This window comes from Rhinatrema bivittatum, chromosome 13, assembly GCF_901001135.1.
Source record: "Rhinatrema bivittatum chromosome 13, aRhiBiv1.1, whole genome shotgun sequence".
NCBI lineage: Eukaryota > Metazoa > Chordata > Amphibia > Gymnophiona > Rhinatrematidae > Rhinatrema > Rhinatrema bivittatum.
The window spans coordinates 68,755,693-68,899,871 of NC_042627.1; the positions used below are offsets into that span (position 1 = coordinate 68,755,693).

The window sequence follows — 144,179 nt, forward strand, 5'->3', positions numbered from 1 at the left end:
AATGACATCTGTGCAGAGCTACACCCCCTCTTTATTTGTGCAATTTCATTTTTGCGTGTTCTTTTTAAAATCAAACGTGGGCGCGTAAATCCAAATTCCACCCCCGACTCGGCCCTCGGGAATGCCCTCTCTTTAGTGTGCATAACAAATCTGGGCGAAACTGAGTTTCACGCATATTTTTGCATGCACGAACCCCCAGGCAATTTTATAATAAGCAATTTACGCACATAATCTCGTCTTTTATGCATGTAAAACGGCTTTGAAAATCCGCCCCGTAATTTTCTCCATGCCACCAAGACTGTCCATCAGTTCCCACTATTTTTATTTAGTCACTGCCGGTGAATCCAGAGACAGCCTAGATGTTGTTATGCAATGCTTTGTGACTGCACCAGTTACTCTGATTAGATATTTTTCACACTCTAATATGCCGTACATAAACATGTGTGCAAGAACATTCCCCATTTCCTCCACTACTAAATCCCCAAATTTGCTTAACCACGGGCAGCTCCAGGGGATACATGCACAGTAACCAGACCCATTGGATCCTCTTCAGCATCTTCAGCCTCATTCTGTTGCATCGCGAGTTGCAGAATCCACGATGCAATGGAATGGATCGTCAAGGCTGACCTGAATGAGGTGAAAAGCCTAACATTAGGTAATACTACTGAGGATAAACTGTAGGGCCCCGGCCGTATGGCACTAGAGCTTTGGGTGAGGTTGAAGAGATTCCACTTGGAGAGAGATGAGTGAGAGAAATAAGACCTTTACTAAAAATTATTTAATCCATTAAAAATTACATTGACCCGAAAAAAAAAATTCAAACCACAGATCATACGTGATCTTGAATACACCTATTAATTCTTCTGGAGGTGGGTATTTAAGTAGTCTCCAAACTCCTCGCTGAACTGGTCAAGCTTGAGCATGTTCCCTTCTTCAAAGGGCCGGTGCTTTCATTAGGCGGACTAGGCAGGTACCTTGAGTACCAGACCATAGGGGGAGGGGGATGGCAAAATCTCGCCAGTGCCACATGCCTGGCAAAGCCCATCCTGCTGGTAGTCAAAGAGAAAGGCCAAGCTTGGGGGCCAGTGGATGAGCCCATTGCACCCATGGCGGAAGAGAAAGAGGCCCCTGGATGCTGACAGAGCTCACCCTGCCACCGGCCGAAAAGCACAGAGATGCTGTCAGTAGGTTAAGTCTTGGAAGGGGGGAAATACAAGACTGAAGGCTGCCTAGGGTGCCAATTACCCTTGCACCGACCCTGGCTCTTCCTGAGGTTAATGCTGTCATTTGATTTTAATTAAAATGAAAAAAAAAAGAACAGGACATCTGATTAGATAAATTTAGGCTTTTGTGAAAAACAGAATGCAGGGCATTGAAGGTGGAGATTTATTTTCAAGTCTCCCAGGAAACTCAATTTCTTTTTCACTATTTCTAATTTTAATGAATAAGATGAACACACTGAAGATGTTATTATTAAATATACAGAAAATGAAAATGTTTTCAAGGTAATTGATTCTAAAGGCAATAGTGCCGCAGCATTCCTAATTGGGTATCTGTAAATACTAATCAAATGGTTTCGTTTAAAACTAACAGTCGCTTTGACCCTATACACAGTTAGTATTCTCTTTCTCACATTCATCTTCCTGCAGTGCAGGATGCCTATGCCTGTGCTACTGTGTCAGGAACAGATGAATCATAAGATTTTAATACCTCTATACTTACAACATAATTCAGAGTAAATGAAACGAAATATTACTTCCTTGTTTGGGAAATTGCTAATCTTGGGCCTATTTACTAAACAATGTTAAAATCGCACTTTAATATGCGTCTTTAATATGCCTTAATGCCCTTGCCTCATGAACGTGGAATTCACTAAAGGGCATTAAACCCTTAGGGCCTGATTTTCAAAAGCATTTACACTCTTAAAACTTGAGTTTTGCATGTGTAAATGCACTTTACCCATGTAAGTGGGCTTTTCAAAATTGTTACAATCTATGCCATCAAATTGTCCATAGGTTTTACCTGCATTATGTGCACTTAACACGATTTGAAGTCACGATTTGAAGTTCCAAGGAGGAAGACTCAGAACCAATGTCAGGAAGTATTTCTTCACGGAGAGGGTGGTGGATGCCTGGAACGCCCTTCCGGAGGAAGTGGTGAAGACCAAAACTGTGAAGGACTTCAAAGGGGTGTGGGATAAACACTGTGGATCCATCAAGTCTAGAGGATGTGAATGAAGAGAGGAGGCTCGCGGGAATGACAGCTACAACCTGGAGATAACACCCTTATTCAATATCATACACATGGTTAATGCGACTACGACAGTGCTCTATACTTCAGCAGCAAGAGGAAATGTGGATAAAAGGATTTGCATTCACAAAAAATCGAGGAGTAGCTTGCTTGTTATGGCGGTTACTACCCCAAACCAAACAAGCCTGATACTTCACTTTCAATGCATATCCAGAGTAGTTCTCTGCTTCAACGGCAGGGGGGGAATGAAGAAAGGTGGATTTATATTCAGATAACAACCAACAAGGACTAAATTGCACAGGCTGGGTAAACAAGCATGGGAGTAGCTTGCTTATTGCGGTGGTTACTACCCCTAACCAATTAAGCTAGATACTTCACTTAGAAGCAGTTCTAGCACTGCTCTCTACATTAATGGCGGGGGTGGAAGGGAAATAGAACCAAAAGGTTACATTAATGGCGGGGGTGGATGGGAAATAGAACTAAAAGGTTACTAAATGCCAAGAGTAACAGATAAGCATGAGAGAGAGAGGAGAGAGAAAAAAGAAAAAAAAAGTGTGAAAGCTTGCTGGGCAGACTGGATGGGCCATTTGGTCTTTTTCTGCCGTCATTTCTATGTTTTGAAAATTGCTAGGATAGTATGTTACATTTACATGCGTAACAGCTTTGAAAATTCACTAATTAGTAAACCCTTCATTTGTGCTGGGAACACGCATCACTATGGCCAGAAAAGTATACGAGGTCCCACGCCATCACAAGCCACTATCCTTAAAAGGGTTGTTAGCTACAAGTGAGGTGCATAAGTACCATCTGCTCGTGCACATGCTATTTTCTAAACCTCAAACATAAGCACATATTGTGTGCACATTTATGTGAGTAAAAAGGGGGGTGGTCTAGGGGTGTTCCGGGCATGGCCAACATTTATGCGGGTAAATTGCTATTTTAAAAGACACATGTATGTAGGTTTGCCAACTTACTTGCGTAAATTTACACTTGCTCATTATTGTGTGTAAGTGATATTCAACGTTTACTGTGTACTCTTGGCTGGGTGGGAGGTCTGTGTGAACTGGGGAAGTTCAGGCTGAAGATCCAAGGGGGACTCGATGACCTAGCGAAGGGTTGGGAGAACTGGTAGAGTAACTGGTAAAATAGTAATTTCACTCAGGGGCACATGTTTTAAGAATATAAAAATCGGTATAAAAATATACTAATTTACGCAAATCCCGCTTTATTTTCACACATAAAATATACATGCATATATTTTTAAAATAGGTAGGAAAGTACACACAGTCCATGCATTGATATATGTGGTTTCCATGTATTCACATATAAGCCAGCATATGCATGTATGTTGTAGGTAAAGTTACACATATTTTATTTTACGCACCTATGTGATAAGCGCAGATTATAAAATACTATAGAAACCTACGTGCGTCCATATATGCGAGTATATGCTGCTGCGTGCAGTTGCTTGAAAGTTATCCTCTTTGTGTGCCTACTTTTATGTGTGCAAGGGGAGTCATTCTAGGGGTTGGAGGCTGGGCAGGGTTGGGACTTAACACAGAATGCCTTTTGATTTTATAAATTCTCTCAGCAAAATTACATCTGGAAAGAGTGGGTGTAATTGTGTGTGCATAGCTTTGTCGACAATAATTTTCAAAGCTGACATGCACGTAGTTCCGCTCTGAAAATAGGTGTAATCGATGTGCATGCTTGCCAGCTAGCTTCAGTGCGATATTACTGTGGGCTTAAGCATGCAAAAAAGGATCCTTATAAAACCAAGTAGGCACATAACCTGATTTTGCACACAAAAAAACAGGCATTCTGGGGGCAGAGTTAGGACTTATGTGCGTACTAAATTAGTCTGTACAAGTTATATCCTGCAAAAAGCAGGTGCAACTCTGCTAGTTATTTTGTGGATGTTCTTGGGCATAAATTGGCATAATGTATGTGCTTTGCCAATGCATGCGTTTGACCCTGCCTTCCCTATGTGCACGGTCAAACACCACTTAACGTGGTGTCATGGTCCACCTTAGCACTGCCCGTAACCCCGCCTCCAGAGAACCCCTTTGTCACTGAGGGCCCCACGGAACCTTGCGTAGGCCCCGCCTGATTTTGCAACCTCTCACCTGCCGACTGGGCTCTGAATTGATTATGGACAAGTAGCCTGCCCTACAAGCAATGCCCTGATTTCTAGGGACAATGGTGACTGCCATAAATCCCTGGGGTTACAGAGTGCCTGGAAAATGACTCCAGCACGCCAGACACAAACAAACTTGGATCCCTTAGTGACTCACCTCCGTGGAGGCCCCTTACTCTGGTGTCGGGAGGGGACATCTGTGCATTATGCCAGATCAGGGGAGGAATACCCCATGCTAGTGGGCCCGGGGAATTTCCTGGCCCCAAGGCAGGGGTTCAGTTTTTGGCATTTAGGGCTCCACTGTAGACATGTTATTCACTATGCACAGGTTAAGGACTCATTTGCAAATCATGCTCCCTCATGAAGTATTCCAGAAAGGGCCCCCAGAGCCAGGGCCAGCATTAGACACACACAGGGGGCCCAGGGCAGAAACCACGATGAAGGCCCAGCCGGTGCCAGGTCGGTCTCAATGATATCATCGATGGACCCACCTTAAAACTAGCACTGGGGTCCATCTCAGAAAATCCAGGAGCAGCTGTGAGTGGCCCGCCTGCCCTGAGGAGCTTGCTTGGGCGGAATTCACGCCACTGTAGATGCGCTAATTTTAGCGTGTATACGCTAATGTAATGAGGGCCTGCCTTAACACGTCCATTAAGGGCTTATTGATCAGCCCTTGCTGTCCGCGTTAAGCTTTATTGCATAGACCTCTTCATCTTTGATATATTGAAATACCTTTCCACAGCGTCCAGCAGATTATGTGCTCCCACCACATCTCAATGAACCCCTCCGCCTCCCCGGATTTATGATGGGGGATCAGGAGGAGCAGATGGTATGTAACCCAGAGTTCTGAAACAACTCAAAAATGTAATTGCAAACTCTTTTTACTAGTAATCTGGTTCAAATCAGCTAAGCTACTGGAGGAGCAGAGGATGACCTACATAACGCTCATTTTTAAAAAGGGCTCCCTGTGTGAGCCGGAGAACTGCAGACCGATGAGCCTGACAAAATGGCAGAAGCTATTCTGAAGAAAAACAATTAATGGCCATTTGGAAAGAAACAGACTAATGAGACAGAGCCAACACAGGTTTAGCAAAAGAAAATCTTGCCTTACTAACCTGTTAGATTGTTTTTGAAGGAGTCAACAAACATGTGGACAAGGGTGAGTTTCAGAAGGCATTTGACAAAGTGCCTCATGAGCAACTTATCAGGAAATTAAAAGGTCATGGAATAGGAGACAATGTCAGTAGCTAAAGGATAGCAAACAGAGTAGAGCTCTTTTTGTTTGAATATAGAAGAAGACTGGTAAGGGTCTGAGGTGGAAGGCTGAATATTGCAGGGTGCTATGAAAGGCTTGCTGACACCTCTGAGAAATTGTGCAGGACCACTTGGTGTGATATTGGATTTTTTTTTCCCCTTTGTTCCTTTTGATTTATTGATTGGGGTTCATTGGCTCTTTTTGGGTTGCAAAGGTCCATAAACCATTGCTAACCATGTAGACTTGGGAAAGCCACTGCTTATCCCTGGTTAGGACCAAGAAGGGTTGAACAGGTTTCTTTGGGTTCCTGCAGGGTTTTTGTAATCTGGATTGGCCACTGTCGGAGACAGGAAACTCGGCTTGATGGAACTTTGGTCTGACCCAGTACGCATTTCTTATGTTATTTCAATATTTTTTTCAAACAGATCCCATGATGCAGCTTTCAAAACCCTAGGATCAGGGCCAGTTTTCCTGCGACAGATCTTCTCACAAGTCAAAGTTCTTTGGATCCACTTACTATGCATAAAATTACAAAGCTAAGTATATATGCTTTTGACAACGAATAATATGCAGTAAATAAAGGCTGAGTCCTGACTGGACAGGGCCAGAATAGCCTGAGAGCTATCACGTGGGTAAAAGTGCCCATGCCAGACATCTTGGGAAGCCAGTTGCTTGGGGGTGAGGCAGTTTGGCAGGCTGCTGGGGAAGAGGATGCTTTTGGTAACTTACGCTAACCTGTATGTAAATTCCTTGGTACCACATGGGTTGGATTTGTGGCATTAATCTGTGGAGTAACAGAAGTGGGGAGAAACAAGAAACATTTTCCCTATGCTGAGGGTTTTTTGTTTGAGATATTGCCATATATACTATAATTGAATTAAAAAATGTATAGACTGCCTTTCCATGTATATAGTGTATAATTAAATAGAATGTAAACATAAAACTTTACAAGCAACATAATAATAAACACATATAATATAATTATTGAACACAACATTAACATGACTGTGCAATAGATAAAGAAATTCAAATCGATCCTAAAATAAAGTCACCCAGTTAAAATTGTCCCCTATGCATCTGTACAGCAAGAATTCAAAGATAAAAACCTAATCCCTTTCCTTGTCCTGTGGATTCCTCTAGGTGAGAGTCACCAGGGGGCTGTCAGAAGAGGGACAGAGTTTTGGCTGCCAGGGCCTCCTGCTATCACAATAAGTACAGTAACTTTAAACAAAGGTCACCCTCACTCTTCTGTCCTGCCTTAATGACCTTTCAGAAGGACTTCAATCCCCACCTCTCTCTTTCATACTCTCTCTCTGCAGCACCGACAAGTACCTAATGCACCGGCCTAAACTGGCCTCACCGCCAGCACTAGTTCCACCTCACGTCTGCTTCCTCTCCACATTCCGTGCCAGGTTTTAAAGAAATATTTTTCATGCTGCATTTTTTTTTCTTACTGCTGATGAAACGCATAATGTGTTCTCACCCCACTTCTCTGCTATAATAGCTTCAGTCCAATGGGCTGCAATTTCCTCTCATAAAGACCAACGTGCAATAGTCAAGCAGATCAAAGATTCAATCAGCACCGATTATAGATGTCACTGCACCGGGAGGTCACAGTCAGTTTAGTCCCATGATACAGTGTTCTGAGCCCTCTGTGCTACGAGCATGGAAAGGCTCCGTGAGAAGCTGATTTGGCTCTTTGTTCTCAATTTCCTGAGATTGGGTGCTTCCAGGACAGGGATGGGCAAACATTTTGGCCCATGGGCCACCTTTGGGGGCCTGATCTGGGTGGTGGGAGGATGGGTGCAATCTTCCCTCCAAGCCTGAGGAGTTGGGGAGAGGGGGGTCTCCCCACAGGTCTGACCAGCCAGTGGCGACATTGCTTCCAGCCTGACAATGGTGCTTCCAACCCCAAATGGCAAACTCTCGTTGCTGCCTGCTGGGACCTAGCTTGCTGCCATAGGCCATAAGGACATAAGAACATGCCATACTGGGTCAGACCAAGGGTCCATCAAGCCCAGCATCCTGTTTCCAACAGTGGCCAATCCAGGCCATAAGAACCTGACAATTACCCAAAAACTAAGTCCATTCCATGTAACCATTGCTAATGGCAGTGGCTATTCTCTAAGTGAACTTAATAGCAGGTAATGGACTTCTCCTCCAAGAACTTATCCAATCCTTTTTTAAACACAGCTACACTAACTGCACTAACCACATCCTCTGGCAACAAATTCCAGAGTTTAATTGTGCGTTGAGTAAAAAAGAACTTTCTCCGATTAGTTTTAAATGTGCCCCATGCTAACTTCATGGAGATGGAAATCTCTTGTACGCCGAATGTAGTTCCCCCACCTCTGTTCTAGCAGGAATTCTACGGAAAGAAAGAATCTCATAAACTGCAAAGCATGAAAATAAAGTATCCTAATCTTTGATTTGAGGTCTCTTAAGATATTTTGATATTGTTCTGATGTTGTGTTTGACCCGATACTTTCAGAATGAAATGGAACGGAAAGGTGTTCTCCTATGCAAGAGACTCAAACTTTCATGACACGTTATAATTGATAACCACAACAGACGAGCGAGCACTAACCCTCTCGGCAAGTGACACTTACAGAAAAATAGTGAGGGAATCTCTGTCACAGCTTTTAATTACCAAAGGAGGGGTATCGGACAATTGTGCTGACAATTAAATTTGCTGGCTTGTGACCGCAGTGGGCTTTAGACAGACTCACGTCAGCCTTCAGCAAACTTAGGGTTTCCTTGGCAAAGAATGAGGTGAAAGCCTAAGAAATTCTTAAAATGTAGATTATAGTACTAGAAAAGTGAAAAAGCACACAAAGACTTATCTTCTGCATAGAAGTTGGGCAAAGCAAGCAATCAAGCGGCCGCACCAGACTGTACAAACCAATGATGTGTTTCAGAGATAAGCGCATAGCGCACGATAAAAAGCGCTTTTCACGTGTTAAACGCTTATCACGGCTTAATAAATGTATCCCTAAGTTTGCTATAGGCATTGGTGCAGTAAATGATTTGACTCTGAAGGCTGACATAGGAGTCTGTCTAAAACCTATTGCGGGCACAAGACAGTAGATTTAATTGTCAGCACGCCGTCACCACGCCTTTGGCAATTTAAAAAAAAAAAAAACCCAACTTTTTAAAAAGAACTCTAAACTGAGCAAGGTTCCCTCACCGTTTTTCTGTAAGGATCACATTATAATTGAGGTCCCTTTTCACAAACCTAGAAGAAATACACATGTGATTGAAAGGCACAAGTAGCAGAGCATTAGGGACCTTGACTGTATCAATGGAGAATTGGTAGAGATCTTGGAAATGGAAAACTATAGTTGTGCCTGCTCAGACAGAAAATGAGTCTTCAAAGACGAGACATAGCCCGTCAGTGTAAAACATTTCTCTATGCTGGTGAAAGGAGGGACTTCATCTGCCTGCATTCATGGGAACGACGACCTCAAACAGGAGCTTGAACTGAAACAGAGGCACACCACAGAGAATTAGCAAAAGACCATCAAAATACAAAACTGATTGAGTTAGACGTTATCCAATATAAAAGAAAAAAAAAAGGAAGCATTCCCCTTAGTCTTCTTTAGTTATTGCAGTAAAAGTCAGGGTGCCTTAAGCTACATTTGAAACAATAATTTGAATACATTTGTTAACCAATCTTAATGATGACGCCATCAATCAGGACTGGCCTAGATCCAGACTGCCCTGGATCAGCAGAGGGTCGGCTGGCTGTTGTCCTCAAAGCCAAGTGATTCGATGTTCATAATACTGCAAAATAGAGGACTGAAAAATGATCAGGCCTTTCATGATTAAGCGGTCAGAGACTTTCTTTATACTGAGGTGATGCACATAAATTTGAGTTGAAAATGTTACTAGTCTTGCACTATAAGCTCTCGTTATTTGGTATTCAATCCTGGAGTAAAACAGATAGTCAAAGATATTTACAACCTGTGTTAGAAAAAGGGGGATGAAAAAACAGCCACCCAGGAGGCATCTTAACGCTTAGCAGGACAACCACAATCGGGTGACGTGAGTAATTCCAGCTGAAAGATTGTTCTGGACCTCCTACCATCTGTGACTCTTTCTTAATTCCTTCCATAATGTTGTGCCCGTGCCAACCGATTACTAGCAGAGCATATCAGGCGAACACAATGTTCACTGTAAGCATTGTCCCCCGGTAACTGCATCACTGTGATGTGCTGTGGAAAGGAGAGTCGCAGATGAACCTGCAGGTGGACTGGGGGAGAAGGGTGCCTTAGCCTTAAAGTGGTGCGTATGGAAGGAAGAAAGTTGAGAAAGGGGGGGTTTCTTTCTTAACTCGGAGCTCACTAGTGAACCCAAGAGTCCTTCAGTTACCAGTCGTCAATCTTGCTAAGCAAAACAGACACAGCATTCAGTGCGTCCCCATGAGAACCACTCCAGCTCTAGTTCCATAAGAAAACTTGTATCTGAGCTGCTAGGCAACGTGGGTTTGCATCGGGTGGCCTCACCGGACGTCACTATTCGAGCACATACAATGAGTAGCATTGACTGTAAACAGTGGGGCATGGAAATGCCTTGGACTGAATTTTAGGACTCAAAGTTGATCTGAACTAACCGTCTTACGTAGCTACTTTCCAGTTGTTGATGAAAGTCATCACGAGACTATATTTTCATGGCCTACCAAACCCTACCTTCTACTTTTTATCCACAGGTAGCACCAAATCTAAATCTAATCTACACTCCTGGAATCTCTGACTTTGTTCTGGACTCTCCTGACTTTGAAGATGAGCTTTGGGTCTCTGGGAGAGTTCCCTTGGACTTAAAAAGTGCTACAGACGAGAAAGACACCTCTCTCACGCATACACTGCCGTGCAACGCATTGCCCGCTCCCCCTGCTCTGTGCAAGTAGCAACAAAGCCATGCATAAGGCAGAGGAGAGCTTCTGCCTTCCAGGCACAATGCTCCAGGCTCCTGCAACTTTTTAAAGGAGAGGAGTGAAGGGATGCAGGAGAAGAAGAGGGGAGTGGACAAGCCAGGGTCCTGCACAGAGGAGGAAGGAAGAAAAACAAGCAAACTTGAAACAGGTAGGAAAAGTAAGACAGGAGAAGGCAAGGAGCCAAAGGGAAGGTGGCTATTATCTACAAGAGAGTAGACAAAGTATTGGCATTTTCTGGTGCACATGGAGAAGGGATTGCTGCGCCTCCAACTCTGATTCTATGCCTGCGGTGGCAGGGCAAGCGGGCCCAGATCGGGCCTTCCCAGCTGACCTGGCCCGCCCGGCACTAGAGTGAAAGGAACAAGTTTTAAATGACTTTTGTGCAGAGAAGGTTGAAGGAGGGAGATCCAGAGGGGGCGAAGATACAGCTCAAGGCAGCGGGAAGGTCCATGAACGTCCGGCCGGACGTCCGAGGTCGCGGCTTGGACGTCCAGCCGGGCGCTCAAGGCAGCGGGAAGCTGACTGAACACCACACTAACGCCAGGGACAGGGTAGGCGGTAAATATGCAGGTTAAAGACGCGGCAAATAAGCTGGTTAAAAAGGCGATAATCTGGGCGCACGTTACTGTATCGGAGGGAATAGCAAAATCGATCATTAACATATCATATACATGCGGCGGGCGGAGACAGATACGCGTCCATTTCGGCAAGCGGTAAGGACGCGCAAAACCGGATACTGATTCGCGGGTTCGCCTTACGCGTCCAAATTGTGCGTCCAAAGCGGGTTAGAAACAGGGTAACCGCGGCCGCGCTGTACTGTATCGGCCCGTGTGATGGCAGCGTGACGGGAAGGGGGAAGTAAAACAGCGCGTATACTTTTGAACATTCTAAGAATGCATGCATGCCGTCTTACTCCTCGGCCTGAACACCCAGAAGAAGGTCCTTTTCTAACACAGCTAAAAGGGCGCACGCCGGGAGCCCTGCGTGTTCTTTACAGCTGCTTTAGGGAAGGCAGGTCACTTCAGCCAGGCCAATTCACCTGGGTACAAGGCTTTGAAAATTGCTCTCGTTAGGGGACGGCCCCTAGCTATTCATGCAATGACAAAAATAAAAGAATGGAGACCAATAACATAAACTGCCTTCTCTTTGGCTCTGAAATTTACTTTCATTCCTGTTCGGCTAAGTGGCAGTAGTGTAATGTCTCCTCTGGGCAAACAGAGGGCGCTACTGGGAAAGGAATCCTTCACAGCATGAATGAGCAGGAAAGCACAGCAAGAAGACCATTTTCAAACGGAGTTATGCGTGTAAATGTAACAAGTTATTGCAGCAATTTTCAAAAGCCATTTACCCAGGTTAAGTGCATTTAATGTGGATTAAACGTATTCACTATTCAAAGGCATATATTGTAGCACTTTTCAAAAGCCCACTTACGCAGTTAAAGTGCATTTAACACATAAAACCCTGTTTTTAAGAGGGTAAATCCTTTGGAAATTTACCCCTTAAATGTGCAGGTTAGAGTCCCTCTCCTTTTAGGATCTCCAAACTAAGACTCCCTCCATTCTTACTTAAGCTAGGAATGCCTGAACATTGGAGTCTGCCCTAGTTTGAGAAGGCCGCACAGAGTAATGTGCCACAGGATGAAATCAGAGCTGCTCCTGCCAAAAGCAGCCCGCCACAATAACTCTTCAAAATTACTGAGGCAGTGGGAGGCCATAAACCAGTCAAATACATTCAATAAAATCCAACGAAACAAAATGGAATTAGAACGACCCTGCTCGGGCAGACGTAGACGCATCGTGCTTAAGAAATCACTGCGTTAGCATTTACAAAGGGCGGATCGCCCGTCTGCACATCTAAGAGCAAAGGGTTACTATCACCCCATTCCCTCATGCTCTGAAAGCCAACTCAGGAAGGAAATCACCCATAAAACCAGAGAGAGAGAGAGAGAGAGAGAGAGCGCCATGCTGTCAGGGGCTGGCAGACGTCTTCCTTCAGAGGTATTTTTCATCTCAACACTTGCTTTTGGGTTTTTTTTTGTTTTCATTCACAACTACCTGGGACTTTCCTATTATTTTTAAATCTTTTTATTTTTATTTATTTTAAAACTTTTCTATACCGTCGTTAAGCTATCGCACCATCACAACGGTTTACATAAAGGCACCAAAGGGTATACAAGGTAAATTGGCATAAATTACAAGTTATACGTGTGCCAACATGGAACGGTAACAATTTTAATAATACAGCTACATGATGAATAAGGCTTAAATGTTGGTTGAAAAACTGGTAAAAACGATTCAGGTCTGGTGTTAATATGAATTTTGCGAAAAGAAAATGATTACTTAGTGCTTACTTCGTTATTACTTGCTTTCGTCTTTCTCTCTGTCTTTATAAAAAGCTTGTTTGAAAAGCCAGGTTTTTAGATTGGCTTTCAATAGCTTCAGGTTACTTTGCAATCTAAGTTCGCGAGGCACGGAGTTCCACAGAACGGGCCCGGCCAGCGACAGAGCTCTCTCCCTTGCTTGCGTGAGGCGCGCTGATTTAACAGAGGGGACAGTTAGTCGTGCTTTATTAGCGGATCTTAGGTTTCTGTGTGGCACATTTGACATTTTTACCCATCAAGACAAGCAAATCTTGAAACAATCAGAAAACAAAACAGCACGAAAGCAGGCGAGAGAAAACTGGCAGCTGCGTTAGGACGGTGGTAAAATGACTCGTCCAAGATGGATAAGGAGAGCGACCGAAGTGAAGAGGAGGCAAGACATTTCTAAAGGAAATCCCTTTAAACGCAGAGGAAGACGAAACAAAATGCCAGCGTCAAACAAGTCAAGAGAAAGGATCCATAACAAACGGGGGAGGGGCTATGCACTAAATGGGCTACTTATCCAGCCAGTTATAACGTCCACATCAGTGGTGCAATTAATGTACAATATACCAAAAATAGTAAAAACCTCATCAGTGTGTATCTCTCGGATGTGTGGTTGATTTTGTGGGTTACCGGCAGCCTTAATGCAGATGCGTTAGTTAAAGCAAATTGTGCTAACCTGTGGTAATTTTAAATAAACTGATTAGTATATTTCTTTCTCTAATTAGCCCATTTAAATATAATTTTACATTGTGCTGCACTACATCTGTGCTAACAGTAATGCTAACTAGCGGGCTAAAATGCACTGACTATTTATTCATTCATTTATTTATAGCAGCTGTGTTATCACTGGTGCACTTCAGTCCATTGGCCCCCTAGATGTAGGCGCCTATGAAATGGCATCTAAAGCAAAACAAGTCTTTGACTCTTTTTTTTTTCTTAGTTAGTTGCTTATGTTTAGGGACATTTTAAGCCAAACGTAACCAGCAATAGGGCTGCCAACTCTAATGGAATCTCACACACACACACACACACACACCCACCTCCAACACTGCTCTCTACATTAATGGTGAGGGTGGAAGGGAAATAGACCTACACCCTACACCCCACCCCCCCTAAGGAACTACAAACCTAAAAATTGCCACTCAGCACAACCGTATACATTTTCCCACCTCTAGCATTGTCATTCTGCGCTTACACAATTTGTATATAACCTGCGTACACACTAATTGTTCCTTTTTACCCCTGTATATAACCTGTGTACACATCAATTGTTCCTTGTACCCCTGTACATAACTTCTCCTTATGTATCCACTCACCATTCCCCCCCCCTTATCCTTTGTCTCGTATACCCCCACCCCTCCCCCTCCTTATTTACTTATTTATTGTATATTACCTTTTAATTATTTACTATGTTACTTCGTTTATGTTACACAATGTTCCATGTAAAGGCTTTGCCTATATATCCTTGGTTGTAAGTTATCTGTAAACCGGCACGATGTGCAAACGGTTGCCGGTATATAAAACAAAAAAAAAAATAAATAAATAAATAAATAAATAAATAAAATCAAAAGGTTACTAAGAGTCAAGAGTAACAGTTAACTATGAGAAAAAAAAAAGTGCAAAACTTGCTGGGCAGACTGGATGGGCCGTTTGGTCTTCTTCTGCTGTCATTTCTATGTTTCTATGTTTCACTAATGCAGCTCTTGAAAATGTTGAAAAGAACCAGTCCAAGAACCGCTCTCCGAGGCACGCCGTTAGTAATGCCTCCCTCCTCAGGGTGAACTCTGTTTACTACTACACTTTGACCCCTCCCACTCAACCAGTTTCTAACCCACTTAGTCATTCTAGGGCCCATACCCAGGGCACTTAATGTATTTATAAGTCGTCCTTGCGGAACTGTGTCAAAGGCCTTACTGAAATCTAAGTACACTAGATCTAGTGCTCTTCCCTGATCCAACTCTCTGGCCACGCAGTCAAAGTAATTAATCAGATTCATCTGTCAAGACTCTGACTTACTTCTGATAAAACCATATCCAAGCCAAAAAGGGTGCTGCTGAACGTGGAACCATAAGAGAAAGAGAAACCAAGGCAAAAGGAAGATGGGGGAATAGCATTAGTGCTCCTCCTCACACGGGTCAGTGATGTGTTGTGTGAACTGTGCATGGCTCTATAGGTATGGAGTTCCGTGTGGTTCAAACAGTGGGTCATTGAGCCACGTGGGAGGAGGAGCTCTGGCAGCTGGAAGAGCTGCAGCTTGTGGTATGCTGCTGCTGGGACATGAGAGAGATAAAGAGGACCAAGCTCCAGCAAGTGGGGATTCTAGGCGAGAATAGGGTCTCAGGAATTTGAGAGGGGGAGGGAAAAATGGAGACTCGATGAGAAGTGAGGACTCAGAATTTATTTTTTTTTTGGGGGGGCAGAGTGGAATTGGAAACTCAGCGGGATTGGGAGAGATTAGAAGGGGAGAAGTGGGGACTGGGGGACAACCTTCCAACCATGCTTACACAGAATAACTCCTTCCACTCCCCCTCGCAGTCCCCTTTCAGGTGACCTCCTTATATTAAGGAGACTTTCATTGTAAATTGTTTTGGTTATTACCTTCTTGTTCTCCTATCCTTCCTACTGCCTTTCTGTTCTTCCCCCCGCCCAGTTACATTCCCCTGTTGCAATGTATTTTCCAATCTTTTCAGTTACTATGTGAACCGGTATGATGTCCCTACAAATACCGGTATATAAAAGTTTCTAAATAAATAAATAAATGTGCACTCAGAATGGAGTGAGGGCAGGGATTTCGGGGGAGGGAGGACCTGGATAGGGATTGGTGGGAAAGTAGGAGGAATCAAGGATTGAGTAGAGTTTGGTTGGATTAGGTGGGGATTGGTAGGAGAGTGGGGACTCAGGGATTGGGAGAGAATGAAGACCTGGATTGAGTGAGGTTTGGCGGGGAAGACTGGAGATTGAGCAGGGAGTAGGAGATTCAGGGAATGGCTAAGAACTGAGGGGGAGAGAGGAGGATTGGGTGGGATTTGGGAGAGAATAGGAACTCAGAAATTGGAGAGGAATTGAGAGGGAGAGCATGTACTCAGGAATTGGGGGAGTAGGACCTCGGATAGGGGAGAGAGCAGGGACTCAGAGACTAAGCAGGGATTTTGTGGGAGAGGGGCTGACAGTGGAGCCATGGTGATTAGGTGTAGGCTATGAGTGGGAGTGTATTAGCAAGGCTGGAAGACTATACAGTAAGTGTGTCTGTGTGAATACGTGAATAAATACAACGTATTATTTTACAGCACAACATCCCATAAGAACATAAGAACATAAGAAAATGCCATACTGGGTCAGACCAAGGGTCCATCAAGCCCAGCATCCTGTTTCCAACAGTGGCCAATCCAGGCCATAAGAACCTGGCAAGTACCCAAAAACTAAGTCTATTCCATGTAACCATTGTTAACGGCAGTGGCTATTCTCTAAGTGAACTTAATAGCAGGTAATGGACTTCTCCTCCAAGAACTTATCCAATCCTTTTTTAAACACAGCTATACTAACTGCACAAACCAAATTCTCTGGCAACAAATTCCAGAGTTTAATTGTGCGTTGAGTAAAAAAGAACTTTCTCCGATTAGTTTTAAATGTGCCCCATGCTAACTTCATGGAGTGTCCCCTAGTCCTTCTACTATCCGAAAGAGTAAATAACCGATTCACATCTACCCGTTCTAGACCTCTCATGATTTTAAACACCTCTATCATATCCCCCCTCAGTCGTCTCTTCTCCAAGCTGAAAAGTCCCTAACCTCTTTAGTCTTTCCTCATAGGGGAGTTGTTCCATTCCCCTTATCATTTTGGTAGCCCTTCTCTGTACCTTCTCCATCGCAATTATATCTTTTTTGAGATGCGGCGACCAGAATTGTACACAGTATTCAAGGTGCGGTCTCACCATGGAGCGATACAGAGGCATTATGACATTTTCCGTTTTATTCATCATTCCTTTTCTAATAATTCCCAACATTCTGTTTGCTTTTTTGACTGCTGCAGCACACTGAACCGACGATTTCAATGTGTTATCCACTATGACACCTAGATCTCTTTCTAGGGTTGTAGCACCTAATATGGAACCCAACATCGTGTAATTATAGCATGGGTTATTTTTCCCTATATGCATCACCTTGCACTTATCCACATTAAATTTCATCTGCCATTTGGATGCCCAATTTTCCAGTCTCACAAGGTCTTCCTGCAATTTATCACAATCTGCTTGTGATTTAACTACTCTGCACAATTTTGTGTCATCTGCAAATTTGATTATCTCACTCGTCGTATTTCTTTCCAGATCATTTATAAATATATTGAACAGTAAGGGTCCCAATACAGATCCCTGAGGCACTCCACTGTCCACTCCCTTCCACTGAGAAAATTGCCCATTTAATCCTACTCTCTGTTTCCTGTCTTTTAGCCAGTTTGCAATCCACGAAAGGACATCACCACCTATCCCATGACTTTTTACTTTTCCTAGAAGCCTCTCATGAGGAACTTTGTCAAACGCCTTCTGAAAATCCAAGTATACTATATCTACCGGTTCACCTTTATCCACATGTTTATTAACTCCTTCAAAAAAGTGAAGCAGATTTGTGAGGCAAGACTTGCCCTGGGTAAAGCCATGCTGACTTTGTTCCATTAAACCATGTCTTTCTATATGTTCTGTGATTTTGATGTTTAGAACACTTTCCACTATTTTTCCTGGCACTGAAGTCAGGCTAACCGGTCTGTAGTTTCCCGGATCGCCCCTGGAGCCCTTTTTAAATATTGGGGTTACATTTGCTATCCTCCAGTCTTCAGGTACAATGGATGATTTTAATGATAAGTTACAAATTTTTACTAATAGGTCTGAAATTTCATTTTTTAGTTCCTTCAGAACTCTGGGGTATATACCATCCGGTCCAGGTGATTTACTACTCTTCAGTTTGTCAATCAGGCCTACCACATCTTCTAGGTTCACCGTGATTTGATTCAGTCCATCTGAATCATTACCCATGAAAACCTTCTCCATTACGGGTACCCTCCCCAACATCCTCTTCAGTAAACACCGAAGCAAAGAAATCATTTAATCTTTCCGCGATGGCCTTATCTTCTCTAAGTGCCCCTTTAACCCCCTCGATCATCTAACGGTCCAACTGACTCCCTCACAGGCTTTCTGCTTCGGATATATTTAAAAAAGTTTTTACTGTGAGTTTTTGCCTCTACAGCCAACTTCTTTTTCAAATTCTCTCTTAGCCTGTCTTATCAATGTCTTACATTTAACTTGCCAATGTTTATGCTTTATCCTATTTTCTTCTGTTGGATCCTTCTTCCAATTTTTGAATGAAGATCTTTTGGCTAAAATAGCTTCTTTCACCTCCCCTTTTAACCATGCCGGTAATCGTTTTGCCTTCTTTCCACCTTTCTTAATGTGTGGAATACATCTGGACTGTGCTTCTAGAATGGTATTTTTTAACAATGACCACGCCTCTTGGACATTTTTTACTTTTGTAGCTGCTCCTTTCAGTTTTTTTCTAACAATTTTTCTCATTTTATCAAAGTTTCCCTTTTGAAAGTTTAGCACGAGAGCCTTGGATTTGCACACTGTTCCTTTTCCAGTCATTAAATCAAATTTGATCATATTATGATCACTATTGCCAAGTGGCCCCACCACCGTTACCTCTCTCACCAAGTCCTGTGCTCCACTGAGAATTAGATCTAAAATTGCTCCCTCTCTCGTCGGTTCCTGAACCAATTGCTCCATAAAGCTATCATTTATTCCATCCAGGAACGTTATCTCTCTAGCGTGACCCGATGATACATTTACCCAGTCTATATTGGGGTAATTGAAGTCTCCCATTATTACTGCACTACCAATTTGGTTAGCTTCCCTAATTTCTCTTAGCATTTCACTGTCCATCTCACCATCTTGACCAGGTGGACGGTAGTATACCCCTATCACTGTAGTCTTCCCTGATACACAAGGGATTTCTACCCATAAAGATTCAATTTTGTATTTAGTCTCATGCAGGATGTTTATCCTGTTGGACTCTATGCCATCCCGGACATAAAGCGCCACACCTCCTCCCGACTGCTCCTCTCTGTCATTGCGATATAATTTGTACCCCGGTATAGCACTGTCCCATTGGTTATCCTCTTTCCACCATGTCTCTGAGATGCCAATTAAGTCTATGTCATCATTTACTGCTATACATTCTAATTCTCCCATCTTACTTCTTAGACTTCTGGCATTAGCATACAAACATTTCAAAGTTTGTTTTTTGATTGTATTTTTATTCTGCTTTTTAATTGATAGGGATAAGTTAGAATTTTTTAGCTCAGGTGAGTTTTTAGTTACAGGCACTTGGACTACTTTTCTAATTATTGGAACCTCACTGTCGGGATGCCCTAATTCTAATGCCTCATTAGTATCCTTTAAAGATACATCTCTCCGAACCATGCGCTGCTGAGCGACTGTCGGCTTTCCCCTTTGTTCATGTGCTATATCCTCATCCGAGTTCTCCATCTAATTATCACTTTGAAAGCAACTAGCCTGACCTTTCTTACCGGCTACAGGATTTTTCACTTCAGTGCATTCCACCATGAGATTACGCATCGTTGTCTTTTCCCTTCAAATATAAATATAAAAGCTTTGCGGGTCTCTGCTTGCTGGGACACAAGCGCAGCCCCCTGCAGACCTCCCGCCACTAGATGTCGCTGTCCCGCCGAAGGACGCTCTCTTCCTCTCTCGCCCGTCTCCATGGCTCCCGCGGGCGCTTCCTGCCGCGCGCTTCCGGTGGTTTGTTATTACCGCCCTGGTTCGAATTTGTTGTCGTGAGCCGTGCAGCCCTTACTCGGCGCCCATGTGTGGAGGCCCGGACGCCCTCAAATGTCAGCGCCAGCGGGCAAAGCGGCGGGAGGAAGGTAGGGGAAGCCGGCGCCCAGCCCTCCTCCTCCTTCCCTGCAGCGAGCGAGCTCTGAGCTCGCCAAAGAGGAGGCCCCCTAACAGCAGGCACCGCAGGGCCCTGCGCAGAGAGAGCGACCCGACCTCGGGCACTAGGATTGCCGCCTCACCTCATACTCGGCCACTCCTTTTTGTGCCCATTGCGTGCACGGATTTGTAGTTTTTGTTTTTTTTTTACCATTGACTTTAAGAGAATCCGAATTACTAATCTTTGTACGCCGTGGGCAAAGCAAGGACAGGAGAGCAGTCTGTCCGGCTGACCTGAGGTGAAATGGTAACCCTATCGGAGACCCATACAGAGAGACCTCAGTGAGAGCGTGCACAGACATCGGCATCAGGAGAAAGAGAGACCTTGGGCACTCCCAGAGATCTGCAGGGAGAAAAAGAGAGGTCTCTTCTACCCCCAGAGACCAGAGAGAGAAAGACCTCTGGCAACTCTGGAGGTCTGCAGGGAGAGAGAGAGCTTTTGCATCCCCAGAGGCCTAAAGTTAGAAAGACCCTCCCAGAAAGATCTTAAGCCCTGTAGAGATCTCTAAAGAGAGGGCACAAATGTTAAGACCCCTAGAAGTGGGAGCAAAAGAGATCTCAGATACCCCAGAGAACTTCAGAGAGAGAGAAAGATCAGAGAACTAGAGAGGAAGAGAGATCACAGATACAAATAGTGCCAGACAGCAAAGCAGATCTGACATCCAGAGACCCCTGTAAAAAAAAAAAAAAAAAAAGACACCTTTGGAGCCTCAAAACTGAACACTTTTGTTCCTGAATGACCCAATACCAAACACACTCCCATGTGCCTCATAAGAACCCCCACCCCACTATCTCTACCAGGGCCCCTTAAAACACCAAATTTTTTTCCTAAAATGTATCCTAAAAGGGAAGCTTCTCTCCCTGTGTGAGGGTTTCCCAAACTGAATCAGGACCCTAATTGGGGTTACAAAATCATCAGCTGGGGGTCACAAGTGAGTCAAATGGCAGCAATAGTAGTGAAAGTCAGTATGGGGCCTGTGAGCCAGCATGCACTGACAGGCTCTACTGTGGTCCTGCCCTCACATGAGTTTCTATGGTAACAGGAAGCCTAGCCCAAGGAGGGATCAGGGCCTGTGAGTTTGCACTGGTTTATTGGCCTCATGCTGACTTTCATTATTGATGCTGCTACTTACAGATCACTTAAGACCAGCCATGAGGGGACCGACGGGCTGAGTGTGCACAGGATGGTGGAGATGGATTCTCCACTGAACCTACCCAAGAAAGTCTGCCCTCGGTTCTCTACCCAGTTCTCTACCTTTGGCCCTAGGCTAAAAGGAAAATGTTGCTGCTGACTTTGGCCAGAAAAAAATAGAGAAGGGGTCGTTTAAAAGGAGGGATCAGATGCAGGAAGAGTTTCAGGGTTGGATCAGCTGTGGAGGGTGAGAGAGAAGGAATGAAAGATTGCCTTGAGGATGTAAGAGGAGCTGGTGGATGAGAGGGGATCAGTTCAGGATGTGAGAAGGGGAGGAGGTGAAGCTAGGAGGTGTGAGAGGCAATGGCAGATGAGTTGGGAGGAAATGGGGTGGGAGGGAGGGGATGACATAGAATAAGTTAGGGATTATAAGAAGGGCTTGGGGTGTTGTGAAGAAGGCTGAAAGGGGTGAGAGAGGTGGTGGGCTATAGAAGAGCCGGGAATGTAAGAGTAGCTGCTGGAGGGGCAGAGATTGAGAGAGTAGGTATGCTGAATGGAAGGAGCTTAAAAGAGGATGTCCTCTGGAGAGGGTGGAGATTGAGAAGGGGGATCAGTTAGAGTGTGTTGAGATTGGAATGGTTGTTGGAAGTAATCACACCCCTGCTAATTTGTTTTGGTTGCCCTTTGTGGTCATGTGAATTTTCAAGTTCATTTTAGCACCTTGGCTAAAAGTTTGGGAAGCCCTGTCCTACATGCACATCCATAATAAGAAAGAGCCACCCTAGTTGCAAACACAGTTGTAGTCCCTGAGTATGTCAGAATAAAAGTCCCTACTATTCCAAATGTCACAAAACCAAAAGACCCTCTTGTCTTGTGTGGGAAACTGAAAGATCCTCCTCCTGAACTATGAAAACAAAGGATGCCTCCATCCCAACTCCACTTTTGATGCAATAAGTTGATATTGAATGAGGAGAAAACAGAGTGGATGGTTTTCTCGTATGGGGCACCTGAGTGTAGTCTTCAGTTAAGGGTGGGGATGAAAGTATGTGATAATATTCATGAAATTTGGAACCCGGGGTGATTTATAATGATAAATGGTCCTTTATACCATTTATCATTATGGTCCTGATGGTGAGGAGGATATTTTTAAAGTTGTGGCAATTGCGAAAAATAAGGAATAAAATGAATGAGGGGGTGTTTTGGACTATAGTACAGGCACTAGTTATGCCATTCTTTGATTATTACAATGGAGTATTGTTGGGAGTTACAGGGAAGAACTTGCAAAAACTTCAGATGATGAAAAATATGTCAGCCAGATTGATTTTTGGCTGCCCTAGATGTATTAGTGCTAGGTCGCTGTTGAGAGTTTTACATTGGCTACCAGTGAGGGAGAGAATTGTATTTAAGACTATATAAGGTCCATTGTGGTAAGGGAGCCAGTTATTTGGTGAGCAGGGTACAGAGATATGTTCCCAGGCAGATGATGTGTTCCTCAGGAAACTGCCTTGGTCAGCTTGCTGTTAGTGTGGCATACAAGTGTAATAAATAAATAAACTGAAAGGAGTTCTCCCAGAGTGTCAAAGAGGGTGTAAGTGCCACAAAATGGCGCTCTCCCCTAGCCATAGTCCCTGGAAAATGAAAGCCTCCCTTTCCTGTATCCTGAAAAAGCAAACTCTCTCAGCTGATTCTTCTCCAGCCTACAAATGACCTGATCCCAGCAGTGCCATTCAGTTGATCCTCTCTTCCCTATTCTTGCTTTTGGAGAACCACAAAAACTGTAGGTTTCTCATTTCTCAAAATGAGAGAGAACTGATTTGCTTGGAAGTATGCATAAACATCTCAAATCATACTCCACCTCCAAATACATCTTGCTCTTGAAAAATAAATATGTAGTACCGGTATCTTTTTTTTCCACTTTCATACTGTAGAGCTGTAACACTGAGAGCTTCCTTACTTTTACACCAGATGTTTATTTACTTCTGAGTAGTACTTGGCGGTAGCTTTATGATTTTGCTGCTGTTGTGCTTTTCCTTTTACTACAAAGACCTTTTGCATCTTTTTCAGTGGAAAGATGAAGTAATATAATGGATCATGATGCCCCTACCATTCGGCCTCGAAGAATCCAGAATCAGAATGTTATCCATCGTCTGGAGCGCAGAAGAATCAGTTCTGGTAAACCTGGCACACACTGGCATCAGGTGCGGATATTTCATCAGAATGTGTTCCCCAATTTCACAGTGGTCAATGTGGAGAAACCGCCTTGCTTCCTGCGTAAGTTTTCACCAGATGGACGATACTTCATTGCGTTTTCTTCTGACCAGACTTCCCTGGAAATCTATGAGTATCAGGGATGTCAGGCTGCAGAGGATCTCCTCCAGGGCTATGAGGGTGAAATATTGGCCAATGGAAATGATGAACGATCTGTCAACATACTTGGCCGGCTTTTCGAACGTTTTTTTGTCCTCCTGCATATCACCAATGTAGCTTCAAATGGAGAGCACCTGAACCGTGAGTGCAGCTTATTTACGGACGATTGTCGTTATGTGATTGTAGGCTCAGCTGCTTACCTTCCAGAGGAACCCCACCCTCCTTTCTTCGAAGTTTATCGCAACAGCGAGTCAGTGACTCCCAATCCAAGATCCCCATTGGAAGATTACTCTCTGCACATAATAGACCTGCATACCGGTAGACTCTGTGATACGAGGACATTCAAATGTGATAAAGTTATTCTCTCTCACAACCAAGGCTTATATCTTTATAAGAACATTTTGGCCGTACTTTCAGTGCAGCAGCAAACCATTCATGTTTTCCAGGTGACCCCCGAAGGGACCTTCATTGATGTGCGGACGATAGGCCGGTTCTGTTATGAAGATGACCTTTTGACTTTGTCAGCCGTCTATCCTGAGGTTCAGCGGGACGCTCAAACAGGGATGGCTAATTCATATAAGGAGCCGTTCATAAATTCTCTGAAACATCGACTTCTTGTGTACCTGTGGAGGAGGGCAGAACAGGATGGCAGTGCAATGGCAAAGAGGAGGTTCTTCCAGTATTTTGACCAGTTGAGACAGCTCCGCATGTGGAAGATGCAGCTCCTGGACAAGAACCATCTGTTTATTAAATATACAAGTGAAGATGTGGTGACGTTGCGGGTTACAGATCCTTCGCAGGTATAGTGATCTCTTGCAAAAGCCCATAAGTAAACAAAGCTCAGGCCCAATTTCTTAGAATGCATGGATTTCTACTCCTTACGCTGGAATAGAATTAGTGCAATATACAGATATGTTGCTGTGCACATGGCTTTGATGTCACACGTGAAGGAAGGGTTATTAATTCATGAGGCAGTTAATGAATTTACAATAGATAAAGATCTTATTTTTCCCCCAAAATATTTTGTTTATACAGAGCAGGAGCATAATTAATACAAAAGACCTAAAATAAGTTTATGCATGGACAAATTCAGAGAGAGAACTTTCAATACCACATATTTGTTGTGGAATTACCAGTGCAGCATAAGAAGTTGGTGCAACATTGAAGGCCGTCCTTATTGTCCTAGCTCTTTTATAGGAGGTGATTAAGTGGCTGTAGTCACATTTTGACTTGTAATTCTGCTTGGAAAGCTGGATCTAAAAAGTAAATAGTGCTTAACCCAGGGAATCCGAGAAACTGCCCTGGTAAATGGTGGTCGTACAAAGCAGTAACTTCTGACAGGTTGCAGGAAGCATAGTAGAACTGTAAACGAACATGTCCCTCATTCCCTTCCACCCACTATGAGTAGTTACTTCACAGGAGGAAGGGAAAAGATTAGAGAGTAGTGCAAAGAAGAAAATCAAAGCTTTCACCATATAAATAAGCCTGGCTGATTGAAAGCAGTAGTTCCAACATCTCACACTCAGATTTGTTGAAGTTGCACATAGTTGGCATGCTGAAAACCCGACTGGCAAGTGGGGTGCCCAGGACAGGTTTGGGAAGCCCTGATTTAAGGTGTAGCTTTCTAGAGTGAGTCCTGGAGAAAAGACGGTGCGTGAGGCACATTTAATTCCTGAGAGTAATCCCACCAAGCCTTGTACTCCCATGGTTCTTCAAAATAGTGTACAAATATTTTTTAAGAATGAGAATCGGCTTTAGATGTGGAGAGCGATGCATGTGTGGCTGGCGAGTATTGTTGGCTAAGCAGTATAGTGTGGGCTGAGTACTGTAGAGGCTTGACAGATGCGCAGGGCAGCCCCAGACAGGAGAGCGGGCTGAAAAAAAAAAAAAAGAATGCATAACCCCTACCCAATTCAAGTTATGTCATTCTAGTGATGCCTTGCACATTTAGGATGCTGTAGGTCTTACTCATTGTATTTAATTGAAATTGGAAAAGGTGAATTCCTTGATATATCAGGTTGCAGGGGCTGGTATTTGGCATTTTAGGCTGGCGATGCTGTGCAGCAGGTGCACCAATCCAGTCAATTCAATTTGCATATATTTGTTATTGCACTGTGGGAGTGTTATCTATTGAGCAAGGGTATATTCTGATGGAGACAGCCTATTAGAGTTAAGGGCCTGTATCCTGACAAGGAAATGCTGAAATTAGCACTGCTTATGGCTGTTGTATAATCAGTATTTTAGTGTAAACAATACAAGATTATTTTGAATGAATTGACCAATGGTGGATAATTTTGAAATCGAGTGAGGATTTAAATACATATTTTTTTTCAAAAACATTTTTTTGAAGGATTTTTCACTCGTGTTTATTTGAAATCCACTGACGGAACCATTTTTTCCCCCCAGAAAGCCGGCACAAAAGTCCTGCCTGATAATTGTCAGAAACAAGGCACTTTGATGGCAAAACAATGAATGTGTAAAACAAAATTATTCAGGATTTAAGACAGAAGTGCCAATCTCATTATAATTGTGATGGCACATCTATGCAATATTTGTCATCTACTAACCTAAGGCGGGTGTGGCCAAAAATAAAATGCTGGGATTAGAATCCCATATTTTGATTGACCAGAAAGCTAAAGAAAACAGTGTTACCTTGAAACTATAAACACAAATTTCATATCCTAGTGGGATCTCTAGATATGTTTTTAAACTTCAAGATTTGCAGTTTTTAAGAAATGTGTGTAAAGGAAATCCAATTTAGTGCATGCATAATAGAAAAAACCTAGTTGTATAAAAAGTGAAGCTCTGCAGTGCTGAAGGTGGTGGTGCATGGAGAGCATACATATTGCTATAGGTGGCCGTGCATACATATTGCTATAGGTGGCCGTGCATACATATTGATATAGGTGGCCGTGCACTCTTTATTTGGACTTGGGAAGGCCTTGTCCTGTCCAGCACTGGAGGGATGTTACCTGGCTCCTACTGCCTGGCCTAGGGTGGGCTTTGGGCTCAAATCTAATCTAATTTATTGCTTGTCCCCTGTTTTTGCAAAACTCTTTGAACCAAGCTTCTAAGAAGTAAAATATATATAATATAGCTTCAGCTCATCAAGACTTGTTGACCAGGACTTCCTTAACACTTGTAATTAAAAAAAAAACCATATCAGTATATTAAGAGGATCCATATTAACCCATTGGTGTATGTATGTCCGGTGGAGTGTAAATCGTGAGAGCAATCATGCACCGTTTTAATCTTTTTATCTTTTTATTTTAGTCCCAAAGAAATAATTAAACTGTAGTCTCCAGTCTCTCAGAATATTTGAGAAGAGGATGGTCGAATAATACAGTTCCAAATGGAGAATTGTTCTCCTGTGTCCTCACTGTACTTGCAGCCACGCTCTCCTTATGTGCCCTTCTTTTAAACATTTTTTTTTTTTTTTATTAACCGGGATTTTGAAATTCCTGCATGCCTGCCACTGGCCCAGGAAGAGCTGCTGTAGCCCAGGGCTGCTCCCTGCCAGCACAGAAGAGAAGATGGGAGAAGGAGGGGAGCAGAGGTTACAGGGAAGTGAAAAAAATAAAAACAAAGCAAGCAAAGTGATCCCCTCTCACACCCCTCAAAGGAACATTTCCTAGTGTGTAGCAGATGGACTCAGGACCAATGGCTATAGTGTACTCCTGATAGCAGCCCCAGTACATAAACCCCTGCAGGAAGTGCAGCTCTTCAGTATTTTCCGTCTCCGTAGCAGTTAGGGACTCTTATGCATGCTTGCACAGCGTTAGAGTAATTTTACCAAAGAAAACCAAATTAAGAAGAAATCTTACCTCTACAGACGAGCCCCGCTCGCCTGCGGTGACACCCATTGGGTCCCTCCCCCAGTTGAGAATTCCCGAGGTGATTTCCGCGATCCCTCGGAGGTAAGCCTCAGACCGGCGGCCGACCCTCGGCGGGGACCTAGCCCCCGACATCGGGTGAGGCTGAGAGGCAGTGGGTGCCACTTCGAGTGCGGTGGTGAAGGTATTTTCCCTCTCCCCCCGCAGCCGGAGACCGCCCGGAATGAGACCGGGAAGCGCCGAGACAAGGTAAGGTAGAAATCTATTTAAAAGTCTCTGGTCTCCGAAGCTTGAGGAGTCACAAAGGTCACTAGCCGGGACCAGTGCCACCGGGTTGATCTGCCCTAGCAGGGCTAGACCCCAGTCAGATCCGAGGGTCCTCCCACGTGGAGACCCTCCGAGGTTGTCTACATATTGTCTGCATGGTCGCCGTCACCATTTTGGCTCTGTCCGCCGCCCTGTCCGTCGTCTCGATCCGTGCGCACAAATACCGGGCGCACAAGCGAAGCGCATAGCCACGCAGTTACTGTGCCGGGCGCATGATTTCAACCTGTGCGCACAACAGCGCGCACATCTCTCTGCACGCACACACCAAACCTATGCGCGCAACTTCGTACACCGGAGCGCACAACTGTATTGTACGCGCACAAGCCATGGCACCACCTGAAAATAAACTCAAAGCTCAGAGCCTTTGCCCAACATGCCACATTAGAGCTGCACAGCATGAGGAGGCCATGGCCCTGTGTATGCAGTGCGAAGAGGCCCTAGGGGACCCAACTCATGGCCCTCCCCAGCTGGTACCGGACCCCAGCCTCTCGAGCAGTTCGCCGGCCTAGCATTACACAGCGGGACTCCCCCTCAAACGGGGTTCCCCAGTTACACGGTGCCCCCTAGTCTAGACCCAGCTTCTATCTCCTGGGTGGAATTCTTCAAAGGTCTGCATACCTTCGTCCACATGCAACCGGGGCCTCCTATAATGCGGCCACAGGTTCCACCAGAGGACCTCAATATGCCGGGACCTTCTATGCCCAGGGAAGTGATCCTACCGCCCAGAAGCCCCACCTTCAGGGATACGGACATCTCAGATGAGGAGTCAGAACCCTTGGAGGAAGGGGAACTCCCTCCGGGGACAGAACCCCATCGAACCATGAGACACGTCTTCACAAGGACGAGCTCCCAGACCTGGTCACAGACAGCTTAAAAGAGCTTGCCATCCCGGGCACAAGTGCCTCGGGGGAACTTAAGACGAACCCACTATTAGAGGGACTCCGTCAGACCTCCTGCCATTTCCCACTATTATAAGCCATCCAGCAACTAATTGATCTGGAATGGGATGCCCCAGAAACTACATTTAAAGGGGGCCGGGCTCTGGCAGCCATGTACCCTCTGGACCCAGCCGCCAAAGATCTCCTGGCATGTCCGAAAGTGGATGCCATGGTCTGCATGGTCTCGAAGCGCATTACTATCCCGGTGGAGGGAGGAGCGGCACTCAAGGATGCTCAAGACAGATGTCTGGAATCTATCCTCAAATAGTTCTTTGACGTCTCCGCTATGCCTTTACAGATCGCGGCCTGCTGTGGTGACACGCGCCTGCTTAGCACAGACCAGGAACAACCCTCTTGGGGAGGCCCTGGAACCAGTTGTATCATTCCTCGCGGACGCCGCTTCGGATCTGGTATGCACAGCAGCCAGAGGAGTCTCATCCGCTGTGGCAGCCAGAAGACAAATCTGGCTCCGAAACTGGTCAGCCGACGCATCCTCCAAAACGAGACTCACGAGGATGCCTTTCAAGGGAACACTCCTGTTCGGAAGCGAACTAGAGAAACTAGCCAACAAACGGGGCGAGTCCCCACTGCCGTGGCTACCAGAGGACAGGAATAAGAGAAACCAGCAATCCTTCCCCCAGACCTCCAGGTGCAGAGGATCACAACGCTTCAACCCATATAGAAGCTCATATCAAGTGGCCCGCCCCGCAAGCTGGAGCCAGTCCTTTCGGAACAAGCACAATAAAAGGGGAGCCAGCTCGGGCCCAGGCCCCAGCCGCACCCCACAATGAAAATCAGCCGACTCATCCAAAGGAAGAAGCCATAGGGGGCAGACTTGCCCTATTCTACCAAATATGGGTCGAGATAACATCGGACAAGTGGGTCCTATCCATCATTTGAGAGGGGTATTACCTGGATTTCCACCACCTCCCTCCGGACAAGTTTGTGGAATCTCCCTGCCACAACCCTTCCAAGAGGATGGCAGTGGAAGCTACACTGACCAGATTACTAGCCTTAGAGGCTATACCACACCGGTGCCTCCACAACAAATAAATACTGGCCATTATTCCATCTATTTATCGTCCCCAAGAAAGAAGGAACGTTCAGACCTATCCTGGACCTCAAGGTGGTCAACCATCACCTGAAGATTCCTCACTTCCGCATGGAAACCCTACGCTCGGTAATAAGGGCGATACAACCGGGAAAATTTCTTACCTCCCTGGATCTGTCGGAAGCCTACCTATACATTCCAATTTCATCAAGAGCATCAGCGTTTTCTACGCTTCTTGATCCTGGACCGTTACTACCAGTTCCGGGCACTACCTTTCGGGTTAGCCACTGCACCCCGGACGTTCACCAAGATCATAGTGGTGGTGGCAGCAACACTGAGGAAGGAAGGAATCCGTGTGCACCCTTATCTAGACGATTGGCTGATCAGAGCGAAATCCCCAGAGGAAAGCCACCAGGCAACCAACAGAGTCAAAACTATTGGAGAGCCTCGGGTGGGTAGTCAACACAAAAAAGAGCTGCCTGCAGCCCTCCCAATCTCTAGAATACTTGGGAGCCCAGTTCGACACCAAACAAGACAAGGTCATCCTGACACCGACAAGGAGATCAAAACTGATGATCCAGTTACGAACCCTGTTGAGCGAACTTCGCCCCACAGCATGGGATTACCTACAAGTTCTCGGCCTCATGGTATCCACACTGGAACTAGTCCCATGGGCACGAGCTCATGAGACCCCTATAATGCTCACTACTATCACGATGGAATCCATTGTCCCAGAACTACACCATACGGCTTCAGCTCCCGGACAGAGTTCGGACCCAACTACGATGGTGGCTACAAGAAGCCCAGCTGAGCCAGGGAACGAGACTATCCTCACCAACCTGGATCCTACTCACCACGGATGCCAGTCTACGAGGGTGGGGCGCACACTGCCAGGAGCTAACTATCTAAGGGCAATGGAACGAAGAAGAGTCGGGATGGAACATCAATTGCCTAGAAGCCCGGGCAGTCAGACTAGCCTGCCTAAGGTTCGTTCACAGACTCCGAGACAAAGCGGTCAGAATAACGTCGGACAACGCCACAACAGTGGCCTACATCAATTGTCAGGGAGGAACCAGAAGCCAACAGGTGTCTCTGGAAATAGACCTCCTAATGTCATGGGCGGAAGTGAATCTTCAAGAGATCTCGGCCGTCCACATTGCCGGGAAAGACAACGTCTCGGCGGACTACCTCAGCAGAGAAAGTCTAGATCCAGGAGAATGGAAGCTGTAGACCACAGCATTCCAATTGATAGTAAACAGTTGGGGAATACCAACCATGGACCTCCTGGCAAACCGGTCCAACGCCCAAGTACCCAGTTTCTTCAGCTGCAGGCGGGAACCCCAGTCCCAGGGAATTGATACCCTGGTATAGATCTGGTAACAGGAGACTCTGTTATACGCCTTCCCGCCGTGGCCCCTATTGGGCACAATCATCCACAAGATAGAACACCACAGGGGACCTGTACTTCTAGTGGCCCCAGACTGGCGAAGAAGACCGTGGTACGCAGAATTGCGAAGACTGCTGACAGGGAACCCCCTGCCGCTACCTCCACACAGAGACCTGCTCCAACAGGGACCGATCCTCCACGAGGATCCAGCTTGATTCTCTCTTACGGTCTGGCCATTGAGAGGACTCGCCTAAGGAGGAGCAGATACTCGGGGGCAGTAATTAACACCCTACTCCGAGCACGCAAGTTCTCCACACCCCCAACATACATAAGGATTTGGAGAGTATTCAAATCCTGGTGCGAGCACCACGACATTATACCACACTCTGTCAAAATTCCTGCGATTTTGGAATTCCTGCAGAACGGTCTACAGAAGGGATTGTCCCTCAACTCCATCAAGGTACAGGTGGCTGCCTTGTCATGCCTCTTTGGCACCGGCCACTTTAGGGGTCACTCCGACTATTAACATTGAAGACAGCCTTCCTGCTGGCAGTCTGTTCAGCCCATCGTATATCCGAGCTACAAGCACTGTCCTGCAGAGAGCCGTTCCCCAGACTCACCCTGGGAACCATCCAGTTACGCACAGTTCCATCGTTCCTCCCCAAAGTGGTGTCTCACTTCCATCTCAACCAAACCATCTCGCTACCATCGCCAGATGAGCACAAGAATTCAGAAGAGGCTCGAAGTCTACGCCATCTCAACGTCGGCAGACTCCTAGCCTGATACCTGGAAAGGTCGGAATCCGTACGAAAGACGGACCATCTATTCGTCCTTCACAGCGGGAAAAAGCAGGGGGAAGTGGCCTCGCGAGCAACCATAGCCCGCTAGATCAAAAAGTCATCAAGGCGGCCTACGTGGAAGCAGGCAAGCCACCGCCTTTACAAGTCAAGGCCCATTCTACTAGAGCCCAGGCAGTGTCCTGGGCAGAAACCAAGATGCTGTCACCCGCCGAGATCTGCAGGGCAGCGACATGGTCTTCCATCCACACCTTCTCCAGGTTTTACCGCCTGGATGTTCAGGCTCGGGAGGACACAGCATTTGCAAGGGCAGAATTAAGTGGGTCACGGGCAGCCTCCCACCCGATTCGGGAGTAGCTTTTATACATCCCATTGGTCCTGAGTCCATCTGCTTCACGCTAGGAAATGGAGAAATTACTTACCTGATAATTTCGTTTTCCTTAGTGTAGACAGATGGACTCAGCATCCCACCCACGGCTACCGTTACTCATGAAAATCTCGGGGGACATCCCCGGGAGCGAGTGATTCAAGGGTAAGCCATGCTTTCCTTCATCTAGGACACCCATCCTACCGGGTGTCGACGTTTCTCGGTTGAGGGCACTGGTGGTCTCCAGCTATAGCCAATTCAACCAGTTCAAATTAATCAAATTAACCAAGTTATAAAGTTTAATCAAGTTATTCAAATTATTCAGTCATACATATATCCACAATGCTTTTCGAGGAGTATACTGAAGAGCTGCACTTCCTGCAGGGGTATATGTACTGGGGGCTGACGTCAGATTGAAATCTGATCCATCTCCAACTGCTATAAGGAGTACACTATACCCATTAGTCCTGAGTCCATCTGTCTACACTAAGGAAAACGAAATTATCAGGTAAGTAATTTCTCCAATTTTGAAAAGACTTTCCCATTTTTCCCCCTAAATATAACGTTTTCAAAATGGTAAGCCGTTCAGAATTTTAGTAAAAACATAAGTACGCCAAAAGAATTCCAAAATCCACAAAAAAGAGTCCAACTGAAAAAAAATCCAAAATACTGATAAAGGAAAAGTAACACCCCCCCTCCCCCCGCCGAACAAACCAACAACCCCCAAATCATTACAAGAAGGAATACTTTTTAGTCCTAATTCCTGCAAAATCCCAGCTGGAGCTCGTTTTCTGCACATTTTTCCACTGTGCCAGATATTAATTTTAATTGTAGAGGTTCCTATATTAACACAGCATTTGTACAGAAATTACAATACAATGACAATGTTCAACTCCCCCCTTTTAAAATACAAAGAAGCCCTGCAGAATTGTTTGTTCGGAAAATGTCTGTCTAGGCGGTTACGTCAGTGCCCACGAGTCGGGGAAATTTAGAAGAGTGGACACTTCCTGCCGCTGGCCTGAGCCGTCCTGTGTGGGCCCGGGAGGAGTCGCTTCCACTCTGTTGGGCCCAGGTGTGGCAGGAGCCAGCACTGCCTCCGGCACCAGAAAAGAGCCTAGAAAGGGGGGGGGGGGGGTGCTTCTGCAGGGGGACTTTTGTTTGCCTTTTATTTTAACAATTTGATTTCTGACTATTATAGGGGGATCAAGGGGCAGGGGCTAGGCTGGCAGGACTGACATTTATTTCACTGGCAGACTTTCTCAGGGTTGTGTTTTTGGTTTTTCTTTTTACCCTGGGAACAGCTGCTTAATCGTAAGGTACGTGTACCCAGATAACTTAGAAACCCAACTGGCGATATTCAAACATTCAGGCCGATACAGAAAGAAATGCAGGAGAGCGGGCGAGCGCTCGATTTCTCGGTGCGCGCGCACAGGCAATAAAAATATTCAAATTAGGGCCCATGGTAAAAAGAGGCGCTAGGGACACTAGCGCGTCCCTAGCGCCTCTTTTTGGACAGGAGCGGCGGCTGTCAGCGGGTTTGACAGCTGACGCTCAATTTTGCCGGCGTCTGTTCTCAAACCCGCTGACAGCCACGGGTTCGGAAACCGGACGCCGGCAAAATTGAGCGTCCGGTTTTCAACCCACGAGCCGCGGGCCAATTTAAAATTTTTTTTTTAAAATTTTTAATTATTTGTAACTTTTGGGACCTCCAACTTAATATTGCCGTGATATTAAGTCGGAGGGTGCACAGAAAAGCAGTTTTTACTGCTTTTCTGTGCACTTTCCCGGTGCCGAGAGAAACTAACGCCTACCTTTGGGTAGGCGCTAATTTCTGAAAGTAAAATGTGCGACTTGGCTGCACATTTTACTTTCTGAATCGCGCGGGGCATAACTAATAGGGCCATCAACTGAATTAAGGGGTAAAGCTAGCGCGTCGAAAAGGCGCATCCAAATGCGGGTTAACAGTGCCCTCCACCGGACCACACTGTACTGTATCGGCCCGATTGCCGGTTAAGTTTCAAAGTTATCCGGCTACATATAGCCAGATAACTTTCTTCAAGGATATCCAGTTTATCCCTGAATATCCCTGATAACATATTCAGCTGACTTTAGCCGGACGGGTTAACTATTTTAGGTTTGCCTTTTTTTTTTAAACAAAAATTGACCAACATTTTTAAAATTGTTAGGCCTGTCAGATTTTGAAGACTTTTTATGTAGTAAAGCGTATTACGGTTTTTTTCTTATTATATATAAATACATAATTGCAAGACTTAGAGACTTTGCATGTCTCACAGCTGCTTTCTGTCAGCCCCATGATGTCAGCGCATGGATTACCTGATTCACTGCTTGCCTTCCAGGGCCGTAGTGCTTTCAAATAGCACCGTGCAGAGGGAAAATGATCAGTGTTTATGGAGATGCTGACATTTAAATTCTGTTGACAGTCCTTGAAATCTTGAAGCTACGGGGAGTAAAAAGTACTTGAAGTGAATTTCCTTAGGTTAAAATTTCAAAACCTCCACAACTGCCTCGGCTTCTAGCCTCAGCACAAAATCGGTGTGAGGCGACAGCTTGGCAGGTAACGTGAGGGGGGGAAAGGGAAAAAAAAACCCGCCTAGTGCGTAAATGGAAGTCAACAGTCGCGTTACTGATGAGCAGCGCTTCAATTTTTAGCCAGAGTAGGAGTCAAGCTGGAACTCCTAACAGCTCAAAATGCCGAGCGCTTTGCATTTGAAACATTTTATGTAAACATAAAAAGATTAGCAGCTACTATGCAATGTTTTAAGTATTTCTCCTTTAACATAACGGCACCGAGGTGGATGGAAACATTGCAGTTATGCTTTTTTATGTGTGTGTGTGAATATTTGTATATATAGGGGCGGATGCAACGTTAGCTCAGTGTTGAGTGCCCGTTTTTCTAATGCGTGCCCAGCCACGCGATGCAATATTTAAATGCATGCCCAGCCACGTGATGCAATATTTAAATGAAGGGTTGCTCTAAAAAGGAGGCGCTAGGGAAAATTGTGCGAGCCTAGCACCTTCTCGGCAGCAGGCGCACAGGAGAGGTGGCTGTCGGGGCAGGTTGGGAAAATGGACGCTCAATACAAGTGTCCGCTTTCTCCTGCTACCAGCACAATATATACACACAAGATATACGTCCTGTTCTGTGTATCTTGTGCGTTTATATCGGGCACCCAGAATTATTTTTGGTTTTGCCCCAAACTTTTTTTTTTTTTAAACCTCAATCTGTTTTCTGTGGTTCCTCCTGCTCAGTATCGCGACGATACTAATAGGAGGAATCACAGAAAGCAGGATTTTTTTGTTTTTATCAATGAGCCCTTGAGAGTGGCAAACCTTTACATCAGCCCCGGGCTGGCGTAAATTTTGCCGCGTTGCAGCGGGGGGGGGCATTGGCCACATGGGAAATGTTTTTGCATCGTGGGTGTTGGCTACTAGCCTCATCTATATGGAACTTACATGTCATGAGCGCTATTAGCCACCCAGCGGTTTGGACGCGCTAATCCTTGTATTACAGCAGGGGTTATGGACGTCTGTCCAGTCGCGTGTTAAGCGCCGTGCACTAGCCGCAGCGCACAGTACTGCATCGGCCCCGTAGAGCCCTTGTGCCAGCTCACACAGATGAACACTGTCCCTGCTCACACTCACATGCACCAGCAGAGACAGACCCTACCTACTTACATTTCCACACCCATCCTGATGTGTATGCAACCTCGTTCTCCCTTACCCACAGCTTGTACACACATACCCTCTGCCCAGTATGTGAAGGTACGTGAATACCGCACATAAGTACATGCCATACTGGGTCAGGCCAAGGGTCCATCAAGCCCAGCATCCTGTTTCCAACAGTGGCCAATCCAGGCCATAAGAACCTGGCAAGTACCCAAAAACTAAGTCTATTCCATGTTACCATTGCTAATGGCAGTGGCTATTCTCTAAGTCAACTTAATTAATAGCAGGTAATGGACTTCTCCTCCAAGAACTTATCCAATCCTTTTTTTATCACAGCTATACTAACTCCACTAACCACATCCTCTGGCAACAAATTCCAGAGTTTAATTGTGCGTTGAGTGAAAAAGAACTTTCTCCGATTAGTTTTAAATGTGCCCCATGCTAACTTCATGGAGTGCCCCCTAGTCTTTCTATTATCCGAAAGAGTAAATAACAGATTCACATCTACCCGTTCTAGACCTCTCATGATTTTAAACACCTCTCTCATATCCCCCCTCAGCCATCTCTTCTCCAAGCTGAACAGCCCTAACCTCGTCAGCCTTTCCTCATAGGGGAGCTGTTCCATCCCCTTTATCATTTTGGTTGCCCGTCTCTGTACCTTCTCCATCGCAATTATATCTTTTTTGAGATGCGGCGACCAGAATTGTACACAGTATTCAAGGTGCGGTCTCACCATGGAGCGATACAGAGGCATTATGACATTTTCCGTTTTATTCACCATTCCCTTTCTAATAATTCCCAGCATTCTGTTTGCTTTTTTGACTGCCGCAGCACACTGAGCCGACGATTTCAATGTGTTATCCACTATGACGCTTAGATGGAACCTAACATTGTGTAACTATAGCATGGTTTACTTTTCCCTATATGCATCACCTTGCACTTATCCACATTAAATTTCATCTGCCATTTTGATGCCCAATTTTCCAGTCTCACAAGGTCTTCCTGCAATTTATCACAATCTGCTTGTGATTTAACTACTCTGAACAATTTAGTATCCTCTGCAAATTTGATTATCTCACTCGTCGTATTTCTTTCCAGATCATTTATAAATATATTGAAAAGTAAGGGTCCCAATACAGATCCCTGAGGCACTCCACTGTCCACTCCCTTCCACTGAGAAAATTGCCCATTTAATCCTACTCTCTGTTTCCTGTCTTTTAGCCAGTTTGCAATCCAAGAAAGGACATCGCCACCTATCCCATGACTTTTTACTTTTCCTAGAAGCCTCTCATGAGGAACTTTGTCAAATGCCTTCTGAAAATCCAAGTATACTACATCTACTGGTTCACCTTTATCCACATGTTTATTAACCCCTTCAAAAAAAGTGAAGCAGATTTGTGAGGCAAGACTTGCCTTGGGTAAAGCCATGCTGACTTTCGGGCCGATACAGTAAAATTGCGGGAGAGCGGGCGAGCGCACAGGCCACTCTCCTGTGCGCGCGATTCAGTATTTTAATTTATTTTAATTAGGGCTGGCGGTAAAAAGAGGCGCTAGGGACACTAGCGCGTTCCTAGCGCCTCTTTTTTGACAGCCGACGCTCAATTTTGCCGTCGTCTGTTCTTGAGCCCGCTGACAGCCACGGGTTCGGAAACCGGACGCCGGCAAAATTGAGCGTCCAGTTTTCAACCCGCCAGCCGCGGGACCATTTTAAATTTTTTTTAATTTTTTAATTTTTTACTTTTACTTTTTTAAACTTTCGGGACCTCCGACTTAATATCGCCATGATATTAAGTTTTTACTGCTTTTCTGTGCTCTTTCCCAGTGCCGGCAGAAACTAGCGCCTACCTTTTTGAATCGCGCGGGAATACCTAATAGGGCCATCAACATGCATTTGCATGTTGCGGGCGCTATTAGGTTTGGGGGACGACGACACACACACGCTATTACCCTTTACCGAATAGGGTTTTCTGCTAGCGTGTGTACATATGTATGTGTGTGCATACAAATACAAAATCAGTTTATTTACAGAGCACTCTACAGGCATACATTACAAGGCACCATGTATTTAAATCAGTATTCAAGTGTACAAATACAGTTACTTGATGTAGATTACAAGCTTGATTAAAAACGTTCAGGACAAAATGTGTGACTGAAATGTGATTAGAAAGTGAATGCTGTATAACAGGCACCCAGATTCATAGATCCTGACTGAAGGATCTATGTGCATGGAACAGCTTTAATGAATGTTAAAACAGTATTAACTCATTAATGCAAAAAATCCTGGCATAACTCCATTATTTAAATGAGCTGTGTAACAGCAACTCAATATTCATATACGCCTAGCCTAAATTGTGTTATCAGACATGATTTGCATTAACCTGCCCGGAGTGTCAAGTACAACTCTGAAGATGTAGTTAAATGTTTGGTTTCCTCGGAAGGCTACTATGTTTGTTAACCAACCCCGAGACAGCAGTACAGGTGCCGCAGGCTGCTTCGTGCCCCCTCTGCCTCCCTCAAGACAGCAAAAGGTCCCTCTAAGCCAGCTGTCCTTTTTTGTACCTTCTCCCCAGCCCGAGTCAGCAAGGATCACTTTTGGGCTGATTTCTTCCCCATTCCTCCTCCATCCGTCAGCAAGAGGTCTATCCAAGCTGATCCCCTCATCCCCCCCCCCCCAGAGGCCTCTCTGGGCCAACCATCCCCATGTCCTTCCCTTCAGCAAATCCCCTCCCCATCCAAGTCAGCAAGAGGCTTCTCCAGGCTTATCTCCCCCAACATCCTCTCCGAGATAACAAAATAGTTTGCTAGGTCCATTCTTCTCACTTAACCCTTCATTGGTCTTCCAGCCAAAAGTTTTCACTGTCTCTTGGCACCAGTAGGAGAAGACAGCATTCAGTTGGAAGGCAGGGATTCGGAGGGAGGGACATGGGGATGGTTGGCTCAGAGAGGCCTCTTGCCGACTCAGGGGCTGGGGGGAGGGGGGGAGTGGGGATTGGCAGAGGGATCTGCTTGCTAACGTCGACGTGCTGGGGGGTTGTTTCTGCCTGGGGAGGGGGCTGGACAGGATACCACCACCAGGAACAGGCGGCAGTAATGGCATCCATGTTAAAGCCTGCTTTAACACCCTTTAGTAAAGCAGGTGTTAAAATCCCCAGGGCATTAACCCCCAGTTTTTTTGCAACTTGGTAAATAGGCCCCTGAATCTGATAAGAGACCTTCCCCCACCTCCGCTGCCGCCTCTTTCAGAAAATCTCCTCGGGGAACGCATCTCTCCCAGCCTTTTAACCTCTTTCATTGGTCTGCATCTCTGCTTCTTTCAGCCTTTGCCTACGAACACCATCTTATTTTTCTCACTGTAGCACACTTTTCACACTATTTATGCACCCGGCATGATGAGTTATTTAGCAGGTAGTGTCATGCAGCTCAAATAGGAGGGGTAAATCCAATTAAGCAGTATTATCTGTGAAAGCAGGCAGCGCCTGAGTGCCAAGTGATTGGTGAGCAGGGTCAGGATGTGACGCTGAACACTCTCTTCCACCCCATGTCTGCGCCTGAGAGTAGCAGCGCCGCAATGCATGTAATCCATTTGCAGCCTTATTTCTGATTAGCAAGTATCGTCTTGTACTTGTTGAAATGTGAGTCAGATGGGAACAGTTGTAAAGGTATAACTGAGCTGCTCACCGATTATGTTATTAGCGAGCTGATGTGTCACCACGTTTAAGAAAATGAATTTGGGAATGCTTAAAGATAAATTGAGTTAGTTGTTCTATTGTCTTATGATTCAATTTCTCTAGGGGTCTTTGGCTTCTGTTCTCTCCCTCATATTTTTTTTTTTTTTTAAATTACAAGTTTTTATATAACCCCCCCTGCCCTATCCTCTCAGGCATAGGAGATCCTGTGGGGGTGCTGGGACTTGGCTGTGACCCATGCTCCCAGGTACTTTCCTGTCAGCAAGAAATGACCCTTAAGTTGTTTGGAGGTGGTTTTAACCTTCCAGAGCAAAAGAATACGCTGCACATAGTCAGCTGTTGTCCAAAAAATACACCTTTTTGGTTTTTTTTAAGTGTGGAGAAATTATCTTGCACTTAATACACTTGGATCTGGTAATGTCCAGAATTTGAAAACAAAAAATCACAGTCCATGCACAATCTTCACACAGCAGAGGTCGTCTTCCTGCACCTCCCGTAAGTTGTAAGGCAAGCACTCTTTGGAGACTAGGTCCCTCCTTGGGCTTCCCCCTGGCTGGTACCTGTGACTAGGAGAAACACTGGAAACTGCTTATGAGAATCTTCTGGATGAGTCTCTGTTGGCAGCCCTTTCTTCTTGCCTCCAACCAGCATCTCCGTATCGCAAGACTGAAGTCAAAGAGTATGGGGTAACTCCCCTTTTACAGGCTCTAATCTCTGGTTCTCTCTTGCTTGCAAGTTCCCTTGGACTCAAACTGCTTCATAATTCCGGGGCCCTGAGTGCTTCTTCCTTGAGCCTTAACTGCTCTTCGTGCACAAAACAGAAGAGAAGAACCCCAGCCAAAGTGGACACTTGAGTTTTGTTAAGTTCACTCCTTTACAAGATACCTCCCATTAGGGAGTGCCAGGGAGCTCTACACACTTCCTCTTTCTCTGACCATCTCATGCAGTATCTGTGGGGACCTTGATCCATCTAATAAGGGACACTTTGGTGAAACCCTTACATACAGTTTATTACAAAAACACGTACGGCAACACCACAGGGATTCAAGATGGCTGCCAATGAAAGAAATCTCCAAAGGACCACCTGTTATTGCATTCATATCTTTACCTCTATATTTCTTCTTTGGTATTCTTATGAGCAAGAGAAAGAGTAAAGCCCATGTGTATCCAGAAATCTCTGCTACATCTGTACCAGTGGGCCCCATGGATCATCATCTCCTTAAGAACACAACAAATTGCCATGCTGGGTCAGACCAAGGGTCGATCAAGCCCAGCATCCTGTTTCCAATAGAGGCCAAACCAGGTCACAAGAACCTGGCAATTACCCAAACACAAAGAAAATCCCATGCCACTGATGCAATTAATAGCAGTGGCTATTCCCTAAGTAAACTTGATTAATAGGCATTAATGGACTTCTCCTCCAAGAACTTATCCAAACCTTTTTTGAACCCAGCTACACTAACTGCACTAACCACATCCTCTGGCAACAAATTCCAGAGTTTATTGTGCGTTGAGTGAAAAAGAATTTTCTCTGATTAGTCTTAAATGTGCTACTTGCTAACTTCATGGAATGCCCCCTAGTCCTTCTATTATTCGAAAGTGTAAATAACCGAGTCACATCTACTCGTTCAAGACCTCTCATGATCTTAAAGACCTCTATCATATCCCACCTCAGCCGTCTCTTCTCCAAGCTGAACAGCCCTAACCTCTTCAGCCTTTCCTCATAGGGGAGCTGTTCCATCCATTTGCACTGTTCAGCTGGCAACTTACTTCTGCTCAAAGGAGCAGGTAAGTTGAAAAACAAAAAAATGAGAGTAGATAGGGCGGGTTTAGGGGTCGGGGAGGAAGGTCAGTTAGGGGGATAGGGAAGTTCCCTCCCAGTCCACTGCTTAATTGGAGCGGACTGGGAGGGAAATGGGCAAAGGCCCGATCGTGTCTCCGCGCATGAGTTAGAAAATCCCCCATGTTTGCAACTACCTAGGGGTTTTTAACCCTATTTTATATCCCCCCCCCCCCCCATCGAATGAGGACACTAAGTCTGGCTGTTAGGCATCGCTGTTGAGTGATGGCTGAAAGTCTCTGCCCCTGTGCATGCGGCCTCCACAGCGTCGTGCGCTCCGGCCAGCTCTGGGTGCAGAAGGCTGTGCTCAGGAATCGAGCCCACCAGCTCTTCTGTGTGGCCACTGCCCAGCACTCGCCGCTCAGCGCCCAGGCTGACCCTGGTAAAGAATTTCCTAAAGATTCCCAAAATATTTGCAAACTCTGGAGGGGAAGGAATCTCCATCCTGGAAAAGGCAAGCTGGAGATGTACTGACACGAGAGAGACCCTGCTTCAAAAATTGCTCCACGGCCCTCAAAATAATGGCTTGTGAAACCCACCCAAAACGTAAAAGTTAGGCATTCTTAAGCTTTTGAGTTTCCTTGAGATAAACGCTCTAATCAGTCCATCTCGAATTGCCCAATTTAGAAAGAACCTACTACCGCTTTCATACTTTGCATTTTGATGACATTTTGGCATACTGCTAGAACAGAATATGTAGTGAGCGCACGGCAGACTTCCTATCAGTCCGCTTTGCTCACTCTTACCTCTGTTGGGGAGGAGGATCGAGATACGGTGTTTCCTCTGGCAGCTTTTCAAAATTCTCTAATTTCTATTTTGTCAGCCTTGCAAAAGAGAAACCTGGCGTACCAGTGCCTCTGCTCAAGCATTTAAGGAGCCTTTCCTTTGATCGTTTCTCACTTTGTAGAAAGTCTTTGAATTGCCTGCGAGCCAGAGGTCAAGTTTCTCAGTGACCCCTTATCCCGTGAAGGGCCTGACTGATCAGGGATTCCCCCCCCCCCCCCGTAAGCACAGAATGGGCCAGTGCATAGCAGCAGAGCTACGTTGACGTAATTGCAGGCTTTTATCTGCTTGCGGTGGCTAAACATGGCGTGATCTGACAGCAGCGTGCACGAGAAAAATGTGTTCATGCAGGTCCTTATTACTACTTTAAATGGTTTCCCAGCTGCACCCCTGTAAGGGAACATACTGATCGCCTGTCCAGTGTCAATTAAGATTACCTGTCCAGCCAGCATAGTCCAGCTTCCATTTCTATTTTATTTTTCCTGGGAATTTCAATGTTAGAACAAAAAAAAGATTTTTTTTTTCCTGTGTTATATCAGAATCAGTTTTGCATGGACTTTTTTTTTTGTTCTAACATTGAAATGTCCAGGCAGAATAAAATAAAGACTGAAAACAAAGGTCCCTAGTGATAGTTGAAGCCCACAGGCTTGCATTCATAGAGTTGCCAGAGTAGCTATTTCCCGATGCTGTTCTGCTCTCACACTGTTCGTCTTTGTCCCTAGATTTACTTTTTTGACCTAAGATAAGTTATTTCTGCTTATTCGATAGAATAAAAATGAGGAAAGATCCATAAACTGCTATGATGGTAATTAATAAGCAGTAGTAGCTTGTGATTTCTCCAATGTTTGGGTACTTGCCAGGTACTTGTATCCTGGATTGGCCACTGTTGGAAACAGGATGCTGGGCTTGAATGACCCTTGGTCTGACCCAGTATGGCATGTTCTTATGTTCTTAACGTTTTATATTTATTTATTTTCTTCAATTTATATAAACTACTTCTCTATCGTAAGGCTCCAGCATAAATACGTTACAATACAATAAGAGCAGCAACGAAACAGCTTTTTCATGCTCCTCGCACTTTGCAGATTGTGGCCATATCGCGATGGTGCTGGCACAACGGTGCCTCAGAAACACAGAAACGAAACGGCAGACAAAGACCGCCCGGCCGATCCTCCCAACCCGTCTCCCGAATTTATCCCAGGCTTTCTTGAATTCTGATACTGTCCTTGTCTCTGCCACCGTTTCATGCATCCACCAGCCTCCCTGTAAAGAAATACCGTTTTATACATGGGGATATTGGGTGGAGTGGCAATTGACAGAAGCTTTCAAACAGTTCAGGCTGGTTTTACTTCAAATTCTGTCCTAAAGTTAGGAATCTTTTCCTCATTCTTAACTGATTCTGTCCCATCGTCCACCCCGTGCCTGGGTCTTGGCTCCGCGTCAATTGTTGTAACTCTCCAATCTCGTTCTGGTTTTCGCTCATTAGAGCCACCCACACACTGGGAACCAGTGCCATGGGGCCCATTTGCATCTGCTTGGGGATTTTGTACCTTATTTTTACGTCCGTCCGTCCCCTTCCCCTAAATCCCCTCCAATGCGCCTAATCTGGTCATTGCGGCGGCGGTCCTGAACTGGAGGCCATGCACCGGGGCTCCTCCTTTCTGGAACGGGCCCTTAATTCGGCACTTGGTGTCGCTTATGAGCAATGGCCGCCACTCCCCGGCAGAGGCTGTGAAGTCTTCCCGTGTCACAGCACTGCCAGCTGACTCGGGGACTGAACTGGGGACCTTGCATTTGACACTGCCATAGCCGCTGTTTTCTCTTTCTTTTACATACGCTTCTCCAGTTTTAGAATAGAAAGTGTGTATCTTTATAGCACGGTCACACATGTTCTCCGAGGATAAGCAGGATAAACCTTCTCCGCGTCATCTAACCACTTACGTGCTTGATTATCTTCCTGCCCTCCGAGAACACCTGTTAGAGGTCAGGAGCTCTGCTTGATCTCTCTTGATCTGTTCCTGGATCTACGGTCATGCTTTGCATATATCATTGTGATTTCTGCAAGGGCTTCTTATAAGTATTGACTCAGCAGGGCTCTGATTCACTTAGATTCAAAATACTGGGCGGGTATAATTAGGAGAAATGTTTATAAATGTAACATTGGACATGAAAAGGGACTTTAATGATTTATTTTTTTTTTTACTGCCTACAGAATTACCGCAGAATTGTTTTGATAATAGCGCTGCTTTAAATTAGTGACTCTATACAGGAGGGCTGCTGACATCTCAGACTCCCGGGTACTGGGCTGCCTAGGATTTCCTGTCCGGCAACTTGGCTGGCCTGGGGGCATCCACATCCAGCTGGGAGAAGGGGAGGCTGCCAGGTTGGCCCTGCACACAGCAAGGCCAGGTTTCCCTGTATGCAGAAAGTGAAAGCTGTCGAAGCCACCCTGTATGTGTGGAGGAGCAGCAGCGGCAGCCGCCAGGGCGCCCTACCTACAGGAAGAGCAAGGGTGGGGGGGAAGCTGAGCGAGCAGAGGGGGGGATTGGAGATTTGGAGACAGAGCAAAGGGACTGGAGGAGGAGGAGAAAGGAGCAGAGAGATGGGGGCTGGAGAGGGGGGGTGAGATAGATGAGGGCGGCGCACAGCTGAAAGATGTTTATTGGGGAGCTGGAGGGCTGAAACTAGAGCTAGAAGTGAGATGAGTGAGAGACCTGAAAGATGTGGGGAGAGGATTCAGAGAAGTATGAAGAGGAGGGGAAGACTGACATGAATGGAAAGAAAATGTGGAAAAGGAGTCAGAAAAGCTCGAAGTGGAAGATGGAGCAGCGGTATGAAAATGTATTTTCACTTGATTAATCACTGCGTACATTTTTTAACGATTGCTCTTAACATTTGTGTGCAGTTACTGAGAAGTGGCACGATCAGTAATATTTATAAAGTTCTAGTTTTTATTTGGCTTGACAGGAGGAGGAGGAGGAAGAGGACGGTGGCAGTGTGGCGTCATCCTCTGCCGCCCGGAGCCGGAATTTCATGGCTTGAATCTCTGTGCCCTATAGCGTCCCCTGCGCTGTAAAATCACAACACTTTGGCCACAAGCAGCAGAGGGAAAGGGACATGGCCGAAGTGCCTCTAAACCCAAATCGGAGATTGGCAATGGAGAGGTGTTCAAAGTGTGAGTGAGTGAATGAGAGGTGAAAGAGAGGATCAGAGCGGGGTGTGAGGAGTGAGAGAGTCAGGGTGTGTGTGTGAATGAATGAGAGAGAGGAGAATAAGTAGAAAGTAGCTCCTACCCCCTCCTCTGTCCAAGACTTCCCCACTTTCTCATTCTTCTCCTCTCCCTCTCCATTCCCTGACCCTCAGCCTCTGCTTCCTAACCTACTCTTCTCCTCCCATTCCCATCTCCCATCTCTCTGTCGCCTCCCCAGCCCCTGCGATCTCTCCTCTGAGCACCCCTTAAACTAAAATTACCCAACGAGTAGGGTGGAGTAAGTTTCCCAGTTTTTGGTTCTTTTTATCGTTTTTTATACTGTGCCCAGGAACCTTCTGGTTACAAAATAACATGGAGGAATTTGGTACGCCTAATTGGTTAATAGTAGAAAAGCAATTTGTCTCTTCCTTTCTTCTTATTTCGTGCTGCCTTACAAAATAGCCCGGAGCTCCGTGAGCATAAAAGTGCACGCATAACCCGGCCACCTCCCTGCTTTTCCGCAAACAGCAGAGGCGCGCTCCGGTGCCAGAGCTGGGGTGGAGTTGGAATTTGCACGTATGCTTTTGGATTTTAAAGAGTGTGCGCGCGAGTTAAGCCGCGTCATCCTCCGAGGAGGAGGTGGAATACTGCGCAAGTGCGTACTAGGCATCCGTTTGCGCATTAGCCAGCTTTGAAAATGCTGGCTAAGGTCTGCGTGTACAGGTTACACACAATGCTGGCTAAGGTCTGCGTGTACAGGTTACACACAATGCTGGCTAAGGTCTGCGGGTACAGGTTACACACAATGCTGGCTAAGGTCTGCGGGTACAGGTTACACACAATACTGGCTAAGGTCTGCGGGTACAGGTTACACACAATACTGGCTAAGGTCTGCGTGTACAGGTTACACACAATGCTGGCTAAGGTCTGCGTGTACAGGTTACACACAATGCTGGCTAAGGTCTGCGTGTACAGGTTACACACAATGCTGGCTAAGGTCTGCGTGTACAGGTTACACACAATGCTGGCTACGGTCTGCGTGTACAGGTTACACACAATACTGGCTAAGGTCTGCGTGTACAGGTTACACACAATGCTGGCTACGGTCTGCGTGTACAGGTTACACACAATGCTGGCTAAGGTCTGCGGGTACAGGTTACACACAATACTGGCTAAGGTCTGCGTGTACAGGTTACACACAATGCTGGCTAAGGTCTGCGTGTACAGGTTACACACAATGCTGGCTAAGGTCTGCGTGTACAGGTTACACACAATGCTGGCTACGGTCTGCGTGTACAGGTTACACACAATGCTGGCTAAGGTCTGCGTGTACAGGTTACTCACAATTATAAAATTACTCTCTTAAAGCACAGAGTAACTTAGAGAGGAGAATTGGGCTATCCTGGATAGATAAACTTCAAGTTCCAATTTGGAGCAATTTAAACTATAAAATGAATAATAATGAGCTTAACTCACTGGCAATGGAAAAGATTTTGCATTCTGGAGGTTTATTACATGGCGCCAAATTCTTGACCTTTTGGAAGCTGCCTGAGATGTTTGCTCTGCACCCTGTCCCAAGGGTATAAATTAGTCCAAATTTATCACTGTTTACAACACAGTACAGTCATTTAGTTTTGAAGGATTTGCAAGAACCTGATCTCTTAAAAGTAGGTTGCAAGGTCCATCGATCAGAACATCCTGCCTCATGCTCTACAAAAATATTCTTGTGCTAGTTTGGGAAAAGTATGGGATGAGGACCTAACGCGTGAGCAGGGTGCAGATTGCATTGGATCGATACTGGTCTAAATCGATTTAGTGTGCCACTTTCAGCAGGTCTGGCTCAATCTCTCTCTTTCATTGCTCATTGCGCTGCCTGGACCCCCTGGAAGCTCTTTAGAGCAGGGCAGAGCAGGTCATAGGACTGCTGGTTTTAGAAAAAGAGCTCCTTCTCTTATCTGGATATATTTTTTTTGCAATAATATTCAACCTTTTTGGAATACATTTTGAGTTACTTTCCAAAGGTTCTGGACTTGGACTGTGACTTCTCATATCAGACTATAATATTGAAGTCATGCACTTAAACGTTTATTGGCACATTAGCAAAAATTGTTAGGTTTGCAAATGATTCTCAGTAATTGGAAAGACTGTAATAATTTAAATGCACAATATTGATGGCATACTGTGTGTGTGATTCATAAATATGAGGCTGTGGCAGCTGAAAAATATAGTATAATTGGCAACTAAGTTAAGATGTGACAGCGTGTTGATGTGCTTGGAAATGCACACTAGAATGTAAGCATTAATATGTAGGACATTTGCATTGTTTTTCTTCTGCTCTTGGCTTTCTTTGCCTCTGTTCTTGGTTCTCTCTTTCTTTTTGCTATTAAGAAAGAAACTTGGACATAAAAAATAAACATAATTCAATAATACACGGAGCACAGTTTGTAATTTGCATTTCCCCCTCTTCTTGGGTTGAGGGGTGGCTGCATTTTCGGGGGAGGAGATTTGTGGTGCGTGACATTGCCCGCAGCTGCTCCTAGAGGAGGACCCGTCAGCGTGTCCAGGTGAAGCTGATAGAAAGAAGCAAAGGAAGTACTTGTGGGGAACGTCCTCTGCCATCCCCAGGATCTTACACGAGCCACTGAGTCACCCTCGCCCCCTCTACTTCTGCCTCTCGGTACCTGGGAGGCAGGAATTACCCCTCAATGACCTGGGAGCAGGAAGAATTGGCTTAAAAATTCTAGGACAGACTGAAAACCATCCACAAACACTAAGGCGTTCATGAATGGACTGAGTTCAACACTCACTCTAGCAGCACACCTTGGAATGACAACCAAAGCACGTGGAGCCAGTTCAGTCTCAGACAGCTAGGAGACCAGGCTCGCTAGATTTCTTAGAGCGAGTGTAAAGGCTGGTGGACAATGTGCATGAGTGTGTGATGCCTGCATGCTTAGATTGTGTTCATACAAGAGTAGGGAATAATACAGAAAAAAGAATGGTGGCAAAAAGATGTATCTCCAAACACCTTGATTAAAGTAGTTCTAACAGCCATAAAAAGAAAGCCAGTATACACATTTTATTAAACAGAAATAACCCGAACATAAAATATTTTAACATGCAATCAACTCCAGAATCCCCGAGGTACCATTCCTTCCAGGTATACCTGTTCAGAGCAGTGACACGTTTGAAGGGACCGCCAGCCCACATGTATGATGTAAGAGGGTGCTTGCAGGGGTAAGATGTGTGAAAGCCCAACGCCTTCTATTATGGCCTTGGCTGCTGCGGATATAGGATACATGATGCAGTGATGGAGCCCTGGTGTGTGACACAAGCTTTGCTGACTGTGTACAAGGAGGTCATGACATTGAGAGTCCAAAAGTGTAATGCAGGGACTGAGGATTATATAGTATGTGCACTATGGCCAGTGTTTTGTGAATGCTGTCCTTTCATGAAGAGAACAGCTGTGAATAAAGATGGTGTAGACAGGAAAATAGGTTGGGGGAAGGGGGTTTGTTGTTTTACATTTGGACACAGGCTGGTCTTGTATAGCAGCAGTTCCTCATGCACTGCCACTTGCGAAGGCATTGGTGGTTTGTTTTCTGACTGTAATACCGTGTGTGTGTGTGTGTGCGCTGGGGTTTCCGCCATTAATTCCCGTGGAGCCAGGGGAATAAGTGTTTTAGAGGCAGTGCAGAGGTTGTTTTGGGCTTCTTGCCCTTTGTTTACGCTGATGTGATGGGCCTGCACATGTTTTCGTTTCCTACATTTTCTGAAGGAGACAAACATCATCCAAGTGATTCTGCAAGTCTGAAAAGGCATAATCGGGATCCTACATTGGGAAATGACACAGCTAACGCATGATATGTCTCGGAGAATGCAAAATGCTTTGCTAGATGCACAATTTCATCCAATTGGCTACTATTCGGCCTCTGCTCTACGTCTGAATAATGATTTTAAAAATAATTTTTATTTTTCCTGCCTTCAAATTGAGTGACTAGAGTCCTATTGCGTACCCTCCATTTACTGCTTTTAATTCTAAGCTTTTTCCTGTTGCTACATGCATAAAGTATGATTTATGCACATAAAACATGTTTTCTGCAATAAAAATATTTTGTGCACACAAATAGTGTCTTCTGCACCTAGGACACAATTTATGGGTATAAAAAACTGGCGCCCAGAGCATTTTCTTTGTTTATAAAAGATGCTTTATGTGCAGAGACCTTGATTTGTGTACTAACTGTGCTTTCTGGTCAGAAGTGGAGTAGAAGTCCCTGGGGCTGAACCCAGAATGCATGGGGTGAGGGCGCTGCCCTCTGGGTGTATGCCCATGCACCGTGAGTTAAGCCTGTGCATCTCTCTGTATTGGGGTGTTATAGCTCAGGCCTTCATTAAACACGGGTTTTAACGGAGGAGCGCCGATTTGTGCGCACAGTTTTAGGCTGGTTTGCGTGCATGTTTTTTTTTGCTCAACAAAAATCCTCGTTGCGTAGAGAGTAAAACGTGCGCGCATTGGTGGGCGTACAGCCCAGCGCACCTTTATCACATCAAGCCCTCGGCTTGGTGTTCCCCTGAGCCTTTTGCAATAATGGAGGGCTTTTTACCTGAAACCTTTTACAGGCACTGCAATTCACATAAAAAAAAAGAATAAAATCAGGCTGTTTGAATAGTTTTCCTAGCTAATGGCGGAATATCTAGGAAGTTATCTGCAGTAAATAAAATGAGTCAAATGTCTGGATTGTAGAGAAAATTATGTGCTGAGGATTTAGCCATTAAAAAAAGGACTGGATTGTGGGGGTCTTACTGCTAGAGTGACTTAGGCTGCAGGCCACTTCTATTCATGCATAATGATCAGTCCTGGGCATTAGTGTTTCAAACTTTGTTTATTTTCATTGCTTTATTCAGCCATTCCCATTAAAATAGTCAATGCTTTGAAAGAATTTCTGATCGCATTTACCAGTGCACAAGCTGGAAATTCTTGATACAGTGGCTTCTGTATTGAAAGAAGAAAAAAAATGCACTTTCCCCGTTTTCCTTTCTCTACCGGCAGGATGCCAGGAGAACAGATCTTTAACAGCCAGTTTTAAAACGCAGTGCACGACAAGGGACTTGCCTCTACACGTACAAAATGAAGATGACAAGCTGGAGTTCTTAATTTTTTTTTTTTTTTTTTTTTACGTTCATCTCTGTACACATCCAGAAAAAAAAAATAATTTTACACTAAGCCACCTCACAAATACTTTTTCAAATCACTTCCTCAGCAGGAAATAAAATTAAATCTGCCACCTTAAAAAGCGCCGCACAACGGGGGGAAAACATTTGAAGAGAAAAAAAATATTGAATTGCACAGTATGAAATGAAAGACAAAGGGAAAGTCACTTCTTGAGGAACTTATCATTAAATATGACCATGGTCACTTACTTTTTCTTTTGCGTGTTTCATGCCAGAGAATTTGGGTGATGCGCCAAAGCGTGCATGCTGCTAAATTATTTCTGTCGTCTTCTGGTTTTATTTACAGCAACAGTTTTAAAAAGTCAACATGCTTTACACATCTTATTAAACAACCCAATCAGTTGTTGTAAAAAAACCCAAAACATTTCAGCCAGCAATCCAAAACCTCAAGGCATCCTCATTGCTGCCTCTTCTTTGTTGTGAGATAAATTTATATTTATCCAGGTTCATCAACTTCAGATTAACTTTGTAATACATATTCTTTATTTATAGCCATAAACTAATATGGCTAAGGGACTTGATGTTTGTTCTCCAAATTATTCTAAAATGCATTCAGTTTATTTTTCCTTGCAGAGACTTAAGGTTAAGAACCACTGTAGTAAACTAATAAGTCAACAGTGTAGTGGACAAGTATCTTAATGCTGGTTTATATTGGGAACCACTTTTATATAAAATGAGCCTTTACTGACTACTGTACCCCTTGGAAGAGTTTGCAAAGATTCAGAATTTATAGCAAATCCTATGCTTCTATGTGGTTTGTTTCTAGCTGGGTCTCATGGCCTTTCCCCCTTAGCCTCTTCTCGGCTTTCATCTTCTCTGTCTTCTGGTTTTCTTTTCCATTTCCTCTTGTGCCAGCCTCTTCGCGTCTCTGTCCCTTATTTGTCCCTGGGATAACTTTTTAAGATCTCATTTCTCCTCCTCCTTTCTTCCAACTATTTCTTCATTCCCTCTCTCTCTCTCTTTCTCTCCTCATCCAGCTCTCCATTTGCCGCTCTTTTAGTTCCCTCTCCTCTGACTGATCGCTCTGAGCCTTCCATCTCTTCTTTGCTGGCTCTGTGTCTCTCTTGTTGATTCGTTCCCACACCTCCCAGCCCACCCTCTCTCTCTCTGTCTGTTCCCAGCACCCCAGAGCCTTCATCTCCATTCCTTCCATATATCCCAGCCTCTCTCTCGCTTTCTCCTCCATTATTAATCTTCCCTCACCAGCCAGCCTGCCACATCTTCTCTATCCACATCTCTTGACGCTCTCTATCTCCCAGACCCTATCCTTGCTCTTTGCTCTCCCTTCTGCTAAGCCCTCGGTCTCCTCAATATTGGTTTACATCCCATGGCAGCTGGAGAGCAGCAACAGAGCAACCACCACAAGGGCTGGGAGTCGTGGGACTGAGGAGAGGCAGCAGGACCTCGGGGAACGTGCTGCTCTGCTTCTTCTCCCCTTTGTGGGCTTTATTTCTTTTAGTTTAAATACCAAGTCTTTATGGAGAGAATCAAAATCTGTAACAAAGATGACATACAGTATAAAACACACTTTGTGTTCTCAAAACAGCAGAATTACCTTTTACCAAATAAAGTAATTACACTGCTTACTCACCATTTCTAAGATATTTGTTATACAAAATTTAAAAGTACTGAGATTTCCAAAGCTGCTTGTAGTTGTCTCATTTTTTTCTGGTTTTTCCCTCCTTACGTTCATACTCCTTTATCTCTCCACACAAACATATTCTTTCCTGCATGCAAATGACACCAGACAAAAGCAAGGATGCTCACCGTAGCCCAGTGAAAAAACTGTGATTCACAGTCTAGACTGTGAATCACAGTTTTTTCACATATATCTTAGAAATATATCTTAGAAATATCTTAGAAATGGTGAGTAAGCAGTGTAATTACTTTATTTGGTAAAACAAATTTGAAATTTGGCCAGAAACTTATTTATAAATCTCATATCTGGAAACAGCATGACTGTATAATTCCTCCATATATCTATAAATTTGTCTGTCGCCATCTTTTTCTCTAAGAATTTTCAGTCTCCCCAAGGTCCTGCCATGAGATTTTATTTTTACCACTGTTTTATGCGAAGGTATTTTTTCGCTGCCATCAAGGCCAGGCTCTCACACTTTCTTTTCCTGATTAACCATTGGAGTTCCCAAAACAGCCATAGTTTTGTTAAAGGTAATATTTAATCCAGTTATTTTCTTAATGTTCCTTTGAATATCCTCCTAAAATATTTGTATCTTTGGACATAATAGAAAGATATACATGAAAGATCCTCTATCCTTATCAAATTTTTGTATTTTATTTTTATTGGGTATTAATATATAGCTACAGGAATTACCTAGTTCAGAAAGTATACAAATTACAGCAAATATTATAAAGACAAAAAATAACAATGTACATATCCCAGTCCATAATGTAAATTGTGGAGACAAGGAACCACAAGTCAAAGTAAGCTACACCTATTACACCAGTAAGAAATAAAGGATTACTGATTAATTAACATCAGGAAACTATGCGTAGTACTTCACTGTGCCTGCATCATTTATAAATCCAAATCTAGGGGTTAGATATACCTATTAGATTGATATTTAATGACACATTTGTGGGGAAATGTAACCAGAATAACCCACCCAATTGTAATACTCTAGGTCTCAGTATTAAAAATTGTCTCCTCTTTATCTGTGTTGGCCTAGCAACATCTGGAAATATATGAATTTAGCAGTAAATAAAACAGTTTCAGAAACAGATGAAAGACCGACCCTGTCAATTAAAATCGCAAGGCTAATCATTCCAGCATCATCACTTTCCAGAACTGGAGTTAAATTCAGTAAGTCCGGGTATGGACGTTGTCTCACCTGCTTGTTGGTTTGTCTCCTTTTTTGCAAAAAGAGGTAAATAATATGCTCTTGAAATAGGTGGACAGGATTGTCCCAGGATCTTCAAGACTTCAAACATATATTTTCGAACATTTTCATAAGAGTCACAGTGGATGACATAGGGAAATGAATAAAATGAAGTCTTCTCTTCTTCACCATATTTTCAAGGTTTTCAACTTTATGCCATAACCAAGTATTTCCGCAGATAACCAGTGTTCCATTTCTGAACTCTTTTTAGCTATAGTTTCAATTACCACCAAATGCTGATCCATATCCAGAATTTTATTTTCCACTTATTGAATTTTTTCCATGGATTTGATTAGAAAAATGTGATAGACTCCAGCACTTTGATAGATGTCCAAATAACATCGAAGTTAACTGTGGGTTTCATAACAGTCACAGTAGGCACATCATTGAGCTGTAACGTATTTAAATCAATTAAATCCAAGTCAAATTGTAATCTATTATTAGAAAATTCTATCTTTTGCTGACTTCTCCCAATGCCCACAGTCTGCAGATCTATTACTTCTCCTTCATCTCCTCTCACAAAGGAATTGCTGATGGGATGCCCCTCAACTCCTGAGTTGCTTCCTACTGCAGTGTCAGCTCCTGCTGCCTTGGCTGTAAATACGTCAGCTAGCCGTGCCTGGGGTGTGTAACTAGGAAGCTGCTCTTCAGGATCCACCAAAGACTGGACAGATGGACGGTTTTGTTGCCTGCTTGATACTGCAGCCTGATGCTTCTCTGTTGTAGGTCTCAGAGGAGGAAGATGTGTTGTTGACCCTCCTGGAGACTGAGATGCCTTGAGTCCCTTTGCTGGTGGAGATCAGTTTGACTATTTTTTCAGTATTTACTCCTAATGCTACCCTCAGCATGGTACTCCCCAAGCATTATGGCTGATTCATTCCTGCTTATCGACAAAGAAAGCAAATTTTCCTACCTGTAAACAAGGTTCCTGTAGACAGTAGGATGAATCACTCCCTGAAGAGCTGACTACCTCACTAAAGCAAGACAGTTTTGGAAGAGACTACGGTGCTTAAGAGGCAGCTTGCGTGTGCAGTAACTCCTACACATGCTTAGAAAGACTTTTTTTCTGAGCACTGAAAACTGAGTCAATGTTGGTGCCATCAGATGATGTCACCCCCACGTTACAGATGATTCATCCAGCTGTCTACAGAGAACCCTGTTTCTAGATAAGTAAACTTGCTTTCCATGTCCCCGGCAATGCCTACTGTCTCTGATTCAGTTCCTCTCTTCTAGTAGTGGCGGCAGCCTCAGGCTTCCCTCTTCGTAGTGGCAGAAGTGATTTCACCACATAGCCATTTTACTTCTCTAGCTAAGAACCTAGCAGCCAACAGTGAGCCCATACTCTCCTGCCTCAGGTTACCACTTTGTGTGGCAGGGGTGGGTTGTTTCTTTCCACCATTCAGGTTCCCTTCACCCTTGTGACAGCGATCTGGCTGTGTACCCCCTGGTTGAGAACCAATGAAATAAACTATAATATCATAATTACTAGTGCATACCATGTTAATACTTGAACACTCTAACCTTTCATGTTTCCCTTATCGTCTCTCTACAGCAGGGATGGGCAATTCCAGTCCTCGAGGGCCGCAAACCGGTCAGGTTTTCAGGATATCCCTAATGAATATGCACGAGAGAGATTTGCATGCACTCTGCCTCAGTCATATGTAAATCTTTTTCATGCATATTCATTAGGGATATCCTGAAAACCCGACCGGTTTGCGGCCCTCGAGGACCGGAATTGCCCACCCCTGCTCTACAGCAACAGACAGTTAAGAAGAAATGCCATGCTGGGTTAGACCAATGGTTCATCGAACCTAGTATCCTAGCTCCAACTTTGGCCAGTCTGGGTTGCCTGGAAATACTCTGCAAATCCTAAGTTTTAAAATCAAATATTAAAGCATCCTTTTGCTACAAGTTGAGCTACCAGGTTAATAGTGCCACAAAACACAATGGGATATGAGTGTTTCCTTATCTGAAAAAGAACCATATTTGCTTAACTATTCTAGATAGATTACCGAAAGCTTATGCATGAAAATAAATGTTAATCCCATAAACAAATCCTCCATAATATATTTTGTTTCCTGTAAAATAACCTACACTTTTCCTTCTTTTTCTAGCCTTCTTTCTTTGTGGTGTACAACATGGTGACCACAGCAGTCATTGCAGTGTTTGAGAACACGTCCGATGAGCTACTGGAACTGTTTGAGAACTTCTGTGATCTGTTCAGGAATGCCACGCTGCACAGTGAGGCAGTGCAGTTCCCCTGCTCAGCTTCAAGTAACAACTTTGCCCGACAAATACAACGCCGGTGAGCAATTTGAGCAGACTTATGCAGGTAGATTTCTTCAGTCAGTGTACCACTGAACCTTAGTAATTGATGCATCTAGGGACAAAGAGGTGCTTTGGGACTCTCAGTTAAGACTGCTCTTCAAAATATCCACCAGTGAATACTCATAAGCTGTATCTGGATATATTTGGTTTAAGAACCAGCTTAATATGCAACAGTCCAGACCCGGTTTAGGGTTCCTGAGGGCCAGGTTTGAAAAAACTTGATTTAGACCAGGGATTCCCCGTTGCAGTCTTCAGGAGGTACAAATGGGCCTGGTTTTCAGGCTGTCCACAATAACGATTAATAAGATATATTTGTATACATTTGTTCCAAGAGTCATATTAATTAGCATATTTTGATTGCTCTGAAAACCAGCCCTGCTTTTGTAGCCTTTGAGGACTGGAGTGGAGAAACCCTAGTCTGTACTACGAGAGAGCTCTTGCTTTCTTTCTAGAAAATCATTCTAGGACTATGAAAGTGGAGCTCATTCTAGGAATATAAAATTGTTTGTAGTCGGCTCCCATCCATGAAATTTGCACCTGTCGGCCAACCACACTTCTTATTGGGAGACTGAGTTTGACTCGATGGATGTTCCTGGAGCTGTTGACCCTATAATGAATGACTTTGCTTATAGAAGTATTAGCTCCTAAGCTTGGCCCTAAGGAAAGAAAGGACCCTGGGTTTGATTTCTGGTTCACGTCTTCCATTCCTTGGGTCAGCCAGGGTGTGAGGGATGCTGCGAAGGTAGCCTTCAGTGCTCCTTGCAGGGGAGGAAGTCGTCACTTTGCAGTGGCAACACCGAGTGGTCAGATTTAGGGCCACGTTTGCAGGATTCTGGAAGCAGCTCTGGTGAAGGCCTGGCACTGCAGTGACTGGATTAAAGGTACATTGAGAGTGCTTATATAAAATAGGGGGTAAAAACTCCTCAGGTGACTGCAAATGAAGATTCTTGGCACCAGATCCCAGCCCTGGTTCTGAATGAACTGGAAGATATCTATATCTATATATATATATTCGTTCCAAGCAATAATTCTGTTCAATATGTGAAGAGCCAGAGAGCCATCAGGTGGCAGAGCATCCGGAAAGTATGGCAGAGAGGCACACTCGGTTCCAGTTTAGTTAGGCAGTCCAATGCATGGCACTCTGTTCAGGATGATTCTTTTGCAAAAGGGTAATTACCCACCAGTAATAACTGGTCTTTAAAGAATCACACAAGTCACCCGTCTTGCTGAACATTACCCTCTATGCCATCTATTAAAAACCATTGGGACATAATGGCTGCAGCGTCTTCTGCTGGTAGGAGAAGTTTGGGAAAGCTGGAGTCAGCATTGTACAGGTCCCATGACCCATTGGTACAGTTCTATGTGGATGCTTTTTTTTTGTTTTGTTTTTTTGAGAACATTAGTTATTTCCTAGTCATGGAATCTTATTATTATTACAGCACCTACAGTAAGGTAAGATCTCAATGGTCAGTGGCAACCATAGAAATTTTGATGCTCAGTTTTCATCAGTTGCTGGCCATATTACCATTAGATTACAGAGGCAGCATGGCAGAAGACTAGTGGTCAGTAATTATGAGAGAAGGTTTGAGCACCAGTTTTCATCAATTGTTGTCCAAATGGCAATCGAGCTTCAGAGAGAGGTCTACCCCTCTATACATGCCTCTTAGTCACTAGCCTATTGACAGCAGTAAAACTGAGGATACTGCCAGTCATGAAGCGATTTTAACGGAGGAGGAAAGAGAATGGGGAGCTGAGCCACAGACGCTGTGTTTGTGAGATGTGCAAACTGCAGTGTATAATAACTACAGCACATGCCCAGTGAATGTATTACAAACCAAGGAACTGTGTTACCAGCTTAGCTAACATTACCCTTGTTAAATGTAACTGTACTTTCGGACACCACAGTTCTAGTTTTTGTTTATAATGCACTCCTGTTCGATGTAAACCAGCAAGATATGTTTTCATGATTGCCGGTATATAAAAACTCTAAATAAATAAAATAAATAAATTACGTTTTTGTGCTACTTGGATTTAGATTTAAAGACACAATTGTGAATGCAAAGTACGGTGGTCATACTGAGGCAGTGAGGAGGCTACTCGGCCAGCTGCCAATCAGCGCCCAGTCCTACAGCGGCAGTCCTTACCTTGACCTCTCTCTCTTCAGCTATGATGACAAATGGGTGTCGGTGATGGAGAGACCCAAAACATGTGGAGATCATCCAATAAGGTATGAGGAGTACTCGAAGCGTCACACATGCATAAATACAGAAATATCACGGGGTTGCTTTGTTTTTTCGTATCGCCTTGTGTTTTTGACCTGTTAAGTGAAAACGTTCCTTTTTCCAGTATATGTGCTGTACATAGCATCTCATCTAATTTTTTTGTCTTAAAACGTTCAATTAAAATTTGCAGACTGAAAACGGGTGCTGCTGAGGTATTAATTGGCCACTGAAGACAGACCCATAGAGCAGTAAGGCCTTTTTCTGCTGTTAAATGTCTCTGTTTCAGATGACTATTAGAGATCCCCAGCCACTTCTTTTCAGCCCTATTACAACAGTCAGTTTTGTGTATTAAGACTTTATCTTCAAAGTATTCCTGCTGAACAAAAAATTAGTGATTTGAATAGAGAGAGAGTTTGCAAGAAACCTTTCCATTATCACATATGAATTTTAAGCAAGGAAAATAACTTTAATTGCTACAGAATGATAAAAATGAAATTTACAGAAACTGTATTCAATTTATATAACTTCATAAACCCTTAGTGGTTTTTAATAAAGACCAAGCATGAGTTGCAGACTCATATTTTTACATTTTCTGTGATGATATTTAACACTACCACTGTACACAGAGCTGTACAAACATAGTAAACAAAAAAAACCTTGGGCTGGTGGCGATATTACAAATAATTGCTGGAAAACTGCCAAATTAGAGATACATTATGTGTGATAGAGCTTTGCCATCACTTATCACTATGATTTAGCTTTTCTTTATAATCATTGGTCTCAGCAATGTTCAATGCATCCAGTCAGCTATTTTGTACATAAAGGTCTTTAGTACTAAAGGAGTATTTATCTAATTAATTGAGTTCATCTTCTGTGGCACTGTTCCAACTTTGTCAGCCCGACACAAGCCCCCATGTTACTCAAGCTTCTTCAGGAGTACAAGAATAGAAGTCAGTGTACTCTCTTGTTAATAGTGGAGCTCTTGCAGAACTGGAAACCTACCACAACTGACAGCCACATGATGTTGAAATGACCAATCACTGAGAAAATGCTGAAATAACCACAGAAACCGAATACAGTACATCATGGAAATTGCTCGGAGGTATGAATCAAATCATGCTGAACCAATCAATGGTTTCATTCATACCTTTGGGTTGCATGGTGTTAAACATAAATAGCCAATGTTGTTCTTTGTAATTTAACAATGAAATCAAATCACCACCCTTTTTTAGCGGCTTCAAATAGTTGATTAAGGGGTAGATTTTAAAAGGAGCGCGTGTGGCGTACGTGTGCGCTCGCTACCTGGCACGCACACATGTACGCCCGATTTTATAACATTCAGACAAAGTCCAGCTAGTAAAGTTATCCAGATAAACTTCTGGCTACCTTTGGAGCCATATTGAACAGTGCAGCCACGCTATTGAATATAGTCGGCTATCTTAATTAGTTAGCTGGCTAATCTTAGGAGAGCTCTTTGACTCGACCAGGCTTAGCCGACTAAGGGGGTTATTTTCTAAAGGTTTATCGTGTGCGATAGGATGTAAATGACTGGGAGGGGAGGAGTCAGCCGCGGCACCGCTGCCAGTGATAATGTGAGGAACATTCTCGCCGGCAGTAGCTCGGCAAATAGCAGCATCTTTTATGGTGGCGCTATTCGCGTGAAAGGCTGCGGCCTTTTGCAGGCCCGCCCCCTTTTTTGTGGGATTCATCATTCCGCCCCTAATTTATCTGGCTAAATTGTAGACTCCTAACTTATTAGCCAGCTAGAATTTAGCCGGATAAAGGCTGACTATAGCCAGGTAAGCCATTTAGACGGATAACTATTATACTATCCGCCTAAATGGCTTTTTTTTATATGGACCTCTGGATTTCCATTTTCATAGACTTGTTACTACAGATATTATTTTTTTGTTTGAATGCTGTTTCCTTTATTTTCATTTTATGTGATTATTTCCTAATTCAGTGGTAATCTAGAATTTATTTGAAGTTTTCATTTAAAGAATATGTGATAGCTCCTATGCTAGTAAAGACAGCCTTGACCTTTCCAGCATATTGGTTTTATTAGCAGTTTAGTGTTTGTTAGGAAGCCATAATTTCTTGTTACATTTTGTGTTATGACTTCCATATCTGAGGTGCTCAGCAGACCTACATAGCTGTTCTTTATTTGCAAGGTTTTTGGGTGATACGTTATTTTATCTGAAACCCTTACCCTATTTCCGCTAGCATAATCTTTTGATAATCCATCTAGACTGCAGGAGTGTCCTGGTAGAGTTATCTATGTTTAATTGTGCAATTCTTATGTTTTATATTTATACTGAGAAAAAGCAATTGCTTAGTTATCCAGAGACCAATTTAACTGTGCCTATTCTGCACTTATAGTCCTACCATAGATTCATATCATGCTAGACTCATGTAGCATAGAATTGTCTGTCTTATTGGAATTGAAAATGAGTGCAAATTCATATGTTGGTTTGTGATGTCGGTGGAGAAACTGAGGAAGAGGAATAAAATATATATGGAGATTTATATCACTAACATAAAACACTCCTGTGGAGTGGAATACAAGCACACATTAATCCTTTCCAGACAATTCTTTTTATTGTAATTTTTTAGAAAAGTATCACAAAAAGACAGATTACATTAACCATTTACAAAATTAACATACTGTACTCAAATTTTTATTTTTTCCCCAGATGTTATTTATTTATTTATTTTTAATTTTTTTTTTTTTTTTTTTATATACCGATGTTCCTGTAAAGAATACATATCGCACCGGTTTACAAGGAACTGAACAGTCGCCTCCAGGGCAGAAATACATTAAAACAGTCGCCTCAAGGAAGAATACATTAACACAAGTATACAGGAAAACTATTAAAAGAGAACTGATTTAAAATCATTTAAAATCATTCTCACTCATACTCATACACACTCAAACGCACTCTATTCATTCATAAAACATATTTAACATTAAACAATCCTTATGCATGAAGACTCAACATATTCTTGATATTTCAATCCTTTCTTTTCTTTTTCACTTTAACATAAATCCCTGTTTTTTACATGGATCACACAATACACATCTCAATAGTTTTATACCAGTGCATCAAACAATTTCTCTTCTCCATCAATCTCTTGATCTTTCCATTAATCCCAACAGAGCCCTCGTTTCACCTTATGGCTTCATCAGAGGAATGTTAATCAGTGATTTGCAAATGTTCTTAATATATCCGTATATTTAAGATATCCTGCCGAATGTGTAGATACACCATTGGTCTTTTCATAAGAACTCCAACTTTCTTCGATTGAAATTCAAATTCTTTGTATAAATGCTCACAATCCGCTGTCTTCACATCGAACATCAAAAGATATTTATGTTATTTCTTCGATTCCTTCTCTCAAACCTTCATACTGCCATTACGCCGTCCACTCAATCACCGCCAAACTGCTTTTTTTTGGCTACTACTGATATCCTCCGTAAACCTCAATACTTCATCCTTCCGTTCCGTCTTGACCGCGGAAATTTTAACCTTAGAACGCTTAGTCTTACATGCCTCCGAGCAGAATTTAGCCCTCCTCGCGGCTTTACAAACGCTTTATGTTGAGTACAGTATGTTAATTTTATAAATGGTTAATGTAATCTGAATGTCTTTTTGTGATACTTAAAATTACAATAAAAAGAATTGTCTGGAAAGGATTAATGTGTGCTTATATTCCACTCCACAGGAGTGTTTTATGTTCGTGATTATTGGGCACGAAGAAAGTGATATATTGCCTAAAATTTTGGTTTTCTATTTTGTAGATATAGATCTATATCTGTATACTGCATATATATTTCATTTTTTTACAATGCTTTTTTTTGGGAAAAACAAGTGCCAGTACTCATGGCCCTTCTTGGGGGTGGGATGGGAAGAGGCAACCACCTAGAATCCCACCCCCTTGCAACTAGCTACAGAGCCTATGAAATGACAGCTTTGCAAATACATGAAGTGATGAAATAACAGGGAAAGCCATCGGGCCTCACCTAGGGCTCAGCGCGCACAAAGTGTACATGTGTGCACCCCCTTGTGCGCGCCGACCCTGGATTTTATAACATGCGCGTGGCAGCGTGCGCATGTTCTAAAATCGGGTGTACTTCTACTTCCCCTAGTTTTTCCTATCCAGCTAATGATTCCTTGAGGTACTCCCCCATTCTGAGAAAGTTGTTTTCCTGAAGTCTAGCATCCTCGCCTTAGAATGAACCTTCATCTCTTGTATCCTAATATTGAGCCACACCATCCAGCAGTCCCTGGCTCCCAGATAATCATCCAGCATAGCTCCCTGCTTCAACGGCAGGGGAGAAGAAAAACAACCAATAAGGGCAGAAGAAAAACTGATACTACAAGCATATCCAGCATAGCTCCCTGCTTCAACGCCAGGGGAGAAGAAAAACAACCAATAAGGGCTGAATAACACAGTCTGGGTAAAACAAATAAGCATGGGTGTAGCTTGCTTATTGCGGCGGTTACTTCCCCTACTACCCATAACTAATCAAGCTTGATATTTCACTTGGTTGCAGCTCCATCACTGCTCTCTACATTAATGGTGGGGGTGGAAGGGAAATAGAACCAAAGAGCTAAGAGAAACAGATAAGTATGAGAAAGAAATGTGAAGCTTGCTGGGCAGACTGGATAGGCCGTTTGGTCTTCTTCTGCCGTCATTTCTATGTTTCACTACAACATCAGAAATTCTGCCCCGTTGGTAAGCACTAGGTCCAGTATCGCCACCTCCCATGTGAGTTCTGTTACCAGTTGACAGAGCAGTTCTTGTGGAGCATGCAGGATCTCCCTGCTTCTGGAAAATACGTCCACTTGGTGTGTGTTACAATTAAAGTGACCAAGAATTTTATAAGGCTTCTTTAAGGAAGGATGATTAAATTCCTTCAAACATAATACATGCGGACATGAAAAACATGTATGCTCTCGGCTTCTCCTCGAAAGCTTGGTAAGAGATCATCCCACCAACTGGAGACTTTCGAAATGGCGCCCAGTTAGTAACTTGGTCTCTGACAAATCAGAGGCTTCTTTAAGGAAGGATGATTACATTCCTTCAAACATATAATACATGTGGATATGAAGAACATGTATGCTCTCGGCTTCTCCTCGAAAGCTTGGTAAGAGATCATCCCACCAACTGGAGACTTTTGAAATGGCGCCCGGTTAGTTACTTGGTCTCTGACAAATCAGAGTCTTCTTTAAGGAAGGATGATTACATTCCTTCAAACATAATACATGTGGACCTGAAGAACATGTATGCTCTCGGCTTCTTCTCGAAAGCTTGGTAAGAGATCATCCCACCAACTGGAGACTTTTGAAATGGCGCCCGGTTAGTAACTTGGTCTCTGATAAATCAGAGTCTTCTTTAAGGAAGGATGATTACATTCCTTCAAACATAATACATGTGGACATGAAGAACATGTATGCTCTCGGCTTCTCCTCTAAAGCTTGGTAAGAGATCATCCCACCAACTGGAGACTTTCGAAATGGTGCCCGGTTAGTAGCTTGGTCTCTGACAAATCAGAGAGAAAGAGGGGAGCAGGAAATGTGGCAGGCTACCTGGCAGTTTAGTCAGATTCAGCGTCTATACCGGAACCTGATCTGTAACTTACTGGTCAGTTATTAAAACAACAAACAAAACAGGTATGGGAAAGAAGTCTTCATTTTCTATCTTTTTGTTTTCCTTCTGACTTGAAGCAGTAGACATTTCTGCCATGACCAGAAATTACTGCTATTTTAAACTCTTACCATGAGTTATCAATCTTAAAGACTCTGTATAAAAATATCTGGCAATAGAAAGCTGGATTTTTGCCAAATATAGCTTAAAAATGATGTAAAAGTAGTACATTGAATGTTCTATTATATTTCAAATTAATTTAAATCAAAAACAAAATTCTGTCTGGCATGATTTGAAATCCCATTTAAGGAGCTATGGTTCTAATATATGAACATTTTCCAGAATAAAATGTGTTTCTTTGTTACTGTTAAAGACTTCTTTATCTTGACAAAAGGCCGTTGAACTGTAAATGTTTGGAAGGGGAGAGTTGGCTTTTGAAGGCACAGTAAACCGCTTGCTTTCTGAATGCCCCGATTGCCCTGACCAGCTGTGAGATTAAGCGGATCAGCACAAGTAAAATGCTGGAGCCCACAAGAAGAAAACAGGATTTTAGCGCCATTTGGCAGCTGCACGTTTCCAGTATGTGGCATGCTTGCTTTTTTTTAAAGGAGGAAGAGATTAGTAGGGAAGAGGATAACTGATTTGAAAACACATTTTAAGAAATAAAAGAATACAGGGAAAATCTCTCATTATGAATTGAAATGCCATGGAAATTTGAAAGGCACTGTTCTAGCTGACTGTTTTGTTGACAAAAGTCTTATATTTCATTCAGAGTCTTAATTTAACTGAGTAGTGAAAGTCCATGGAAACGGCATTGAAAGTGGTCTCTGATTGCTGAGCAGTTTTTAAACAGATTTAAAAAAAAAAAAAGAAAAGAAACCAACAACCTGGCATTACCTAAAATTGCAGGGACTTAGTCTTGCATACGGTAAATTACCTTGAATTGGAAATGTATTTGCAGAGTGCTGGCCATCTTTTAAAAAAAAATGTTGGTTTTTTTTCCCCTGAGGGATCAATTTAAAAGTAATAACACAAGAATTGAAGTTGCTTTTTCTGCACGACTTAATTATTTTTTATTTGGTTCGTAACATGAAGAACCATAGTGTGCAATAAAAATAATTAAAGAATGGCCAGCTCAGTGTATTTCCAACCCATTTGGTACCTTAAAATTTTTCTGAAACCCAAAAACTCTCTCCTGAGAGAAGCAAGTGGATTATTTCAGTGAAGGGAGGAGATTGTGCACTGAAATAAAGGTTTGAAGAGGCACATTAAGAAAGTAAAGTTTTCAAATTAATACAGAAACTTTCCAAACCAGAATCCCGTACCTCTTTTACCACTGCTGGGGAACAAAGTTTGCAAAATTCTTCATGGATAAAATCCAAAACATGCGCTCCTCCATTGATGCTTCTCCCTCTATCACACCTAACTTCATTACCCCCTTCCTGGCAACCACACCTCAGCTCCTTCCAGACATTATCCAACTGTCAGACCTTAGAACGATCTTGCCTCATGAGGTGAAAAAAATCCTCCAAAGAATCAGCCAAATCCACAAGCCCTCTATATCCAATTCCCCCCAGAATCATCTGTAACCTAAAAGAAGAACTGGTGCTATCCACCATAATCAATGCCATTCTATCTTAAGGCTCCCTTCCTAGCTCACTTAAACATGTGATTATCAAAACTATCCTGAAGAAACCAGGCTCTGATCCTAAAATAATCGACCATTCTTACGTGTCTCTAGCATCCTCCTTTACAAACTGGTTTCAACTCTTTGACTTCATTGAAGAGGGCAACACTTTGTACCCATAGCAATCTGACTTTAGAAAAGATTATGGAACTGAGTCAGTCCTATTGGCCATCACTGATAATATTCATCTGAACACTGGCCTAGATGGCAACTCCATCCTGGTCTTGTTGGATCTCTCTGCCGCTTCTGATGCAGTCGATCACCAACTCCTGATCCAGCGCTTAGGTAACATTGGTATTGGAGGCACTGCCCTTAAATGGTTTGAATCCTTCTTATCCAGCAGTACACAATTGGTCTCATGGGCCAACGTATCTTCCATCCCGAAGGCTCTTACTTGTGAGTACCACAGGGCTCTGTTCTCTCCCCAGTTCTCTTCAATATTTACATGTGTCCAATCTGCAATCTCATGCAGTCCTTCAACATAGGTTGCCACCTTTTTGCAGATGACATCCAACTTTGCTTCAAAATAGGACCTGACTAAGACTCTCTGCAATTGCTATTTTCAACAACTGTGTCACTGCAGTTGCCCATTGGTTCAGTAGCCATAAACCCAAACTAAACCCCTCCAAATCTCAACTCCTCTGGCTAAGCTGCTGAGGTCATCCCCTTTTATCTCTATCTTCTCTGTCAGGCCCTTCACATTATCCAAAGGAGTCAGTACATAGCCTCAGGTTCAACTTGACCAATATTCCACAATGGAATTCCACATCTCAAAAATAATTAATTAGAGCCTCCTTTGTGTACTTACACCAGATCCACCAACTAAGAAACTACCTGAACCAACACAACCTTGCCCCTGTAATTCATGCGCTGATCACCAGCCGAATTGACTACTACAATTCACTGCTGAAATACAGTATGAAATGCCTTCAGCTCTTGCAAAATTCTGCAGCAAGAATCCTGGTAGGAGCCAAAGCAAGAGACCACATAAAGTCCATCCTATTCAAACTGTGCTGGCTCCCAATAGAATCCAGGATAAAATTCAAAACCCTCTGTGTTGTCTATAAATAAGTGAATAAACAGGCTCCAGTCCCTTCTTACTGCTTACAGCCCCTCAATAAATACCTGATCCTCCCAAAGAGCCCATCTCTCCTCCCACCCCTAACATCTACAAAACTGGCCTGCACTTAGCTGCACCCAAAATCTGAAATGAGCTACCTTGTACACCTTCATCTAGAGCCATCCAACCTCTTTCCCCACCGTTATTGTGTCTAGACACTGATTCTGTGGTGACGGCATTCAACACTTTTAACGGATGTTATTGTTACTATACTTTTACTTAGCCTACTCTAAATGAGTTGTAATCCACTTTGAGGCAAATTTTGAAAAAGAATAAAATAAAGGAAAGATACTGCAAAAACAGTTAGTCTTCCACAGTTATGCAGTAAGCAGTGGTTTTGGAGACATTGGGACTATTAGGAGATTTGGGTTCAAGCTTTTTTATTTCCTTTCCAACTGAGAATAACACACAAAAGGGTTGAATCAGCACAAATGTAAAACTCGTGAGCAGTGGTGCCAGTCTTCAAGGCTTCAACCGTTGCTACTGACCATTTGCATCTTTCATAAGCATTCTTAAAAAAAATACAGGCGAGGTTGTAGTAGAGTGGCACACATTCACCTGTGATGGGCTTGTATGTTTGTCTGTGTTCTGGGAGGGGATGTGCCAGTAGAAGAAAAAAAATCTCAAGGACAATGGGCTTTCCATTTCAGATTTATCACTTACTAGCTTGGCCTTGGGAGCTGGGATTACTCTGTGCTCCCTTTGTGTTACAGGATGTTGGTTTCTCAATTTCTACTTACAGCTTGTTTCACCATCATGCTTTACTGGAAATGCGTTTCTAAAACTTAACCACACAAACTATAGAAATTGTCCTATTGAAAGAATGTCTTTCTCCCTCAAAATAGACAGGTTAGACTGATAAGATTTGGGGTATATATTTTCAATACTATAATTAGGGCTTCTGATTTTAGCTTTTAGCTGATAAAATGCTCTTGATGCAATAAAAAAAAGAAAAAGTTGTTTATTGAATAAACACCAGAAAATCTCTTTCACCTCTGCCCTTGTCTTGGTCCTCCACTCTGTTTTAGTGCCTTGTCCTTGCTGATGGCTCCTTAGCTGCACACATGTATGTATTTAATTAATTTGCAGAAGTACCCAGCAATAATACCTATGCTGCAAAGATGCCACTAAACACTCTTAATTAGCTAGAAAATAAACACTGAAATTTACAATTGATAAACACCTAAGAATTGAAGCCCTAATTGTAATATAAAATGTTCTTTTGACACTGTTAAGGAGAATCTCTTTTTCTGTATCAGAGTTCTTGGAGATATACAATATGAATTGCCTATGATTGTACATCACACCGTTGGGTTTTTTTGATATTTCTTTTTTCTTCTTCTGTGTTTGCTATTTTCCTATTGTATTTTCTAATTAGTATATGGATTATCCAATCATTTCCCTGTTGGACTAAGAGTATTTGTACAGCACTGTATATTTTTGTTTTTATATATGTCTGCATTCAAATAAAAAGTAAAAAGAAATGAATAGAAATATCAAAAAGTAAACATAAATCTTTCATTTGTTTGCCTTATGCTTGAATTGGTGAAAAGGGGTATGCTTAATGTTTAAAATATTTATATAATCACATTATCTAAAATTCTAAGTGGGTTACAAAAAAAATTCATAAAATACAAAAACCACCAACTGGCATCAAATAAAACAAAAAGGACAAGAAACAAGTTTAAATCTATAGAAATTACAAAACTAACAAACTGTCGGCGTATCACTGAAAAGGCCTCTTCAAAGAGATAAGATTTTAGCTACTTTTTAAAGGTCTTAAAATATACTTCGAGCCATAAAGCTTCTGGCAAACTATTCCAGGCAATGGCTTTGGCAACTGAGAACATGTTTTTCCCCTTGAATCTGCTAATCTCACCTGCCACACTGTGAAATTCTGGCTCTGGGGTTTTAAGGGCCACATTAGAAAACGTAAATATCAATAGGAAAGGCAGGTTTGCAGAGGATTGTATTGTTGATCCCTGAGATGCCCGTGCAGAAAGGACTGTGATATTATGTCTTCTTATTGCACATGTAGCAACCAGGGTCCAAGATAGATAAAATTATCCATCACTCCTGAAAGTAAGATGCGCTAAACCAATAACTTTTTAAACCACATTTTTCAAAGTTAAATAGTCAAAACTATAGTATAAATTGCAGCGGATTGCACTCCAAAGAAGTGCGAATGTAAGGGGCTAGTGCCGCCCCTTTGCGAGAACTACATTTGATAAAAGGTTAGTCATCTGTTTTATTTCAGTAAGATTTATTTAGCTTAATGTTGACTATGACTTGTTAGTTTTGACCTCGGAATTCTGTTCAATTGCATTTCCCTATGGCTTTGGTGAGTTTATGGATACCCTTTAGCTGTTTATTGTTAGGTATGTTTGAAACCTTTCTCATTCCTGTGATTACTTGGAATGGTCATTATGACAACTTTCATTATAAGGCTTTTCCCACTCAACATTTTGAGGTAGGACCATTATCTTTTCCTTAAGGCTTATTGCTCAGCCTTCTCAGTTTGGTTTACTTAATGTTAGGTCAATGAGTTCAAGTATGTTTGAATTAGGGACCTAATCTGTACATATGGAGGTCACCATTCAAAAGCCATTTAGTCGGATAACATGGGGCGTTCCGTGGGCAGCGGTAGGTGTTCCAGGAGGAGCATAGTTAGCCTGTTAACTCTGGTCGGGCCATAGAGATGTTCTAAAGTTAGACATAACCGGCTAACTTTTAAGATAGCTGGGTATGTTCATCCGGCTAACTAGCGAAGCTGCACAGTGGCTGAAAACGGACCCCATCATCTTCACGTTCATTTCTTGGCTTAAGGTTGAGACATTCAGGCCTCGCCCGCCCCGGGATATTCTTTTCATTATAAATGTAGAAGGAATTGGTCTGATAGGGAGTGCACAGTTATTTATTCCAAAGCCATCTATCTGAATGGATTGGAAATTCAGCCACTTAAGCAAATTGATTCTCTTTTGATTCAACCTACTTCTAATGGTAAATTATTTTAGTTTACAAGCCTCCAGATTCATCCAGAGTCCCTTTATTCGAAACAAGGAACTCATTGCTAATATTTCTGTTCATGACTTGGGTGATATCAGTGTTCACACCGCTAATCCTGTTAGAGCTGCTGCTTTTAACTTTCTAACATTGTCTTATCTTGGTTTGGTGCAATGGGTTAATTTACTCACTCAGAAGACAGAACATGCTCTTGATCTTATTTCTTTTTCTTCTGGTAACAATTGGGTACTTGCTGATTCAGTTAAATCATTTTCCTTCTCCTGGGCTGACTGATACTTTTTAATCTTATATTTCCTTATGAAACCCACCCAAGGTCAGTAATTAAACACAGGACTCTTAAGCAGATCGCTGTTGACGTTTTGGCCGCCGAACTTTCTGATTTCCTCGACAGTTTTGATATAATTTATTTATTTAAAGGCTTTTATATGCCGATAACCGTTTGCACATCGTGTCGGTTTACATGGAACAGGGTGATTAAATAATAATAGGGTAACATTTACATGGAACATTTGGTAACATAATAAAAATTAAGATATGGTACAAACTGTAAAAATTATTAATAAGTAAATGTGAATGATATCAGGGTTTCCAAATAGAAGGAAATAACAATTAACATGTGGAGAACTCAGAGAGGTTTACAGTAAAGAGGATTAAAGTTTGGGGGCGAGAGAAAGCAGGGAGGGGGAAAAACATCAATATATAATACCTTCCAACCTTCAGCTTGATTGCTGGAATAGTATTTTCAGCTCTGCTATGAATAAAATGGCTCCTTTAAAGCACCGTACAAAAAAACAGCATAACCATGGCTTGAGAGTTTTAAAGAGACAAGCATATCATTTTGAAAGGATTTGGCAGAAAACAGAAGTCCTTGGAAAATAGAAAGCTTATGTATCGCTGCTAAATATGCATTGTCAATCTGAACTGTTAATTGCCAAAAGGAAATATTTTTCCGAAAAGATTCAAGCCGCAGAGGATCGATCTAAGCAATTATTTAGATTAGTTTCCTTGCTTTCAAACAGACGTGCCCCGTTACCACCTGACAAGAACACGTGACAGCCAATCGTTTTGCACATTTCTTTGTGAATAAGATCACTTTTATTTGTGCTGATTTCTCTGCATTACTTGCTTGTGACTTTTCTTTATCTCAAATTTCAACTGTTCCTGGAATTTCTCATTTACTTTCTTCTGCTGATTTCGGTTCTTGCAATGTTTCTGTGGGTAGTAAATTGGACTCTTTTAATTTGACTTCTACTGATTTTGTTAAAATCTATTCATTTTACTGCATCCCGGTTAGATTCTGTTCCTCCTTTTCTTCTTAAAAATTCTAATTTAGGACTTACTGGGCCTCTTTCGACTATAATTAATTTTTCTCTTACTTTTGGCCTTTTTCCAGATCAATTAAAAGCAGCTAGAGTTCACCCCCTTCTGAAGGATTCACTCGATCCAGCAATTCTCTCCAACTGCAGACCTATTTCCAACCTTTCTTTTCTGTCTAACGCTTTGGGAAAAGTTGTTGCTGGACAATTGACTGATTATGTTGCTAAAACCAACATTCTTGAGAATAGGCAGTGAGAAGGATGAACTTGTCTTTTTAGACATGAGTGCAGCCTTTGATATTAACAATCATGGTCTGCTCTTCAAGTCCAGCTAAGTGATCTAGCACTTAATTGGTTTAGATCTTATTTAATATTCCCAACAAAAAGAACAGTAAAAAAACAATTTATTTTCTCTTATTCCTAAAAGTGTAATAGCAAATGAACATCGCCAAAAATCTAAAAAAAAGAACATTGAAGTGAAAATACCCATTTGCATAGAAATATAGACATGACGGCAGAAGAAGACCAAATGGCCCATCCAGTCTGCCCAGCAAGCTTTCGTACTTATTTTTCTCATACTTATCTGTTACTCTGACCGCTGAGGTCAGGGCCCTTATTGGTAACATTTTTGTTCTAATTTCCTTCCAACCCCCCGCCATTGATGCAGAGAGCAGTGCTGGAGCTGTACAATATCCCGAAAAAAAAGTGGTTGAAAATGACCAACTAATATTTATATGTTGAATCGCAAATAGATGAATGAATCTTAGTTATTCAACGTGAGTGTTCAACAACACAAATACAATATTTACAAAGACAATGTTACACTATTTACGGTATTTGTCAACAGTTCCTGCCTAAGGTGGTTAAGATCCATTTTAACTAGTCAAATGTCCTTTTAACATTTTCTTCTCACCCTCGACTTTATACAGACTAATTGCCATCCACACAATGGATTGTGTAGTCTATGTACTAAAAATGGAGCACACATTTCATAGCATGCACATTAAAAATAGATTTACTATCAATTTCATAAAGTAATAATATGCATAGCACATCTATGGTATGAAAAAAATCTGTGGTAAGCACTATATACATGCACTATGCATAACACAGTTAATACATAGGCCCAGTCTCCTGTAATAATCATCCCAAAGGGAAGAGGACAGTTGACCTGAGGTATACTTCCTCCCCTCTATGCCAAGCCGGCTAGAGGAGTCTCACCTCCTATCATTTTGGCTTCCATTGACAATCTAGCGCGGCTTAGTTGGGCTGTATCTTTGAACTGATTCAGTCTCTAGCAGTTAAGTGAAGCCCTGGACAACAGCTAAATTTCACATTCTGAAATTGCATGGTAAATTTATCTCTTGGTACCAGGGCCTCAGACATTAACATGCTAATGACTAATCAGGTCATTAGCAATCTATTTAAATTTTTAACCTATGTGGGTAGGTTAAAATTTACAATGCCTGAATATGTGCCGTATCGTGCAAGTTTTACACTGCATTAGGAGCTTAGTACATAGCACGTTAATTAACAGAGTACTAATTTTAACACATTTTTAATACATAGACCCCTGTAAGCACTCCTGCCTTCTACCTGGATCATACTGTAGTCCATCTTACTTTTATTTCTTTTGATACAAATAAACCTAGTCTTTCTGTTGACATATGTGCAGTATATATAGCTCTCTTTTTGCCTTTGTAGACTTGAACTGGAATGGGAATGCTAGAGCTTATGTTAGAATGATAGCATCAGTTGCCAACCTCAGATTGGCAATTATTGATCAGATTTGCAAAGCTGAAATGTATAGTTAAGTCCACACGTTCACCCGATACCTTTGCAGAAACAAAGCCTATGAAGGGCTCTAAATTTAGCTTGGCAGTAGGACAGGAGTTCTTCTCAATCTAGTACTCAACTTCCAACTCCCAACAGCCATTCATTTTCCAGAGTTAGTTCAGTAACCCCTCTCCCCCCAAATCATAAAAGAACACATTATTTTGTTTCTAAACATGTTTCTATTTTGTGCCGGGCTCATGTAATTTATAGATAGTTAAAGACATTTATCAAACCATGTCATGTGTTAAAGCATATTATGTGGGACAGGGACAGTATTGAAATAAAATCTACAGTGGGAGCTAAGTATAAAAATCTTAGGATGTAATGGAAAATATTTTTTGTTTTGGGGTAAAAAATAAAAAAAATAATAAAAAATAAAGTTTTTAAGTGGATTAAATAAAATAGTGTGAGTAAACGTGAAATAACACCAAATGATTACAAATACAGTGCTTTACAAACTGCTGAAATTGCCTGCGGCCCATTGCGTGGCGAGAGACAGTGGATTAAATTATATTTGCACTAGTTCTGATGGTGTTTCTGAAAATTTAAAACAAAAATAGAGATAAAAAAGAAAATAAAATAAATAAGATATATCCTCTCTATTTTGATTAGTTTAATTATTCTGTGAGGATACAGAGCTTCTGTGTGGTGAAAGCATATTATGTACCATGGCTGCCATTCTTTGCAGTGGGGCCTATTTACTACTAATGTGTGTTAACCTGTTTCAAGGCAAAGGTTGTTCTAGAGCAAGTGCTCAGGATAGAAGGCTCCAAGGCAGTAGACTAAGGATAAACATCAGAAAATAGTTTTTTTATGGAAAGAGTGGAAACATGGAACGCTGTCCAGGAGTGAATGATGGTGGCTAACAGTAACTTTTAAAAGAGCATGGGATACGTACAGAGGCTCCTTAATTGATAGAAGTAGAGAGAATGCGAATCAAAGAGGTTGATATGAAAGGTTAGTAGTCCTAGTAATGCAGGCATCCATGTGGCCAGGTTGTTGGCTGGATCTGACTGTCAGGCTGCAAGTTCTGTAATTAAATAGAAATCCTAGCAGAAACGTAGGTGACTGCGTAGCCGGGTTTGTCTGGCAGGCTGCACGAGGGACCTGGGAGACTCCCTAGTTATTGGTAGCTATTTAGATCGTATTGGGATGTTAGAATCAAACTGGCAGCTGGATCTGTCTGACAGACTGCAAGTTGTGCAAATAACGAGAAGTTCTAGCGGAAACATAGGTGCTTACGTGGTCTGGTCCGTCTAGCAAGCAACTTGGGAGATGGCAGGCTGGCAAGATTATTACAGAGTCCTGTGTTTACCAATGGGAAATGGAGATCTTATATGCGCTTGTACCTAAGATGGTGGTGTTCAAAGAAGGAAGACAATAAATGTCCTGAATATTTATTAATTTATTTAATATGACGATATTCATTGGGGTATATCACATCGGTTTACATTATAACTCATGAATAATATGACTAAAATGTCTTATTATTGTAACATTATAACAGGGAGACGGAGTAACTTAGAGAACTTTAGACTGAGTGGAGAACATCCACTGTGGCGTCGTAACATCTTAGCAGTAACATGTATCCAGAAGCATCGAAAGCAAGTTGGGGCATGAGTCAGATGAAGGGAACCTATGTGGTGGGATAAAAACTAAGTTGACGTACTACAGGGTGATAGTGGAGCTTTGGAGGTGGTGTTTAAGTCGGGATGAGAGGTTAGTTCATGTAGATCTGAATAGGGACAATGGATGTTACGGGGCGGAGCTGATTGGAGCTTAGAAAGTGGTGATAGTGGTGATTTAACATACAAGTTGGTAGGCTTTTTGGAATAACCAAGTTTTCAGATACTTTTTGAATGACTGGGTAGAGGGATCCAGTCTGAGTTCAGCGGGAAGTTAGTTCCATAGGTAGGGGCCTGCTATTGATTTAGCGCGTTCTCTGGTTGTGGTGAGGTGGGCTAGTTTTGTGGAGGGGATAGATAACAGGCTGGTGTTCTTGGACCGAAGATTTCTTTGGGAGTCATGATGGAGGAGGGTGTCCTTTAGCCATTCGGTCTTTTCATTGTTGACGGTCTTGTGCAGAAGTGTTAGGGTTTTGTATTGTATTCTGTAGGTTTCGGGGAGCCAATGGAGGTCTTTCAGAATGGGTGTGATGTGTGAGGATCGATTGCTGTTTGCGAGAGATCTGGCTGCTGCATTTTGCAGGAGTTGGAGGGGTTTGAGGGAGAATGCTGGGAACCCTAGGAGGAGAAAGTTGCAGTAGTCCAGCTTGGAAAATAAGAGGGACTGGAGTACTGTCCGATAGTCATGATGGAAGAGGAGGGGTTTGAGCTTTTTGAGGACTTGTGTTTGAAATTGCCCTCTTTCGGGCCAATACAGTAAAATCGCGGGAGAGCGGGCGAGCGCTCGCTCTCCCGGCACGCGCACAGGACACTCTCCTGTGCGCGCGATTCAGTAAATAAATTTATTTAAATTAGGCCCGGCGGTAAAAAGAGGCGCTAGGGACATTAGCGCGTCCCTAGTGCCTCTTTTCGGACAGGAGCGGCGGCTGTCAGCGAGTTTGACAGCCGACGCACAATTTTGCCGGCGTCGGTTCTCGAGCCCGCTGACAGCCACAGGTTCGGAAACCGGACGCCAGCAAAATTGGGTGTCCGGTTTTCAAGCCATGGGCCTATTTCATTTTTTTTTTTTTTTACTTTTTTTTAACTTTCGAGGCCTCCGACTTAATATCGCCATAATATTAAGTCGGAGGGTGCACAGAAAAGCAGTTTTTACTGCTTTTCTGTGCACTTTCCCAGTGCCGGCAGAAATTGGCGCCTACCTTTGGGTAGGCGCTAATTTCTGAAAGCAAAATGTGCAGCTTGGCTGCACATTTCGCTTTCTGAATTGCGCAGGAATCCCTAATAGGGCCATCAACATGCATTTGCATGTTGCGGGTGCTATTAGGTTCGGGGGGGTTGGACGCACGTTTTGGACGCGCTAGCTTTACCCTTATTCAGTAAGGGGTAATAGCGAGCCCAAAACGCGTGTCCAATCGCGGGTTAACTGTGCGCTCCACTGGAGCGCACTGTACTGTATCGGCCTGTTTGATTGTAGCGTTAATGTGTTTTTTTAGGTTAAGTTCAGAGACCAGAGTGATGCCAAGGTCTTTTACTTTGGTTATGCATTGGCTGTTTGGTTGTGTGGATGGGAGGTCTTGGATTATCGTTGTGGGGGTTTGTTTGAAATGAATAGTATTTCTGTTTTTTTGTGGTTGAGTGTGAGCGATATCTGAGTGAGGAGGTTTTTTATTTGGGCTGAGAGGGGTTCCCATAGAGATAGGGTGTTTTGTATGTTTTCTTTGATGGGGAGTAGTATCTGGACGTCATCTGCATAGATGTAGTAGGAGAGGTCCAGGCTGGCGAGGAGTTTGCATAGGGGAATCCTATATATATTGAATAGGGTGGAGGAGAGTGGGGATCCTTGTGGTATGCCATGGGTGAGTGGGAATCGTTTTGATTCACTGTTATTTAGACGTACTTTGTAAGATCTGTTGGATAGGTAGGAGCCAAACCATTTTATGGTGTTGTTATCTAGCCCAATCTCCTTTAGCTGGGTTAGTAATATATCGTGGTTGGTATCGAAGGTGGTGGAGATGTCCAGTAGTATCAGAAGGTAGGAGTGACCGGCATCGATGCCTCTTAGGGCAGTATCTGTGAGGGATAGTAGGAGAGTCTCTGTGCTGAGACTTCCTAAATCTGTGTTGGGTGGGATATAGTAAATTATGGTTTTCCAGGTGTTCCGAGAGTTGGAGGTTTACATATTTTTCCAGGATCTTTGATATGAAGGACAGATTTGAGATGGGTCTGTAGTTGGCTGGGTCGGAGGGGTCCAGTTGCATTTTTTTGAGAATGGGTTTGATTATGGCACATTTCAGGGCTTCATTCAAGGGATGTATTTATTATGTCAGCAATAGGTTTGGCAATGATTTCGGGGATGAGTTTGAGGGTTTTGACTGGGATGGGGTCGAGAAGGTGGGTGGCTGGATTTATTTTTTGAATGATTTTCTTTACTTCGGTTTTTGCAATAATATTTTAATAAATATTATATAATAACATATAATATATAGTATATATATTATAATAATATAATATTATAATAATAAAGAATATTATAATAAAGAATAAAGAGAAATCTTGCAGGTGGTCACACTCTGTGGCTGGTAGCTGGGATATACCCTTAACAGTGGGGATAGAAGAACTGGGCAGACTGGATGGGCAAGGTCTTTTTCTGCCATCATTTACATTACTCTGTACTCCTTAGCTAGCTAACTCCATCAGTGTTGCTTGCTTGCTTTGGAGGAAGATTCGCTGCTTTCTGTACTTGGTTCTATGAAGACAATGCACCCACTACCTTCATTGTTGCAGTTTCTATTCTCCCTTCTCTTGGTATCAGAAAGCACCTGACGACCTAATGCTTCCTGCAGTTCTAGAGCATGGGAGACTCCTCAAACTTGGTACGTGGCAGGTCATGTGATCTCTCGGGATATTGTCCCGCGAGAAAACTATTGCAGTTAAGTAATTACCGTTTTTCAAAGAAGTCTACTAGACATTCAGTAAACTAAGAAGTTACATTTTCTAAAATGACGAGACTCCCATGCTAACTTTTTCTCAAATGTTGATTTTATTCTTTTAGTATTTGTTATGGTGCAGTGTAGTTTGTTTTCTGACATTTATTATACCAGCATCATCGAGATTCACCCTTATGTTGGATGTCTAGCTTGTGTCGTCAACATTTCTTCTACATTAAAGTAGCAGTGTCTTCTAGAGATATGTCCAAAATGTTGTGAGTATCCATGATTCCAGAAATTATTTTTTATTTGCATCTGAATGTTTTTAGGAGGAAGGGAATTCTCCAATTATTTTTCCTGCTTATTCTTTTTTCTCTGCTTCAGCCCAGTGTATCTGGTATTCTTAGAAATCGTGTACTTAACTATGCTTGGCCTTGTATTCCATAATCTAGAAGGAGAGGTGAGGCTAGGGATTGGAAACACTGGTTCTTGTATGTAAATTGCATCATCCAAAAATTAATTTTAGCAATTCTGAGCACCATGCAATGAAAATATTAGCGGTATTACTTTGCCAGAGGCCTAGAAGAACATCAGAGTTGAGCAAGTAGGAGGTTTTGTAACTTTATTGCTCTGTTTTACATTTTTGCCATTTTAGAGGGAAAAGAAGATTGAGAACTGATCAGGGGATGGGTGTGGAAGATCTAATGAATTTGAATTTAATGGGTTTGGAAAATGTTCTTTGAAGGGACAGTGACTGTACAGACGTAAAGTGGCTGGCTTCCAACACCAAAGCCTATGACACTGCTTTTAACTAAAAATGACAGAATTATCTACCAAAATATAAGTACAAAGTACAAAAAAATGACCTGACTGTCTGCTATAATCTTATGATGATGACTACTGGTCTGCTTTCTTGAATCAGGTATCCAGAGTGAAGCTTGAAATGCTGTTTCTTTTTTTTTTCTTGTAAGGTTCTCTATAGAAGTTATAAATGACAGGGATGCCCCTATTCAGAATTGCACTACATGCACATGAGACAGAGAGAGGCTTTCACAGGTGCTGACATTTCACAAAGAGATTTTTCACATGAGACAGAGAGAGGCTTTCTCTGAAGATTTTCTTTTTACATGAGGCAGATGCTGGCATTTCACAGACAGATTTTTTCATATGAGGTAGAGACAGGCTGGAAATTAAAAAGGTGAGAGAAACAAGGCTTTACATGGCTGCTGGCATTTCTGGTTTAACAGTACATTCAGGAGCAGAAAAAAAGGCAAAAGCTTGTGCTTACCAGCAAGTAACAGAAGGAAATCAGTGTTTTTAAATAGCCCAGAGTTGAAGGGCTGGCATGAGAACAGTACCTCCTGCAGGCAGGGTTTGAACGTGAGGACGCATGCCCTGCACTTCCTGCACGCTGAGTGGCAGAGGCCACCATTGGATGATGACATGGGCACCGAGCACCCTGCTTGGTGTCGTAAACCGAATCGCGCGTCGCAGGTCCAGAGTGGAGTGTTACATTTTCTGTGACCTAAGTCTGGATCGTCGCAAGGCAGACTATGTAAAGGTGGGGACTTGCTGCAGGGATGACTGTCGTATTATCTGCAACTTGACTTAAGAAGTAGCCTAATGGTTAGAGCAGTGGGCGGCGAACCAGGCAAATCCTGCTGCAGCTCCTCGTGACTTTGGGAAAGTCACTTTACCCGCCATTGCCTCAGGTACAAACTTAGGGCAGGATTCATCATTCCTCGCGGAATAATCCCGCAAAAAACGGGGCGGGGGGGCGGGCCTGCGAAAGGCCGCAGCCGTTCGCTTTCTGGCGGTGCGATTTCGCTAGCTGCGGTGGGGGCCAGCTGTAGCGTTTCGCAGCGAATAGCGACACCGTAAAAGGTGTAGCTATATGCCACGCTACTGATGGCGATAATGTTCCTCACATTATCGCCAGCAGCAGTGCCGCGGCCGACTCATCCTCCTCCCCTCCCTGACTCCTCCCCTCCCCCTAATTTGCATTATATCGCATGCAAAAAGGAGAATAAGAAGTATAAATGAACAAGCAAAAGAACATCTACACACAGCACAAAGTCACCTAGTAGAGCAATTGCATACTTTATTATTTTTCTCATAATTAAATACTAATATAAGAGATTTGCAGTATAAAGTACAATCCTTGTATGGTTATCCTATTAATCATATAAATGGAAAAGATCCAGATCACTTATCATATGCCTTATATTATTAAAACACGTAACCGAAAATCTATTGGCACTTTGTTAGATAAATCTTTATTTTTACGTGCCTCTCTGTGAACCGTTGTGATGGCGCTTTACTAAACAACGGCATAGAAAAGATTTTAAATAAATAGATGCAATATGGCCCTAACGCACGCGATAAAGCTTCAGTAAATAACCTCTTAAATTGTAAGCCCTCTGGGGACAGACTAAAACCTATAAGTGCCTGCATGAAATCTTTGAAGTACCTGGAAAGGCAGAGTAAAAATCAAATAAATAACCAGCATCTCAGACTTCCTTTATGCACCTCTGCTAGATTTGTCAACTGCATAACTATGTCGAGAAATGCAGTCGTATACTCACTGATCAGCTACCGCATTGACCGCTGTAATTCTCTGTTGCACAGCAATACACAACACAACCTCCAGCATTTACAGGGCTTAGCAGCTAGACGTTGGGAGGGGCCAGATCCACCAACCATGTTATGCCAATTTTGCGTTAACTACCTTGGCTCTTGGTAGAGGAAAGGATAAAATGTAAAAACCTTTTTGTCTTGAAATGCTGAATCGACTGGCCCCTGAGTATCTTTCTAAGCTTCTGTTTTCCTGCACCTCTCTACGAGGGGATTTTGATCCTCCCAACGGGCCCTGATGTTCTGCCCTCCGCTGGCTTCAGCTAGACTAATATGCACGAGACTTCGCACGTCCGGCTGCTGCCGCCCCTAAAATGTGGAACGAGTTGTCTCCAGTTCTGGGCCCGGAAACCTGTTACCGCATCTTCTAGAAAAAAGTGAAAGCTTGGCTGTTTAGCCAGGCCCTCCCCTAGACTGCACAGCAGAGATTCGTCCTGTCCACCGGAAGAGTCTCCTTGACTATGAATCCCCCAGTCTGCCCGCTTTCAGGCTACCTCTGTTCAACTGGTTCTTAATATCTTTCTCATTACAGGTGTTTAACTTACTTCTTAAGTTTATATATATATATATATATATATATATATATAGATATATATATATATGTGCAATTTATACTCAGTGCACCCATTTCCTTATAGCCTTCTTAATGTATCTCACTTCTTATCTGCTTATTTGCAATGTGCCTCATATCACTATATCAGATTTGTATGCGTCCATTATTTATATACGCAATGCCTTGTTACTTTAGCCAGGAGTCTACCTTTAGGAAAAGATGAAATATCCAAATGATTATAAATAAATGAATTAATAGTATTCGCCTCTGAAAGAAAACATTCTGAGCTTTATTCCGTATTTCCAGTGCAATAGCAGCGTAAAGACAGGACATGAGCTGGAAGTTACAGCAGCAGCACACAATAACGCAGTTAAAATATCTGGATTTTTTTGTTTTATTAAAGAAAGTACTAGAATTTACGGCAAGATTTTATCACATGCTACCGAGTTAAAAGACAGGAAACAGAGAGTAGGATTGAATGGGCAATTTTCTCAGTGGAAGGGAGTGGACAGTGGAGTGCCTCAGGGATCTGTATTGGGACCCTTACTGTTCAATATATTTATAAGTGATCTGGAAAGAAATACGACGAGTGAGATAATCAAATTTGCAGATGACACAAAATTGTTCAGAGTAGTTAAATCACAAGCAGATTGTGATAAATTGCAGGAAGACCTTGTGAGACTGGAAAATTGGGCATCCAAATGGCAGATGAAATTTAATGTGGATAAGTGCAAGGTGATGCATATAGGAAAAAATAACTCATGCTATAATTACACGATGTTGGGTTCCATATTAGGTGCTACAACCCAAGAAAGAGATCTAGGTGTCATAGTGGATAACACATTGAAATCGTCGGTGCAGTGTGCTGCGGCAGTCAAAAAAACAAACAGAATGTTGGGAATTATTAGAAAGGGAATGGTGAATAAAATGGAAGATGTCATAATGCCTCTGTATCGCTCCATGGTGAGACCGCACCTTGAATACTGTGTACAATTCTGGTCGCCGCATCTCAAAAAAGATATAATTGCGATGGAGAAGGTACAGAGAAGGGCTACCAAAATGATAAGGGGAATGGAACAACTCCCCTATGAGGAAAGACTAAAGAGGTTAGGACTTTTTAGCTTGGAGAAGAGACGACTGAGGGGGGATATGATAGAGGTGTTTAAAATCATGAGAGGTCTAGAACGGGTAGATGTGAATCGGTTATTTACTCTTTCGGATAGTAGAAAGACTAGGGGGCACTCCATGAAGTTAGCATGGGGCACATTTAAAACTAATCGGAGAAAGTTCTTTTTTACTCAACGCACAATTAAACTCTGGAATTTGTTGCCAGAGAATGTGGTTCGTGCAGTTAGTATAGCTGTGTTTAAAAAAGGATTGGATAAGTTCTTGGAGGAGAAGTCCATTACCTGCTATTAAGTTCACTTAGAGAGTAGCCACTGCCATTAGCAATGGTTACATGGAATAGGCTTAGTTTTTGGGTACTTGCCAGGTTCTTATGGCCTGGATTGGCCACTGTTGGAAACAGGATGCTGGGCTTGATGGACCCTTGGTCTGACCCAGTATGGCATTTTCTTATGTTCTTATGTTCTTAAATATTTTCAGATGTATTGATTGACTCTCTGGTTTGTTTCTCCCCAGATTTTATGCCCGAGATTCTGGCCTTCTGAAGTTTAAAATCCAAGCAGGACTATTGGGCCGCCCTATCAACCATGCCGTGCGGCGCTTAGTGGCGTTTACCTTCCACCCTTTCGAGCCCTTCGCCATATCGGTGCAGCGGACTAACGCCGAATATGTTGTCAATTTCCACATGAGACACTGCTGCACGTAGAGACAAAAGGGAGGCGGGTTTGCTGCCTTAAGAATGCACAGACATCAAACAAAAACTGAATAAAAACCCCGTTTTAGTGTGAGCCGCTCGCTAGAGGTGGGTTAAGAAGTTGCAGTTCAAAAGCTCGCCAGTGAGCTGGGTATGGAAAATCTGATTAGAAGGAACCCAAGAGCTTGGACTAGCCCCCCCTGGCCATAATCTTAAATACTTAACTGATGGGTGAGCCTTAACCAAAAGCAATTAAACCAGAGGAAAGCCATTCTACTGGAATCATGCAGCTTGCGTTTCACAAAGGTTTCTGCGCTTCACAGGAAGAGATCTTGTGACTTGAGAAAGAATCAAACTATGTATCATAAGACCAAATGAATGAACAATAGGTATGGAAGTCTGGCCTGGCCAATGTGATATGCGTGTGTGTGTGTGTGTGTGTGTGTGTGTGTGCGCATCTATGTATTTAGATACCATGCAATTATTAAATCTGAATGTGAAAGAAAGAACACACATTGTACAAGAATACTTTTCCTATATATTTGTATTCAGTTCCAAAAAGTACTACTACTACTACTTGGTGGTAGTACTTGCTTTAATCCAGAAAGCACAGTTTAAATGTTTTAGTCTGGTTTTTAAATAATTGCAATTAGTCTCCCACGGTAAAGTGAACTGCACCAATTGCTTCCACTTACATCCTGCTAATTAGGGTTGACAATCTAAATCCGCCTGTCCTAGCCCACAGACTAAGCTAAGAGGTAGTATGGTGTATGTAACATCAGCTATTACTATGGCAGTGGATTATACTGCAACAGGTGCTTGACTGGTTTCCTCTTTTTAATCAAAAAGAAATGGCCCAGTTAGATCTGGTTTCTTTTCTTTCATCTTATCAGCCTATAAACCTCCAGCTCGGTTGCAGATATGCAACTAATGGGGAGTAATTCTTAAGGAAATTAAGTCTTGGTTTCTCATGGACCTGCCAATGTTTCCCTTTAGTTGAACAGCGGACAAACCAGTGTCACTTAGTGCACTGCTGCTGCAGACGGTTGATATGGAGGGAGATTTTGAGGCAAAGCACCCTGGCAGTGTGTTTTTGTGTCTTATTCTTTTTGTACGCTCCGAGAATATAGTCTAAAGCATTGTACATTTTTCTCATTCACACAATCATTTTTATGCCAACATCCTACTGCACTATGACCACAATTGAAAATGCACTGTGACTGGACAAAATTGTCTGAGCTGATTTCTGATTAGAAAATTATTTTTAATAATGAGGAAAATATAGAGACCTGCATAAAAAGGGGTCCGTCCCCCCCAGAATTTCATATTGCGATGCCTCACTCAGAAGTTTTTAGGGGTTTGAAGAAATGTGGCTGAATGTAGCTGTCCTTCCTAGGCTCGCTTCTTAATGTAAACACATGCATGTCTAGCAGCCAGGGCTGCAGGCTAGCGGGTCTAGCAGATTTCATGATAATGCAATAAACCTAGGGCCCTGCTTAATTAAATACCATCCTGTCCTTCTTTATTACATTGTTAGTATTATTTTATTTGTAGGATTATAGTGGTAAATTTTAACAAAACAAGAGTGAATTGAGAAAGGAATGAAGATACTTATAATGGTATTCCTCAGCATAAAAAGAGAAACAGTAAAATTAAAAAAAAAATATATATATATAATGATGCACTCCACTTGAATATGAAAACCTTTTAGCCCACAATGAAAGGTGGAATCTCAGAGAAATTAGGAACATAAAAAATGAGTATTGAAACACGCAAGGAATTTCAAAAAGGCACAACAGGCTTCACTCCCTGCTGAGTGCACTTCCATCTCACAAATTTGTGTAAATATGACCAGCTACCCTCATTGATAAACCATCTAAGTCGTTTAGAGTCTGTAAATAGATACCTAATGCTATTGCATTTGATCAGGCGTTTGCGGGGATGACTTTGGAAATAATCAGTGCCAAGTGCCAAAAACGCTTTGGCGCATCATTATAGACTGTTTCTCCTGGTCTGAGCTGCTCAACAGAACTGGAAACACCAACATTTCTAAAACCCCCAAAAAGTCATTTTTATGATGAAAAAAACAATCTACAAGGTGGCCCATGGAAAAGTAGCCTGCCTCCAATGCACTGGTATTGGAGGCGGGCTGCGTTTCCTGTGTAAGAATCCAAATTGGATTCAGTTTTAGAAGAAAGGACGCCAGCAGTGTGGCTCTGGTGACCTTTCCCTTCCAGACTGCTCCAAATACCGGGTGAGGGTAAGACTATCCACGGTCAGTTCACCTTCTCTGGCTAATTCCCCTTGACCACGTTGCTGCTTCCCAGGTATAAAACACACTTTTGAAGTTGGTGGGGGTTGACTTGGCAGGCACCTTCAGGATTTCAAAAAAACATTTATTTTATTTTATTTTTTTTAAGGAAAATTTAGAGATCGCTACAGGATGTTGCAATCTTACAGCTCCCTCACAGTTTGAACTACAGCATGATAAAGGCGAGAGTACCATCTGCAGGCTAGATTAAGAGAAATGGGCTCCCTGGGGCCTAGCAAGGAATCACAGTGCACATAAAACCCCCTCTTTTGCCACGCCATGACCTTGCAGTTGGCACCGAAATAACCCATTTTGACACCAACAAACATACTTCAGCTGGCCAACATGAAATATCTCATTGAGAATGCCATTCTCGACAAGAGCATAATGAGAATGTGTCGATATGATGTCAGTGATATTTAACTTGATGTTACTAAGGATTTTTATATTTTATTAATGGAAATGTCCAGTCTTAAGATGATGGTTCTTGCTAGAACTGAAATATTGGCATTTTTAGCCATATAAAGATATTCATATCTTTGAATATGCTGAAGTACTGCTGCTTTTGTTTGATGATTTTTAATAAGTTGGAGGTTTTGGGTATCCACCCCCCTCTGGAGTCAGCCTGGCGTTTTCTTTTTCACGGTCATGGTTTGGATAAAACAGCTCGCTCTTAAGCATAGGATGGACAGATATACAGAAGGTCCTTTTAAAAGGCGGATATTTTTGCTCTAACACAATTCAGATTTATATCAGAACAGAAGCATCTTTTTGATTAATATATATAGTTTCCATTTTATGATTTAACTTATTATATTATACATCTTGATTTAATTTTTGGTTCGCTGCCTTTGCCATGACCATCGAGCAGGTCAGTTGGTAACTGATAATTAATTTTGATCCAGCAGTTTCCTCCTCCTTTGGGCTGGGATGTGGCGTCATTCGCAGTTATCTGGAAATGTTTCCCTTCATTTAAAACCCCCTCTCTGCTTATTTTAGTCCAGTTAGTGCAGCACCAGTTTTCAGCTGGAGGGCCCTGCTCCAGCTCTCCTTCTGGAACCTCTGCAGTCGTGAGTCCTTAAACCCAGCCACTAGGGGTCTCCACTGTGCAGTGACTACAACTCCCCTCCCCATGGGCTGTGAGCACTGCCTCTGCAGCATCCCCTGCCCTGGCAAACCTGGGGAACAAAAAACCTTAGCCAGGACTTGAACCCAGGTCACCAGGCTGACCTGTTTGATATTTCTTAAAATACTGAATAAGCTAGTTCAGAATTTCCTCTGCTAACTCCAGTGTATGATCTAATTAAAGTTGTTTCCATGCATACAATTCTTTTAAAATCTGCTTATATAATTGGAATAGACATCATTATGTGGTATCCAGGCATAGACACCCAATTACATTGTGCTTGTAATGGCCCTCCTTTATACAGAATGAGCTTATATTTTGGTAAAGCTGGAAGTGGAAGGAAAAATTGTACTTGAAAATCATGAACAAATTGGTTTATTATTGTGATTGGTGCAATGTTATTGCTGTCCTAGTTGTTTGTTTATCCAAGGTCTGAGGGGGTAATTTTTAAAAGAGTGGACAAGCATAAAACTAGTATATATTATAACAATTTTCAAAAGTCCATTTACATGCTTAGAAGTGAATTTTCAAAACATTATGCATGTAAAAATTAGCATATGCACATGCAAGTAGCCTCTAATATCTATTCTATATTTCAGAAAAGTCGAAAATACACAAGTTTTTTCATTTTTGCACACATTTACACACTTAAAAAAGGGGTGCTCCATGGGTGGTCTGGGATGGGGCCAATATGTATACACGTAAGCTGCTATTTTAAAACATGTAGATTTTCCAACTTACTCGTGTAATTTTGCACCTGCAAATTATCTGGCACAAGTGATATTAAACGTGTCTACAGTGTAGTGCGAACTGGGGGGAGTTCAGGCTGAAGAGCAGCAGGGTCTCCATGACCTGGAAAAGGACTGGGCAAACTGGTGGATTAATCGGTAAAACTGGTCATTTCCTTGATGCACCCATGTTTTAAAAAACACCGACTTGGGCACGTAAACCCCGATATTCACGAGTAAGTCCTGCTTCTGGGTTTATTGTACTCCCATAAAGGATGGATCAGAGGTGGTATAAGGACACAGAAGGAAATTTACATTTAAGACTAAATCTCAACCCCATGTTTATTTACCTATTTTATTCTGCATCTCTAATATTCTTCTATCTAAAAACTAATTAGCTATATCATTTTTTTCTTGTTTCTTCCAGGAGAGGGTCTAAAGTTCACATGCATATGTTTGAGGGAGAAGGGGTGATTCTGGAAAGGATTTATGCACTTAAAACTGGGTTTCATGCGCACAAGTGAGCTTCTGCTACAATAAATGCTATTGAATTGTCAATAGGTTGTAAGCGCACTTAACGAGAATATCTTTCAAACAAATGGTGTGTGATGGCATATACGTACAGATATGGCCATGAGCAGATCTACGCTAGTATTTTATAACCGCCATGTACGATCTACATGCGTTTTATTAAATGTGCATATCTCTACCCCACAACATATGTGCATATGTAAGCTTACATGCAAATACATGCAATGATTGTAAAGAGCAGATATCAGTGCACTGAATGTGCATACTTTTCTTATCTGTTTTAAAATATTCGCGTGTATATTTTATGCACAAAAATAAATAGGCTATTTCCCCTGATGCTTTTTTTTTTTTTGAGGACTAATTTTTTTTCCCTAAATTTCATAATGTTGTTCTCTTTATGGTCCAACCTGTCACATATTTCTCTTCCCAAAGAACCCGAGTGTATGACACGTGCCCCAAAGGATACAGATGGAAAACGGCTCTCTTTAAAGTTGTGTGAAGCATCCTCACAAATCAGCTCTGCGGTTCTCTAAAAATGTAGCTTGCCTTCTGCATCCTCTGCCACAGAAGACCAAGATTTGCCTTGTGCGTGACATCTCTGTGATCAGGTTGATTAGAAAGAGGAGAAGGCAGTCGTGGCTCTTTTTTGTAGTAGACGGTGGAGAAAGACAGATTAAAATATTTAACTGGTAATACACGTTCTGCAAATTTATATTCCTCTGGCCTTAAGCCATTCAGTTCAAAATCATCCCTAACTTCTAGCAAAGAATATTGTGTTTTGGCAACTCATATGGATTAGTTGTCGCTTATGCCTGGTGCCAGTATCACCTATTCTTGTGTGTCTGCTGGTAGTACATGCAAGAGATTTTGGTTTGGAAGAGCAAAGGCTATGCAACCAGTGTTCTCAGGAATTTCTTGATTTCGGTGGTATCTAAAGTGTATAAGAAATATTAGCCACCTTTAATTTTATGACTGCAAAAACACAAAAGTGTCTTTGGAATCGAAACAGCAGGCATTCCTGTGCCGCAGCTCTCTGTATATTGAAAACACAACCTTCTGTAGTGAGCCAGAAACGATGGCAAGTGCTTTTAAGTTCTGCAACAGTTCTTTGTCACGATTCAGCACATGTCCTTGCCTTCTGTAAGTAAAATGCATGCGTGGGTGTTGATGCTTGTAAACAAGTATACTTCTGTTAAGAGATTTGTCTGATAACCTCCAATTTTCAATGTCCAAGTGCTACACTAATGTCCAATTTATTACGTTTTTACAGTTAGAAAATGGTTTCTTTTCTTTTCTTGTTCCACTGGTTGATTTTAGAAATACAGGATCAACATGCAAGCCTAAGGCAGTTTAATTGCATAGCATTTAATATTTTTTTAAAGTTTTGTTTTGTTTTTTTAAAAATGGCAAACAGGATCACAATTTTGTAGGGCAGCCTAGTGCTAAAAATGTGATTTAAACCACACAAAAGAGTGAACAAAACTCGAATGTAGAAAAATAATCACGTCCTTACAAATGTGTCAAGAGTTAAATTCCCCAAATCAGCGTGGCGTACAGAACTCCAAAAATGATGCTTGTCTTGTTTTGAACTGGCATCTACACAGGGGATGCCACACGCTGCACAGGCATTCATAAGATGCCAGTCCAGAACACGGCCAGTATCGTCTTTTGGAGTTCTGTGCATCACGCTGATTTGGGGAACTTACCTCTTGAACAGATAAGTTTTTTAATTGCATAAAAAAGTGATTGTGCGCCATTGGAACACGATGATTACACGCTCGGGCACCAATCTGCAGTTGTTGCTCTTTCATGTGAGCATTTAACAACTGAGCTTATGCTGAGGAAGTCCACATTTTGATTATAATCATTCTTGTAATGATAATTATGTGTGAGATTCAACTTGGGGAGTGATGTTTTTTTTTTTTTTTTATTAACATTTCAGTGCTAATCACATTGCTGTTCTTTTTCGAAAGCTACATCTGACCTTGTAAAATATTTGTGATTTTTATTTTAAAAGTTGTAAGAATTTTGTGGGTGTAGCCTAGGACTACACAGGGGCAAGAAGGTAAAGACACTGGAGATCAGCATTTCAAATGCCTTGAAATAATTTGGCGAAAACATTAAAAAAAATTTTTTTTGGGTGGTAAACTACATCACAAAACGCTTTACATGGAAGTAAGATGCAAGCTTCTCCACAGTGGAAACTCTGTTGTGATTACGTGAACGATGTGAGTGTGAACCCCTTTTGCCGTGGTGCAACTGGAGCAACCTCGTGGGTTGGCGCTGAAGACTGGAACAGACCTGAAGGCTTGAGCAAGATTGGATACTGGAACCAGGAAGAGACAGGAACCAGGAGGCCTTGCTGAGGCAAAGGCTAGACATTCGAAAAACCCTTTTAAAGGGCACGAGCTGTGATGTCATTTATTTATTTATTTATTTTTGGTTTTTATATACCGGAAGTTCCTGTATAAAATACATATCACTCCGGTTCACAGGTAACTGAAATAACTACCGCCGTGTGGCGGTTTACATGGAACATATCAAACGATTTACATAGAACATATCAAACGATTGCTTTATAATAAGTAGGAAAAAAAAAACAAACAAAACTAAGTTCACCTATGAAACATATAAATAAGGCCAATAATAAATAGTGTAAAATAAACATTGCATTAATGCTATAGGACAGTGGGTTGATTATATCTTGTTCTTAGCTCTCTGGGAATGCTTGAAGGAAGAGCCAAGTCTTGAGTCATATGTCATATGTCATATGAGGGTCATATGAGGGTCATATGCTCATATGAGGGTCATATGAGGGTCATATGTCATATGAGGGCTCCACAAGCTTTTCCTGCCGTGGGCCCTTTTAAACAAAATTGTCGTGCGCGCACCTAGGAAAGCACCCAGTGAGAGTGGTGGCATCCAGCCGCATGGGATTGCTAACTGTGTCTCCCTGCCGCGTGGAGTGGTAGCATCTGGCTGGCATAGGGGCAAGTGAAACCGCTGGCGGGGCCATCCCGCAAAGGGCGAGTGTAACACATGGCCAACATGTTGGCCATGAAGAAAGAATATAGAGGATCAAGTGAAGCAGAGGAAAAGATTTCTTGCTATTCTGATACATACATATTGCTATCTATGAGCTAAGTTAGAGCAGTTAATAAGTTCAACCTAATCAAATCAGAATTTCTTTAAAAAAAAAAAAGACTATAATATACTATAAAGTTAATTTTTCTGTGATTCGGAGGTTGATATGAGCCTATGCATTGTAAGTTCCCCCATCAGTAAAATTCAGTTCCTCTGCTGAACCTTTTGGGAGATTCCTGTAGTAGTTGCCTTGTAAACTTGGCAGTACATTACAGGCTGGCTGGGCTCATTATGTTTGGAAGAAAATCTTCAAATTACTATAATACACAATTTTCTCCATTTTAGTGATCTAGCCACAGAGGAGAATTTGATTCTTGCAGTACTATTTATATTAATATGTTTAATCTTTGACTGGGTAGAGGACAGCTCAGATGCATAACTATTAGCTCTATTTACCTGCTAAAAATGTCTTAATTAGATGAGAAACTTCTACCAGCTAATGCATCTGAACCCTGGACACCTTTGCTGAAGACATGCAAGCAACAGGAATGATTGCTTTATACACTGTTAAGTTTCTTTCATCTTTTTTTTTTTTCATTTTTTATAGGGCTGTTGAGCAGGCTAATTTTTCTACAGTATTGGATTCCATGAAAACACTAGTCCTCAAAAACAAAACCAAAAAATACCAAAGACGTTGTTTTAATGTTCCTATCTGATCCAAATATCAATGGCTTCCTAAAATAGGAAAGATTTAGAAGACTCAGCATGCTTGATAAGTATTTTAGCTTGTTTTCCAAAGGCTTTCTCTTATTGTGTATCTATGCAAAAACATTTGAAAACATGGCCAACAAATATCCTACCAAAGACTGGGACCGATGCAAAAAAAAAAAAAAAATGTGGCGAGAGCGGACGCTGAATGTTCAGCGCCTGCTTTCCTAACGCGCCCCCAGGCATCTCCCCTGGGGGTGCCATGCAATATTTAAATTAAGGGTTGCATTGTCAAGGGAGCCCACGTGCAGTCAGCTGTCAGTGACTGTCCGCAGGTTAAAAAATGGTCGCTGAATTTATCGGCGTCCATTTTCCTAATCGGCGTGCAGCCATGGGTTCGGGAAACGGACACTTGTTGCTGGCCCTATTTTTTAAACTTTTTTTTGTAAGTTTTCCTTCCTCCTACTTAATATCACAATGATATTAAGTAGGAGGATGTACAGAAAAGCAGTATTTTCTGCTTTTCTGTACAACTTTGGGTAGGCGTTAATTTCTGAGCACAAAACCTCGTTTTAGATGCACTTTTTTTGCATTTTGGGTGATTAATAACCTCAACATGCATTTGCATATGATGAGCGCTATTAATTTTGCCGCATGTTGGACGCGCGTTGTGGAGGCATTAATCCCCGTATTGCATAAGGGGATTAAGTAGCGCCTACACAACCAGCGTCCAACTGCGGGTTAAACCGTGCGCTCAGCCCCACTGTTTGCTGCTTCCAGCCATGGGCAATGTGTACGTCCGCTCACTTATCCAACTCCCTAACCAAGATAGAAAGCAACTTTAACAGTTTCTTTGGTACGCTGCATATGGGGAATTTCTCTGTTTTGGAATGCTAAGAAATGTGCACCATAAAATCTTTGTTCTGCATCGACAAGCAGATGTGAATTAGCGATGATGCATGAATGATGCCATCTGATGGTGCTGACCTTTACTGAGCACTCGTGGGAGTTCCTGCATGCACACCTTGCCTTGCCGAGCCCTTCACTCTTTCTTCGTCCGAGCTACCACATGGACATCTCCCGTCTCGTATCTCTTGCAATTTTTTGGTTTTTGCTTTCGTGCCATTTTATTGCCTCGTTGCTTCTTCAGAATACTTTTGCTGTTGCCTCGGTAGTCCCTGAAACAGGACTTTTAAGTTCTAAAAAAATAAAAGATAAGTATGGAACAGCCCAAGAAATATGGGGTCAGTGGCTTTAAAGCCTACATTTGAGGGTGCTGGATGTCCATCACAGATAATCATGCCATCTGCTGTTGCTGTCTGGGTCCGGACTGTGACTCTTCCAACTGTTACAGCTGTGGTCAGATGTGGCCGAGGATGTGCTACCCTAATAGGGCATATTAATACCGTGCCTGGAAAATGGAGACCATAAGGAAGGTTGCCGGCAGGTAAGAGTCCAAAGCCTTTTGGTTTGAGGCTGGGCAAGAGTTGCTCCTCACCCAGGAGTGAGGCATCTTCGGATTCTTGGCACAGGAAATTTGAGATGAGCTCTGGTTTCATAGTCACTATAGCAGAGTTGGCCAACTCTGGTCCTTGAGAGCCACAAACAGGCCAGGTTTTCAGGATATCCACAATGGATGTGGATGAGAGAGATCTGCATACATTGGAGGCAGTGGATGAAAATCTATCTCATGCGTATTCATTATGGATATCCTGAAAACCGGGCTGGCTTGTGGCTCTCCAGGACTGGAATTGGCCACCCCTGCACTATACCTTAAGCTTTTTCATTACAGGGTTTTTCTACAAACTCACACCAAGTTTCTTCTGAAGGTGGCGTTTGCGTTACACGTTACTCGAGCTATCGTGCTACCTATATTCTTTCCAAGTCAGCAGGCAGTCCAAGGAATGACGAGAAAGGACTCTTCATTCTTTAGTCCACAAGAGACCACCTAAAAAGGACTCCTCCTCACCATCAAGCTTATCCTTTGATCCTAATAGATTGGGAAGGGCAGTTGCCAAATGAACTATGTCTAATTGGCTAGTGGACTACAAAGCCCACTGACATGCACTGGCTGGTGTACAGATTACAAACTCTGTCATGACTCATGAAATGAGAACCAGAGCAACTTCAGTGGCTCTTCTCTGGGCCACTTGTGTTGAAGACATTTGCAAAGCTACTATTTGGTAGTCTGGTTCTACCTGTCCAGCTCACTACTATCTGGATAATATGTCCCAAGGAGACAGTAACTCTGGACAAGCAATTCTGCACAGTCTGTTCATGCAGTAGTCTACTCTCCATTGGTGGTGTCTGGATTGTCTCTTTCAGTACTTGCTCTGCAATAGCTTGTTGACTCCATATGTATTATGGCTAATTCATTCCTGCTTGTCAATGGAGAAAGCAAGTTTGCTTACTTGCAAACAGGGCTCTCCATTGCCAGCAGGATAAATTAGCCATATTTAATACCTGCCTATCTCCCTGGAGAGTCAGCTACCTAAGCTCTGGAAAAGACAGGGATTTGTGAGGTAATGTGCATGCACAGGATCTCCTGTGCATGCTCAGTAAAGTCATTACTGCTTTACTGAGCGACGGGTCTGTTTTGGTGCCGTCAGATGAAGTCACGCCTTACGGCTTATTCATCCTGTCTACAGAGAACCCTGGTTACAGGTAAGCAAACTAGTTTTCAGGGTCTAAAGGAAAGCCCATAACAGTAGTGACTTAAGTTTGACTGCAGAGAGCTGGCTTTTGCATCATGGCAGCAGAGGAATTGCTGTCATTATGGAAGCTGCCATTCTCTCTCATTGCAGCAAAATCCAAAGGGGTTTTCAGAACAAGCAGCCCAGGAAACAGAGAGCAGCCATTATCTGCTGCAATCTTTTCTAACTGCCTCTCATTTGTAAATGTCTAAGATTAGAAATGTAACATCACCATTGCTTCTAGCAGCAAAAAATTCAGGTAATGACCGCAGAATGTGCCCTTGCATAAATGAGTAACACTGGTATGGTAAACTAAATGGCAGATTGTCATTTTCCTTATAATATTTTATTGTTGTTTCTGCCGAGGATGTGCTACCCTAATAGAAAACTGGATGGCACTGGTGTAAGCAGCAGTCTCTCAGTTCCATATGGGGAGAAATCTTGTCTGAAGGATAGCTGTTGGGTTTTTCTTTTTTTTTTTTTTTGCTTTGGAGCTTTCAACTAGCAGATGCAATCCTGCAACTAGATTAGCCACGCCTAACATGTCTGTCACTGGCGAGAGACTGTAAGCCAGCCTCCAATTATATGGAACCTTCAGGTTTGCTTTCAGAAAATTCTATGTAAAAGTGTTAACTTTCATTAAATACATCATTAGTTAATACCAATGCAATGCTTGGCAGAAATGTTACCTTTATAAACAGGGTTGCGAACTCATGAAAATTCTTTTTTACATACTATCTGCCACTGTTCGCTCTAAGCTGTGCACTTGTGTGCATGCACAGGAATACATAGTGCACACAAAAAAACCCCTTATACTGGCTCATAGTCCAACATTTTAACTTGGCTTATAAAAAGTTGCCCAAAAAAAGACAAGGTTTTGTTCACGTAGCCTTTCAAAATTTGAGGGAACATTGCTTACAATCTAATTGAGTTTTTTTTAATGGACATGCATTTTAGATTGTGAAAGTATGCAGAATACTAAAAGTGACAAGTAGCACCAGCTCCGCTCTCTGGCCACGCTCTCTTGCATACCATAGAATCACATGACAACTGTTTTCTGCACAGATCAATATTTAGCACACCTTGCTAGCAACTGTTGTTTTTAGATAGCGTAGAAAACATTTTCTTTGCTGTGATCTGCCTTTTAATGTTTGTGCTCTACCAATGGCTAAGCCACAATGGAAAGGTTTACAGTCCTTACTACCTTAGTAGATTCATACAATTCATTTCAGAGCATTTCTTTTGGCTTGCTTTCCTTGTCTGGATAGCTGAAATCATTTCTCAAAGCAACTTTAACTTGCTAAGCGATCATTCTTTTCTATACTGGCAAGTTAGGGCACCATTTAATGTCATTCTTTGGTGATGGAAACGCTGAACACCAGCAGATTGATTTCCAAGTTGGTCCAATGAAAAGAATCACAAAGTTGAGCGTTGTCATTGGAATCTCAGAAGGTCATGTACAAAGAAACTTAGAAACATAGAAATGACGGCAGAAGAAGACCAAACAGCCCAGACATACACAATTTTCTCAATCCACAGAGGATTCAGGAAATATGGCTGCAAACTCTGTACTAAAGCAATTGAGAATAATTCCCTAAGAAATCATTCCCCAGTAGGAAGCAGGAATCAAAAAAATGGAAAATATATAAAGTCAGACTGGTCACTAGGAGGAGAAGGAACATTTGGGAGAAAAGTATAAATTCTGAATTTATGGTTAAGAAAGCAGTCAAACAGCAGCATCCATCAAATGTACATGCTATAGATTTGTAAGATGATTTATCTCAATGCTAAACAGGATGACGCTTTAGAATCAGAGCAGAAACAGAAGGGGATGGCAGATAAAGACCATATCGTCCATCCACCTCTCTTGCTCAGTGAGGTAGTCCTTTCCTCGCCCGCAGAGATCCTCTATTTGTCCCATGTTTTCTTGAATTCTGATGCTGTCCTTTTCTTCACCGCCTCCACGCCTTCTTTCTGTAAAGAAATATTTCCTAATATTCCTCTTGAGTCGGCCCTCTTTCATCTTCATCCCATGACTCCTTGCTCTAGCTCCTCTCTTCCATTGACAGAGTCCCCCTGTCCGTGTGTTTATTGCATGGAGATATTTAAACATGTCTATCATGGCTTCCCTTTCCTACAGGGAATGTAATGTAATGTCAGTTTATGGCCACCTTTTTGCAGGCAAAGATCATGCCCAACACGTGTTAAAACAGGCCTATTAGGACATCCAGATAAAAAGAAATCATCAATATCATCAAATGAACAGAACAGTAAGAGATGCCTACTACAAGCTGGCCTTCCCTTCAAGCCCATTAAGGAGTTTGGGACGAGGAGCTGCCTCAGAAACTATACATTCCGTCCCAAACCCACATACAATGATCAGCATCATAAAATACAAACAACAATGTAAATCTGCATTACAGCCTGGTCTTCCCCCTACTCTCACTAGAGAACTGGAACAGACTGCATTACAGAGGGAAATAATACTATGAAGATTATTCTCCTACCCAGACCCAAAGCAAGAATTCAACTTCTCAATACCAAGAAGAGAGACACTGACCCAAAGTTAGGTAAAAAGAAAAAGCTAGTGGATGTCCATTCATTGTCATGAGCTGCACTTTCTTCACCAACGAGCACCTGTGAAATCCATTCACCTAAAATCAGCAGCTGGCATGACGATTGTAATTCATGGCATCTCCAACACAACCTCAAATGCCCCCAAAGCCTCGGCCCATACATTGACTCACTGTCAAAATCAGTTCCAGACTCTTAGCTTTGTCTTCAGCTGCGTGAACGGTCTGGCCCCTGATTCTTTCTGCCAACTCCTGTTGTCTTTCACCCCCACAAGAGAATTTCGATCGTCCCAAATGTTTCCCTTTCTGGCTTCCGCTAGATTAACCTGCACTGTGTATTTGGTTCCTTTGCACCAAAACTATGGAACAAAATACCACTATCCTTATGCCAAGAGACCTCTTTCCCTGGGGGAATTCTGCGCACAAAAATTGAAAATTCTGCAAAATGTTTCATAACGTATACTGGTCAGAGTAACACAATAAGTAATTTAAAATGTAATACAGAAAAAAAAAGTTATTACTTAAAGATGCAAAATTGTAAATATTTTGAGCAGAATTTCTCTAGAATGTCCCTTTCACACTCTCTTTCTGCTCCCCTGGCCAGTCTCCTTTCACTTTGCCTTCTCAAGCCCCCAACTCTTCCACCCTTCACTATCTCTCTCCTTTCCTGCTAGGCTCAACCGCTTCCACTCTATCTCAACTCCCAGTTTGACCCCTCTCTCAGTACTGCCCTCACACAGGCTCCCTCTATCCCTCTCTCACACACACTGGTCCCTTTCTCTCGTGCACATATGCACCCCCTCATACGAGCTCCCTTTCTCTCTCTCACACACACACACCCCCACCCCCCTACACACAGGCTCCCTCTCTCACACACACACACTGGTCCCTTTCTCTCGTGCACATATGCACCCCCTCATACGAGCTCCCTTTCTCTCTCTCTCTCACACACACACACACCCCTACACACAGGCTCCCTCTCTCACACACACACTGGTCCCTTTCTCTCGTGCACATATGCACCCCCTCATACGAGCTCCCTTTCTCTCTCTCTCTCTCTCACTCACACACACACATCCCCCTACACACAGGCTCCCTCTCTCACATACACATACACACACATACACATCCCGTCACACAGGCTTTTCTCACAAACAAGCACTCTCACTCCCTCACATACACACACTCCCTTTTTCATGCTCACCAGCTCCCAATCTCTCTCACACACATTTCTTCAGAATCTTCTCACAAATACTCCCTTTCTCTGGCACATACACGCACCCCCTCACTCATGCTCTCTTTCTCACACACACATCCCTCTAGACGCAGCCTCGTAGTCTCTCACATAAATAACCTCTACACACAGATTCTCTCATGCCAAGACTTGCACCTCCATCTTCACCATGAGGCCACCTTGAGCCCACCGGGACCTTCTCCCTCTTCACCACAACACAGCACGCTAGGCCCTTCTTCCTCTTCGCCGTGATGTGACATGCTGGGGCCATCTTCTTTGCATCGATGCAGCACGCTGGGACTGGTCTTTTGCCAAGTCTCAGGAAGACACTACTACAACTATCATTATTTATCATTTTTAAAGTGCTGCTAGACATATGTAGTATGCAGTGTTTGGGTAATTGCCAGGTTCTTGTGGCCTGGATTGGCCACTGTTGGAAACAGGATGCTGGGCTTGATGGACCCTTGGTCTGACCCAGCATGGCAATTTCTTATGTTCTTATGGTGCTTGGGAGATATTTTTCCATCTGAACCGTGTATGCTGGATTTACCCTCCAGTTATCCCACCCTCGCTGGTGAGGATATTTTCTCTAGGGATGAAGATGCAAGAAATGGGAGAGAGGTGAGAAGGTAAAACTGGACAAGGAAGCCATCTTTTTCATTGTAGTGATTTATTTGATGCTGTTCTTGACTTTTGCAATTTTGGCTCAGATCCTTTTCTTTAAGTCGCCATAAACAATTTATTTTGAGCACCACATTGGACTCTGTTCGGTTTTTTTTTCAGTGGATGCCAGAGCACTGGACAAGTGGACTCTGCTGTGAGTTTTGCTTCAGGGTTCTTGTTTCGGACCCTCTTGCACATTTCGGAGAGTGTGAGCCGGTGCCTGTAAGTTTGGCTGACAGCAGCAGGGGCCTTGGGTGATCAGTTTCTCCCCTCCATGTGGACTCTGACCCGTGGCACTCCTGGATGGTGTTCACAGCACAAGACAGGTGCCGACTACATGCTGACAACCTGATTGCATGGAAACAGAATATCCATGCACTGATCACTGGGAGGGATTGGGGGAATTACACTTGGGATAGATCCTACTGGTTTTGCATTGCAAAAAAAAACCAAAAGCAGGAGTCGGCAACAGCTTGCAGCTGATTAGCCACCTCCTCCCTAGCAGGTTTGTCAGCTCTAACAAAAAAAGGAAAGATGGGGGAAAAGGGATGGCATGCCGGCATTAAATTAAAAAAAAATTAAATCCCTGGAGAAATCTGCTTTTCCCTCTACAGAACCTGAGTCAGAGTGCTACTGGCACAAACCTCAGCTGAGCCCCTTTTAAGACAGCTTGGCTGGACCCAACCTTCAGCGGCTCCTCCGAGAGCAGCACTGGGGGGATTGCCATGTACCTGTTGACCTTGGATCCCATTTGGTGAGGCACAGAATGTTTTTTCTGCTCTCCCTTTACTGACTTGGTATTTTACTTCTAACTAATCACAGTAACCATGACAACTTGAATAGCTGTAACACCAAGAATAGCTATCAATAAGGAAATGAATTAGTTTGTTCTGTCCTTCACCGGGAGCTGGATGTGCAGACTGGCAAACACTATTTGTACAAACAGCAAGGAAAACAAACTCAAGCTACCTGGAACATTTCATAGTAAAGCAGGAGACGTTTTTCTGTGGGAGATTTTACATTCTGATTGATGTCACTTGCTGGCATAGTGTCTTCAGGATTTTGTCCATCACTAGATGTACAACTGTAGCCGAATGACCACATTTACTGTATCACAAGAAGCAATGTTTTTTTTAAAAGCCAAAACGTAGCCCTGAATCTTATGCTCTGTTGTTACACTGAGAATGCCTTCTGCAGAGGAAGCCAGCCCGCACCGATGAAGTGCTGCCACTCCAGGAATGCCTCAGGAGCCCTCTCCCCTCTCTCCACCTTTATCTGTGGCCCCTGCCGTTTACCACCGCGGGGCTGGCGGAAGTCGCTGGCGAACGCCGCTGGTGCTAGCGCATCAGGCCAGCAGGTGGCACAATGGAGCAGCTGTGGCCTGGGCTGCTTCCCCGCTCCTTCCACCCCACACCCTGGGGGCAGAGCACCTGCTTCCTGCTGAGGTGCCCTCTACCCCCTCCAATGCTGGCCGCTGCCACTCCTCCTATCGCAGGGAGGAGCAATGCCAATAAAAAAGGAAAGCAGCACCATGTGACCTGTCCAGAACATTAATGCAAGTAAAAACGCGATGAAACGTTGGGCACATCTCAGGTGCCATGGGCTCAGCTTCCATCAGGCTGTGCTACCTGCAAGATGGAGACGTCTTGGTGTGTACGGGCCGCCTTTTTCAGCACTGTAAATCCAGCTGTGCACAACAATGCGACGGTAAAACGTAGGTCCAGAAAAAAGTGAGCTTGTCAGTAAAAATCTGGTACGCAATCATCAAAAAACATATTCATGAATTGGTAACCCTGGGTCTTGTGATCCTGTTGCATGTTATAATCTGTTGCACTAACACGCAAACAAGCATTCCCTGTTGCAGGACCCATCCTACGGAATTCCATTCCCGAGGATCTTCGGCTGACGGCCAATAAGAAAGAGTTTAAAAAAATCCCTTAAAAACCTACCTCTTTACCTTGGCCTACAAAATTAATTGAAGTCTAAAGAAACATTCCTGCTCCCTTAACAGTTCTTTATTAATCATTGTCAGAAATGAAGTATATGCTATTTGTATTGTTATTTTAATTATGTATTACATGCTATGTTTTTATTTGTATTGTCATTTTAATTATGTATGTTAATTGTAAACCATCTAGACCAGGGGTGGGCAATTCCGGTCCTTGAGGGCCACAAACCAGTCTGGTTTTCAGGATATCCCTAATGAATATGCATGAGAGAGATTTGCATGCACTCTGCCTCAGTTGTATGCAAATCTATGTCATGCATATTCATTAGGATATCCTAAAACCTCGACAGGTTTGTGGCCCTCGAGGACTGGAATTGCCCACCCCTGATCTAGACGGTCAGAATTCTGACCAATTCATGGTATATAAAAACTTTAAAATAAATAAATGATAAACGTGGCATGTAATACTGTAATGGAACACACTCTTGTATAGCTGATGGCCTGGCAGTTTGTTTGTTTGCTCTGGTTTTCAGCTTTAATATAGAAACTGATGAGCTGTTAGCGGATAGATATTTATTTTCTGGGAAGGTCATCACCATCTCCTGCTAAGGAACTCAAGTATAGTGCCAGCAATAATTGTTATTGGTGATTTACATAAACTAATGAGATGTTTGCCATCTTTTTAACAGGGCTGCAATTCAAGTCACATAATCATAAAAATGTGGCAGCAACACTTTATTTTAGCAATTAAACAATTTCAAAAGAATGTTAATAACTTGTTTGCTATCTGCAACCAAGAAGAGAAAAAGTGTGTGCACCCTTTGCTGTTATTAGGAATATTAAGGGGCATCTCTGACAAAGGAGCAAAAATGGCTGAGCCATCTGCTAGATTAGCTGAAACTCCTCAACTCGGACTTCCCAAACTTTTAGCACATGATCCAAAGGAGAACCAAAACAAACAAGCAGGAGTGCGGTCATCTCCAACAATCACTCTGCTTTCAGCCTCACCGCACTCCAGCTGATCCTCTCCCTCAACCTGCAGCCCCTCCAGCAGATATCCTCTTACATCCCCTGGCTCCTCTGACCTCCCCAGCCTACCACCTCTCTCACCCCCTTCAGCCCATTCCATATCCACCAGCTGACACCCCCCCCCCCCACCCCAACTGATCCTTTGTCATCCCCTCCCTCTCACCCCATTCCCTCCAAACTTATCTGCCATCCCCACCTCTCTCACGTTCCAGCCTCTCCTCGTTCCCTCCAACCCCTCTCTCATATCCCCACCAGCTAATCCCATCAGCTCCCAGCTCCTCTTACATCCTCCAGTCAATCTTTAATTCCCCCTCTCTCACCCTCTCCTCCTGCATCTGATCTTTTCTGTAAACGTAACCCATGGCCAAGGTCAGCAACAACATTTTCCTTTGGGCACTGGACCAAAGGTGGATGACAAGAGAGCGCAGGCTGATGACAAGGGGGGCAAAATATTTCTCTTGAGTAGGTTCAGTGATGGGAGAGAAGAGCGGATCCATGGTAATCTCCACCTTCCCCTGAACACTCAGCTCTCCCCTCCCCTTATGGCTGGTCCTAAGCCCGACAGTGATCTGCAAGCAGGAGCAGCATCCGTAACGAATGTCAGCATGGGGCCCGTGCGCCAGTGCAAACTCGCAGGTCCTGCAGTGGTGCTGATCCTTCCTTGTGCAGGGCTTCCTGTTTTCACAGAAACTCATGTGAAGACAGGACCACAAAAGGGCTTGTGAGTGAGTGCGTGCTACCTCACAGCCCCATGCTGTCATCCACTACTAATGATGCCTGAAGAGCACTGCCATTTGAGTTATTTGTCATCCCAGCTGAAGGATTTGTGATCCCATTTGGGATCCTGACCCACAGTTTGGGAGGCCGCATCCTAAACAAAAGGGATGTCCTGTTGGGAAACTTTGAAGGCAATTATTGCTGCCTCTGCTTGCCCTGTGACGACATACAAAAAGGGCAGACTGGTTTATGGTTAGTTCCTTTCACAAAAGCCGTCAAGTTATTATCTGTTTTATTGATTGTATGTTTTAATATGTATGTGAATTGCAATCTGCATTGAACATTTTTAGGAACTGCAGAATATAAGAATGATAGCAGAAATGACAAAATAAATCCTATAACGTTTAGGAAGAAAGAAGCTCCTGCAGAATAAAGCTGGTTAAATGCAGCTCACAAAGCAGCACAGAAGCAGATGTCTGCCTAATGACCTTCAAATAGAAAGCACAAAGCCTGGACTGCAGACGACTGAATCAGGTTAGAGGACACCCTCGGAGAAAGGTGTTTGGCGAGGAACCAAGGATTTCTCTAGGGGAGGAAGATAATTCTACATGATCTGTGACCACCACAAAAGCAGACTTGACCGGCTAGCAGTTTTCCGAGGGCTTAAGTTCTTATTGTACGATATCAGAAAGCTGGTGGCAAGCTCGCCCAGATTTTGCGCACTGAAGGCAAAGTGTAATGAGTCTATGTTGCCTGTTCGCTCACACCTGTATGATTCCTGAAAAGATTAACAATTTGAAATACTTTACTGGACATGTGTTTACAATTGCTATGGTGCCAAAAATACTTTTAAAGCCATGGTGTGCTCCAAATTATGCAGATTATTTCTTTTCTATTAAAGAGAAGTGAACTACATAAATCTGAAATCTGTGTGCACTGGTGGTAAATGACACAGTCCCTATTAAAAAAAAATATTTTGGCTTTGAAGATTTTACAAAAAAAATGTAAATGACTTATTACCACTAAAAAATATATCCAAAAACTGGATGACACACTGTAATATATGTACCCAAAAAAGTCAATCTAGAAAAAAGATATATACAACATCAAATTTTATGACCTATAAACTACTGCGGGAGACCACACATTATGCATATAATCATAAATGACTGTGTGAATATATTAATATAAGAGGACCATCATAGCCAAATAGAAGTCAAGAATTCCCATTCAACAGTTCTAATCACTGAGCTCATTGCCTTCCACATATGTAACTGAAAGAGCTACCAATTCATTAGCAGGAAATAGTATTGGATTTGGATTCTACAGGCAGTGAAACCCACGGGACTGACTCATGAAATTAAACGGTATACTTTATAGTCAAAATCAATAATAGCGCAAAGCGCATAAGGATCCTTAAAGTTCAAACAGAAGATTCAGTCACTGCAATAGGTGCCAAGCAATGCCATCTTTTAATACATCCGTTGCATGTAAGAGAAACAGAAGTTGGTCCGTGTTTCGCCACTCCGGCTGCATTGGGACAGAAGCCCAAACTGTAAATGAATAGAGAGAGAGGTAAAGACGAAGAAGGATGCAGAACAACATAAGGCTCAATATACTAAAACATACCTAACTGATGACAATCTAACAAGGGACTGGCAAAAGTTGGCAAGTTCAAGCCAGTGTGAGACTAAGGGAGCTTCCTCCCGGGCATTTCGTATGCAGCTTGTGCTAAAAAATGCACATTTTTAAAGCCTGTGTGGTTTTACCCACATAAAGCAATGGGCAAGGGCACGTGACTATATACCATACAGCAGAAACGGCAAATATAGGAGTGACATAAGGTGAAGACACGACCAGTAGAAGGATGTCTGTATTGTGTAGGCATTCAGAAAAGGGGCAGGCTGCACAGGACCAGAAAACAGGGCCGGCCTGCCTGCCTGTAGTGTAAGCAGATCGGCTGACACTAGTGTGTCCTTCAAGTTACGGCAGCAAGTGAATGCAAAGTGGGGAGGGTCGTGGAACACCAGATGTGGTGACAAAACAAAAAATGGCGTATTATACAGTAAATGTTGCCTCCTTTTGTAGAAAAAGGAAGCACCCAAGTCAATTCAGACGAAGATACCTTGTTCCAGGGAGTCAGTGAAAGGTCACGATTGGTATAATATTCTTACTTCATGGTCCGTTTCAGAATCTTTTAAGGGTAACTGCAAGATCGAAACCATGCCAGCATGGAACAAGTCTGAATCAAGAAGTCATCCTGGGATTAACAAAGCCTCCTAAGCTGAAAAAACTGATCTACTAGTATAATTGTCACATAAGACTTAGGGATGGTGCCTGGTGTAGTGGAGAAGGGGGTTGCAATCAGTAGGTTTGCGGTATAAGGAGGTGGAGAAAGTGCCCTGGCTCAAGGTGATCGAGATATTTAAAAAGGGACTGAGGAGCGATGTGTATATATCCTGAAACTGAAGATTAGGGTCAAATGTGTTTGACCCTACCATTCCACAAGAATATCATCAATGTAGCGAAACCAAGTCACAAATGTTGACCAGAAAGACGAGGTATAGAGATGCAGTTTCTCAAAATTAGCTACATATAAGCATGCAATGTCAGGGGCCATGGTGGCTCCCATGGCAGTGCCTCTGATTGGTTGATAAAACCCATCTTGAAAAATGAAAAAGTTCTTAGTAAGGGCAATGCTGATAAGGGAAGCTAGAAAATCAGTGGGTATACGAGGGTGGCCCAGTCACTGTTAAATGGTAGCTTTAACAATAGAAATGGCGTCAGCCTGAGGGATGTTTCAATATAAAGATTCAATATCTAAGATAAGTAAACAAGGGGAAGAAGGTAACTGCAAATGTTGCAATAATCAGGTGGCTCAAGTTACAAATGAAAGAGAGGGACGAAGGGTTGGAGAAACTTATCAGCGAAAATAGACAAAGGTTCAAGGAGGATGTCGATCCCGGAAACAATAGGACGATCAGGTGGATTTACGAGAAAAACTTGATGCATATCATCTTATAAATCAGTATGACATTTATAACATAAGAAGAATGGGCTTGATGGTAACAGTTAAAGATTTCTGCTAAGGCAGTTCTGTGACTTTAAAATAGTGCATTGGTAGCTCTTCAGTTACAAATGTGGAAAGCGATGACCTCATAATGCCCTAAGACGTTGGAGAATGCCACAGTGCACTTAAAAGTAGTTTTGCATTCTCTTGTAGTAATGGCGATCATGCAAGAGACTCCTGAAGCTCTTTGAAATGTGGACCCACATCAGTTCTGAGATAATGCACCATTTTCAACAATTGAAGTATGGCTTTTTCAAGAAAATAAGTTATTAAAGATAAGTTTATTTTATTTGCAATTTTGAAAATATAAATATGTTTTTGTAGGACCGATGATTAGAACTTTTGAATGGAAGTTCTTGACTTCCATTCAGCTATGATGGTCCTCATACAATGAATATATTCACACAGCCATTCATGATTACATGCATAATGTTTGGTCTCCCACAGTAGGGTAGAAGTCACAAAGTCTGATAAGTTGTATATATATTTTTTCTGGATTGACTTATTAGGTACTCATATTTAATTTATTTCCATAATAACTATAAGATTCAAAAGTGTATAGACTTGGAAAAAAAATGAAAACATATATATTTTAAACATATTTTAACATATGAAATTTTAAACCAACATTTTGTCTACTGTGTGACTAGCAGCGATGCTTACCTGTAACAGGTGTCCTCCTAGGACAGTAGAATGTTAGTCCTCACAGATGGGTGACATCATCAGATGGAATCTAGCACGGAAACTTTTTGTCAAAGTTCTCGAAACTTTGGGACACTGAGCATGCCCAGTATGCCACTATCCGTGCAGCCACGTGGGGTCCTTCTTCAGTCTTATATCTTAGTGAAAAAAGACGAGCGAAAAATAAAATAACAAATCACCGACGGAGAATCCAACTCTTCGGGGTGGTGGGTGGGTTTCCTGAGGACTAATATCCTGCTGTCCTAGGAGAATACCTGTTACAGGTAAGCAACTCTGCTTTCTCCTAGGACAAGCAGGATGGTAGTCCTCACAGATGGATGAATACCAAGCTATAGGCTGACCCCCGGTAATAACAGAATCCACAGTGCTTAACCACGTGTCAACATGCACAACAACAGAAATGCTGAGGGTGAGAACGGGCGGCAGCACGAACCAGACACTGGGCCCTAGGTAGGGAGAGTTGGCTTCTTACGCTTGGAATGGATTACAAAGGACAGACTGTCAAAGGTACTGACATTCAACCGTTCTTGTCCAAACAGTAATGGGCAGTGAACATGTGCAGGGAGCTCCACGTCACAGCCTTGCAGATCTCAGAATGGAGTCCGCACGAAAGTGCACCACCAACACTGCCATGGCCCTAACTGAATGCATCTTGATACGGCCTCCAAGCGAAAGGCCCCCCTGCTCATAGTAGAAGGATATACAGTCCGCCAAACAGTTGGAGAGGGTCTGCTTGCCCACCGAATGCCAAGTCTGTTTTTATCGAAGGAGACAAAGAGTTGCGTGGACTGCCTGTGGGCTGCTGTGCGCTCAAGATAAAAGGCAAGAGCACGCTTGCAGTCCAGGCTGTGCAGAGCCCGTTCCCCCTTGTGGGAATGGAGCCTTGGGCAAAACTTAGAGTGAGTTCAGAGAACCACCCTGTCATGAAAGAATGTTGTGATTTATCACAGGTTGGGATACCTGGACCCACGTAAGATCTACCCGATTACAGAAATCATTTATTTGGTTGTCATACTACTGAGCTGCAAAATAACTAACACTATGCTTGATTTTTCAAAACTATTTACCCAGAAAAAATAATTTTCTAGACAGGGCCTAGCGTCGGGTCTCCATTACATCTTTCCTGTGGATGAGCATCACTTAAATACCTTCCTTCTCCTATTAGGCTTATTGGTTAAGGGTAGTAACCACCATCTCAACTACTCGCTCAGACTATAGAAAAAAACAGTACTGCTCACGGCCATGAGAAATTCAGAATGGTGATAGATTCAAAAATTGTTTTCAGCTATGTTTTCTTTTTGAGATCTGAACATTTTTAGAGCACAAATCTGTGCTAATGAAGGTGCTAGATCTGGAAATCCAGAGAATGTGAACTTCCTTCACAATGGTTCATCAACAGTTTGAAATGTGGCTTGGAAAGACCATTGTCTCCATGCAAATCCAGATTAAGAAAGATCTCAGGGATATATTCAAGTTGTTTAAGAAAGAATTATCATCCTCAAAACTGAGGTGTCTTTCTTTTTTGGTGAGATGAATGTGCTCACCAAGACGTCTGAGAATCATTTTACTTTGGAAAAGGCTCCTTACTGCTGCTGGACGCATGCACTTTATGATAGCATCAGAGGGATAATGCTCGGGAGCCTTCCAAATTGGGGGAAAAAAGGGAACTTGCAGACATCAGCAATTCTGCTTCTGTAGCATGCAACAGATGCTCCCGGGAGCAGGAACCCTCTTTAATGTAAGGTAACTTACATAAAATATGACAGGACATAAGATCTACAAAATCCATCTAGTCTGACAAACTCACAATCTATTGACATTCTCTATGATGTTTCAAATGAAAGCACATCCCTAGATCCACTTCCTAGTGATATCTCATTCTGTTTTAAACTAATGAAGGAGAGAATAGCTCACGAACGTTAGTCAAGAAATGTATTAAGTTAGTCCAATAAAAAGCTTGAGCTTTGTTTAGTCTTTCTTCACACATGCATTCAAGTGGACTAACACTGTAACCACACTACTTTATCCACTTAAGACCCGAAGCTTATTGTCACGTCAAGGGCATGGGAAATGTTTCATTGTCTGGATAATAAGATGACTAAAATTTTGAGGTGGGCATCTGTCGAGGCACCTATGCTGGCATAGCTTTCCTAGAATAGTAGAATATAAATCAGTCAATCAATAAATGAAATGGAAGTGACCACCCCCTCCCCATATTATGTACAATGAATTAATGCCAATACATATGAGAAAGGTCTCTCTTTTAACCATATACTACAATGTCCATAGCATTGTACAGCATAAAGCACAAAGCAATAAAGTTCCAGGCCAATTTAAGTATTTGAGGAGAGGGAAATGCTCACACTCATACTGTGGGCGATGAAGAAGAATTAAATTTGGGTATTCAGCTTTTGCAGACCTATGTTCTAACTACTAAACAACAACTGAGGCCTGAGTTAGCAAGGGACAGTTATGGAGTCTATGAAGGGGCACCGGTAAGGTGTGGTCCAAGGCATTTCACCTTTATACGAGGTGGACACATTTTTAGGAAATCTTGGGCATCAGCCCAACGTCTTCAGAGCTTGGATAAATAAAAAGGCTTTTTAGCTGAGTTTCTTATCACTTCTATTTGTTTTGTCTGAGTTGATTTAATTATTTGAATTCTCTAGCCTTTCTTTTCTATCCCCTCTCCTCTTCGGTGGCCAGCCTACAGCAGCTGATCTCCCGTTTGTCATTAGTGGCTCCTCTCCTGCCCTATAGCGGCAGCAGCTCTTCGCCAACCTGGACCTGGCACCTTTCCACCATGGGAAAGTGGTGATAGCCCAACTCCAATGGCAGTAGAAGCATTTCTTCTGCTGGTCAAAAACCCTCTCCCTGGTGTAAGTGCTGGGTGCCCTGGTGCCCACGATATTTGCAGCCTTGCCTTTATAGAGCGCTTTGTTCTTTCAGACTTTTCAGGCAACTCTGGCCTGACCGACTCTGTGATCCTTTCTTCCCACCAGAATCCTGAAGTCGCAGGCTTAAGACGCAGCCAGAGAACAAGGCTGATCCCCAGCATGCTGGTTTGGGCAACCATGGTACAAGGAGGACCCATTTTCAGCATTAATGCTAAAAGTTACTCTTTGTCAGAAGAAAAGAATGTTCAGTCCCTCAACCACCTTCTTGTGCAAGTGACCACATGTGGGAGGAAGAAGGAAGGTATTTAAGTGATGCTCCTCCACAGGAAGGATGTAATGGAGACCCGACGCTAGGCCCTGTCTAGAAAATTATTTTTTCTGGGTAAATAGTTTTGAAAAATCAAGCATAGTGTTAGTTATTTTGCAGCTCAGTAGTATGACAACCAAATAAATGATTTCTGTAATCGGGTAGATCTTACGTGGGTCCAGGTATCCCAACCTGTGATAAATCACGTTTTTTCCGGGACCAACAGAGCCACCAGAACTCAGAGCTATAGTTCAATAATAAGAATTTAATTTTTTCCTTTATTGCCACAATAGCTTGCTTATATTTTGACAACGATCCACAGAACTGATACAGTTTTGGATCACGTCTTCCTGTTACTAAGATGATAATTTATTTGACATGGCTAATATGGTTTATTATATAAACTATAAAAAAAAGGGCTGTAGAACATCACTCATACTATTAAGCCCCCATAGCGGGGACTAATGGAGTTTTGCAGTGCTATAAACCAAGTGAGATATTTATTAAGAGCAATTGTAGTTTGGAACATGGTTCCTAGCTAGGGGCATGGATTTATTTTTTATTTTTTTTTAAATATTACAGCACTAGAAGGGGTATGCATCCCAAAACACTACCTATCCCATATGCAGATACGTTTATCTGGACTGAACACCGCAGAACCAAGCTGTGCACCAGGCTCTGAGATTACATGACTAATTAGCTTGGCCTTATTTTTAAATCCATAACACAGAACATAATTCATCAGTAGAGGAGGGTATGAATGAAATTAAATAAAAGCAACATACGCCTATTTTCACCGTTAAAAATTGCCTTCATCCTTTGTACACCGCCATTGTCCTGCAAGACATCGACTCTGCTCCTACCCTTTGTATGCGACACTGAAGATCCAGTTCTATTATCTTTTATTCTTTGTCAGAAGTGGATTTAGAATTCTCCAGTACAGTGGTGCATTTTTCAATGTGTCAACTGCTTTTTAAAGGTCCCTTAGACACTATTTATTTACCTTTCTGTTCATGTATGCTCCCAAATAGCACAAATGTGTTTTATTTCTTAGAGACGGCAACATCACAGTAGGTCCTGACTCCTGCAATCACAGAATAGGGGGGGGGGGAAACGCCACAGTACGCATGTTGAAGACTGTAATCTTCGGTATTCAGAAACAGAAGGATTTTTTTATTTTTTCCATTTTCCATATTGCTGCCGTAAAACTACCAATGTAAATGAATTCTGCATTCTGTCCTCAAGATGGCTCGTCTGCTTTCATTGTCTGCGCGCGTGGTGACAACCGAGGGTGGGGGGGTAAATAAATGCCCTCGAGGGCTAAGAAGTTTTCCCGCATCCAGCAGGATGTGGGATTCAAGTCAACTGCACAGCATAACCCAGCGGCAGCACCGTGTCCTCCCGAAGGCTTGGCTGCCCACGTACCGGCATGGCAGAGAGAGAGAGAGAGAGCGAGAGAGCCTTAGGTGGATGTGGGCCTGTGCAGCTAATGAACTACAGACACAAGAGCTTTCTCCTTCCAAACTATACAAGAGGATCCATGGAAACTTTCCACAGGTACTTCAGCTCTCTCAAAATGAATGCACTACATCTCTTCTGCTTCATCACAGCTAACAGTATTTTCAATAACACCGAGGAGGAGGCTCTCAATATGAGCTCCCTTAGAAGGTGCTTGTCCAGAGAGGGGCATATCATGAGTGCCAGGAAAACACAGTAAAAAGAAAGACCGAAGGAGGAAAGAGAGATGGAAAAGGGGAGGGGGAGAGGGGGGGGGGGGGGGGGGGGGGGGGGGAGAAGCAAGCTGGCTTTTACAAAACAATCATTCGGCAGGGCTGAAAGGACCCTGAGAGCACTTTGCTCCAGGGATAAATTGATGCTCAGTTCCATCTCGCTTCCTGTTTTTGCAGCCCTGTATCAGAAGATGAAGGAATCAGAAAAAAAAAAAAAAGAGGAAGAGAAAAAAAAAAAAAAGATGTAAGAAAATAAATAAAATACAACTCCTTCGTCGGAGTGCTCTGCTAGCAAGCGCAAGCTCCTCCACTAGCCTGCCATTAGCCAGTTCAATAACGAAAGCTGGCAGCAAGGCGCTGAGTGCCAATTAATGGCTAAAAGGCACGAGGGAATGGAGAGCATTATGCAAGGAAAGGAGCAAGCAATCGGAGTGCTCTTGACCTTTTCTGACCTAAGGAGGTCGTGTGCAAGTAATTTGGAGAGGTTCAGATAAAAAAAAAAAGATTTTTTTTAAAAAGAAGAAACAAAATCGGGAGGGAACAGATGTCATTTACTCAAGATTCAGGGGAAATATTGTTTTTCTTTGTGCAACATTTATTCTATGTATTTCTTGTGTACTCTGGCAAGGGTCAGGACCTTGCTAGACTCCTCCATCTGGATCATTAATATTGCATTTCTTGCTTTTTTTTTGGGGGGGGGGGGGGGGGAGGAAGAGCTAGATTCATGCACAGGGCAGGTTAGCGCTGTCCCATTCTGACCTGTAGAATTCCCCCCACCCAGGGCTGAATTCCAAAATATTGCCTCGAAGGACTGATAGGAGAAGGAGGTGGTCACCATTAACTACTCCTAGAAGTACCAAACAACTGCACTGTGATACTATTTACCCCTTTTCTTTCAGATTAAATACTGCATCTTCTGCAGGGAAGAGGGAGACACCTCATTGTCCCTGGGGAGGGGGGAGTGCTCTTCCAGGCTTAAACCTGAATTCACCACTAATCCTCCTTTCCATATATTAATAAATGGCTCTCTAGTGCACCTGCTATGAATGCTTATGACACTACATTAATATAAGGCCCACAACTAATGCCTGCCTCTCAATCCAGCCTTGCACATGCCCTCTCTTCCTCTCCAGCAGATCTCCAATGATTCCATTTCTGACCCCATTTATTTTATTTATTTATTTAAAATCTTTTCTATACCGTCGCCAAGTTATACACCATCGCAACGGTTTACATGTAGGCACATAGACTAAGTTAAGCAAATTATTATTATTTATTATTTTTATTATACCGAGTTTCATGATAAGAATCACATCAACCCGGTTTACAATTAACATGTGTGTGGAGGCAGGGAGTAACATAGTGATAAACATTTCCCAATTCAACATTAAATATAGTGTGAAACTTAAAAAATATTAAAACAATAATTAGGACGTGAGAAAGTTACAAAAAACAGGGAATAATAACTAGGACCAGAAAGGGGGAGGGAATTAAAAAAGAGAATATTTACATTTCAGCCAACTGTTTCCAAATTAATAAATATGTATAATGTTATAAGCAAAAGATGTGTTGATGGGTTGAAGTGTGGAGAATTTAATCCAGTTCTGGGAAAGCTTTTTTAAAAAGCCAAGTTTTTAGTCTTTTCCTGAAAGTATGAACGCATGGTTCTTGTCTTAAGTCCGGTGGGATAGAGTTCCAAAGGGTTGGAACTCTATCCCACCGGATATCTTACATTCTAACAGGATAACAGGATATCTTACATTCTAACAGGTGCCAATAAAGTTCGGTTGCAATTTCATAAATTAAATCATTATTTGAGTAATGTTGGTCAAGTCCAGGTATATTATTGAGTTACTATCGCTTTGAAATATTACTTCTTAAAAGTAGGATTGATTAAATTCATTCTCATCTGCATTACCTTGTACTTTCATTCTCTACCCTCCACACTCTTTAGTGAAGGCTTTTTTAAAGAGCCATGTTTTTAGATTTTTCTTAAAAGTTTTGAGATTATTCTGTAATCTGAGTTCGGGGGGCATCGTGTTCCATAGTATGGGCCCAGCCAATGATAAAGCCCTTTCTCTCACTTGGGTTAATTTTGCTGACTTTACTGAAGGGATTGTTAGTCGTGCTTTGTTTGCTGAGCGGAGGTTTTTTTTGTGGAACGTGTGAATACATGCAAATAAAACTCCTTCCATCGAGCCATAATGGGACCTGCTAGGCTAAATAAATCTCCCTTTCACTCTATCCCACACAATGCACTATGATAATATACTGCAAACAAGACTGGCAGAATCTTTGATTTTTCTTACTATACAAGTACACAACTGGGATGGAAGACTAAGCCAGAGGCTTGGATATATGCTCACTATAAGGATAACTTTCAAATAAGTGCGTGCGGCGGCATATACGCATGTGTATGGCCACGTGTAGTTTTACCATAGTATTATATAACCTATGTATATGATATATATGCATTTTATAAAATATGCGTATCTCTACCCCGAACATACATGTGAATACATGCAATGCATTGAAACCACATCTAGCAATGCATTGAACGCATGCATTTTTCCTATTTTTTAAATATATTTTAAGCTTGAAAGTACAATAGGACATGCTCATATAAGTCCCGATTTACAGATGTAAGTCGGCCAATTTTAAAACATGTGGTGCATCAAGGAAATTACCAGTTTTACCAATTAGTCCGCCAGTTTGCCCAGTCCTTCTCCAGGTCATTGAGACCCTGCTGGCTCTTCAGCCTGAACTCCCTCCACCTCCATTCACCCAGACCTCCCACCCCGTCGGTATTACACAATAGACACGTTTAACATCACGTCCGCCAGATAATTAGCAGGTGCAAAAATACGCAAGTACATTGGAAAATTATTCGCATGTTTTTTTAAAATAGCAACTTATGCGTGTAAGTGTTGGCCTGCCCTGGACTGCCCAGACCTCCCCTTAGTTACACGTATATAGGTGTGTGCGTGCACGTGAAAATACACACGTACTTTTATCAAATCTGGAGCATGAGAGCAGGAGCTGCTTACGCGCATAACATTGAAAATTCACCTTTAGGGGAGCAGTGGAAACCTTCTGCCTATCTTGCATTTCCACGGCAGTTCTGCTCCTGGATCCGTGAGAAGGTTGTGGAGGGTGCAGTAGACAAAGGTCCATAAGGGGGCCACAAGAAGACTAACAAACTCAATCCATTTGTTGATTCCTCACAAAACTCACCCCCATGATGCAGAAGCAGACTCAACCTCATGTTGCGATCAGCAAATATACCAGCAAAAGGGTAAAGAGAATACAAATTATTAACCAGTGTCTCCCAACCCTCTCCTGAAGGCACACCTAACCAGTGAATAGGTACTAGAACAGTGATTCCCACATCTGGCCTGGAGGACCACCAGCCAGTCAGGTTTTCAGGAAATCCACAATGAATATGCATGAGAAATACTTGCATGCGCTGCCTCCACTGGATGCACATTTTATCCCATGTATACTCATTGTGGATATCCCGATAACCTGACTGGCTGGGGGTCCTCCAGGACAGATTTGGGAACCTCTGCACACACCAGGTCTCCAGTGTATGTCAGTCTATCCATGCATATTCCTTAAGGCAATGCTGAAAACCCGACTGGATAAGTGGCGTCCCGGAGAGGGCTGGGAAACTCTGTGCTAGATTGCTCTTTTCAGTAAGCTTGTTCACCTCCCTGCCCTCCCCAATCTTTCTCTTTCCTTTAAAAAGCAAAGATTGAAGACAAAATCTTTAACATTAAATAGAGTTCCCATCACTCGCTTTCCCTCCGTAAGCCTAGATGAATGAGGGTGCAATCTGTTTCCTTTAGAAAGGCGCATTATGAAAACACTCGGTGGTGAACGTGGCCAAACCTTATCAGCTGTTCATAATTTATCAGTCCTGCACATTTGGGCCAACCTTTTCTGCATGAAATAAGCTAAGACAGGCATCAATGGATTTCATTTTTACACTAGATATTCTCTATTTCAGCACCATTGGATTGGCTTGGATTTTGTTTTGGTTTTCTTCAGATTGTTCGGTTGACCTCAAAAGTCGGGTCCTTCTGGAAATTACAGTCCTGTTTCAGGGCTCCTCCCAAACCTGTCCTGGGAGACCCCACAGCCAGTCAGGTTTTCAGGATATCGGCAATGAATACACACGAGATAAATCTGCATACACTGGAATCTCAATATAAGCAGTTATCTCATGCATACTCACTGTGGATATCAGTTTTTATTTTATTTTGCCCAGGAATTTCAATGTTATAGTAAAAAAGGCCGTGGAAAAATGACTTTGATATAACACACAGGAGAAAACCGAATGGAAAAGTCATTTTTCCACGGATCTCTTTTTTTGTTTTAACACTGAAATTCACCTGTAAAATAAAATAAAAATTGAAAACAAAGGTCCCTGTGGATTTCCTGAAAACCCAACTAGATGTGAGTCCTAGGGCCAGGTTTGGGAAGTGGCAGAGCAGAATACTATCCCCGTCTCGGATTAAGCACTAATGTGTTTCTCTAGTACTGGTACATTACAGCTTCCCAGGACAGGCAAACAATTGGGCGCAGATAGAAAAGGCTGCGCGCTATGGGCTGAATTCCCATTCCTTCTCCCCCAGGAATAACAGACTTTGGTTTGCCAGCAAAATGTCCTTGACCCCCCCTGACTGTTTCTCCCCAGAAGAGATGGACATTTTGCCTGGTTATCTTGTTGTATTTCCACACTGGCCATATAAAATCATTTTCCGAGTGAGCCTCATAAGAACATAATAAATTGTCATACTGGGTCAGACCAAGGGTCCATCAAGTCCAGCATCCTGTTTCCAACAGAGGCCAAACCAGGCCATAAGAACCTGGCAAGTACCCAAAAACTAAGTCTAGTCCATGTTACCATTGCTCAACGCTTTATCGTCCATATATGAAAAGCAGATGGGCTAAAGAGTGCAACAAAAGAACATTTAGGGGCACTGTTTTTAAAAGACTTGCCCTAAGCACAGAATAGAAAAGACAGAGCCCCCAGCAGCATGGTTAGGCTGTGACGGTTTCTCCTGAACTCTGTAACAAGGGTATTATTAACCAGAGCTTGAAAAGTCACTGTACGGAGAAAACAAGGCGGTCACGTGCAAGCATCCCAAAAATGTTATCGTCGCCTCTGAATATCCTACTTTAGTAGTGGTACATGTAAAGCACTGAACCCTCATCCCGGATAAGCTGGAGAAAGAAGGAAGAAAGCCATGCAATAAATGAAGTATTGCGGTCCTGATGTTTTTAGAGCACGGCTGTTGAAGCGTTTAGTTACCTGCAAATAAATCTCTTATTCTGTAGTGGTAGATACAGGGGGGAGGACAATTTGCAAAGCCGTTCCCATGCATAAATTGGCTAAACATGCGCGCGGTCTTCCCCAGGTACGGACTTTTAGCCGAGTTTAGAGGAGGCGCGTCCACGTCAGAGTGGAAAATGATGCACAGAAATTGCCTTTTCGACTCTGCCTGTGCTATTTTCCACGGAAACAGCACCTGTGCACGAAGAAGCTTAAAAGGCCACACATATTTCCTCTTTGAGAATTGCTGCAAAGTCCATGGGGAAAAAGTACCCAGAAATGTTGCCCGCAGTGGGGGAGAGTTTGAAAATGGTCCCCCGGAGTGGGCAGTTCCTTTGTCTTCCCGCACTGCCCCTACATTTTGAGATGCCCGACATTCTGATTTTTCAGCCAAATCAATCATAAGGCGTAATGAAGTACAATACGGCATCCAAAACTACACGGCAAAGATGGAACGAGAGCAGAATAGCATCACTAGCTGAGGAGCGATGCCAGTGCAGTGTAATGTTCCCGGTTACAGTTAAGAGTCCACAAGTGAAAGAAAGGAACAAGGGAAGGAACTGGGAATGAGAAACAGAGATTTAGAAATGAGTGACAACGTTGGTAGGCTGACTGAAATGTTTATTATTCTGAGCTAGATTTACACGAAGAATTTTAAAAATTTCTGGTGGAAATAAAAAATAATCTATTTAAAAAAAATTAAACCCCCCCCCCCCCCCCCCCCCGAAGAATCTCAGAGGCTTTGCATCTTTCGGCGATCTCTTAAGGGTGCTTTCACTCGGATTTCTATAATAGTGTGTTACGGCCCCGGGCCCTCCACTTGTTTCAATGCCGGCCCGGGCCGCTGGAAAGCCGACAAGGCCCGTCCTGGCCTCGGCCTTGGTGCTCCGCCGCGTCTGGTCCCGCCCCCTAGGCGCGCGCGCGCGCATGGGCTCAGAATTTAAAGAGAGCAGCGCGGGAAACCACAGGACTGCCTCCAGATGACGTCAGACGCTGCAGGGATACTTAAACCCTGCAGCTAGGCTCTTACCTTGCCTTGCAAGGAGGTTCACTCTGTTTAGAGTTGCTAGTTGCTGTTTCGGATCCCTGATCTGGTCTTTGGCTTCTGACTTCTGGTTTTCGACTCCGGCTTCCATCCCTGGACTTCCAATTCTGCTTCTGTCCTTGGCTTTGTCTTTGGCTTCTGACTCTTGGCTTCCGACCTTGGCTTGTCCACTGACTTCTGGCTTCAGCTTCCGTTCCTGGCTGGACTCCGGCTTCTGGCTTCTCTTCATCCACAGGTATCCGGTTCTTCGCCCACCAGGGGGCCTCGCCTAAGTCTCAGCGGCTCGGGTCCTCACGGGCTCCTCCCGGGGGGACCGCGGGCTTCCAAGGATGAAGCCTGTTGTGTCCGTTGCTGTCCGATGTCTCTGCTCCGCCCACCTTACCTCGTTGGCGACTCCCTTCAGGGTTAATGGAAGGCTAGCTGCTGCGGCGTCTCTTGGCCGTCCTCCTCTGGCGTTCCTGGACCGGCTCGATGCTGCAAGCCGCCATGTTGACCAGATGCCTAAGGGCGCGCGTGCGCTGGCGTGAACCTCAGGGGCGTCCCCCTGAGATGACATGATCAGCACCAGATATTTAATGTCTCAGTTTTCGCTAACAAGTTGAGTTAGCAAGGTATGGGATTCGCTACCTCCGGGTATCGTTGCGGATGAGACTCGCTCTCCGCAAACCTAGCTACTCTGCTTCCTCGGACTTCACTAGAGGTACCCGCTCCTCGGGGGCCTCGCTCTCTCTTTTTCTTTTCAGGTCGCAGTCCGGAACCGGTACTCGCTCCTCGAGGGCCCACGTACTGGACCAGCTCCTGAATACCACTTCTGCTAAGACGTCATCGCTGCTTACAACATTAGTGAGTTTCCATCTCTCTCTCAGAGCCTTCCCTGGAACCAGGTACTCGCTCCTCGAGGGCCTAATGCATACCAACTCCTGGGCTGCCTGAAGAGACTATGGTGTGAGAGTTATCAACAAGGACTTGTTCCAGAACTCTGCATATCCTATCTACTCACTTTCTTAGTTTCTCTACAGCTCAGCCACCTTGGGATCGCTGTTCCAGTACCTGAGGGACTACAACCCAGCCAGGCGCTTCCAGCTCACTACTGCCACCTCTGGTGGTTTAATATATTGTCTAATAAAAGAACCAGTGTGTGTCTGTCTCCTACACTAAGCCTGACCAGTGGTCCCTCTCGGGATTTCCCCCGAGGGCGTGGTCACCTGCCACTGGTCCAAGGATCCACCCACAACTATTCTAAATAACTACAGCAACTCCGTTAATAACAGATTGCTATCTCTCAGCTTTAAACAACAGAGCTCTAATAACAGATTGGTAATTCCCAGCTTTAACAACAGAGCTTTAATAACAAAGCCTTCCAGGGCCATCTCTTCAGCATCGCCTCCCGGCTGCGACGTCCACTGTGGTTTCCCACAGAGCATCACCATCCGTCTCAGCCGACTCAAGGGTCCACGTTCCTAACACAAATACTTGTTATATCACCCAGGCAATCTAGAGTAACTTTGTGTCACTTCATTAACTAAATCAGGTTGAACTAAACAGATTTTTTTCAAATCACAAGGGTTATCAAATAATTCTTCTAGTACATAAAATATTTACCGTAACTTTCCCTCCCAGGCAGCAGGCTCTTTACATATACAGCACATGCATTTTATTGGATTTGATTACGTACCTTTCCAGATCCCTGCTCAAAGCAAGTTACAAATTCTGGTTCAGTTTGGAGATCCCTAGCCCAGAAGGCTCACCATCTAAGGGCTTTTCTTACTAACGTTTTTTCCCCCATTCTGTGTCTATGGGGAAAATGCTTATTTAAAATAGGCCCTAATAACAGGTGAATTTTAAAAGGCTGGCGTGCACCAAAACCCAGGAAATATGCAAATATGTCGGGCTGGTGCGCGCCGAGCGGATTTTAAAAGCTACCCGAATATATGAAAGGTTGAAAGAAAGGGCGGGGTATGAGTATGGGCATGGGGGCCCCTAGATTTCACCCTGAAATCAGCACATAAATACTCACGCGCAGAGGTGCTCATCAGTCGGCCCTGCTGCTCTAAGTACTAAAATAAAGATAAACTGATAGATTGGCGGGGTTTTAAGCTGGTAATGACGTTGGCTCATCTGTATTTTAAAATCCCCCCATTTATGCGATAAAAGCAGGATGTATGTGCATAGGCACGCGCCCACTTAAAATTGCGTGCACATGTGCATGCGGCCAGGCGATTTTATAACATGCGCGCATATTTATAAAATGGCCGTGTCTCTGGGCACATGTGTGCCCGCGCGCCTGTTTAAAAGTCACCGTCTAAGTGTGTAAAGTTATTTGCCCATGGTCACAAGAAGCACCAGTGGGAAGAGCAGGATTTGAACCCTAGCGTCCCTGGGTGTCGGCCCACTCCTTCATTCCAAGATAGCGACTACATTACAGTATTTTAAAATAACATGAGCATGCAGGACAATCTCAGCTTCCCATCCTCCATCCCTCCTGTATAAAAATAACACATAAAACCCTAGTGTGGATTTAAACAAGGCTGCAGTTTATTGAGAAACACAACCTGAGCCCTAAATCATCTTAACACAGCAGCCTCAGGACGGTATGCCACCATCACCCGGTGACACACCTCCAAGGCAGCTCCGGCGGATCATCACCACGCACCAAGATCTTCCTACCACAACCCAACACGGCCAATGGCATCAGTGCCTCCACCCCCTCCCCATCGCATGTGAATGCAAAGTGCAACATTCAACAAGTGAACATTGATATTAACAAGGTTCGGGTTACTCCGCCATTGCGACAAAGCCATAGCAAACGTTATCCAAAACATGCAAAAGTAAAGGGGAGGGAGAAAGGGAAATGCAAACCCAGGGCAAGGAAAGGAGAGAAAACTGAGGGTTGGAAGGAATGTGAGGGGGGAGGGGTAAGCACACCCGTCCAGGGGAGAAAAGGCCCCATGGGAAAGATCCGATCAGAAGCCGCTCCAGCTCCTGCTTGATTCAAAATTCGCACGGGGAAGGAAACAGACAGGGGATGGAGAAGAAGGGGGGAGGGAAAAGTAGCCCGGCCCATCACCCTGGATATTCACCCCCCTGCCTATAATGTACTGCGGTGCAGCAATCAATTGCACAATTAGTTTCTCTACAAATTAAAACACATGTCTGAAGCTGGCATCATTCCCGCCACTAAGGACTTCAAGCAAAGCAGGGTTGTGCCTGTTTAGTCGGCATATTTGTGCTATAATCACCCAGATTCATCCAGAATATGAATAGTCTCACTTCATGGAACTTTTTAATAGAGAGGGTGTGGTTATAATTAGTACTTCTATTTTTTAGATTTTAATCAATAAGACACCCCCCCAGAGAAAAAAAAGAAAGGTAAATAGGTGGTACTGGATAAACACTACACAAACACCATGGCCCTCAGGATTCTGCCCCGATGGTTCCTCAGCCAATGGGCATCTGCTCTCCTCCTCATCCAGCCCGCTCTGCTGCACAGCTGCTTCCCCTGGCAAGCAAGAGTGGGGAATATTAGCAGAGAGGAGTGGAGAGAGAGAGAGAGCCGAGGGATGGGCTGATGGTGATGCTTTGCTTGGGGGAAAAGCACTGATTTCTTGTATCTACATAATACAACTCACATTAAAACTCTAAAACAGCTAAACTGTGCACACCTCGAAGCGGAAGTCCTATTTCTTACACCTCCACACGTACAATCGAGGCCCTGAAAAAGCTATGAAAGAAAGGGATGCACTTGGTGGAGAGGTGGAGGGTGGTGAGGTCGGGGGGAAGGGAGCTCGTGTGGGTTTAGGAAGTAGAAAAGCGCGCGCGCTTCTCTACTCCAGCGATAGAAAGCCAGCGAGAAGCAGTCTCAGTCGAAGGCAGACTGGCCACTTGGTCTTTCTCTGCCATCATTTGCTACGTTACTATGAAACTGAGGAAACCTCCCCTCTCCAGAAAGAAACGTGGGTTTTTTTTTTTTTGAGAAGCGACTGTTACCTTGAGGTCCTTCCTATTACATCTGCATGTGCAGCTCCTTTCTCCGTAAAGAAAAAGCTCTTTGAAAACCTCTCTTAGGCGAGATTATTGTTACAGTTATCCTAATCGTCGGCCTCCAGAGCTCGCCTGTTTCCTTCTCCTAATGCTGCAGGCGCTTGGGGGTGAACGAGGGCCATGTGACAGGAGAAGTACAAATAAAGAGGAAACGCAACCTGGAAGCAGCGTTGCGGATTCTGCAGGACCTTCTACATCCCAAGGTGTGGTTCCTCTTGATCCCTGAGGCAGGACATTTGTAACAGAGCAGGCTCTGAGGAAGTTACCCCAATACCCTGTGCACTCCCCACCCCCCCCCTTAGTGGCTTTCACCGCCAGACCAAACAAAATAAAAAAAAGAGGGTGTTAGGTCTGGGGAGCAAGACTCGGGAGTTTATTTTGAGTTTCAGCCGCCCATGGAAATGAGAGGCAGTTTCCAAAGGAAAACGAACCTGGCCATTGAAAGTTGCTCTGCTGTTTTCCTCCTTGGCAATGGACGTGCTTGGGAGTTTCCCCTCTGCTCTGGGAAGAAGACGTTTTGATATGGGCACCGTGTAGATCAATAAATCAAGACAAGCCAGCGCTCACCTCCGTAGACGTGAGCGCTGGCTTCTCCATTCGTAAAAGAGATGAAACTATTTAGGTTATAAAAATTTGGAGCCTGATCCACAAATCTCGGTACAATTATCACCGTCACATAACAAAGTTTTGTTATAGGTTTGCAGAATAATGTATAGAAGATTCCCCTGACGTGATTATCTTGCAAATAGCCCAAGGTGGTTTCTATGAGCTTGGATTAGAGGGTAAAAACTGCTTTTTTATTTTCATAACTATCACACTTCATCATTTCTAGGCATGCTCTTGCAGAATATTATGTATATATATATATATATATATATATATATATATATTTATCTATCTTTTAGTCTGCTATGCTGCTGTTGGTTCTTTCTATAATGAGACCTTGAGAGAGTTAAATCTGTTATGGTTGCCATGGCACCTCAGTTTTCTCTTAAAGGCAAAGAACACCATGCAACATGAAATTTACAAGGGGAAAAAATATTTCAGAGCTACAGGGATGCAGCAGAAGAAAGAAACAAGGACACAATACAACTGGTGTTTATTTAAGAGCTCGTGCACGAGGTCCCTGCTGTGTAAGTTTCTTATTACATTCCTGGTGTCTATTCTCTGCGACTAGTTTGGCAGACTGTATTTTCTTGTTGAAAAAGAATGGTGTTGCCGGATTTGTTTTTCGGTTTCGTGCAGCTCTATTTTAATTCTTGGTATTACCAAAAGCTCGTTTCCCTAGCACAATAAAATATCAATTATACACAAGTATATTATTTGTGTCTTTTTCATATATCTATAGAAATACTAAATATATTATTATTATTGCTATCACGATTTGCATGGCACCTACCAGATGTACGCAGCGCTGTACTGAGACACATAGAATGGACAGTCCCTACTTCTGGGAGCCTACAATCTAGTCAAGACAGACAGATATGACATACAACAAAAATCCAGATAGGAGGCCTTGGAAATATTTTCATCTTCCCTTAGTATAGCTGTGTGTGAAATACTTCTTACTATGGGGCAGATTTTCAAAGCGGGTTAAGCTAAATGCCGAGGTTAGCAGCGCAGACCTGACATTCAAGAATCCGGTCACCCTGCTCGGAGACGTTAGGGTTGTAATCTTGACCTCTCCTTGCAGGTTTCCTCAGCCTTCTTAAGAACATAAGAAGTGCCATGCTGGGTCAGATAATTGGTCCCTCAGAACCAGCATCCTGTATCTTACAATCTGAGTCACTTGCAAGTATCTGGCAGATCTCAATGGGGCGATCCCTTTCCTGTTGCTTAGTCCCAGACCTAGCCTGCCTGGCTATTGACTGCTAATGGACCTGTTCTTTTGAAACATATTCCAAACCTTTTAAAACCCAACGATGCTACTAACATTGACCATATACCCTGGCAATAAATTACATAGGTTAATTGTGTATTCTTGGAAGCCCTAATGCAGCTGTGCTGCTGCTGTTAGCACTGTAACCATGGCCATCTCATGCAAGTTACTCCAGTCTTCTTAGAAGCCTGATGCTGTCACACCTCCCCTCCCTGCCTGCTGGCTCTTTGACTCCTTAAAGTTCCACATGGCTGAGCATCAGTCAAGCCCCCTTGGACTTGGAAAATCTTGTGTGCAAATGATGCATACTCTGTTTCAGGCCCCTAGAGCAAGGTTATTGGTGAATAATATTCTTTCAGGATCCTTTGGGATACGAGACGGAAACGTGCCTCCTCTTCAGTTTTGTTTAAGTCATCGCTAGGACCTTCACTAAAGAAATTCATAGTGTAGGGCTCATTAAAATTTCCTATACTTTTAAAGAAGGAAAACTTCCAGCAATGGGAGTTTCCAGTGGCGGTGCCGAAATTAGCGAGTGACAGGACCCATCCTCTAAAGAGTGGGTCGGTAGTACACAGAATATTAATATGCCAAAAAGGGAGATACCAAAATGGTCAAAATTTGAAAGTACAACAAAACTTGAAATTGAAAATTTGATTCGGAAATTAAATCCAGCAAATCATCCATTAGACACGATTAACACATTAACTCTCAAGCAGTGTGTAGAAACAATTAGTACATCTCTAGTAGCCATAATTAATCAATCCCTCAATGAAGGAATTATGCCAGCACTGCTAAAAAAATGCAATAGTAAGACCAATCTTGAAGCAGCCAGATCTAGATCCTACGATTTTAAAGAATTATAGGCCAATCTCAAATTTATCATTTTTGGCAAAACTAATCAAGAAAGTAGTAAACAAACAACTAAGTGAGCACTTAGAAAATAATGAGGTTCTATATACATCACAGCATGGTTTCCGCAAATTATATAGTACTGAGACATTATTACTCTCTCTGTCGGACCTGGTTCTTAGGGGTTTTGATAGAGGCCAAAGTTTTTTACTCGTGTTGTTAGATCTTTCAGCGGCCTTAGACATGGGAGATCATAATATTCTTCTCAATAGATTACAAGATATTGGATTAACAGATACTACCTTAAAATGGTTTAGATCATTTTTAGAAAATAGAACTTTTACGGTTAGGATTAAAGATATTATGTCAGAAAAGATAAAATTGACAACAGGAGTTCCGCAGGGCTCGGCCCTATCGGCCACTTTGTTTAATGTGTACCTCTTACCGCTATGTCACTTGTTAACTGGTTTAGGCTTAACATTATATTTACGAGGACGATATTCAGCTGCTATTTCCAATAGAAAGCAATATTGAATCCACTTTCAGGATGGTCGAAATGTACTTAAAAATCATTGGATTGATAAAGCAACAAGGAAGGCTGTCTAACAAAACCGTGGCGGCAACCAGTTGAGAATTAGAAGCCAAGGTGTCCCAAAGCTAGAATCCTTTATTATGAAACTGAATATCTTTTTGATAAAAAACGCCCGACTCAGGCCGAGTTTCGCCCTCTTACAATAGGGCTGCGTCAGGGGCTACAACAAATACATAAACACTTGTAAATAAAATAAATCATAAATACATATTACAAACAGACATATATAATGGTAACATACAAATGTGAAACACAAAGTGTGTGATGCTAGCATATGAGTGTTTTCAATATGTATCTGGGAAACAACTATGCAAATACCACCCAAGTATATGAATATTACCTTTACTTCATCAATTAAGAAATCATTGGCCAACTTCGTGTACAAATGAAACTGATTTTAAATTTAGATAAATCCGTATTCATGATTTTAGACAGAAAAAATGTCAGTTTAGAAAAAAAATAATCACCCTTGATAATCAAACATGTTTTAAGTTAACGGATACAACAAGAAACTTAGGACTCATCATTGATTATGAATTAAATTTTAAAACCCACATATCTAAAAAAGTAAAGGAAGGTTTTAATAAATTAAGATTGTTGAAACGTCTAAAACCCTTGCTCTCACAAAATAATTTTAGATATGTTGTACAGGTGTTATTGTTTTCAGGACTTGATTATTGCAATTCTACCATGCTAGGACTTCCAAAAATAACTCTACGGCCCCTCCAGGTTATCCAAAATGTCGCAGCAAGGATACTAACAAATACAAGAAAAAAAGATCACATTACGCCAGTTCTAAAGTCTTTACACTGGTTACCAATTGAGTACAAAATCAAACATAAAACATTATGTATGATTCATGAGATCATATATGGAGACAAAACAGACTGGCTGAACTCCGTTATCAAACTCCATGTACCTCAAGAGAACTAAGGTCAGCAAAGAAAGGGTTACTTTCAGTGCCTACTGTTAGATCTGCTCACCTCAGCAAAGTGAGGGACAGGGCTATTTTGATTGCAGGGCCAAAACTCTGGAACAGCCTACCACTGGAACTCAGAGTACAGGATAACTTGAAGAAATTCAAGAAAGACCTAAAAACATGGTGCTTTCAGCAAGCATATGGAACCAATGCCAAAGAGGGTAATTGAGAAACTAAAGTTTGACAGAGGGATTCTCATTTCTATTTTCTTAAATATATTTATTTTATTTTTAATGAGTAGATTTTAGTTATTTTGTTTTTATTTTTATTGAATGTTATTGTATTTATTCTGTTTCTAACCGTTGTATGATGATTGATTTTTACTATGTAAACCGTAAAGATAGAATCTTGTGTTCTGTGTAACGGTATATAAGAATTGCATAAATAAAAAAAAATAAATAAATACATATCCATGAAGATGACTCCATGATTCACAATGGGGAGGAGATCGTCAAAGCAGGGATCAAGGGAGAAGTGGAAAGGGCTGCGGCTCTCCTTAGTTCCAGGAGGGGATAGGCATGTCGCCCCTCCTTTCCGTTTGGGAGAGGGGGGGGGGGTCTCGCTCTTGAAGCAGTTGCGGGAATGCCGGGGGGGGGGGGGGGGGATGTGTCCCGCAGGCTGCGGTGCTCTAGAAGGTGTTTGCCCACAGCTCTCAGGGAAAGAAGGGCTTGCCTGGCTGAAGGCATCAACCAAGTACTGTTAAACTGTCCAAGCGGGAGAGGATTCTCCATGCTTCTGAGAGGTGTGAATTGAGAACCCACCCCGTTGAGAACATAAAAGAGGACCACATTTTAACTAAAGACTCAAGTGGCATTAGAATTTCTGCATTTTTATGCCTATGGTCTGAAAGCAAGTTCCATTTGTTTTCTACTGTTTGTGCTGTCAAGGTTTTACTTTTAGCTCCAGTGAATTTTGCTCTGGTGTTGGATGTGCACGCTGTTCTCAAAATTGTAATCTTTGCCTAAGAGACTGATCCAGAGCTTCATCCAGGTTTTCCTCAGCCCCTGCAGCATCTGAAGGTGGTGATGCTAATATAAATTACCTATCTGTTCAAATGATATTAATCTGTCCCACTGTTTTCTTACCTTCAAAGTTATTTTACTATGTTAGGCTTATAAACTCATCTTTAATAACTGGAAGAGTAGTTCCTGACTAGAAACACCTACCTGATGAAATACAGTCAGTGATCCTAGCTTCCCTCTCTTGTGTGGCCATGGAAAAAAAAAATCACATAATTATCTTGTTGCTGCATAATTGGCATCTTGCCACAGAATCAACACAGCTAAAGCTTTCCCACCTCTTAATTCAATCTTTTGAAAAAGCTACAAGGTGCCTGCCTTGAGTCTTTGCTTCTGTTCCAGCACATTCCCTTGTAAACAATCTGCAGGAAACAAGAAGTGGGGGGTGAGACTGAGGCTGGAGCAGATGAAAGCCTCTCCCTAATCTCTAATAAAAAGGTTCTTTCACTTGCATATGTGGCCAATCATACACCATTTACAAAGACCTGTCTGTGTTTTTGGAAGTCAGCAACTGCTGGTGTCTCAAAGCTGGCAGAAACAGCCTTAATTTCAATTCACAGAAATCTTGATGACTGGTACTACTGCTGACAAGTTTCAGACTTTTGTTAATTCAACCCCTTTTAGTGCCTGCTAGCCAGGTGTCCAAAATATGCACACATATCTTTCTGTGTAATTAAGAATTGCTGATGATGAGAGCTTTTTAGCATACATAAGCTCATATACTCAGAAAGACAAGAAGGATTTTCTCAAGAAAATATAAAAAGGATGGCTGTACTATTCTGGTTCACAGCAAAAGCCACACTTCACAGTTAAAAGTTTGTAATTTGTTTTGATACATTATTTTTTTGTACAAGGGACAATTTTTATTTGTATATAAATATGGTTTAAAAACAAATGAATGACTTTCAATCAAAAATTGGCTTTTTTTTTTGGCAAAGTCAGAGGTGTGAATCTTTATGCAAAATTAGGCAAATTTGCCACATACTTGCTGAAGATCCTTTTAAAAATCTGCCACCGAACTTGCTACTGCAGAATCTCGACACTTCTACTAGAGGGAAACTGGGGCCTCTGAATATATGTTTCAGGTACAAGTACGAAGCTCTTGTAGCTAAAAAACGTAACAGAAGAAGGGCCGTATTTAAGATTTGGGTGCCCAGAGGCAGAGTGCGATGGTGGCTGCCCCTTTGAAACTGGGCAAGTAAACACAGGCTCCTCTTTGGCCTGGATGATTGCTGGCTCCAAAATGTGGCAGGTGCTGATGTTGCCTGGACCTAAATCCGGGCTTGGACAGCGGTAGAAATTGTTAGGACATGTGGAAACCTTAGAAGGACAATTTTCAAAGCAGGGCCGGTGCTAGCTTTTTTTTTTTTGCTGCCCTGGGTGAACAATTACTGTTCATTCATTTTGTGTCTCAGACCCACAAAAAAAAACGTAGCTCCCTCCACTGATACAAACCTTAAAAACTGACACCACCAACTCCCCCCCCCCCCCTGAAACCCAAGGCTTAGTACAAGGGTATTAGGTGTCCTAGGTGAACCTTATAGCCTTGCCCAACCCCCTCCCCGGCAGCCCATTACCACCCCCCCCCCACACACAGTTAAGATTTATGCATTTATAATATTTTACATGAAATTATCAAAGTACAGTATTCTGAAGTAAAAATATCACTTACATTATATTTACATGCACTGCTGTGATGACAACCAGAAATCCCTGCAAAAACACACTTGGAACCCATATGGCATTAGGCCTATTGTGTTGGGTGTGGGCTTGGCCCTCCGTAAGCTGTAAAACAATAATACACTTCCTATTAGGAGACTATCTTACCTCAGTCAAGCGTGCAGAACATAAAATAAACCCTCACCAAATACAGAGCAGAGCAACCATAAAGTAGAAATACAAATGTGCAGACAAAAACTGAACTGGAAACTGCCAAGAAGCCAGGCAGTCCGTGCAGTGCAACAATGAAAAAACAGAGCCATCATCATTCCTCAAACATCAAACAATAAAATCAAGAAATAAAATAAATACATAATCATAAAAGTAAAAACATTATTTCAAACACATCTGCTGAATAAAACATCAAACAATTACAAGTTTTTTTAGATGTCCCAAACACCAATAAAATATTTAAAAAAAGCAGACACAGCAAATAACACCTGAAAAATACAGCTAAAAAGGATTTTAAAAATTCACACTCTCCATACCTGGGAACTTTTGATTTCCAGTCACCCTGAGATTGTCATAGATTAGTGGGAATGGGATGCACAAACTTTCTCCTCTTTTTCTCACACACATATGCTTCCTCTCAGACAAGCTCCCAGATATCTCCAGCTCTTGTTGGGAACTGCCAGCAACCTTGGGCCCTCCTCTTCATTTTGGCTGCTGGCAGATTGGGAACTACCTGCAGCCCTATTCTCTCTCTCTCTCTCTCACACACACACACACACATACACACACACACACACAACCCAGGCAGCTCCCATTCACACCCATACACCCCAGGCAGACTCCCATTCACATCTACCGAAATACCAGGCAGGATCCCATTCTCACACACATATCCATCCCAGGCAGGCTCCAATTCACACACAATCATCCATCCCAGGCAGCCTCCCATTCACTCACACACACCCATCATAGGCAGCCTCCCATTCACACACACACACATGGAACCCAGGCAGTCAGAGTCCATTGGTCATTTCTCCTAGCTGCTGCTGCTGGCAGCCTGTACTTTCTCATGATTTGCAAGATGAGAATACGAGTGTTGAATACAGCGGGGCCAGCACATGAGGAAGAGCTGCAGGAGGGGCTTCGTCTGTTATGGCCTCCTGCTTCTTCCGCTGCCAGTAGGACGTAGCCTGTTGGTGGCTACAGGCCTCTCCCTGCTCCCGACACCGCCTCCCTGGGGGTGCCGCCCTGTGCAATTACACAGCTTAAATACACCTGGTGGCGCTGGACCTGTTTCAAAGCCATGTTCCCTGCATAGATATGGGGCAAAAGGGGACACTAGTTGGTCAAACTCAAGAGTTTGACGTTCTTCTTTGCAGATGATGGGAGTCTGAAGTGGCATTCAGGACTGGACTGAGCTACTTGTGCAGCAATATTATAGGAATGCCAGGGTAATGTCCATAGCCAAGGATTATTGACACAGGGCATGTTTGTTTTCTTCTTCTTTTCTGCTTATGCCAGCCAGTGAGATATAGGCCAGCTACAGTGTTTATTGCCGATTTTTAAATATGCCCAAAAATAAAGTTTTATTTTTAAATTTCCAGGTCATGCTCTGTCATTGGTACCTCAGGCACATTATTTTCCTATCCCCAGATAATTTACAACCTAACAGGTACATTTTCAAAAGTTTACACACACAGAAATTAGCACACAAGTAGCCACTGCTTGCATAATCCGTATTTTATAAAAGTAGAAAATACACACGTATATTGACTTTCACGCACACATATTCACGCATAAAAAAAGGAGCAGTCTAGGGGCAGGCCAACACTTACGTGCATAAGTTGTTATTTTAAAAGACTCTTGAGCAAGAACATCTGCCAACTTATTTGTGTATTTTTACACCTGCTAAATATCTGGTACAAGTGATAGTAAACATGTTTACTGAGTACTGTTAGCTAGATGGGAAGTATGGGAAGGGCACAGGCTATTTTAAATGGGTGAACACGGGGGAAGTTCAAGCTAAAGAACCAGGAGGGTCTCGATGACCTGCAAAAGGACTGGGTAAACTGGAGGACTAATTGGTAAAACTGATAATTTCCTTAACGTCCACATATTTTAAAATTGTCCGATTTACTCAACGCATAATTTAGCTCTGGAATTCATTGCCAGAGGAGATGGTTAGGGCAGTTAGTGTAACTAGGTTTAAAAAAAGGTTTGGATAAGTTCCTAGAGGAGAAGTCCATAAACTGCTATTAATTAATAAGCAATAGTAGCTTGTGATTTATCTAATGTTTGAGTACTTTTGACTTGGATTGGCCACTGTTGGAAACAAGACACTGGGCTTGATGGACCCTTGGTCTGACCCAGTATGGCATATCTTATGCTCTTCCGTGCATAAATCCCCATATAAGTGAGTAAATCCTACTTTATTTTTGCATGTAAAATATTTGCGCATTTACGGGTGAATTTTAAATCACCCGCGCGCACACAATACGGGAGTTACGTGTGTGGCTGGGACTTGCGCGTGCTGCACGCGTTTTAGAAGGGGCCCGGCCGCACGTGTAACCCTCGCTACGCACACAAGAGCCAGGCGCTAGTACAGCAGTCATTTGCCGCTCTGCTGGCATAAGTTCTTAAACAAAGAAAAAAGAAAAAGGTAGGCGGTTTTCAGGGTTCTGGAGGGGTGGGGGACGGGGAAGAGGCAGGTAGTATGGGCAGGAGGGTAGGGAACTGGGGAAGGCCGCGATGCGCCACCCCACGAATTTTTCAGTTTTCCACCTTTTGCGCGTGCCGGCGTGCGCATGTTATAAAATCGTGCATCCATGTGCGCGCGCGTAGGTTTAAAAATCTACCCCTCATTTCTTAAATGGGTAGGAAAAGCATGCACGTTCAGTGCGCTGCATTTATTTGTGCATAAGCCTAGAAAAGTTATTACGTAAAGCAAGTTATATGTACTCAGTTATACTGTATCAGGTCATTATAAGGCTGGCCTTAGACATCCTGTTGTATGTAAACCGGTGTGATATGTCAAATCGAATGTTGGTATAGAAAAATAAATAAATAAATACGCATGTATGTTGCAGGGTAGAGATGTGTATTTTATAAAACATGTATATCCTACAGGCAGGTCATAACATGCTTGCGTGGTTCCGCTCCTGGCCATATACGCACGTATACGCCGCAGTGCGCATTTGTTTGAAAGCCAAGGGAGGGGAAAGTAACTTACAAGAAGCACAAGCAGGATTTGACCCCTGGCTTCCCTAGGGCTCAGCCTGCTGGTAAAACAGGTTTTACTTGCAGAAATTGCCCTTTGGAAAAGAGCCTGGCCGGTATGGGGGTAAAATTATGACCATATACCCACCCTGTGGGCTATTAGAAAATGACCTCTACAAGCAACAACAACTCATGGGGTGAATTTACAGAAAGATGATACATTTAATGGGCGATAAGGGTGGTTTATCATACCTTAAAATTATCTTATTCATTAAACAATAAAGGGTAGATTTTCAAAGAATCGCGCGTGCTACCCAGCGCGCACACATGGACGCCCAAGGCCTTCACCCGTTCCCTTCCCCCTAATCTAACCTTCCCACCCCTTCCCCTAACCTATCCACCCCCCCCAACCCTATCCTAAATTCCCCCAAATTTTATTTTACCTTCTGCGCCTGCCTCCACTGGATTTACACGTGTAGAGCTTTGAAAATCCTGCCCTAATGGCACAAAAATCTCATTATAAGACTTTTTAAATTTCAGTTTTGAATTTATTTCTAGTCTGGCAATTAGAATCTCATGTTTCATTTATGCCAAATCCTATTTATAAGATGAATATAACAATACTGAGCCAAGTAAAGGTGGTTGTAGGCTGCTTTGATAGAAATTTTGTTATCAATTTATTGTAAACAGATGCTAAATAAGGGTTGTGTTCTGGGCTTGCAGCACAGGCTGCCAGGTAAAAGAACTTTTTTGCATACAGCTGGATTCATCCTTGCTTTGAGTAGGCACCATTTTAGTATAGCATGTTGCCAGGGAATGACCTACTTATCTATAAGAGCAATTTACAATGCAGTGTTTTATTTTGCCTGCAATTGTTAAAGAAAGATTCTGTTCTTAGCAACAAGGACGACAATGAAAAGAGAAAACCATACAAAGCACAGAAGTAACAAAAACGCCCTTGAAGATTTCAATATGATAATTTTTATTAGATACATTTTGAAGGAAAAAGCATTCTTGCTATGCATGAAAACATTTTTTTTTTCTGTTTAGCTTTCACCATTGAGCCAGACATGGAAAACTGGCATATTTTAAAATCCTTCTTGGAAAATAATGATTGCATTACGGTATAGGTTACCGCAGTGCTTGAACCAAACCACTGCTGCTTCAAATGAATTTAATCAGAGAGATCCCTCCTTTGTCTTTTCCAAACCAACATCTACATCCTTCGTGCTTTTCTGGGACGGCAGCCATTATGTGGGATTGGGGTGTTGTCTGTAATGGAGATCACCTCCAACCCTCCCATGGACAACCCCTTGATGGCAGACTGAAAAAAAACAAAACAACAAAAAACAGAAAAGATCACAAAGGTTAAATACATACTACATCCCCCTCCCCCCCCCCCCGAATGATAAAAGAAAAATATGAGATGGTGCCAACATGTAAAAGAGCCTGATGAAATGAATATAGAGAAGACATTTTCTATGCTAAAATATATCTACCATAGCCTAGTTTAAGGGGAAAAAAAAAAAAAAGGTATGCCATTGTACAGTGTTGGAAAGAATTCACAAGTCAGCATGAAGCGTCTCATAAAAGCGGCTCTGAACAATAACTGTACAAGACAGGACAATTGCTGTGTCTTCCCTGCGTGGCTGCTGATTCAGGCGGTGGTTAGAGTAAAACAGCGCTGGTCCTCAAGGACTGCAAACTGGCCTGATTTTCAAAATGAAAAAAAACAAACCAGGACCTAAGGCACGCAAACATATTTGAGGAATATTTATTGTGAAAAGCCTGAAAAGGAGACCTGTTCGTTACTCTCAAGGACTGAATAACTGCGGTGTAGAAGGCAGAAAGATTACAGGATAGCTGTACCACATTAGTCCAATACACAATGCCACATAGAGTCTCCGATGAATTTTAACATGCTGCTGGTATTACCATAAAAAACAGTGAATATTAACTATGGCTGCTTTATCTCATCAACCTCATGCCTCAGGTATGCAAAAGGGTCTCTTGCTTGTTTATTTTGCTCTCAAAACTCAGTCCTTGCATAAATCTGCTTCTAAACTGCGCAGCCATTTTCAAATAGAATCAGGAAATGACTGAAGATCTAGCCTGTTTATTTAGATCTACCTTTCTGATGTACATTTCTATTTCTTGTATTTAGTTATTGCTGGTTATTCATGGTCTTCCAATTTTACATAAAAAAACATTCTTCATGGTGCAAAAGCAATTTTCAAAAGAGACAAACAATATTGTATTGATGGCCCAATATATAACCAATCAACTGTACCTGGGAAAGCAGGAGGACATTTTTTTTTTTATCTGAGTGCTTGAGGTTTTTGCCGTCTACTGAACATCTCAATTTTACTGAGATCTGATGTAGCCTGAGCTCGATGGACTAGGAGTCTCTCAGTCATACGGTTACTAAGAGACTCTGCTTTCATGAACGATAAGAGGACGTAGGACAAGGAGGTTATTTTTCCAAGCTTCAATAAAGGGGCTTTTAGTGTCAGGGCAAAGGAGTCAGCAGACCCCCAAATTGAAAAAGACTTGTAACAGCACAACAGGCAAGTACAAATTGGTCTTTATTTACTGATCTATTCTATGTTTCTCTCCCAACTGGTGCATGACCTTGTCTGGGGCAAGATATAAAACACACCAGTCAAAAAGGTGTGCCCTCAAAAGAACATTCTTTGCTCACATAATGAAAACCCCGCTCCATTCCCCCCCCAAAATACTGGCAGCTCACTAACTTACTTTTGCACTGAGAATAGGTTTGTTCTGAAACAGTCAAAGAAATGAATGCAATTCTTCAAAAGTAGTCAGATAAAGGGGGTAGATTTTTTACATTTTATCTCCCTCTAAAGTGAGCCTGTGGAACTTTCCAGATGTACCTACTCAGTCTGATACTTCACTTTCAATGCATATCCAGCACAACTCTCTGCTTCAACAGCAGGGGGAATGAAGAAAAGTAGATCTATATACAGACAACAACCAACAAGGACTGAATTACATATTCTGGGTAAACAAATAAGCATGGGTGTAGCTTGCTTACTGCGGTGGTTACTACTCCTAAATAATTAAGCTAGATATTTCATTTAGATGCAGCTCCAACACTGCTCTCTACATTAATGGTGGGGGGTGGAAGGGAAATAGAACCAAAAGGTTACTAAGAGCCAAGAATAACAGATAAGTATGAGAGAAAAAAAAAAGTGCGAAAATTGCTGGGCAGACTGGATGGGCCGTTTGGTCTTCTTCTGCCGTCATTTCTATATATGTTTCTCCAGCTGCTCTCGATCTATACCACTGGAAAATTTACTTTATGACATCATTTTAGGAAACCTAAAGGGATCTGCTGGGTTTGGGCCAAACTTGCGATGTCTCCGCGGAAAGGCCAAGCGTGGATGGAAAAAGGAAGGAGATGCGATGCTGCAAACCAGGTAGGTCTGTATTATTGACTGAGAGTGGAGTGAGGCCTGTGGAGCACATTACTTGATGGCCGACAGTTTCCATAAAATGCTTAAAGCTGAATCTTCAACAAAATTGAGACTGACCCTCTGGAAAACCGCTGTAGACAACATCCCCAGTATCCTGCAGAAATTCAGAGGGTAATTGGTATTCTGCACCAGACTTTTTAAGGAAAACTCCCAAACCAGTTTCCCTTTGAAAATCTGGTGGGGGACTTAGTTTTCAAAACAGCACTGGCAATTCTGCTGTACTTTTGAATAAATCTGCATATACTTTTACATTACTTAAATATGCACAAAATCAATTTAAAATGTTTTAATTAAATGTTTTCATTTTAACAATAAAACCTATTTTATTGTTTTCTCTTTGCACTTCAGTTATTTCTCTTTTTCTACAACCTCCTAAATTTCATTTTCTCCTCCCACCTCCCTCATGGTCTCTCCTTCCTATTCACTATGTCCCTCTTCCTCCCTATCTCCACATTGACTCTTCACTCCTCTGTCCCATCTACTTCATGTCTCTCCACTCCATTCTCTTCCTCCCTCTCAACAACTCTTCCCCAACTTCTTCCTTCTCTCCTATCCATTCTTTTCCCTCCTTCTTTCTATTCTCCTCGTTTCCTCTGCCCCCTCCCCCCCACTGTGCCAGCACAGTCCATTTTTTGGGGGAATGATGCATTAAAGTGCACCAGATTTAACACAAAAGTTGCCATTTCCCGTGTGTAAGTTTTCTACTGAAATTTACAAACAAATGAGGCCAGTAGATAACTTTTGTATAAAGGATAAATTACACCTCATTGTTTTAGTGAAAACTTGCTTGCAAAGGGTCTTTCTTTGCGTATTTTAACACTGCAATGCAGCAGCTCATTAACTTTGATTTTGCACAACATTCAGAAGAATAAACGTACGTGTGCAAGTTTAATACGTGCAAAGCCAAAACACTTTGTAAAATCTACTTCACGCATAAAAAAAAAAAAAGAGGAAGTTGTATGGTGAAGTCCAACTTACAAGCATGAGTTGCGATTTTATGTGCGAAGCAGACTTTGTAAAATAAGGTGCACCTTAGGACACTGGCCCCCTGTGATTGCTGTGTGAGCTGAAAGTTCAGTGTGAGCTTAAGTAAGTCTGAGGTCTTACTCTTTACCATCAGAATTCAAGAGTAACAGTACTTGCTGCATTACTCACATGGCAAAGCTATGTGGTTATCGACTGGCAGCCAGTACAAAGGGTGGGGTGGGAGTCGGAACAGGTGGGAGAGAGGAGGTGGTGGCAGAAGTGGAGAAAGAAGTAGTAGTAGTAGTAGGCAGGCTGGTGCAGAATCGTTGGTAGTTGCCATGGCATCATGGGACATGGGGAGCCCTGCCTAGAGACACGCAGGATTCAAAAGATCATGTGAGAGAAAGAGCCAAAATCATCTGCTCACTGGTAACTGTCTAATGAAAACACCACATTCATTTTAATGACTGCCCTATGCCACAGCAGAAAACGAAAGCGTTACATAAATTGCTCTTGCAGAACATCAGCAGCAGACCCGTTTTACAATAGGTGAAAGCTCCATGGGGCCACGAGTGAGGAGGAGCCTTCATCCATCTGCTTTCTCCTTCCAGCACTAAAGGGAAAGAGGATGCTGATGTGCTGGCTAAGGCTAGGACTGACTGCTTGCCAAACACCACAGAAATCTGAGCTGCTGCACAGCAATAACTTCTTAAAGCTGCATAATATTAACCTATAAAAGGTTCAAACAGGGCTCTTCTACAAGAGGTGTTCTGTTCCTTTAAACTTCCACTATTCCCACTGTAAACAATATGATGGCCAGTACGCCGACATGAAATTGTTACTGTACAGCATCGTGTGCACCCTGCATTAATATTATTTCTACAAAGCTGTGCTTTAGACTTTTTATTTTTATATCCCTTTATTGAAAGCTGAAGCAGCATGAAGACTGAACAACAACATTGCTTTGCAGCTCTCCTGTTAATCAAGACTGAAAACAGAATCTATGGGATTCCAAGTGGAATACAAAAAGGTAAAGCGATGCAGATACTGCTAAAAAAGGAAAAAAAAACCCAGTGGTTACCATCTGCTTTATTGTCAACCTGCCATTTCTTGCATAAATACATAATAGAACCGCAGCACCCCAATATTTTGTTCTCTGAATTCAGTTGCTTAGTAACAGACAACATAACAGGCTCATTTCCTGCACTGATTTCTTCAGATATCGTCCAATAGCGCCGCTCCGTAGTGATCATGTGGCCCGATTCTGACCAATAATGGTGATAGGGGGGCAGAGGGAAATTCCCGAGTTTACAACTTGTAAAAGCAGCAAACAGAATGAACCCTGCACACTGCCGTGCCCTCCCAATCTCGTCACTGGATGGAGGCAGCAGATGTCAATTAACTCGGCTCACTTGAGGGCGAGGCTGAAATGGCCCCACTTTATAAAACACTATCTACGTCTGTGAGGTAAGAGTCAACTCTGCGTCTGTCTAATATAAATAGCTGAGAACTACGAGGCCAATATTCAGAAAAGCACTGCTCACCTGTCAAGCATGCTCTGCAGGAGAAGTCTCTCACTGAATATGCTTGAATAAAAAGTTATCCAGCTAATGCTACCTGGATAGCTATAAACCTACCTGGATATATTCTGAATATAACTGGTATCCAGGTAAGATTTACTCAGCTACAATCAGAATACAGCAACCCCTCCCAAACCTCCAAGCCTGACCCCACCCCTTCCAAATACTTTAACACATGGGTAAATGTAGAGCCTCAGTTCCCCCCAAGCCCCTAAAAAAAAGATGGTGGCTTCCCTCCCAAGTCTCCATCTTGCTCTGATGCTGAGTTTTGAGGGACAGCCTAGTCTAGGCAGTGTCTGGGTGGCAGGATACAGCTTCCATTTCCTTACAATTGATCCAGCAGTGCTCACTGGGATATGCAAGCACTTGGATAGTATTTTGTAGTCTTTTCCTAGCTTGTGCATATCTGTAACTATCATTTCCTTAGAATGCTCCTTGGTCTTCATTCTCATAGCTTTCCTTCAGATTCTCAGCATGACCAATAGTACTGGAATTAAGGAGACTTTTATTCAGAAAAGCTGACTTTTTTTTTTTTTTTTTTTAATAAGCCAATAATAATTGTAAGCCAATAATTAGGGCTGAGGAAGCTTCCACAGCACAGGGGTTGAATACTTATGTAAGCAGCTTTTTTCAGTTTTTAATTTTATTTTACAAAAAATGCAGAGAAATAATGAATTGTGACTGACAATTTACTTTAAGAGCATACTGGCTTGCGATAAATGTATTGTCTGGAACAATCTGTGTAAGAATCATTTGTAGTCCACACAAATCTTCTGTTTATAGGAGAGGGGGGTTGAATACTTTTGCAAGCCACTATATATTCTTATCAATATGTAGACTCAGTAGGAAGTTGAAAATCTGCACACTAAGGGGGTAATATATTGTTGCAATTTTTAAAAGACCATTTATGCATCTAAAACCTAACTACAATTCAATAGTATATCATATCAATTTTCAAAAGCCCATCTACGCACTTAAATGCGCGTAACCCCAAAAACCTGCTCCTGCATGCGCCGAGCCTATTTTGCATGGGCCCGGCGACACGAGCAAGTCCCGGGGCTTGAAAAAATGGGCGGGCCCGGGGGCAGGGCGGTCCAGGGCCGTGGCGTGGACATGACCAGAGGCCTCTCCACTGTTGTTGGGCCCGGGAATCGCTAAATAAAAAAATAAAGGTCGTGGGGGGGGGGGGGGGATTTAATTAGGGCTGGGCGGAAGGAAAGTTCCCTCCGAGGTTGCTCTGATTTCGGAGCGGCCTCTGAGGGAACGGGGAAAGCTATCGGGACTCCCCTAAATCGAGCTAGGTAGTTGGCTCTCCAGAGAGGCAGGTAGGTATTCCATGGCTAATTCATCCTGCTATCTACAGAAAACACTGTTTACAGTAAGTAAACCTGCTTTTTCCTTTGATAATCAGGCTGAATTAGCCATTACATGGCGGGAGTCCTAAACTGAGGGTTGCAGCAGACCAATTACAATAAGCAACCCAGACCCCACCGGGGAGAGCAGACTCCTGTGAGAACTGATTACGCAAAACCCGCATGTCCAAAATTACTGTTAGCCTTACAGAGGTTGTCCAGACAGTAATGGGACGTAATGGTGTGAACTGATAAAAAAAAAAAAAAGTTGCAACTTTGCAAATATCCTCGAAGGATACTTCTCTAAGATGAGCAATATCAGAAGCTGTGGCTCTGACTTGAGTATCAGGCCGATACAGTAAAGTCTGCAGGAGAGCGCACAGGCCACAGACCGGAGCGGCAGCTGTCAGCGGGTTTGACAGCAGACGCTCAATTTTGCCGGTGTCGGTTCTTGAGCCTGCTGACAGCCACGGGTTCGGAAACCGGACGCCGGCAAAATTGAGCGTCCGGTTTTCGACCTGCGAGCCGACTTCAAATTTTTTTTTTTTTTACTTTTGGTAATTTTCAGGACCTCTGCCTTAATATCGCCATGATATTAAGTCGGAGGGTGCATAGAAAAGCAGTTTTTACTGCTTTTCTGTGCACTTTCCCAGTGCAAGCAGAAATGAACACCTACCTTTGGGTAGGCGCTAATTTCTGAAAGTAAAATGTGCGGCTTGGCTGCATATTTTGCTTTGTGAATCGCGCGGGAATACCTAATAGGGCCATCAACATGCATTTGCATGTTGCAAGCGCTATTAGGTTCGGGGGGGGGGGGGGGTTGGACGCGCGTTTTCGGCCCCTTACTGAATAAGGGGTAACGCTAGCGTGTCGAAAACGCGCGTCCAATGGAGGGTTAACAGTGCGCTCCGTCAGAGCGCACTGTACTGTATCGGTCCGTATGTGATCTGCAATGCTGCTAAGATGTAGCAGCACTGAATGCATTCCACTATCCAGGTAGATAACGTACATTTGGGTAACTATGATGCCATGTCTGTTATGGTCGTATGTGACGAATAATTGCAAAGCCTGGCAATGCGGTTGAATTCTTCTCTTATACCATGTAAAATCTCTTTTATAATGTAAGAGGGAGAAGGGCAAGAGGGAGTATAATAAGCTGCTTGGCATCTTATGGGGTGACTTAAATGTGCTGCTGTAATTTGTTTTACGGAGATGAGGGCCTTGAAAATGCTGCAGCAACCTGTTGTGCTGAGATGTTTATATTCTCATCTCATTAGCCCTGTGTTGATTTTACTCAGATGTGTTGTATTCATAGTCCCGTTGCCTTGTTTCAAGTTTAATCCTGCCCTACATTTTACTTAGTTTAGTCCTGTGGTTGATAGATACACCCTTACTGAATCTCCTTCACACTAGAACTGTTAAGTCTCCTTCACCTAGGAGGTTTCCTTTCAAACATATTGCATCCCACCTTGGGTGAATTTCTTATTCAAAAAGGTGGGTAATAAATCCAAAAAATAAATTAAAAAAAGCACTTGAGATGGGACCACAGGGAGAGGAGGAGGAGGAGGAGGAGGGAGAGAACCAGGGAAGAGGCTGCAAGGAGAAGAGGACAGGGGGCAAGGCACTCAGGAGGGCATGGGAAGGGATCGTGTGCAGCTCTCAGAAAGGGACAATGGATGAAAGGCAGAAGGGAGGAAGGAGTGCAGGCAGGAGCCTTAAGGGGGGAGTATGAGGACAGAAGGAAAGGCATTAAGGAAGGAGCCCTGGATGAGGGGTCACAGGAGAAAGGCAGGCAGGGAGGAAAGAGCAGGAGGGTGAGCACTCAGGAAGGGTCCCATAGGTAGAGGGAAGCTGAGCAAGAGGGCAGGCCCTTGGGAATGGGCCATGGTAGAGGTGGGGAGTAGCACTCACGAAAGGGGGAAGAGCACAGTTTATACCATCAACCATTCCTTATTTAACATTAAGTTTTATACATTACAAAAGTCTGGGGAGTGCATATTTATTATGTTAATCAGTTTTCCGTATGGCATTTAACTGCATGTACACATTAGAGAGCTGCAAAACCTTTGGAGGTTGAAAAGGGATCCACACTCCCCAAAGGTTTGGGAACCCCTGCTCTACCGGGTGATAGGGAGCGGCTCAGAGTTAGGCAGGAATCGCACTTTTCAGCAGCTTGCACGCTACTTGGCCAGAGCGCCAGTAAAGCTCACTCACCAGCCGACCGGGTCCCAGTCCCTTCACCACGACTCGCACGTGGGACACGCCTTTATCGATAGCTTTCTGGAGAAAATAAAATGCAGGCGACGTTTTATTAAAAAAAAATGTAAGGAACAAGCGCCTTCATGTAGTCTGCAGCTCATGCATGTGTTTTCAGCACATTGCCACCAAGCCGAGCCAATTAACACAAAGCGATCCAGAGCTGCTCGATATTCAATGTCCGCATCCAAATGTAAAAGCTAAAACCAAGCTAAAATAGACACAGCTACAGATTCTGAACAGATTTTTTTCACTCAAAGCATCCAGCAGAACCAGATGGTTGGAACAAGTCTCCCCCAAAATGAAAGCCCATCTCCCAAAATAAGAGGCTGGAAATGTAGATGATTTCTCCTGTACACAGTGTGGTTTGCCATTTCATTCCCTGCAAGGTATTTGGGGTGATGCATGTTTTCATGTTTGTATATTCTTCTGGTATATGTTTTTAAAGTAAATACATCAATTCATCTGCCTCGGCATAGCAAAGATTCTTATTCCAGCATGGCAGCAGCGCCACCTGGTGGAAAGACCACATTTTTCTCTTAATTTTGTTTGGGCTAGAGCCTTGTGCGGCCATGCTAAGTTCCAAAGAAGCTAGGATAGGTTAAGAACCCCTCTGCTTCCTTCAGAACATTCCTACATGCTTTCAGATTGCTGCTTCCTCTTCCCCCTAAGCCGATATAGGTAGCATTACCATATGTGCACAGCAACAAGAGATAAAAGCAAAATTTAGCTCATGCATCAGCCCTGGAGGAAAAGGGAGCAGAAGCTCACAAATACATAAGGTACAAAGGTAAGGGTGAATGGTCAGAAAAGGCAGAAAGGGGACGATGCGGGGGCAGCTCTCCAATGGAATAATCTAACACTGGCATGGAACGCCAACAAGGAGTCAAGAACAAGGCAGATCTCACAGAACCAAGAAGAAAAGGAGAGAAAAAATGGAGAAGGTATGGGGTGATTACATAAACCAGATAAAATGCAGCAAGGAAGATAAAATACCTGCAAGCACAGAAATCGGCGACACTTAAAAAACCCCGGCTATAATGTATTTTACCCAGGATGCAATGTTATGTTATACAGAGGCATAACAGTCTGGAAGGGGAGAATGACAGCTCAGAATTTCTTCTCTAGCTGGCACCATCTTTCCCTCCCCCATCACCCTAAAGAGCCAGCAGCGGCAGTGCCTGGAGCAGTGGGGATACGTGGGAGAGGGCTAGGGGTGGGAGTATGAAAGGAAAAGTTGCTGGGGGTGACGGGAGATGGTGTGAGAGGGAACAGAGGGAGAAGTCAGGTTTGGGTGGCAGCGGCAGTGGCAGTGCAGCTTCTCATCTCCTGTGCCATCTGCTGGAAGACAAAAGTGGCCCTTTGCTCCGGGGCAGGAAGAAACTTGCACCCTGCTCACCGACACCAAAACCCCACTTGTCACCAATAAGCAAACAGGCCCTAGCCTTAGACTAAAAAATAAATAAATAAATAAATAAATGCTCCGTTGGCTACAGCCGGGCAGTTACAGGCTAAAAGTATCCGTTCCAAGAGAGGAGAAGCTAAACTTGGTTTTCTAAAGCAGATCCCCTCTGGTTTACAGCACAGTTGAATTTCCAGAGGTGAACAATCCCACATGGTAACCAAGCTAGTGGCCCCTGCTCGTGTCCGTACTCAAACAAAACGCAAGTCTTACAGCAGCTGCGGAGATGGCAGCAGTCTGGGCTGCGATGCCCGTGCTCTTCTTGATGTTCTTGAAGCCTTCTGTGCCGCAGGATGTTCGTGCCAGGGGCTGGTTCTCGTGACTGGTGATCTGGACATGCGTGCTAAGGAGAGAAGATCGGAAAGTCGTAACTCCAGCCGGCGGCAGCTCAGAGCAGGCACAAGTACAGGCAAGAGACGACTCTCTCTCTATTGATCTGCGCTGTGCAGGATTTCACTCGTTTCCATTGCAGTTCTTCGTTAGTTTCTAGGGGGGGGGCAATTCTGAAACTGGCCGCTGCGCTGCAAATTCTGCAGATGCTTTTTATCAACGGACTTCGTACCAAATTTCAAAAGGAAAGAGAAGGTGCATACTTTTTCCTTTGAAACATGGACATCTTCACTCGCAGGTAGAACTTTTATGGAAATTAATGCACATGGAACTGACAATACAATCTCTATGCCTGTCCAGATCATGTCCCTAGGAAAACCTCCCCCATGCCTGCTGGGGAACACTGCACATTATTTTAGGTGGATTGCAGGACTGCAATTTTCAGACAGCCAATTTACATGGGGTAAATTGCTATTTACCTCGAAAAAGGATTTGAACATTGCACATTCCCTTCTGCTAGTCTAGTTCCAGGAGGTAAGGTATTGGCTGGCAGGAGACCCTGGGAAAGGAAGAGACCAGAAGGCTGCTTGCTATGTGATCCATAGGGGACCGAGCCTGAGGTGAACCATTGCCAGTTGTGAAGGTACCGTAGTGGCTCATGTTCTTAATCTCATTCACACAACCAAAGCAACAAACACATCACTGGCCAACAGAGAAAAGTCTAAGAAAGGCTGGAAGATCCAAAGGTACAAAAAAAAACCCCCCGTATGGGTTGACTAACAGGGTCTAGCTCAGAAAGGCCAGAAATGGAGAAATGTATTTATTTATTATTATTTATTTATAGATTTTTCTATACCGGCATTCGAGATTAGGAACCCCATCATGCCGGTTTACAAATAACGAGAGGGTGTGCACAAAAAACAGAACATAAACAAGTGCAAAGAAATAAAATATAAAATATAAAATATAAAAAATAAAATATTTGATTTATCTTCCACCTTTCAGGCACTTCAAAGCAGCTTAGTCATGCCTGTTAACTTCCTTTCCTTGAGTCCTGCTAGACCAGTCAGACAAGTGGGTTTGCTCCTCCTCTCCAGCTGACAAGAGACAGAGGACACACCTTTGTCACTGGGACATCATCATTTGTCTGCTGCCGTAACTCCAGACGGCATCAGCCGTTTCAAATGTACTTTAGTAAATAGGACATCACAGCAAGTAAGCATTGCAAGGTTCATCTAGTCCACACATTCGTTTACTTACTAATGTTCATGCCTAAAAGAAACGAAAGATCAGTGTAATCATGCAACCTCTCTTTTTCCCATTCTTCTAAACTTTATTTTAAAGTTCCGTATAGCCACAGTACAATATCTTCCATTTGCTAATGACCAAGAAGGTTAAGTATCTCGGCAGACCTCCAGGCAGTCATGAACTGCCAAGAAATGCCCTGCCTGATGGTTGCTGTTACTCAAATTAAATGAAATGGAACAAAAACCCTTTTAGAGAACACAGCACGGTTGTATAAATTCTCATCACATGTACCAAGATGTATGACAAACCAAACATGTTTACAGTAATAGCAAAAAAAAAACAAAACAACACACCATTACTGAAAGTACACAGCAGAAACAGAAATTAGATTGGGAAAGGTTTTCTCCGTAGGTGGCTTCCAGGATGACATACTGTCTGCCTCACAGTTCAATTAAAATTATGGCTTACCGACAACCAGCGCACACTGTGACGCAGCTCCTGCCCTGTGCGTCTGCACAGTGTAAGGACAGGTCATGGGGAAATAAGTCCCAACTACAAGCTACAAGTGAAAACTGATTTAATTCACACAGAGATTGGTCACCAAACTCAAATTTAAT

General features: G+C 42.9%; 2 protein-coding genes across 5 annotated transcripts in view; one reads left to right on the plus strand and one right to left on the minus strand.

The window, feature by feature from the left end:
- Positions 1 to 16,155: 16,155 nt before the first annotated feature.
- DET1 (DET1 partner of COP1 E3 ubiquitin ligase) lies at positions 16,156 to 87,223 on the plus strand. 3 transcript variants are annotated; one of them, XM_029574296.1, is made up of 5 exons: positions 16,156 to 16,176; positions 23,137 to 24,239; positions 55,566 to 55,756; positions 57,815 to 58,006; positions 82,014 to 82,203. In XM_029574296.1, exons 2-5 carry the CDS (start codon positions 23,157 to 23,159, stop codon positions 82,201 to 82,203), a joined length of 1,656 nt encoding a protein of 551 aa, XP_029430156.1. In that variant the 5' UTR covers positions 16,156 to 16,176; positions 23,137 to 23,156. The 3 variants fall into 3 exon arrangements, with proteins under 3 accessions (XP_029430156.1, XP_029430155.1, XP_029430157.1); XM_029574295.1 differs by lacking the exon at positions 16,156 to 16,176 and adding an exon at positions 19,739 to 19,873; XM_029574297.1 differs by lacking the exon at positions 16,156 to 16,176 and having other exon boundaries at positions 23,157 to 24,239; positions 82,014 to 87,223.
- A 44,606-nt stretch (positions 87,224 to 131,829) lies between these two features.
- Positions 131,830 to 144,179, minus strand: part of MRPS11 (mitochondrial ribosomal protein S11) — a 27,703-nt gene continuing 15,353 nt past the window's right edge. For both annotated transcript variants that reach the window (XM_029574300.1, XM_029574299.1), the window contains exons 4-6: positions 142,198 to 142,327; positions 140,481 to 140,546; positions 131,830 to 132,195 (exon numbers count right to left, since the gene is read on the minus strand). In XM_029574300.1, coding sequence (XP_029430160.1) covers positions 132,088 to 132,195; positions 140,481 to 140,546; positions 142,198 to 142,327 — 304 coding nt within the window. In that variant the 3' untranslated portion in view covers positions 131,830 to 132,087. The remainder of the gene's footprint in view (positions 132,196 to 140,480; positions 140,547 to 142,197; positions 142,328 to 144,179) is intronic.

Bases quoted from the DNA above. Each gene is read 5' to 3' on its own strand.
- DET1 (XM_029574296.1), top strand. From the start codon at position 23,157: ATGGATCATGATGCCCCTACCATTCGGCCTCGAAGAATCCAGAATCAG. The intron at 24,240-55,565 runs GTATAGTGATCT...TTCTTTTTCTAG, and splicing joins GGGTTACAGATCCTTCGCAG to CCTTCTTTCTTTGTGGTGTA. The intron at 58,007-82,013 runs GTATGAGGAGTA...GTTTCTCCCCAG, and splicing joins TGTGGAGATCATCCAATAAG to ATTTTATGCCCGAGATTCTG.